This window comes from Chenopodium album, chromosome 12 (assembly GCF_948465745.1).
Source record: "Chenopodium album chromosome 12, dcCheAlbu1.1, whole genome shotgun sequence".
Taxonomy (NCBI): domain Eukaryota; kingdom Viridiplantae; phylum Streptophyta; class Magnoliopsida; order Caryophyllales; family Amaranthaceae; genus Chenopodium; species Chenopodium album.
Genome location: NC_137845.1, coordinates 14,252,384 through 14,395,367, shown reverse-complemented (window position 1 = coordinate 14,395,367; position 142,984 = coordinate 14,252,384). Strand labels below are relative to the sequence as shown.

Genomic DNA, 142,984 nt, shown 5'->3' with positions numbered 1-142,984 from the left:
CCCTTTGTGTGACCTTATAGGATCCATCCAATTGGGCTTTGGGCTATTTTACTAGCCCAAAAATCGTTAGTACCTTTAGCTATGATAAAACGACGACCCAAATGTACGAACTTAATTATCTCCATAATTAGATCCATTTATATATCTAGTAATTGCACACGATGAAGACATAAATCCTTTATTATCTTATAGGTTTACTATTTGAAATCATGATTATATGTAATTAAATAAAATCAATATTAAATGTAATTTAGAGAAGTTTTTTTTTTTTTTTTTGTGTAAACTTGAGAAGTATGGTATAAAATTATTACAATTTGCTAATCATTTCCATTAAAGAGCCAAATTTGACAGCTTCTTTTTTGTCTATACTATCTCCTTTGAATCACTGAATGTATAACCCTCCTTTATATTTTTTTTTTTTACCAAAATCACATCAATTCTTCCATTAAATCATTCTGAAATAAAAATAAGTATAAAATATATTTCTTTATTGTATAGCTAAGGTCCATTTCATTTCAACTTATTTTTGCTACACTGAAATTATTTTTATTGTGCTGAAATTATTTTTACTGAACTGAAATTATCTTTTTCTGAACTTAAATTAATTTTACTGAACTGAAATTATTTTTGTTGATTTTATGTTATATTTCTTTCTAAATTTATTGATGTTTACTTAACTGAAATTATTTTTACTTAACTAAACTTATTTTTTTGAAGTTAAATTAATTTTAATGAACTCAAATTAAATATTATTTTTGTAAGGTGAAGTCAACAAGGTATAAATATGATCAGTTTGCACAAAATATAAACAAAGAAAAGTATTACACAAAATTGGCAATACATCAATTTAAAGATAAAAAATTTTGAAAAAAAATTAATTATCCTATATATAAAGTGAAAGGGGTTTTGGGTGATAAATTTCACTTTTCCAAAATACCCCTTTCAGCTTTTTCTTTTTTTTAAAAAGAAAAAAAACTACCATCCTTAAAAAAAACACATCATGTTGGTAAAAAAAATAAAATAACCACCATCTTTTCTTTTAATTTTTTTTTTTAGGAAAGTCAAATTTTATATTTAGCCTACATAACATCATCATCATATTTTTTTAATAATATATTTTTTTTATTATATTTTATTAACAATTTTTAAACCCACTAATATTTTTTAATTAGAATTAAGGAAATAATATTATGGAATAAAAAATCAAGCTTGATATATATATTACTTATATTGCACACGCACGCATTGTGCGCTTCTCTTAGTTAGTAGAATTAAAACTAGAATGACGCATTGGCTAAGAATAATTAAAAATGGTTTTATCTTTTAAAATTAAATAGAAAAGTACGATATAATACCTAAGTTTAGATTAATCTAATTTAATTTTATCAAAATAACCATCTAAATGATTTCTTCTTTTTTTTTCTTCTAAAAAATCATATTCCTTACCTAATTGTTATCCTTATCTAAAAAAAACAATTTGATAGGCTAAGTGTGCTACGAAAGTGCCTAAGTAAACAGATTTTCAATGCTTAATTGATTTCTGATGAGAGAATTACAAATTTGTTGGATGATTTGTACAAAAGAATGAGATGGCGTATTTATAGGCATCCAAGCTCCTACCATAAGATTTTAGAGAATTTCTGATCTTGTCAAAAGGAGGGTTCTTAACTACCACTTTTGGCACTTTCTACTACTCAAATTTATTTATAATTTTTACCAATGATGATAAGTATGGTTTTACGACGGACATTTCACAACTAGTCACTGATTAATTTTTGATAGTAATAACTTATGTAACCATTTATCCAAGTGATACCATTTATATTATGATTTTTTATTTTTATTTTTTGTCAAAACTTTATATGAATTATATATAAACTCCCTTAACTTCATTATTTTTCTACAACAATTTTGATGGTATTTTGTTCATTATTGGAGGTTTTTTTCTTTTTTTAAATTATTGGAGTTTATGTTCTTTTGTTTTGGTTTTATGTTTGATATTCATCAAATGCACATGCCTCCTGTTTTGGATAAAATTACCCAAGACGCGTGGCCCTATCAGAAGCTGACACGTGTCAACCTATGAGAGGTCCAAATGGATCTTTCACCTAATGACACGTGTCCCTCCAAAAAGGTGGGAGAAAAGGCTGCCTTCCTGGCCCAAATCCCGAGAAAACCGTATTACGGCGCAACCCACCAAACTTAGGTTAGAATGATCTAAGGAAGGGCACTTTTCCAATGACCCTATAAATAGGGAGATTTTTCCCATTTATGGGACAGTTACATTTATTACAACAATCCTATATTCTCTCACATCAGAGAAAACACCTGATCTCGGAATCCGAGAAGATCTCACTTTTATCTTTTTCCGCACCTTTTCGTACTCTTCGACAAATACTAACTTGACCGTCGGAGGCGGAGCTCCTACCAACCGGAGTCTTCATGTTTTGACGGTACAGAGCGCGTCGGACCAATCTTCGAGCCATAACTCTCCCGAGGGACAAAAACACCCAAAACATTTGGCGCCATCTGTGGGGAGACTACCTCTAAGATGGTTCAAGAGTCTGTACCGCCACCTGAGCCCAACCGGCCTCGAGCCGATGGAGAGGTCCATTCAGACCAAGATACAGACTGTGAATTCGAAACCCATGTGGACCCTGATGGGTCACTCATTTTTAAGCGCATCCGTTCCAGGGATAAACCTGAGCGGGCCAACAATGAAGCTGGTACCAACAAGTCTGCTGGACCACCGCCCGGGAACACCTAGGCGATAGGGGGTCAGGCTCCAGTAACCCGAGATCATGAAATTCATGACAAGTTTCAAGGGTGAAATTAAGGACTTGATTAACAAAAAGACGGCTGGCTCTAGCAGGGTCAGTCGGCCAAGAAGACTCCTCAAGCTGAGAGGAGGAAGTCAGTCAGAGACAGGCAGCCTACTCCACATCCAAAGGAGAAAACTACGCTTGGCATTGACTGGTCTAAGATCCTTCAGCCCCAAACGGGTAAAAAGAAGGTCATCCGAGCTGTTCAGCCGGATGGCACCAAGAAAACATTCTCTGATGCTCGATATATCATCGAGCATAACCGGAGCCAGCAGTTGTCTGAGTCAGCCTCTACATCCAGCTTTCCAGACAGCTTCAAAAATACATTCGCAAGGAACTCCCAATCCTTGCATGAAATCCATACAGGCGGCAAGTCCGTCCATACTAGCCCTCAGATGATTGGGTCAATCCCGTGTGTGCCTCAGATGCCATACGGGCAGTACACCCCTCCTTTCATGCAGCCAGCCTTCTTTGGGGGACAGGCGGCATATAATGTCCAACCTTTGGACTGGCAGCTCCGTCTTCTTAAACTTGGTGAACAAACTTTTGCGTTCACCAAGGAGATAACCGAGGCGGCACAGCCGGCCAAGGTTAAGAATGTGTTGGTTGGTGCCTATGATGGTACCACCAAGAAGATCACCTCATGGCCTATACCAACCTTATGCACATGTAGGGGTTGGAGGATGCCATGTGGTGCAGATCCTTTCCGACAACATTAAAGGGCATAGCAGAACAATGGTTCGGTAACTTGCCACACTACTAGAAAAAAGACTTATGGCAACAGCAATAATTCGTTACCATATGTCCTATTAATGTTGCCATATGCCTATAGCAACGGATTATAAACCGTTACCAATAGGTGTCGTTGCTAAAACTCTTTGGCAACAACTTTCATGTATTAGGCAACAGTTATTGTAAATTGTTGCTGTAAATAACTATGGCAGCGCTTTTCTTAGGTAGCACTTTTTAACTTATGCTAACACTTATTTAACAACTTTAGGCAACATTTTCAAAATTAAAGCAACAATTTTCGCTAATTTAAAGCAACACTTATTAGCTTGATACTAGTTGATGTTTAAAATTAAGGCAACACTTTATTTTGTTTATGGCAACGCTTCCAATTGAAACTAAGGCGACACTTTTAAACCTGTTAATGGCAACGCTTTTAATTGGCATTAAAACAATAGATTATATACTGCATATAATAAATAAATTGCTTAAATAGCATATAATCGATTAGTACAAGTTCTCCATAAAAATTTATACGTAGTTAATTCAAATCAATTCTAAATGATAAGCTAAATATTTGTTACAAACAACAAAAACATTTAATCTAAATATTTCATACATTAATCTAATAAAAATTCCAAAACCAAAAAAAAAAAAAAAAAAAAAAAAAAAAAAAAAAAAAAACCAATCTAATATTTTTGCTCAAATTCCAATAGATCTTTAGATGTTTGATGGAGCACTTGATACTTGGATATAAATAATCTCCTGCAAAACAACAATAATAATAATAATAAGACTCTTATATTCAATTAAAAAAAATAAATATCAAATGAATTATTTATGGAAAATTATTATCAAAACAATAGAAATTACTATTGTAGTGAGTAAATAATGAAAAAAAAAATTCATCTAAAAAAGGCAAGATGGAGGTACCGTAGCAACATCACAAGAGTATAAGGAAGTAACATCAAAGGATCATAAATTTCATAGATACTACAATATCAAAACACTAGCACAATTTCGCTAAGCTAGGATCATAAATTTTGATGCCTAGCTTCGAGAAGAGGAAAGAGATTGAGTTTTTAATCGTATAATTAACTAAGCAAATTGCGAGTAAGCACATATTTACAACACAAAGATCAAGTTTCTTGATTATCCATTATACCATATAAAGTAGTACTTGAACAATATTAAACAAATATGTAAATCACTAGCATGCATATATGAGCTTCTTAACACCCTGCAAATTCCAAGGCCTTTTTTAGTATATGCCCACACATAAAAATACATAATTCAAACCACCTAAGTATGATCTTTGGTCTGACATCCAACTCAGCAAGCAAAGGTATTTTAAGTTAACTAGTATAGATTCCCAACAAATGGCGCTGCTTATCTCTAGTTTGTTTACTTTATTTAGAAATTCAATAATATAATACACCATTTCAAATTACTATTAATCTTTCCCAATCTAGAAATTATAAGCAGGGTCACAATCTAGAGTATAAAATTAACCAACATATCTAACAATCCCAAAAATTCTGTAAAATTATGCAAGTAATTTCTCTTTTGTTGATCTAATACTAACCAGCCACATGCAACTCACAAAGAAAACACATTAATTTACAAGAAAAACAAAATCTACGGTAAATCATAATAAATCTATAGATTAAATTGAATTATATGAACTCTCATAATCAAATTATACAATTCCCCAATTTACGAAACCCTAAATCCCCTGTTCAATACCCATAAGTTCCAACTACATAATTGTGATATCAAAATCAAATTGCAGATAAGTTATTCAAGAAAACATCAATTTAAACAACTAAATTACATACTAACCTTGTTCACTAGTGTTGAGAGCAAACACCGAATTGACGACAAATTATGATAATGAAAGAATTTCAAACTCTGATTCAAGCAATTTCAACCCGCCTACAAAGAACTGTAATCGGACTTGAAACCAAAGAAGGGGGTTTGTGAATTATGTGCGAAATTAGAGAGGGATGAGTTGTGGGGGATGAACAGGGGGAATTGAAACGAAAAGAAAGGGTTTGTGAATTAGTAAAAGAAAGAGGGTTTGTGAATTAGGAGAGGGTTTGTGAATTGTGAAAAGAAAGAGGGAAACTAAAAAAAATTAGACCGCTTAATTGAAAATTTTCATGTTCCCCAGAATTTTCATGTACCAAAAAAAAGACCGTTTAATCACTACCGAGTACTCCGTATTACTTATTTTTATTTTTCAAATTAGAAATTATTTAATTAATTAATCATTAATATCAACTTGCACCCACTTGGTTAAACCGTTGCCAAATAATATCTTTTACTTATTCATTAAAAGCGTTGCCATTTTTTTCTCTATAGCAACAGATTTTAAACGAAAATGGTTAGTTATATCAGTAAATTAAAAACTGTTGCCACATGTCTACTTATAGCAACACTAATAAAACTGTTGCAAAAATGTGTGTTGCTATAGCCCTCTTTTGTTGTAGTGCCAGCCAGATGTATTGATAGCTTCAAGAGGCTTGCCTTCTTGTTTGATTCAAACTTCTCGATGAACATCCCTGCCAAGAAAACAAGTCTCGACTTGAGCATTATTCGGCAGGGGGAGAGAGAAGGACTCCGCTCCTACGTCAGGCGGTTCAATCTGGTGAGAATCCAGATTCAAGGTTTGTGTGACGAAGTTGTCTATACAGACTTCTTTAAGGGTCTGAAGGACGGGTCAATTTTTAAGTTCGACCTTGTTAGAAAGAAGGTTTTCACCCTTCAAGAGGCGTTGATAGAGGCGGAAAGCTTCATACAAGCAACCGACCTCTGCACGTCCAGCAATCAGTCAGACTCCAAGAAGTTTGACAAACAAAAGGAGAGCCGGTCTGCTTAGCCGGCTCCCAAGGCTAATCAGAGAGAAAAAAAAAAAAGAAAAAAAAAAAAGAAGTCTGGGCGGTTGAAGATTCTGATCAACTGTCCCAGAAGAAAAAGAAGGAATTCAAACCGTACGTCCCAGGTACGAGTTTAATAAAGACTGCTACTCCATCCTCATGAAGATAAAGGACTAGGTGACTATTGAGAAACCCGCATCCATGAAAGGTTCCGCCAAGAATCAGAACAAGAATAAATATTGTCAGTTTCATGAGGACATCGGCCATGACACCAATGATTGCTTCAGCCTCAAGCGGTTGTTGGACCGTCTGGCTGATCAAGGGGAGTTGAAGTCATACATCCTCAAGTCCAAGGTCACCCCGTAGACAAACAAGGGACATTCGTCTAAAAAGACACCCCAGCCTACTAGTAGTTCGGACACTGATAAAGATCCGATCTACACTATAGCAGGCGGATTTGCTAAAGGGGGCCCTACCATCCGGGGCACCAAGGACCATTTGAGAAAAATGGATGTTAACTGTGCTAAGGACAGTCAGGCGTCCACCAGCACATTCCTAGAGGTCGTCATCACTGAGAAGGATCGGGGCAAAGTCCGCCGGCCACATGACGACCCTGTGGTCATTGAATGCAAGGTAGCCAACCAGCTGGTCGGCCGCTTCTTAATCGACACTGGTAGCTCGTCTGACATCATAAGCTACAAGTGCCTGTCCAATCTCAAATACAAAGCGGACAGCATGCATAAGGTCTCCCACCCTTTTGTTGGTTTTGGGGGAGGAGTTGTGCACCCAGTCGGAAGGGTTGATTTGCCCATCTGACTGGGAGAGAAGGGCAAAGGGCGGCACATGAACGTCCGATTTTTGGTGGTTGAAAAGCTGACCGCCTATAACCTCATTCTAAGCCGACCCACTCTGAACGAGTGCAAGGTCGTCATCATCCCATCTCTCATGCTACTCAAGTATGAAAAGGATGATGGCTCTGTTGGCTCCCTTAACGGGGATCAAAGGACAGCTAGAGAGTGTTATCTCTCAGACGTCAAACCCATGGCCGCAGCAGCCGAACAGGGGTCGAAGCCAATAGACCTTGACGGTGTCAAGGATCCTGATTCAGCCCCACCAGCCGCCAAGAAAAGAAAACCTACTCAGCTGGTGGAGGTGAAGAAAGAAAAGAAATAGCAATCACTGACCAGGGAACGGTCAAATGAACTCCGTCCCTAGCCGGCTGGCAAGCACATTGATATTCCTCTGAATGACAGCCGTCCGGAGCGAACTGTTAAGGTGAAAACGGTTGCTTTTGAAAAGTTGGGTGCAGACTTGCACCTCCTGCTGAAAGAATTCAAAGACATCTTTGCCTTTGAAGTGGAAGAGATGCCAAGCATCAGCCCGTACCTCGCTGTCCATAAACTCGCCATTGATCCAAAAAAGAAGCCCATCCGGCAAAAGAAAAGAAATCATAGCGAAGAAAAAAGTCAGGCGGCAGCTACCGAGGTCAAAAAGCTGTTGGACGCTGGGTTCATTCGGCCATGTAACTTCCCTGATTTGGTTGCAAACGTGGTGCTTGTCAAGAAGTCGAATGGTACCTGGCACATGTGTGTAGATTATACTGACTTGAACAAGGCATGTCCAAAGGACAGTTACTCGCTTCCAAAGATCGACAGCTTGGTCGACTCTACAGCCGGACATGCCTTGATGAGTTTTATGGATGCCTACTCAGGTTTCCATCAGATACCCCTGTGGAAAAAAGATCAGGAGAAGACGGCCTTCGTCACTGATCAGGGGTTATTCTATTATACTGTGATGTCGTTTGGCCTGAAGAATGCGTCAGCTACTTTCCAATGGATGATTAATACGGTCTTCATTAATCAGATTGGGAGGAATGTAGAGGCGTACATTGATGACATGATAGTCAAATCCAAGCTACAGACGGATCACCTTGCTAATCTACGAGAAACCTTCACCACACTCAGGCGGCATAAGGTCATGTTAAATCCCAAAAAATGTATTTTTGGTGTTGAGTTTGGGAAGTTTCTCGGTTTCCTGCTTGATCAAAGGGGGATAGAGGCTAACCCCGAAAAGATACAGGCGGTGATCGACATAAAGTTACCCTGCACTATCAAGGAAGTTCAGAAGCTCACCAGTTGCTTGGCGGCGTTGGGGAGATTCCTCAGCCGATCAGGTGACAAATGCCTTTACTTCTTCCAAGCAATCAGGAAGAAGACTAGATTTGAATAGGGGGATGATGCTGAGGCGGCCTTTCAAAAATTGAAAGAACACTTACACTCTTTGCCAAGGCGTGTTAGCCCTCTGCCTAAAGAGACGCTTTACATGAACTTAGTCGTCTCAGATCATGCCCTCAGTGCCGTTCTCCTTGTTGAGAGAGACGACATTCAGCTCCCGGTCTATTTCACTAGCCATGTGCTCAGAAATGCTGAATTATGGTACCCCATGGTTAAAAAATTTAGCCTCGCCCTTTACATGGCTGTTAAGAAGTTAAAACCTTACTTCTTGGCATATCCGGTTATGATCTACACAGACCAACCTCTCAAGCGACCAATGACAACCTTGGAGTCATCCGGTAGAATGCTCAAGTGGGCTATTGAAATGCAAAGTCTTGAAATCACTTACGAACCAAGAAAGGGAGTGAAGGGTCAGGCGTATGCCGATTTCATTGTCGAAATGACAAGACCGGTTGCTATGAACAGGTTTGGAAAGTGTATGTAGACGGGAGCTCTACTATGAACGGCTGTGGTGCAGGTATAATCTGTCACTCTCCTGAAAGGGACAAATATGAGTATGCACTACGGTTCAAGTTCTAGGCCTCAAATAATGAGGCGGAATAAGCCCTGCTAGCTGGCATCCACATGTGCTAGGCAGCAGGGGCAACAAAAATTGACGCCTGCTCTGATTCACAGTTGGTCGTTAGCCAATACCATGGTGACTATGAAGCCACCCATCCGGCCATGATCAAATACCTTCAAGCGGTCAAAGCTGAAGCTGGGACACTCGAAGAGTTCAATCTAAGTCAAGTGCCCAGATCTGAAAACAATCAGGCGGATACACTGTCAAAAATGGCATCCTCCGCCTCCTGTGATACACCTCGGTCAGTCTTCTGGGAAGTTATGGAAAAATGAAGTATTACTAAAGATGTAATACCCCGTATTTTCATACGTATTTTCTAATTAATTAATTGGGAATTATTTTATAAAAAGGGTATTTTAGTAAATTAATTATTTGAAGAAAAAATAATATTTGAATTTTGGCGCCAAAAGTATTTTGAAAACTAATCATTATTTTGGATAAAAATTATTATCCATTTATCTTATTCTAAAAACCGGATTATTTACATATTTCAGATATTTTAATTAAAGCAAAATAATATTTTATTAATTATTTATGATGGCCGAAAATTCCCAATAATTAGCTAGGGATTTTGGATTTTCCATGTATGAAAAATCTGATTTTTTTTTTGGTCATTTATTGGTGAATAATTGGTATTTAATTAATTAATTATTTAATAATTTATTCTATATATTTATACAATTATTTATTCCTTAAAAATTGAGCAAAATCTTCCTAAATATATCTAGAGGAATCCGAAAATTTGAGCTATGGTAAACTCAATATTTTCGGCCCTTTTGAATTATTTTGGGGGAATTTATTTGGTAAAATTGTATTTTTAATTATCTCCCAAAATCTCTTATTTTCCTTAATTCTATTTCTCCATCTTTTTAATATCTAATCATCATATTTTCTTGCCATTCATTCTTCTTAATTGCTCCCCAAGTAATTTTAATTTCCTTATTATTTTTCATGACATACATACATTCCATATTCAATTATAAACAATCACCTTAATATCCAAACTTTCCATAATTCTTTTACTCACTTCTCCAAGTAATCCCTTAAATTCTACTTGCCATAATTCTTCCCACATTCTCTTGCTATAACTCTTGCATGAGCTAGCCTATAAATACCCCTCCGTACCTCTCACATTCTTCACACCAATTCTCTTCTTTTCTTCTCCTCTTTTTACACAAATCATCCCGTTTATCTGTGAAGCTAATTTTCGGGCACTTCTGGTCAGTTTTTGGGGTATTGATGTTTCACAGAAGATTGTTCCTCTCAAAAAATCCTTGAGGTTAGGCTCAAGAATCACTCAATTCGGAGTTATATCAAAGGAGTTACAGCCTCTGCAAGTTCTGTCTATTCTTTCCAACGCAAATCCAATTCTTCTCTTTTCCTTAGTTCCTTATCTTTTCTTCTTCTCTTCTCTTATTCAATTATTATTATTATTATTATTATTATTATTATTATGGGGGATTTATAAAAATTATTATGAGTAGTTTTAATTATATAAAATCAGATTTTTAATGGTGTTTACGATAAATTAATTTAAAAGGCTCATGTACATATAATTGGGAGGTTTTTAGTTTAATTATTGTGATTATTTGTTAACCTTATATTAATTAAGGTTATATTTATTTGTAGGGTGTGTTCGAACAATAATCTTGAGGTTCCGTTTGTATGTTTTGATAAGCAAGGATCAAGGTACATTAGGTGGTTAGATACCTTGAAAAAGATTGATTTGAATTAGCATGTTTGAATGATTTCTTGTGATGATTGAATTAAATTGAATTGAATTGAATTATGATTTATGAAATAAAAGTGTGTTTAAATAAATTGGTTTTAATAAATAAATGGAGTATTGATTTTATATCATGTTTTAAATGAATTAATTATTATTCATGTTTAAAAGGGATTTATTTTGAAAGCATGTTGAATTTAATAAAGAGGAGTTTTGGAATTATTATTAAAAGTTGGAAGTATTGGATTTAAAGAGGATTTATTGAATTATTATTATTAATGCTTTACAAGCATGTTGGTAATCCCACTATGCGGATTTGGTTTATTGATAAGGCCTTGGACTTTGTATGATCGGGTCTTTTCTCAAGAATAGCCTTGTAATATAAGGAGACTAGCTTGGGGGGTGTGCACACTTGGGTGAGGAATTGGATTAAAAGGAATTAGTTTTAAAGGAATTGGTTTTAAAGAGGAATTGGTTTATTGAATTGACTATTGATATTGATTATTGAAATTGGTTTTGGAATTTTGAGTTGAAATTATTGGTTAAATTATTGGAAAGGATGGAATTGATTTCAAAAGCATGTTTGCTAATAAATTGAGTTTAATTATCTTGCACTTATCGTACTTAGCATATTTTGCTAATCCGTATTTCTTATTTTGTTTTGGTTTGCCCTATTTACCTTAATGGTAAGCAGTGTTGACTAATTTCAGGTGGAGTCAATAATTGAGCATATGGAGTCCCGGGAATGGTTTCACCTAGATTAGGAAGTGTTGGTCTTGTGTTTCTTTTTGACTACTCATGACAATGGTTACTATTTTTAGTCTATTATTAATAAAGAAGAGTTTTGAAGTTTCCGCTGCAAAGTATTGGTTTTGTTTAGTAAGTTTGAGTAGCCTTGCGTAATCACACAGTGGTAATACGCCTAAGTCTATCTCTACGGAATAATTATATGTATTATACTAATATTTCCGTAGAGGGAGATTTGGGGGTGTTACAAAAGAAGATCCCATCAAAGTACTTGATCGAAGCTCTACCTGGATGGATGGCATCCAGGCATACTTAATCAAATAGCTGCATGCGGGATACTGCACTTCTCACATAGGTGGCAGATCTCTGGCTGTCAAGACCAGGCGGCAAGGTTACTTCTAGCCCACTCCTGAGTCAAACGCCATGGAGATGGTAAAAAAATATGACAAGTGCCAAAGATTTGGCAAGCTCATCCATCAGCCGCCAACTGACCTGACAACAATCCACAGCCTAGTCCCGTTTCCTAAATGGGGCATGGACATTATGGGTCCTTATACGCCTGCACCAGGCGGAAAACATTATATTCTGGTGGCTGTGGACTACTTCACCAAGTGGGTGGAGGCAGAGGCGGTTAAGAGCATCAAGACAAAGGATGTCATCTCTTTCATTTGGAAGAACATCATCACCCGGTTTGGGGTACCTATGTCTATGGTGTTTGATAATGGCCCTCAGTTTGAGACGCCTCAGCTCAAGACTTGGTTGGGGGATCAAGGGATCTCACATTGTTTTGCATCAGTCGGCCAACCCCAAGCAAACGACCAAGTTGAAGCCTTCAACAAACTCATCTCAGACGCAATAAAAAAGAAAATAGAGAGAGCCGGTGGTTTATGGGATGAAGAATTAATTCACGTCCTATGGGCCATCTGGACAACTGAAAAAGGGGCAACCGGTAAAACCCCATCTCTCATGGTATACGACGCTGAAACCGTCTTGCCCATCGAACATTATGAGTCAACTCTACGAGTTATGCTATACGATGAAGAGGCAAACTGGGAGGCCATGTAGCTAGCAATGGAATCACTCCCGGAACGCAGGGGCAATACCGCCTTGCGTCATGAGATTTACTGCCTGAGAATGACCCGTGCCTACAACAAAAGAGTGCACAAACGGCCCCTGAAAGTTGGGGACTTTGTGTTACAGAAGATGGAGGCAATCGTAGGGCCAATGAGCAAGGCAAGTTGACACCCAATTGGGAAGGCCCCTATCGGATCTATGAAGAATTAAGAGACGACACTTACCGCCTGGAAACTCCAGACGGTAGGCGACTGCCCAGAACTTGGAATGTAGACAACTTGAAAAAGTACTACTTCTAAGAGTTGTAAATTCTTGTAAATGAAAAGCCTATTAATGAAAAAGTTCTTTTCGTTTTCAGTATTGTTGTTCATTTCTTAATATACATGCATAATTTTCCAAGTACCGCCTGTACAAGGTAAAGACGGTCAATTCTAATGAACTAGATCATAGTTAATTTTAAACTTGATTTAAACTAATAACCAAGAAAAACGAGGTCAATGGCCGGATGGTAAACTAAGTTAAGAACTTGGTGGCTAAGTAGATGTCTAAGAGACGTGAGGCCAATGGCCGGATGATATTTTATTTTATAAATTCATCTGCTCCAACATGAGTAAGGCGTCCAGCGATGCCCATTTGGGTGGAATCGCCGCAGAGAGTAACTTTCATCCAGGTGACAATGTGCTCTACAACCACATAAAGACGGCAAAGATTGTACGATCAAATTGGTCAACTCATAGCTATCTAACGAAAGTAATCTAAAGGGAATACAATCGGACTTTAAAGAGGCTGTGTCTAATAACACATCCGGAATTCGCATAATGCCCTTCCTTAGATTACGGCTTGAAATTATTAGTCAATACAGAGTATTCCCAATGGGATAGACAGATGGGTATATAATTGGATAGTAACTACTCCGCCTAGGAGTAGGCAATCCGCCTGTTTGTAACACAACCGGGTGGTTTTGATGCAATAAGTATAACTTCAATGAACTCATTGCTTTTAACATACACAAACGGCCAAAACTGATTGGCCTAATTGGTTCACTCATAGCCATCTGGGTTGAAAATGTAGGTGGGTTAAGTACGACCTAAGAACCTGTTTGAAACGGGGCAGGCGGCGCCAATAAAACCGCCTGCTATACCTCAGCCCTGAAAGGTTGTCTGTCTTTGCGACGAAGCAAAACAGGCAGGCGAAAGTAGATAAAACATTTTAGTCTGTCTGCTACTTTGAGCAAGATGGAAAGAACTCAAGGGCTAAGGCTCGAGCATAATAGTCATTCGGCCACCTAGAAAAGGTCCAAGACCGATTGTCTAAAATCACCGGATGCACAGTAGCCGGCTATAAGCTTGGTTTGGGGCAATCACCATAGTGATTGATTGACTTGGAAATTAGTCATACTCTTTTAAGTATCAAAAATTTTAAAGTCAATCAACCCACTCTTGAACCCAAACATACAGCCATTCAGGGGCAATAACACCCGGTATACCGCCTGTATCAAATAAGAAGCAGTCATTCATGCAAACATTTAAAAAAACATAATTTTCAAACTTTTAAAGAAAATCGACCAGATGGTCGGCTGATTCATAATTAAAAAAGCTGACCCCTTACCAGCCAAAATAAAAATTGTTACCCGGAATACATCCGGGGGAAACAGAGAAATTGTTGGATAAACCTGACTCCTCAGTCGGTAAAAACAAAGATACTCGGCACGCAGGCTGGATATGTATTTGAAATGGCCATCCGGTCGCAGAAAAACTTAAGCTAATCAGCTTTAGAAGAGGACTCAGCTTCATTTTCATCCGCCACTTCCTCGTTGGCCGGATGCTGCTCGTTTTTCTCCTCATCCTCGTACTCATCCTGGACCTCCACTTTGTTGCTCTCATCCTCCAAGTCTACCTGCTTATCAAGCTCATCAGTGGCTTGCTCATAACGATACTCCTAGATAGCGTAATTGTCGTTGGGGAAAAGAGACTTCCACGCCATCTTCATCCGAGTGGCGCAGTCGGCTTCATTCTCCTGTATGAGCATCCGCTTCTCCTCTTCAGCCTGGGCAGTCCACTTAGACATGAGTTGCTTTTTCTGGTTGGCAAACTTCTTTTGTAAGTTCTCATTTTGGCGCCTGAGACTGTCGGTGTCCCTGCCAACATCTTGTAGCTTGCCAAGCTCAGTCCTAGCCATCTTCAGCTCCGTTACCTTCTTCTAGGCCGCCTCCAAATCTTTCTTGACTTGCAAATTTGCAGCCGCCTGCGAGTATAGGATATCCTGAGTCAGTAACTCAATCTTATTCACATCATACATGGCTTTGTCAAGATTGGAAGCAGCCCTTAGGTTGGCAGCCCTTACCTCTTTTTGCTTGTCGTTGAATGGTTTTTTAAGACCATTCACTCTCAACATGGCCTGCATCCGATTAAAAGTAGAGGCACTTTATATACAGTCGGCTAAGTCAAAATTTGGAAAATAATCTAACTTAAAAGAAAGTTACCTCGGCATCTTCATCCGAGTGGCGCAGTCGGCTTCATTCTCCTGTATGAGACTTCCACGCCATCTTCATCCGAGTGGCGCAGTCGGCTTCATTCTCCTGTATGAGCATCCGCTTCTCCTCTTCAGCCTGGGCAGTCCACTTAGACATGAGTTGCTTTTTCTGGTTGGCAAACTTCTTTTGTAAGTTCTCATTTTGGCGCCTGAGACTGTCGGTGTCCCTGCCAACATCTTGTAGCTTGCCAAGCTCAGTCCTAGCCATCTTCAGCTCCGTTACCTTCTTCTAGGCCGCCTCCAAATCTTTCTTGACTTGCAAATTTGCAGCCGCCTGCGAGTATAGGATATCCTGAGTCAGTAACTCAATCTTATTCACATCATACATGGCTTTGTCAAGATTGGAAGCAGCCCTTAGGTTGGCAGCCCTTACCTCTTTTTGCTTGTCGTTGAATGGTTTTTTAAGACCATTCACTCTCAACATGGCCTGCATCCGATTAAAAGTAGAGGCACTTTATATACAGTCGGCTAAGTCAAAATTTGGAAAATAATCTAACTTAAAAGAAAGTTACCTCGGCCAGGTTCGCCAGTATGGTGTCGAAGTTGAAGGAGTCGACTCCTTTAATGGAGTCATGCTATTCAGCGAAGACGGCCCTGAGCATGTCCTTAGCTATTTGCCACACATCCGACATCTGAGGAGCATCTGCACATGCAACATTGGGTGAGAGGCTGGCATAGATCAGGCCAATAGACCGACTGGCTTCAGAGCTTGTTGGCGACTGGCTATAAGTCTTAACCCTACAAGGGTAAGGCAAAGGGTCAAAGGCGGTGGTACCTGGAATCACAACCAGATCCTGGGCGCTCTTGTCCTTCCGCCTGCTAGACAGACCGCCTGGAGAGTCGGCAGCACCTGTAGGAGGCTTGTCCTTGGAGGACTTGGATTCCTCCTCCTGCTTCAACGCCGCCATAGCAGCCGGCGACTTGCCGCCGGTTGAGGGGTGGGATTCAGATTTGCTCACAAACGGTTTGTGTGCAATCGTCTTCCTTTGTTTTTGGGGTGTCTGCCCCTCTCCAGAAGAAGGCCGCTTGGGAGGCCTCTGGACCAAAGCCGGCAGTACAGGCGGCTTTACAGATCCTTCCTGTAAAAATACAACACTTAGAAAAAAGTGTAACTAATAAGTCTAAGACAAACTAACGGATGTATGAGAGCTTACATGCTCCATTTGATCTTTTTTGAAGATCTGGCTCTTCTGCCGGATCATCTAACGGTATGAGGCAGCTGAGTTGCCGGACTTTTTGCTGGGGTCCAGTTGAGACATAGCTTCTTCTGCAAAAAGGCCGACTGGATGGTTAGTAAAACAAGCAAAGTAAAAATTAAAATGCTCTACAAAACACTCATCCGGCTACCCACCTTTTCCTTTCTCAATGCTTAGGCCACAGGCGGCCAAGAAAAAGGGATCCATAAGCCATTCAAACCTAAGGATGTAACTATTTGGGATGATCTCCTTCTCAGATCCCCCTTATACAGTTTTGATTTCAACCTTAAACAACTCAGGCGTCAAAATCTGATCCCAGCCTTCGTCAGATACAGGCGGGAGAATTGCTTTTTGACCAAGGAGATAGGGGTTCTGGTTCCAAGAGTTGAATTTTTTGTTTCGGGTGGTGTCTGGGGAAGAGATGATGTAAAAATTATTCCTCCAATCTTTCCACTTAGACTCTTTCCCCAGAGTCATCATGTAACCTTTGTTACAAGACAAAGTGTACCAGCCGGGTTCGGATGACTTGGGAGCCTTACTCAAGTAATGCATAGAGGCGAATGCCTCAAAGCAAGGTTCTACTCCCTGCATCCTGCAGACGGCCACGTATCATAAAATGTTAACCCGAGAATTGCGGGCTAGCTGCCATACCCCCAGATGGTACCCATCAAGGATCCTTTCGACGGCTAGATCCCAGGGGAACCGAAGGCCCGCCTGTATTGCGACCGCATAACAGCCAAAGCTAGAGTCCCCAAAGCTTTGGCCAGGCGGCCAAACGACTGTGTCGTCAAGGGATGGAACATTTATTTTATAGCCGGCCCCCATCACATAGGTGTCCCGGATCTCCTCTAAGTTTTTCCGCATGAGTTTTTGAGTTGCAGCGGAAATGTGAGTAAAGTATGGGGTGTACAGCTCTTGAAGAGAGGAAGAAATCTCCCTATGGCCTCGTTTTGTAGAGGCGGATTCTCCCTCAGATTCCTCCTCGTCAGCCTCAGGCGGCCTCTCTTCGCTCTTAGAGCCGCCTGAGGCAGCATGTGTCTGGGATGACCCCTGTTCAGAGCTGGATGACCCATCATTAGATTCATTTTCTGACTCATCCAAAATAGAGTCACTTGGCATGCTTGGGACGCTAGACGGATAGTAGGAAATTTCGTTCCTAGGCACCCTAATAGGACCCTCGTCCTCTTCATCACTGGACGCCTGAGCTGTCATCTTAGTTCTGGCCATAGTGTCCTGCACAGACACAGAGACGGTCGAATTTGGGGACGAGTGCAAATTAGGGCAGGCGGCACCCCTAGTCCTAAATTCAGCCGTCCCAGGTGACCGGCTGACAACTACCCTAGGCCGTGCCGTGTGTGTTTGTGAAACCATTTATAAAGTGGAAAAGCAAACACAGACGGAAAAGCGAAATAAAAAGAGAGAGAAAGAGTAGACGGTTACCTTGTGAAGGTACTGTTGAAAGTTGCTTGAGCCGGTTGTGTCAGACGAATTGAAAGCAAACGGCAGGTGGAAAGATCTTTTATGAAAAGTCAAAGATTCTCTCAGATTCTCTCAAAAGTTTTTCGTGAATATGCGAAAAATGAGGGGCAAAGATTGTATTTATAGAGGGTAAATCTTGGGGCAACCCCATAATTTTCCCAGATGGGTGAACAGTAAAACTGACACCCTAATGCAAGCGTGACAAATGTCACATATGCCCCGTGGCAAGCCACGTCACATCTGTGAGGGGCAAATGTTTTGGGTAAAATTACCCAAGACGCGTGGCCCTATCAAAAGCTGACACGTGTCAACCTATGAGAGGTTCAAATGGATCTCTCACCTAATGACACGTGTCCCTCCAAAGAGGTGGGAGAAAAGGCTGCCTTCCTGGCCCAAATCCCGAGAAAATCGTATTACAGCGCAGCCCACCAAACTTAGGTCAGAATGACCTAAGGATGGGCACTTTTCCAATGACCCTATAATTAGGGAAATTTCCCCCATTTATGAGATAAATACATTTATTACAACAACCCTATATTCTCTCACATCAGAGAAAACACCTGATCTCGGAATTCGAGAAGATCTCACTTTTATCTTTTTCCGCACCTTTTCGTACTCTTCGACAAATACTAACTTGACCGCCGGAGGCGGAACTTCTACCAACCGGAGTCTTCGTGTTTTGCAGGTACATAGCACGTCAGACCAATCTTCGAGTCGTAACTCTCCCGAGGGACAAAAACACCCAAAACACCTCCAACATCAAATTATTATACTATCCCTTGTTACTATCACTTGTTAGTTGTTACACTAATTTTCAATTAACTATCATACTTCTAGTCCACATATATACTTCATGAAATGAAGAGTTTTGGAAGTAGGAAAAGTGCTTAATTTACCATTGAACCAATGTTAAATATGCTTATTTATAGGCTGAATGAACTTTCCCTAATCTTTCTAAACTTTATATAATGGAAATCAAACAAACTACTTTGCCTAATTCTAGGGTTTACAAGTGTACAACCTAATAAGTTAACACTACAACTACTTCCAAGTTCCAATCCGGATATTTTACTAGGCCTTCATTCTAGAATTCTCCTTTCTACAAGGCGCTGTTATTCATGAGCTTTCTCTACAAATAAATTCTTCTACTCTTAGTCTCGTACATATGTAGCCATGCCTGCAACCTAGTAAGTTGGGAGTTGGCCACTTGGCCCTCATCACCAAGTATGCCATTATTGGGCTTGAATTCATGTTTCCATTTGTTAAGTGTCCACTATTATTTCAATTATTAAACTATATAGTCACAACAAAACTAATTATTGGTTTGTGCATTCGGGTACACAATGCTCATTGTGTATCTAATGAACATAATTAAAGTCCAAATTCAAAAACCATAAAAAGGTAAAACAAATAAACATGGACTTTAGATAAACATAAGATCAAAAAAAATGAGTGAATTTGAACTACAAAATCGATGAAAAAAGATCATGTAATTTGATTCCAAAGCACATGTCTAATGAACTCCGTACTAGAGGTGGAAAATGTGTCGTGCAGGACTGTGCCTCGCCGTGTCTGGTGGTGGCTCGTGTCATGCCGTGCCAGGCCACCATTTAGCACACCCCAGCCCACGGCATGACACGACCCACGTGCCTGGCGTGCCGTGCTGTATCGGGCACCGGACCGTTTATAATTTTTTTATTTTTTTTAAAATGAATATACTATTTAAATAATTTTATTAATTTATATTTATGTTTTTTTTTATAATTATGTTATTATTGTTCTTTTTATTATTCTTATTTTTATTATTGCAATTTTTTATTATTATTTATGTTACTTTATGGTCGTGTCTGGCTTCCATGCTAGTGGGCCAAACTACTGTGTTGCCCGCGGGTTCGTGTCGTGTTCGTGCCGAGATCGTGTTCAGAACAGTCCACTCCTCGATCACCGTGCCGCTGGTGAGCTCGTGCCGTGTCGGCCCAATCTCACGCTGGGCCCGTGCCGCTCACAGGCGCCCATACCCATTCCGTACCATGAAACGTTTCGAGGTAATACGGTGAAACCAAAAGATAAACTTGGCCGCTACGAAAGACCAATTGAAAGTTGCTAGTCAATACATCATGCTACTCGTACTAAAGAAATGGTAAAGGGTGAAGTATCATACTTCGAAACCTCCTTTCTTCAGCTGTCTCCAACTCACTTATTATTTTATCTTTTCACCGCCATTATAAATACTCTTCTTATCCTCTTTCCTCCCCTCATATTTACATTTCACTTCATAACATTTTTATCCAAAAAGAAAAACCAACAAAATTATTACCTCATACAAAAACAAATTATTTCTTAGCTCTCAAAACATTAATCTTTTACATTAATCCCTTTTATTTTTGTTAAAATGTGTGGAGGTGCAATATTAGCTGATTTAATCCCACGAAATAAGGGCAGATTTAATTCTGGCTCAGATTTCTGGCCTAGTAATTTCATCTCAACTTCATCAGACAACTTCACCAAACAAGTTTCCTATCGTCCTCCTAAAAGGCCACTTTCCTCCTCTTCAGGTATTCATCCTTCTCTCCTTTTTTAACATCATATTGATTGGTGTCATTAATATATTTAAATCACGTGTTGATCGGTGTAATTAATTTTATTGAATAGGTAGCAATGTACAACAAGAAAAGCGGCCGAAAAAACAGAGGAAGACCCAATACAGGGGAATTCGACAGCGACCATGGGGCAAATGGGCAGCAGAAATTCGTGACCCAAGGAAAGGTGTTCGTGTTTGGCTTGGTACTTTCAACACTCCTGAAGAAGCTGCTCGTGCTTACGATAAAGAAGCTCGAAAAATCCGTGGTAAAAAAGCTAAGGTTAATTTCCCTAATGAAGATGAACAACATTGTATTCAGCTAAACAACAACTACGATTACAACTACAATCCTCGCTCTTTTCAAACTCAGCAACAACAACAGTTTAACAACAACTATGTTTCTCAAAGCCAAACAATCGATTACATGTTGTTCGATTACTTGAACGGAAACCAGCAGTTTTCGTCAGATGGGTTGGAATCAAGTATAGAGAGATCAACTGGGTATGGTTTAGAATCTGCTTACAATGCTCCCAATTCGGTATCAAATACAACTGTTGGTTCGGATGAAGTTGTGCCGGTGCCGAAAGCCGAGATTGCGGTGGTGGAAGAGGAGGAGGAGAATGAAGTGCAAAAGTTATCTGAGGAGTTAATGGCTTATGAAAATTACATGAAATTTTATGAAATTCCATATTTAGATGGTCAATCTGCGACTGTTCAGCCGTCGTTGGGTGGTTGTCAAGAGGGAAATGCTACTTTGGAGCTTTGGAATTTTGATGATGATGCTATTGTTCTCTCTGCTTCTTCTACTTGAAGATTGATTATTTGATTTTGTGTTAAGGATGATAATTATCGCCTTGTAATTGTAATTATCTAATTTTAATAAGTTATTTAACTTTTAATTGTGAAATTTAATTGAAAAGAAAAATGTAATTTTCCTTTTTTGTTGGTAGTTTTAGTCTACTAGACTACTATGATGTATTTTAAGGAGTTGTTTCAACTTTCAAGGTTTAAAATTTATGTAATGGAAGTGTTTTCTATATTTTTATCTTACCAATTGACATTTATCTTTCACATTATTATTACTCTCTCCGTTTTTAAATACTTGATTCATTTTTCTTTTTCTGCCGTCTATCCGTGTGGTTGAGAACCCTCACAGCCCAGGCACAACGACGCAATTATCAGGGGCGCGCTCTCCCGTATTTTTTGACGATTCCCATTTTTTCGTACCGATATAGGAGGATTCATTTGGGAAGTAAGAAGCCCCTTTGATATCTCTTCATCTGTAAAGAATTCTCGATGTGAAAACACAGAGACAAAGGGCTGATCTTTGAATAGGAAAAAGAGTGGCTTCCTTAGGTATTATGTCTACAGGTCGATGACGCAAATTCTTGTGTGGTCGTTTTAGAGAAAAGCATAAAATAAATTATCCACAATTCGAAATTGGTTAGATATTCCCTCCCGCCGACTTCAAGGCCCAGGCTTTAATGGGCGAACAGCCCAACCCTTGGAACATACTACAGCCCCAGGTGGCGAAGAGCCGAACTTATTTTTGGGGCCTAAGACCGAAATAAACCATTTTATTTTTTCTACTTTTTTTGACTTCAAAATTGAATTATATTTGTTCAATATACTCTTGTCAATATAAATAGAAAAAAATACAAATATTAATATTTTTGAATTTCTTTATTTATTTAATATTATTTTTATTTAATTTAAATATATGATTAGGATAAAGATTTTCTTTAATCGAATTATTCGAATATTATAAATAGAAATACGACGCGAATTACTTTAAATACAAGAAGCCAAGTAGCTGGAGTGGTCCGAATTATCAATATCGCTACGTGTGATTCGTTAAAACATAGGTCTTCACCGATTCATTCTCTTCATAAAAAATAGGAGATGGAACCAATAAATATTTCTTTTTTGATTCATCCCTGGAGTTGAATGAAAAAGTAATAAGAATGAGAGGTGTTAAGCTTTTTATCATCCTGGCGTCGAGCTATTTTTCCGCAGGACCTCCCGGTCTCAACCAAAAAGACTCTATATCAATCGATTATCAAACCATTCCTTAGACTTTATGGGTTTTCTTTCTCGTTTCATTTTCTTATTTGAAAAGTTTTTACAATATTAAATTAATTTTTCTCACCTAGTGGACCCACCATGATCATATTTTATTATTTTCATATTCTCTCTCTTCCAATTCTCTCCACTACTTTTATTTTTTATAAATTTTTATTCTTCCGCCTACCCCACTACTTTTATATTTTATTACTATCTCCAATTTCTCCTAAAACTCCGCACATGGAGAAATGAAGCAAGTATTTAAAAATGGAGGGAGTATGACAGGTTGAATTGAATAATATGATTGGTTGAACTAAAAATTATACGGCAATGACCTAATTTAGAAATGGTAATCAACAACATGATTTATAAATTTGTTTCATATTGAATTCATGATTCATGAAAATGCTTCATCATGAGGTAGGCCCTGTTCTCATTAGATTATTTTCAGTTCAGCTCTAATAAGTTCAGTTCATCTCAGTTCATTCAATGAGAATAGGCTCGTAGTAAAGTATTTTTCATCAACGTAGTTTTATTCTAGGATTGATGCATTAATGATTTTGTCCTGTCGTTATTGATTTTGTTTAAATATTTTGAGTTACTTCAATTATTTAGTTCGTAGCCCCTATTATTTATAAATACAAGAATAGATAGATTTTATATAATATTATATACTCCGTACTTTGTAAGACACTTCGTGTATCTTTAATCGACTAATATTGTCTATTGACTTAATTTGACTGATCAATTCTTAAGTTATTTCCAATTATCTGATCTGATTAATTTTTAAATTTAACTAATTTTTTTATAAAAAATAAAATAAGACTATTCCTCTATATATGGATGGGTCTAACAGACTAATGTTGAATGAATTGATTGAATTGCGGTCAAATTAATAATGAATGATATTGGAGGGGGAAAAAATCTTCATCCTTAAGAAATTTACGTAGTAAGTACTTTTTCTATCTCCTTTTATTTATACTATGAGCCCTTTTTTTATGTAAGAATTTTATAAGTCAGATCATATGATACAAATAAAAAAGGATCGAGAAAGTATATATCAAGGGTTATGTTTCAGTATAAAGTTTTATACGAAGTGTTTGACTTAAATTCTAGCTTAATCATTTTCCTTTTTCAAAAAGTGCACTATTTCTAGTAAAATGTTGAAGTAATTCAATGAACATGCGTGGTCGTTGAATGTTGAACACGTAGAATGCGATGCATGGTTGCATATTGGCAAAGCAAGTTGCAAGTGCTGTTCCCAGGTGCGCTCATAGTTTTGGAATTACGTCTTTGTGGGCGCTCACAGTTCTAGCTTGTTTATCTAACTGTCTTGTTTTCAACTTTAATTTATTCAATACGCTTATACTAACAAAGTAACAAGTCAATCATTTTGATTGGCAAATTTAATTAAGAAATAGTCAATCGTTTACGTTTTGACCTTCAATCCTTGTTCTAGAACAACGATGAATAGATGATTAATGATATTATTTCCGAATAATCAAAGTGTAGCACTAGCATGCATGGGCTACATGCCTACATGTTACTTGTGTACTAGATTAAATCTCGTGCCACACACGGTTTTTACAATATTTTATAACAAATTATAATGTCAATTCAAAATTTACCAAAAAATAATCCTTATATTTTTAAATGAAATTGAAAAACCTTGAATTGTAATTTATATTGAGAATTGAGTTTCAAATCAAAATGTAAAAAATATAAAATAATATTTTATATGGAAAATAAAAAATTTGGAAAATATGTGAATCTTTTTTTAGAAAGTAAACAGTACAATAATATAATTGATGAATATTTTTTCAAGGAAGTGAATTACAATTAATATAAAAAGTGAATTTTTTTTAAGGAAGTGAATTACAAAAATATAAAGAAAAAAAGTTTTAGAGGGAAAAAACAGCACCAAGAAGTGATACGTGTCATTCTTGGTGTCTGTTTTAGTATTATATTATTGATTGATTGATGATTCGGAGAAGTTTTGGATGAAAGTTGGATGAGGCCGTAGGGTTGTGCTTGTGCAAGCCCATGGGCCGTGTTATAAGATTTTGTGCAAGCACAACCCAACATCAATGGAATTAATTTAAACTTAATTAGGATTAGTCAAATGCAGGTGATCCTACGTGAATCAATTATATATACAAGTCTAACATATTATACTAATTTTTTCGAAAGTATCACATTGCCGGATTGCCCTAACTTCTCATTGTGAAAGATTCACCTTTATTTTAATTCTATCATGATGATCTGATTTACAAATATTTGATAAGAACTTATTTCTTTTTCAGATTTGATATGATAAGAACTTATTTTTCCCAATCGATCTAATATGATGAAAACTTTTTTACAAACTTACTTAACATGTGTGATAATGTAGGTTCCTTCACTAAATCATCATCCATACCAACAAAAGTAGTAATTTTTTTTACGAGTGCTTTAAATAATCAATTGCAATTACTCGTATAAAATTTTTTTTTTCACATTGATTGTTGACGTAGCTTTGTAGCTACTTCTATATACTTCGTAGTTGAGGAGTGAGGAGATGGAGAGATGGTTCGTGATGGGGGTTCGACTCCTCACAGACCCCCATTCCTGTGATAGGGTGGGGGGCCCTCTCCCGTAGTTTACTGTTTAAAAAAATAAAATAAAGAATACTTCATAGTTACTTCCTCAAGTAACCAATTGCAATAGAGAAAGCATAGCAGGGGAAGTGGACTAGTCACTAGTGGAGAAACGTGAAGAAGAAGGTGGTAAAGACTCTTAAGATGCTAGTTCTTCGTGCAACAAACATGGTAAGAGTGCTGTTTGTCATTCCACAAAATTAACAACTACAACAAACTCCATTCAACATTTATGCAATGATGCCATCTGATCATTGTGCAACTATTTGTCTCAATTCCACAATTTAAGTAAATTGAGCCATTATTTGCAGTCACAAACTACTATCCCATGACACGATAACCAGTAAAACCAATTGATAATACATTTTGCGCATTAACCCATTAATTCTATTCAAATATGATCATAATGTATAAAATAATCGCATTATTCATCTACCTTCAAATGTCTTAATGAATCAATCCTCATTATGAAATTTTAGTTAAGGCATTATATCAATGGAACACTTGCCTTTTTTAATCAAGCAAGGATTTCCTTTTATGTAACTAGCTTGTAAAACCCTCCCATATTCTCATGCGGAAATGTGGTGGAGTCATTACACACTCTAATTTTAATTAATTTTAAATTAATTCCATTGACGTTGATTAATTTTCTTAAACTCTTCGTAGTCGTATATAAATGCATGAAAACATCACATATGATCTTATACTCTCAAGCCCAAAATTTTACAATGTCTCACATTTTTTCGATCATCTTTCTTACACTCTTTCTCTCCTTACGTTACATCACGGCAGTACAAAACCATAATATTCATAATAGTAACCAAGATAAACAAATTTACATTATTAGTATCCAAAACAACCTAAAACCCAATGCATTTTCCAATGTTGAGGATTGGTACAAGTCCATTCTTAGTAGAATCAATTCTAATCCTAGTGATTCCTTGCTTCATGTTTACAACACCGTCTTCCACGGCTTCTCGGCCCGGCTTAGGGCCGAGCATGCCGACTCATTAAGAGCTCAAGCTGAAGTCATTTCTTTCATTCCAGACATAGTCTACCAACCTCAAATCACAAGATCACCCCACTTCCTTGGCCTTGACACGTACCATACCCCGTCAGGCTTGCTAAAGGCCTCCAACTTGGGGTCTAACGTCGTGGTTGGGGTCATTGACACGGGTATCAAGCCCGAGCACCCGAGCTTTGATGATGTAGGGATGGACGCGGTACCAGCTCACTTCAAGGGTGTATGTGAAGGAGGGGTGGACTTCCCATCTTCCCTATGTAACAAAAAAATTGTAGGCGTACGATGTTTCAATAGTGCAGCACGTAAAGGCGATCCTATATCAGCTCGAGACGATTTCGGGCATGGGACTCATACGGCCTCCACAATCGCAGGCCGTACGACTCCCAAAAATGTCTCCTTCTTTGGGTACGCAGAAGGCGAAGCCACAGGGATAGCTCCCAAGGCTAGGCTAGCTATCTACAAGACGTGTTGGGGGTTCGGTTGCACTGGGTCGGACGTACTAGCTGCCATGGATAAAGCCGTGGAGGACGGCGTGGATATCATATCTCTCTCCTTAGGCCCCGTCGCATCACGTGATTACACCACAGACCCTATTGCAATAGGCGCATTTGGTGCATTTCAAAAGGGGGTGTTTGTCTCAGTTGCAGCTGGAAACGGTGGACCTTTACCTGGACAAATTTCGGCTTCCGCCCCGTGGTACATCTCCGTCGGGGCTAGCACCATTGATAGAACATTCCCTGCTGATGTCATCCTCGACAACGGCGAGGTTCTTTCAGGCAGCTCTCTCTACACAGGGGATCCTCTACCAAAGAATAAAACATACCCTTTAGTACATTTTACATCAGATTATTCTATGGAACAATGTATGCCAGGGTCATTAGACAGTGTTGACGTAAAGGGTAAAATCGTAATATGCTCGCCAGGGCTAATCAACAAAGTTGAGAAAGGGGTGGTTGTGGGTAAAGCTGGTGGAGTGGGTGTTATTGTCGCCCTGAATGATCCTACATTAGGCGAAAATGATACACAAAAAAGCGACCCGTATACGATACCCGGATTAACCATACCTATTGGAGCAACTACAAAACTATTGGATGATATCAGTAAGAAGAAAGTGAAAGAAGGGACCATTGTGTGTCGAGGGACTCAAATAGGAGAAAAACCGGCTCCGGTGGTTGCCTCGTTTTCGTCTCGAGGACCAAACAATGTGTCTAAGTATGTACTGAAGCCTGACGTGATCGCGCCAGGGGTTGATATACTAGCTGCCTGGCCTGAAGACGTATCGCCTTCTAGGTTGGAAGAGGACCATAGGGTTACTCAGTATAATATCGTGTCAGGCACGTCTATGTCTTGCCCTCATGTCTCGGGTTTAGCCGCCTTGCTTAAGAGTGCTCACCCTGATTGGAAGCCGGCTATGATCAAGTCCGCTTTGATGACCACAGCGTATATTGGTTACCATGAGATGAGCAAGATGACACAAAATCAAAATCAGGTGTCTTATTGGGCTACTGGTGCAGGACACGTCAACCCTGAAAAGGCGAATGATCCCGGGCTAGTATATGACATCAGTGAGGATGATTTCATTCAAAATCTATGTGCTTCAGGGTACAATGCGACTGAAATGAAGATCATAGTGAAAAAATCAATTATTTGCGACGAAAAATCGATGGTTAATGAGTGGGACTTAAACTACCCTGCCTTAGTTGTGCCGTCTGATGTTGAAGGTAAAGTGTTTAACAGGACTTTAACAAGTGTGGACGCTACTGCATCAACTTATACCGCGAAAGTTTCGAGTCCTGCAGGATTTAATGTGACTGTTAATCCTCTTGAATTAAGTTTCAAGAAGAAATGGGATAAGCAAAGTTTTTCTGTTACAATTTCAGCTTTGAAAGATCAAGGAATCATGCTAAATGAACAAACTTCTAGTTCAGTCTCTTGGACTGATGGCAAGCGTAGTGTAACCATACCTTTGATTATGGTATGAATATAGTATAATGTCTGTAGTGTTTCAAAAATAATTATGTATTAAGTTTGTATTAGTATTACATATGGAATATACTATTGATATTATTAGTTTAATTATGATGGACTAATCCAGTTCTCTGATCCACTAATTGTTGGTTTTGAGAGAAAATGCAGAGAACTACTTGAAAGTTAATTTGACAAAATTAATTGACCTGAAATCTGATTAGCTTTGACTTGAAATTTATGACTCATTTAAAACTTTAAAATGATGCAAAGCAATAATTAAAAATTAATTAGTATTAGGAAAGATATGATAGAATCTATAATTAAATTATCTTATGGTAGTATTATCTTATCTTAGGAAATTATTGTTAGTTTCCTAGTTTGATATTATTTGGTATTATCTTCTCCTTGTAGCCCAAGGAGTCCTCTTGTATAAATATTTGATCATAATCAATGAGAAGGGCAAGCAATTGAGTATCAATCTTAACAACTAGACTTGAGTGACTGGAACTGAATTTGCCTAAAATCAATTTGACTTGTGTTGATACTTAACGATTAGCATTAATTAACCAAGCCCAAGTTCGATAATTAAACAAAGTTGACCTGTTTCCTTTTCATTATTCTTTTAAATTTTGATCTCTGACATGGTTGTGATGTAAAAAAAAAAAATATGAGAAATAAAAATACAAAAACACACATACATTAATGAAAAAGGAAGTATATTTACTTTAATTTTACTATGATCCTAATCATATTCCCAACTCATATTTTGCACTTACTTCACATAGTATCCCGTCATTATCCTACCCTCGTTGGCCACATATGATCATATCTCAAAGACCCTATTTTGTAATTAGTAGATAACCGATGGTTATTAAGAGTTGTTGGTTGCATTAGCGCATTTTAAAAACTAGTTGCATTAGATGTTTCGACTACCTGATTGGAATAGTTGTTTGGTAATTATCGAATAACTGGTTATTATAAACTGGTTGCCTTAAAGTAGATTTTACTAACTAGTTCATTATACTCCGTATATCTCTTGACTAGCTAATTGTATTAGTTGTTTTTTTTTTTTAAATTGTCTAGTATATTTAACAGTTGGGAGGGGGAAAGCTGCGCTAGGCAACTAGTAATAGGGGAATGTTGTCATGGTGAAAATTTTTCCATGGAGGCGGATGCAGGATGCTCCGTGCATCCGTTTTTTTTTTTTAAAAAAAAAGGCAGAATGAACATTTACTTGTTCACTAAAGAACATACAGTTATTTTGTAAAGAACATCTAGCTATTTTATAAAGAACACCACATATAGTTGTATTGTAATGAACATATAATTGTTTTGTAAAGAACATATAGCTATTTTATAAAGAACATCCAGTTTTATATGTTTTTTTTTTTTGTGTAAATCTAAAGAACATTTGTAATATTAAGGATTTTTTTGAAATAACCACCCCTCAAATCACCCTATTTTGAAATAATCACCTCTTTTTTCATACATTTAAAATAACCACCCCATAAAAAAAATAAAGTTAGAATTCACCACCCATTGCCTAAGTTCGACCAATTTTCCGTCAATTGGGCCCACTTAACAGCTATTTTTTTTCATTTTATATACTCAGAGCCTCGATTCTTTTTTCCTCGATCCATTTTCACCAACAACGATCATTTTAACACAAATAAAAAATCCCTGAAAAATCTCTAAATTATATTCTTTTAAATTCTTCTTCAAATCAAAAAAATAAACAAAGGAACCCCTTATTAATGAGCAACAATCTATTTGTTGTACTTCGAGTAATTGTTACTAATTATATGTTCAATTATTGATTCAATTGTTTAATTGTCGTATGAGACAATGAATTTCACCCAAAATTGAGAACCAAGGTTTATGAAAATGAAAAAAATAGTTGTTAGGTGGGCCCAGTTGACGGAAAATTGGTCGGACTCAGGCAATGGGTGGTAAATTCTAACTTTTTTTTTTAATGGGTGGTTATTTTAAATATTCAAAAAAAAGGGTGGTTATTTCAAAATAGGGTGATTTGAGGGGTGGTTAATTAAAAAAATCCTAATATTAATAAAGAACATGATAATATTAAAGAACATTATTCATATAGTTAATGTACATTTGGTACAAATAATCATTTAAGTATATGTAAAAGAACATTTTACTGTATTATAATATACATTGTATTATATTCTAATGAACATATGTATTATAATGTTGTTTACAGGTTTAATGTACATTGTATTATTTGGATCATGCAAGTATATGAAAAAGAACATTTTATTGTATTTTAATGTACATTGTATTATTTGGATCTACAAATTATTCTGAATTTGTCTATTTGCTTGCTTTCATCTTCCAAAATGTATTAATTGGTCGATCTTCTTCAAGAACTTCATTTTATTTCTCATTGCAATTTGCAACAACAAAACCACATGAATGGCAAATTAATTCCTAATAAATCAAAAATTACAATTTTCAACCAAATTTATAAAAAACAAACACTCAAAACCAAAATAAACAAGTATGAATGTCAAATCTGGTATTACCTTTCGTTTTTATCTATCATCTTGAACAATTTTGGACTTAAAATTTCGAATTTCTTGAAATTTTGCTTGAGGTTTGAGGAATTTAATTGGGTTTGAAGTCTTGTTTGGAGAGAGAAAGTGAACTTTTGGTTTAAAAGAAATGATTTGTAATTAATGTAATGGTAAAAAAAATAATTACAGTACTATTTATCTATTCCTTATATAAAAAATTTCTTTAAAAAAATATACAAAATTTTTGCACAAAAATCTCGTGTACATTATAAATGAACATTATGTTCTTTTATGCGAAGTATATATGTCCATGTACATTATAAATGAACATTATGTTCTTTTATATACCCATGTATATTAGAATATAACTGCATGTACATTCCGTCTTTTTATAGTTTTGGAGCGGATACACTATGCAGATCGCGCATCTGCCTACACGAACCACCCATTGTTGTCATGGTGTTTAAGTCCTTCATCGCTTCTTTTTTGAACATCTTGTTTAATTTTTTTTTTTTAATTGTATCTGTCTCATCACGTAGTTCTTATTTCTAATTTTCTATTTAATTCACCCGCCTAAAACTTTATGCTAGTCAAATTGATACTTTTTAAAAAGGGTAGAGGACTAGAGAGAGCATTTGTTAAGAACCCTAATCTCTTAAAGAATTGACCTATGAAATAGAGATAAAAGTTGACCCAAAATACGTTAGGTAGATATTACAAGAATTGGACCCCATATTTTAGAAACCACAGGACCTCTAATGAAAAAAAAAAAAAAAAAAAAAAAAAAAAAAAAAAAAACTGAACGAATCAATCCAATCAATATTTAAACAAAGCCATAAAAAAAGCCCAACCCAAAAACCCAATAAATACAGAAAATGGGTAAACCCCTAATCCCCAAACCCTAGCTCTAAAAACTGGTGATATTTAAGCCTCCACTTCCTCCATTTCCCATCTTCTAGCAGCTCCCACCACAGAGAGAGTGAGAGGAGAGAGAAACTCGCAGCAACAACAATGGTGTCTTTGAAGCTTCAAAAGCGGCTCGCCGCTGATATCCTCAAGTGTGGTCGTGGCAAGGTTTGGCTTGATCCTAATGAAGGCAATGAAATTTCCATGGCTAACTCTCGTACGTTCTTTCTCTCTCTTTATCCTTTGATTTCGATTGCTTTTCGTTTTTTCTTTTCAATCTCTTTTGTAATTGTGTTTTTTTTCAATCGATTGTTAGATTTTGATTTTTTGTAATTTTTCTGATGATTATCTGAATTAGAACCCTAGAAATTGTTGCAATAGTTTATTTAGCGCTTTTTGTGTATTTTTTCTGGAAAATGGTGATATTTTGATTTATCTATGATCGAATTGTAGGAAGTATTCTGATGAGATCATTATTTTTTACGAATTACATTTATCGATCGATTTTGTAAGTTTTTAATTGTCACAGTTTTAAATCTAGAACTTGAAATTTGAACATAATTTTTCTGCATAATTGGTTGTGAGTTTGAAGGAGGTATCTTGATTTTTCAATGTATGTATTATTGTGCAATTTATATTGTTATATGCTACCTGATGATTGTGATTTTGTAATAATTTTGTGAAGTTTATTTTTCTGTCGATTTCTTTGTAAATGAGGTTTTGTTTGTCGTTAGATGTGGCTGAATAGGGATTTTTGTTTGGTTGATTTGTTCAGGTCAAAACATCAGAAAGTTGGTTAAGGATGGTTTCATCATTAGGAAGCCTACCAAGATTCATTCAAGGTCTCGTGCTCGTCGTATGATGGAAGCAAAGAGGAAGGGTCGTCACTCAGGGCACGGTATGCATTTCATTGACCTAAAGAGTGTTATTGTCAAATTTTATGCTGTCTAAAATTTTTGGTTTGTATAATGAGTAGCTGTTGTGTATGGAGTGTTAGAAGTTCCTCACAATGAGTAGATTTGTTACTGGAATTAGAAGTGATCACTTAGAAATCATTCGACATATCTTGTGATCTTTCCAATAAAACATATCGGGCCCTGTTGGTGGTTACTTGATTAAAGGAGAACTATTTAGTTGATAACTGAGCTGAATTAAGTATGAAGGATGATGATAATATGTGAAGTACGTGATTTAGTGTGATTTTGGTTTATTTTAGGTAAGCGTAAGGGTACCAGGGAGGCTAGGCTTCCAACCAAGATTTTGTGGATGAGGAGGTTGAGAGTTCTCAGGAGGTTGCTCCGCAAGTACCGAGAGTCAAAGAAAATTGACAAGCACATGTACCATGACATGTACATGAAGGTGAAGGGTAATGTGTTCAAAAACAAGCGTGTATTGATGGAGAGCATCCACAAGACCAAGGCTGAGAAGGCAAGAGACAAGACCTTGTCTGACCAATTTGAGGCTAAGCGTGCCAAGAACAAGGCTAGCAGGGAGAGGAAGTTGGCCCGAAGAGAAGAGCGTTTGGCTCTGGTAAATTCATATGCAAAATACACTGTTATATCTGAAAAGAATTTTATGCAACTTATTTAAGCTTTCTTGCTACTAGTTTATAATTTATGGTGTTCATTTTTTCAGGGACCAAATGCTGAAGCACCCAAACAACCTGAAGCTGCTGCCGCTCCAGCAGCTGCTCCTAAGCCAACACAGTAAGTTGATTGTTGCAATTTGTTTCAATAGTTTCTGTAATTGTATTAACAATTTGTTTCCAATTTATGTTAGATTTTCTAACTCGAGACCTAATGTTTTACAGGGCCAAGAAAGCAAAGAAGTGAAGTGATAGTTTCAAGACCTGATGAGGAAACTTAGGGTGGTCTGTGGACCTTGTTATTTTGTTAGCATAGTATCTTTTTTTGCAGCTAATATGTTTTGTGGATCTTGTTATGTTATGACTGAGATAGAGTTGCTTGATAATCCTGATACTCAGTTTGAAATGTATTACTTTCTTTTTACATGTTAAATTGGTTTCATGTTATCGGCTGATCAGGGTATATGTTTTGGAACGTGGTTTCTGTTGCTATATACGAAGTACCTGGTAGATCACAGGGAAATCCATATGGCTGTAACTATACCCTATGCAACATATAGTGCGTCTATACGAGCAATACTTATGTCAAAGCTAAACCCTGTGATGAAAGTAAAATGCAGATCTATGATTATGGCTTGCTGTGTAGTTGTAGAATTTTAACTTGAGAGTAGGTCTTTATAATATTTACATCTGTTTTATACTGAGAAGGCATATTAAAATATTTTCTGAAATTATTGAAAGTGAAGTAATAGGGGATGTTTGGTGGTGGTAATTCAGAAAGACAAATGTAACTTATATAGCCATAGACTACTGCCATGGTGTTTACCCTACTCTGGTCTCTAAAGCCTTTACATCGACTACTGACATGGTGTTCACCCTTGCCGTAAACCTTGACAACCGTGGCTGCTACCAGTAGTACCAACCAACACTTCTAGTTGTTAGTCACCACTACAGCCATCGTAAACCATAGTAGATATCGTAATGATTAGCTTCATTATCTCAACCCAATTACCATCATTGTAGGCTGTAAGATGTCACATCGAAAACCCATAATTACTCAATCTCCAAGTGGTCATGAAAACTATGGAGCCGTTATGGATGAATTTGACCATGTGAGCCTTTTCGCAATGGTTTTGGTTGTGATGACGAGTGTTGGTGGTGGTGGATTTTGATGTCGATGATGTAGCATCTTGCTGGATGTATGATAGATGGTAACAGTGGTGGTTTGCAGAGACAGACGATAGTTGTAGTAGAGGACGTGTGGTAGTGAGGAAATGAGACTGAGGGAAAATTTAGGAAGATGGGCTTTTTTACCTTGCACCAAACACTTAATGGGACAACATTCCTTTCCTTAGCTTACCTATTGCTGATTTCTTTTATTACAGTGAACCAAATAACCCCTTAGCACTAAGGCTTATCACCCTAGGTTGTGAACTTGTGATTTACTTGTGAATTCCAAGAGGGTGGATGTAGTGGGATTTCGATGGCGTTTAGGTTGTTTTTTTTTAGTACGGGAAGATTATTTTTAATGGCGGGTAAGTGGGTTTTTGGCGTTGATGGGTGGATGGGTTATTGGCAAAAATGCTAGGATCAGTGTTGGGTGGGTGATTTCAAGGGGTCAAATGGGGTGGTGGCCGTGCCTATGCCCTATGGTGTATTGAAAAAGGTGGTGGTGTTGAATTGCTTGGTGGTGGTATAGCCATGTGGTGAAATGACACAATCAAATACGATCAAAGTGATGGTTGTAGTTAGTTGGGGGTTAAAAGGGAAAAATGTAGGGTAATTGGAATGTACTTGAATAAAATGCCAAAAAAAAAAAAAAAAAAGGAATCAAGATGGTAGATGATTTTTTTGAATTTAGAAAAATATATGAAAAGTTGCAATGCTAAATTTAGGTGGATTAAACTCATTTTATTAGGCAAGGCGTCTTCAAAAATCATCATCTGTAGTTTATTCCATCTTTCCAAATTTTGATCATTTATATTGATGCCTTGATGGTAGTTTATCACATTCAAACCTTAAAAAAATTGTGGTTATAAAAAAAATAAAATAAAAAAAATCAAGAAAAACAAAATCCAAAGACTGATGAGTTTCAATCACTTGTAAATCATATTCCACAAATAATGTGGTTTGATAAAAAAAAATCTGAATACTGAATTAAAACATCCAGCCATTTATTTGTAGTGTTTGTAAGCACTTAATCAAGTTCTTAAACCTTCGTGACCAATATGACTGTTTCTAAGCATTTTGTCAGCCTTCTTGACCAAGATCATGATCAATCTGAATCAAACACTCCAAGTGCCACGATGATAGTAACCGTGCAACCTTTGCCTAAACCATCACTGTCAACCCATATCTGACCACCCATGGCTCCGACTAACCTGAATCCATAACCATAACAATAGTTTATGTTAGAAAAGATTCTAAGAATTTAAGAGGTTGTTCCTCCAATTTTAGAAATTGCAACACTTTGACCAACATGTTTGCCAACACACAACTTTAATGACTAATATTGTTTATAATCTATTAGCAATAAGTTATAATGAGTTCATACTAATTCAAGATTTTAATTGATAACTTTTAAAATAAGTGGTATACTGGTATAAGTTTGTATATGAATACAAAAGTCAAAATGTTGCAATTATTTTGAATCAGACGAAGCATATGACAACGATGAGCATGACCACATGTAAATATGTAATCTCCCAGCAACTCTCATCAAGGTGCCTTTAATTAAACCCAAAAAAGTCATGGCAGAGAAATTAAAGTTTAAAGATGGTACCATTTGCAAATGGGAAGCCCATGTAAGACACTAGAATGTCAATTAGAAGTGTTTGGAAGATCAAACAGGCTTGGTATATCTTTTGGGTCGATCCCACAACCAGAATCTTCAACCTGCAGCTTAGATATGTTAGCACAGGACTAAGAATGTTTCTAACTTTGTGTAAATACAATATTAGAATAGAATATTCAAGTTCTGCAGCTTTCACTTAATAAGTTGGATATGTAAAAGACCTTTCAAGTTTCTAGACTGAGTTCAAGATTTGCAAATAATGTACCTTCCTAAAATAAAAGCTGCTCCTAAAAAGAAAAAGACTAGACAAACAAGACGTAAACTCAACACATGCCATTTCACATATGCATGACTAGTAAAAATATATACCTGCACTTTCAAGTAAAAATGAGTGTCACTTAATATCAAAAGGAATTTAGAAGGCCGCCAGGCTCTACGAGGGTTGGGTTTTACCACAGATGCTTTTACTAATATATGACCCTCCTTAGTGAATTTCACAGCATTACCCATTACAATCAGAATAACTTGCATTAGCCTTTCTATGTCCCCAAAAGCTTTGACAGGCAAATCAGGGGCTAAAACAAGAGAGAGTGATAATTTTTTCACTTTTGCTGCAACCTTTATCACGTTAAAAACCTGAGACAAAAAAAATTGCATTACATCTCACTGGCGTAGATATTCAGTAAACTTTAAATCCAGCACAGCTTTAATAGAACACCTGCTTTATGACATCCGAAAGGTGGAAAGCCCTAAAATTCAAAACAAGCATACCATCTTTCTCATTTTGTAACAGTGTTTCCACAGAAAAGATGACAGATGTATTATCTTGAAGAAAAGATGACACATCACACACAGGTATTTCCATTGGATTGAAATTTTCAGTCTTATAATCATCAGGATTCTGGAGAGCTTTCATGATGCCCCATAAACCCACCTCCTTACAAGAAAGTTGCTCCTTAAGATGATACCTTGCCATAAATGAATCTTCGATAGTTGAAGCATGACCAAGTGCAACTGATACCTGAGACAGCACAAGAAATTGGAATCCTATGATCAAATTTCAGCTTTCTGGATCCACAAGAATGATCAAAATTCAGTAAGCATACAAGCCATGATACCTGGAACGTGAACTGTTTGATGGCAATAGAAAACGTAGAATGTGGTAGCCTGACAGGGTGGGTAGCTATTACTACTTAAAGAGTCAAATATTGTTGGCTGTATATTGTGTTAGTGAGCTAGCAAGAGAGACTCTGGACTGTGTTTAACCGCATGTTTGGTATAAATTCGGGAAATGAAAACATGACAAGGAATAAAACATACAAGAGGGCAAAGGGTGATGTTAAGATTGTTAACTGTTACCATACTAGTTGTTTCATATAGCTAAGTCCCTATGTATCAAATTGAGGATTACGAAATGTAACCATTTTGTTACAATAGGGTTTGAAAAGAGTAAAAAATGGGTGGTACGACTGGTAACAGTAGGTGATGGAAACGGTTCAATGATTTTGTTTGACAATGAATCACCGTACCAAACAAGTGGTTAGACTTAAAAATTATTACTGGTAAAATATCATTACATAAACTGACACAAGTATAGTATCTAATGAGTCTTTTAGAAGTCTAGTTACCAATATACTTCCCATTCACCAGTCTTCTCACAGGGTAGGCAATTGAAATGCTGACAGTGCATGAAACAAAGCACGGAAATAATAAAGACATAACGAGTTGAAAGAAACGATATTGACCATATAATAAACACATTATTAAAAAATCATTTTAATAGAACTAAGTATTAGGTGTATCATGCCTCAGCCTAACAAGGGTTTGCAGAAGAGGGAAAACTAGTTCTACAAAGTAAAAGAACAATTACCAAAAATACCACGTTTCTGTATAAATCCCAAATAGAAGATAGCTAACCACTTAGAGTAGAATTTATGAAAGCATGACCAAATACAGTCTCACATGTGTGAAGACTTGCAGTACCATGGGTTTATAATAAGAATCAGTGAATGGATATTTGAAAGAATTGGAACCAACAAACTGCTTATGAAACTAGGCTGTCTACTGCAAAATTTTACTTACTACTCACAGTAAAAGATAACAAGCACAAAACAAAAGAGAAGCATAGATAATCACCAACCTGTTCCACAACAGCTCCCAGAATTCCCAGTTCATACTTACGGAACTTCCTGATATTATCTGGAGGGAGAACCAGAACCATCACTGCATAGCTCATCACACAAGCATTAAGTGAGTCATCAGATTCAGAGAATGAAAGGGGTACTCTTATGGCCACAGCCTCAAACTTCATGGCTCTCTTGGTGCATTTATTTGCCCTAACCAAGGGACAGGTGTACGGTATCCTCACGGCCCCAACAGCATTTATGATTTTGGAAACAAAAGGAAGGTTCATAGGCACAACAGAACCAACAGAATATACGTGGTTCAAAGAGTGAGAAAGCTGCAGGCTCTTATTAGTGTGCGATGGAAACCAAAATGAACATTCCTCCAAGTCGAAAATCTTTCCCAGCCCAACAAGAGTTGACTCAACAATGTCGTACCCATCAACGGTGCTTCGAATAATCTCTATTAGGTTTACAATGGATCTTCTTGTTGCTACATTACGAAGCAGAAGGCCTTTTTTTCTACTGAGATCATCAACCCTATTCTCGAGAAGATGTACATTTTCTCTTATTCTTAAAAATTTTGGTGTCACAAAATACATAACCACAACTGTCAACCATGATGCCACAGCAGCACAAACTTGCACAATCTTTATCACCAAAGCAGAAGTTTCTGAGTACGAGTAGTACTGAGAGTATCTCCACAAGTCAGTCACATAACTTACCCCACAGAGAATGGAGAAAGTTCCAAAATAAATGATTGCCAATTTGCTAGGAAAAACTTTATACATTCGGATGAAATAGATAAGCTCCAATGGAATAACAAAGTGCATAAATGCTGTTGATGCATCACAAAGCGCTGAAGTTTCACCATAAAGTCGTCAGTTGACCATTCATCAATGCAATTACTGAACTTCATTGCTACAAAAGGCCCACTGAACCTGAAAATTTGTGGGAGTGGGGATTGGTAAGTGTCACAAGACTCACAACATCCAGAAGAAAAAATATTACCAGAAAGAAAGGACTAAGGAATATAATTACATATGTAAATGATGTATGAGAAACCAAATCACTTGTTCTTTGCAAGGGATGACTAAGTATGTAAACAAAGCTGAAATATATTTGTATAAATTGTATTGATGATGGGTATGGCCAGATTGACCACAGCTCTTGGCTAGATAGCTGCCTTTCTATGACTAGCCATTTTATAAAATCCATACCCGAGTAATGTTGGACCTTAACGTCAATTTTGATTCCTAACACCTTAATCTTTCTTAAAAAATGTTATATGTTTGATACACAAGATTATAAATCAAAAAAATAGTGATGAGTTTGTATGTAATTTACATAGAACGCCCTATGCAAACATCAAACATCAACAGCCCAAAATGAAGTGTCAAAGTGTCCTACTCATATCTGAGTCTCAAGGATTTGACACGAGTTCTTGACGTGAATGAAAAGTCTGGGTCACATAAGTATCATCTACATCTATCTAGAGGTGTGAGCATGAGTAAAACTTGAAAATGCCAGTTAACATATATTACCATAAACAATAGCATAAGAATTCCCAAAGAAAAAACATTCAAATAAATAAACCTCTTCCTTTGATCATATACCAAATGGATCCAAAAAAAAGAACCCTCATGTATACACGAAACGTTGATCTATATACAGAGTTCATAATTTCATATTAGATAGACTTAGGGCTTGTTCCGATTTACTGAAAATAATTGAACTGAACTGATTGGGGCTGAACTGAACTGAACTGAATAGAACTGAAATGAATTGTTTATGGGAAAAGGAAATTAGGAACTGAACTGCACTGATTGGAGCTAAACTGAACTGAACTGAAATTAAGCGGAACAGAACAGACCTTAGATTACTAGTATTCATTTCCAAATCAATCCCATACATCAAGTTTCTGGCATAGAAGACATATTTTTCGGTTCCAAAAGACTATTAATGAACTTTTAATCCAGTAAGCTGAGAGCCTTTCAATATGACAGGATCTAACACAATTTTTCAGCCAAGAAAAAACAATTAAATAGCTACCTATTTACTTTGCCTTCAATAAAACTAGTTGAAAACTATGAAGTGTGATCTCACAGTCCAACTCATACACCCTCATAAAGATGGGCACGGGCCGTGCCGGCACGCGGGCGGCACGGGCCCGGCACGACTCCGGCACGGCCCGGCACGGGCACGGTGGCCGGCACGGCACGGCACGGCGGCACGCCGGCGTGCCGTGGGCCGTGCCGTGAACAAATTTTTTGGGACCGGCACGGGCACGGCCCGTGGCACGGCGGGCGGCACGGTGGCCGGCACGTGGGCCGGCACGCCGGCACGACCCGCCGGCACGGCACGTGGCACGGCCCGGCACGGCCAGGCACGGCCCGGCACGGCCAGGCACGGCACGGCACGGCACGGCCCGTGCCGTTGGAATATGGCCGTTTATGGCCGTTTTCCAACAGCTATAAACGGCCATATTTTCCACCCCATTTCCCACCCAAATCCCCTATAAATACCTCATATTTTCCTCCAAAATTTTCACAATTCATCAACTCATCTCTTCTCTCTTATTCTCTAATTTTCTTACTCCCAAATTCTCAATTCTCAAATTCCTAAAAAACATACAATCTTCCTCTCTTTTGTGAAAAGAAAAAAAAAATTCCTACTCTCTTATAAATTTTACATTTTTACTATTATTACTTGTACTAGTCTACTACCAAAAAAAAAAAAAAAAAAAAAATTGTTATATTTACATTCGGGAAATTAAAAATTCGGGAAATTATAAATTTGGGAAAGCATTGAAGCGTCATTGTAAGATCTAACTCAACTTTATTTTAATTTGTTATTGTTATTGTTATTGTTATTGTTACTATTATTAATTTATTATCATTATTACTATTATTATTATTATTATTATTATTATTATTATTATTATTATTATTATTATTATTATTATTATTATTATTGGAACTACTTAATTATATAAAAACTACTTTCTATTTTAATTGTGGGTTATTTGGATTGTTGAAATCTGTCTAAGGCGGGATTTGGGCTCTGGACAACGTCGCTCCTAACCTCTCCTACCTGGGATCTCATTGATCCAAGTAATCTACTATTATTATAATTATTTTTGAAAATTTAATTTATATAAAAACTACTTACTAATTAATTCTCATTGATCTCATTGTTGTTAATTGTTACTTTGTTATTGTTAGTTGTGTTATTATTATTAATTAATCATGGCATCAAACCCGAACGTTTCCTCCTCCTCTAGAAAAGCCAAGTCAACACGTAGGGAATCACCAAACCCAAACACTTCAATGTCTATGCCCCCCCCTAACATGCCCTTTCCCTCTCCTAACATGCCCTTTCCAAACACTTCCACCCCTTTCTTTCATCCCCAAAACACGGGAGGGCAAGAACAAATGGATGATATGGCTCCTTGGACCCAATTTCAACAAACCCAATTTCAACAATATGAATTTCCTTTTCCTCCTCCTCCTCCTTCCCAAGGTAGCCAAACACAAGCTTGCGGGTCGAGTGAACCATCCACCCATAATCCTAACATATTAGAGTGGTGTACCGAAGAGGATTTTGCTCAAACCAAAAGAAAGAGTGGATGTTGGGTACATTATCAATTAAGTAAAGATGGAAAAAAATGCAAGTGTCGGACTTGTGGTAAAATTTTCTCGGCCGATACCAAGGGAGGGACGGGACACCTTACTAGGCATACAAAAAAATGTGGTGGACCATCTAGTGATCCAACCCAACCTAAAATTTCTCAATTCCATCCACAAGGTTTCATTTACAATTACGAGAGAGATAGGGATGAACTTGGGAGAATGCTTGTACATGCAGAACAACCTTTTCTTTTCGCCGAAAATGATGCCTTCAACAACTATATTAACCGAGCACTACAACCAAAACACAAAAAAATGTCCCGAAAAACCGTTCGATCTGCTGCCATGAAGACTTATCTAGAGTACAAATTGAAATTAGTAAATGAATTAGCTAATCTTCCTTGTAGAGTTTCTTTAACCGCCGATGCATGGGATGGTGGGTACGGACTTCACTATTTATGTGTTACTTGTCATTGGTTAGATAATGAGTGGATGTTACAAAAACGCATCATTCATTTCAAAATGCTTGAATACCCTCATACCGGTCTTAACATTTCACATCATTTAATGGAAGCTATTGATGCATATAGTCTTAGGGATAAAATCATGTCTATGACTTTCGATAACGCAACTTCTATGACATATAGTGCGAATTTGGTTAAACCCCAATTAACCGATTTAGTATTAGATGGAGAAGCACTTCATGTTAGATGCATTTGTCATGTTCTTAACTTGTGTGTGAAGGATGGAACACAAGCAATTGGTCCATTTTATCACAAAATACGGAGTGCTATTTGCACTATTAATAGCTCTAACATGAGATATCAAGAATGGAAAGGTTTTTGCAGGCAACAACGGATTAAAACCATAAAAATAGCACCGGATTGTCCAACTAGGTGGAACTCCACCTATGAAATGTTGAGTCGGGCAATCGAGTACAAGGTTCATTTAACACTTTTTTATAATATGAAATATCCACAAAATGCTTTACTTGAAGATGATTGGGCTAATTGTGAAAAATATATGCAGTTTTTACAATTACTATATGGTATGACACATTGTTTTTCTTCTGTATATAATCCTTGTGCTCATTCTTTTCTTAGCAATGCATGTTTACTTGCACAACTTTTTGCGGAACACCGATCAGAACATGTTTATCGTGGATATCTTCCATCCATGGAGGATAAATGGCGTAAATATTACACCGATATTCCTAAGATTTATATTTTTGCTTCCATTTTAGATCCTAGACAAAAATATGATGGCACCTTTTTATTAATTGATATTTATTATAGTAACATGAATTTTGAAGATGATGTTGAAACTTTTAAGAATAAGGTGACGGATGAGTTTTTTAATTTATATAATGTTTATGAAAGTAAATATGGAACCGTGTCTCGATTTGCCCCTTCTCAAACATCCAAAAATGTAAGTAAACGGGCCAAAGGTTTATTTGCACAAGCTGCTAACTTGATGTCTAAGTATTCAGGTACAGAATCATCATCATCTAGGAGAACTCAAAGCGATGTTTCGGAGTTGCAAATGTACTTAAGTTACGACTTCATGAAAGGCATGGACGATGAAGAGAAGTTTGGCCTCGACATCCTCGATTGGTGGAAATCACAAGCCGTGAAACATCCAATTTTGTCGGCAATGGCTCGTGATATTTTTGCTATCCAAGTCTCCTCCGTTGCTTCCGAAAGAGCTTTTAGTGCGTCGGGAAGAGTTCTAGACGATAGAAGAACAAGACTAAAACCCGAAACACTTGAAATGTGTGTTTGCTTCAAGGATTGGTTGGATGCCGAAACTCGTTCTCAAGATCGTACTTATGCACAAAACGACGACGATGAAGGAACGTCGACTTCTTTTAGTTCTCAATCCACTCAATTGGCGGATGAACTTGAACCTCTAGGAGACGAAGACGAAGATGAAGACGAAGGCGAAGACGAAGGCGAAGACGAAGACGACCAATAATAATTACATGATTACATATTTACATTATACACTATTGTATTCTTTTTGTATTATCGAACTTCGTATTCCGTATAATAAATGAAGTTATTCAATATTCATACACTGTTGTACGATTTTTAATTATCATTACTTATTTTGTAATTTTGTATTATTGAATTATCGTACATTCGTACGGTCGTACCGGCTACCGTCATATAATAAAATAAGTTATTCTTCAATTTTTTGTGTTTTCGGATTATCGCACTAGTATTTTTTTTTTTTATTATATGCATTTTTGTTTTTAATTCGTTTTTTTTTAACATTTATTTTTTTTTTTTAAAAAAAAAAAATAAAAAATAAATTAAGGTCGGCACGGTTTGGCCCGCGGCCCGGCACGGCACGGCCCGCTAGGCACGTGGGCCGTGCCGTGCCGTGGGCTGGGGTGTGCCAATTTCAGGCACGGCACGGCACGGCCCGCCGCGGAGCCGGCACGGCACGGCACGGCACGGCCGCCACCCCGGCACGGCCAGGCACGGCCCGCGGCGGCACGGGCACGGCCCGTGCCCATGTTTACACCCTCACAAGTTATTACAAGTTCAGTACAACCTAAAAGACAAAATGAATTGTTCTTCCACACACACATAAACTTGTAATGATTGCGTCAGATTAAAAATGATTAGAGCCAGAGTATGGACATCAAATAAAAAAAACCAGAACTAAACCAATATGTTCAGTTGACAGCACTATCACTAATCAGAAAAATCTTCTTGACCAAAACGCATGTATGCAATTTGCTCTTCATATTCTAATACACTCTGTTATTTTATTGATGTACCCACATTTCTTGTTGAGATATTTTCATTTGATGTACCACTTCTACCTGATTCTATTTTTGGCACACAACTTAACATCTCATCCCCCTTATCCCACAATATTTACACCTTTTCACTCTTTTAGTTAATTTACCTTTTTTTTTTACGCCCACCAACCTTTACTCCATCTCTCTTGCTTTATTAATCTTTTTCTACATTCACTCACTTCTGGTTAACAAGAGTCTCAGTAATTGGTTACATAAAAAAAACAAGGATGAAGTATGATGGTTTCTATAGCTTGAACAATATATGACACGTGCATATAATGTTTTCCCCTCAACATTAGAGTTTCTTATCACCATTTTCCCTTCACAAAACCTAGCAAATATGAAGAGAGCTCATTCTTCATAAATTCTATTTCCAAAATGCTAACAACTAGTGCAATGATCGAATTGTATTGATATTATACATATATCTAGACAACTTATATTCCTCTCGAAGAAAAATCAAATCATTTAAGCATGAAGCAATAAATGCAACCTTTAACAAGTAATAAACATTAATCCAAATAAGAAATTATAGTTAAAAAAAAAAAAAGGGGGAAAAAGGTTGTCATCCATATCCACATATATTAATCTTGTATAGGATACTGTTAAAACTAGCAAAACGCTTGGTGGGGTATGGTGATATCGGATTCGGGTCATTTCCAACTTCCAAGTTGAGACTTCTTATGTTGGTGGGTTAACAACCCTTCACCACAACCAAAAAATTTTACTTATGGGTCAGCTAGTAGTAGAATTAAGGGTGTTTTCATCTTTATATATGGCAAAGTTATAATGTTCATTTTTAGATTAGTTTTTATAACAAAGATACTCTTTCCATTCCCAAAAGTTCTCTAGGAATGTATGGAAATAATTAGTAACTATATGAAAAATGTGAATAAAGTAAGAGAGATGGGTAAAAAGGTTGGGGTGTAAGCAAAAAAATTGATAAAGCAAAAGAGTGCAAAAGGGTGTAAATAGTATGCGACAGATGGGCTAAGATAGTAGAAGGGGTTTTCCAATAAAGGGATAAACTAGAAGTGAGTCTAAGTTTGTAACGACTCAAAGTGACAAAACAAGTCTAACTGTTAAAAACAAAGGAAGTATATATAAAATGAATGTATTAATGATACTAATAATTAGAGCAAAATACTTGAACAATGAGTTTATAATTACCAAATACAATAATTATCAAAATGCAAGTATAAAAGAATGGAGAAACAACCCAAAAATTAACATCCTAACTCATCCTTATTAAACAAGAGGACATGAAAATACAATACATAGTATAATCACTTTTATTGCACTTATTTAGTTTTGTAACTCGCCTTTTTCCCCAAATAAAAGCTCCATTTACCCAAAATTTGTCCATACATAAAAGTCTCATTTAACCATTATATATATGTTTATTTTAGATTCACCTTCCTAAAACCATCTGAAAAGGCAAATTACACTTATATTTGGGGACAAAGGGACAAGATTGTTTCGTGGGAGTCTAAGAAGTTCTTATTCTAAAATTCTACCATGGAACCCAACGAGTCAAATTGGTCTTGCTTATATTCGATTTTTAGAGTTTGGTCATATATAGATTTTATATCCTTATTTTGTGTTCAAACCCAATTTTATAGGATCAATTTTTGAATCAAGCAAGAATCTGCAAGGCTTAGAAAAGATGCATGATGTGTAAATCAATCTCTCAACGATAAAAGGCCGGTAAAGGCGGTAATTGATTATAAGCACATACTTTTAATAATAACAATAATAAACCAATATCAATCTCTCCAACCATGGCATGATTTAGAGAGATCTAGATGTATGCAACCTTTATCCAATCTAGTTTAAACTAGTGAAGCTATTTCCAAAATATTTTTGGGCACGAAAAGTAACATGTAGATGATAATTATCGATTCTTTAGAGCATTAATCATGGATTATTATCAACGATTATAAAAATTGAAACATTTATATGTTATACAAGAATGATAATAGAATTTAATAGCAAAAAGCAAAAGGAGTCAAACTTACAAAAAAGAAAACTTGATGGTGATGCACAAGCAAGGCTAGACTTCTTATCAAATAACTTCAATATCCTAAGCTTATACAATATAAATAATAGAGAGGGAAATGCAAGTGTACAATAATTGATGACTATGGTTTCAATTAATTTACGTTTTTACTTTTTCATTTAATAGGATATTAGGTGAAGCTTCTCAAAGCGCCTTTAAATTAAATATAATTATACCCCAAGGCTTTTGGTGTGAACCCACATATATATTTCCATAATAGATTCATACCTATTAGGTAAAAAATTTCAATAATTATAGAAACATATAACTATATATTGGAACAAAATCAACTAAGATTCCAATCACAAAAGTTTATAAGAATAATTTCTATGGACCTTGTATAAATATACACACGACATAATTTTGAAGAAATTTGATGGGGGAAGGGGAGAAGGGCATCATATAATCATACATTTTATTGCACTTCAATAAATGTACCAAATGGAAATAACGTTTACATAGAATGATTAGCAACCTTTTTGCCAATTTTATGGAAAAGGATCATCTTAAAACATTCACCCTTTCTTTTCATTTTCCATGAAAAGGGCTTTGTTATTAGGTTCTGGGGCTCACTACTTAGAAAATTCTAGGTTCTATCCCAAGAGATTAAGGATGATTGGAAATTAGAATTTGTAAATTAGCATGGAGAATCTACTTCATCCATCCCAATATAGCTTATACATTTGGATTTTCATGATCCTTAACGCACGTTTTTTACTATTACATTTTTTTAATTAAACATTAATATCAACTATACAATATCAGTAATCTAAAATTACACATAAATAAAAATCTGACAAGATTCAATTGATAAAAGTATAGTATAATTTATTTATCAGTTCAAAAGTACAACCAAAGTACATGATTTTTTAATTTGAGAAGTTTAATAGCAACTATTTGAAATGTAGTAGTATGTGCTGTGCTAAATCCCTATATGTCACAAACTCACAATGCTCCCATAGAGAAAGGATAAAAATTTAAGGAGTACGTTATCAACAATTTCTGTTTTCGCCTGTTGCATAATGTACACTTTCACTTTATTCCGTTTTTGGCAAATCCTTTTTACTGTGATACCCCTCGTACCCAACAATATTTATTAGACTGAAAAAGTTCAATTTGAGTTGTTTTTGTTTGTCCCAAATTTACCTCAACATTGTCTCATTCTACCTTTGTTTCATTCTACCTTCCACTCTAGCTTAAAGCTGTCAACTATTGCTCAATCTAATCCATCTTCAGAACCTTGTCCTAACACCCATGATCCTGTAGATTCTATAACTAACAGATAAATAGATATAATGATTCCCTTTGAAACCTTATGCACAAGAGATTCATATCCATGAGTAAAGACATCATATATGCACCTCTGTCTTAGTGCATTCAAAAACCAGAACTCAGAAAAAAGAAATGTTAGAAAATATAAACTGAAAAAGCCGGGTATTTCAAACCTTTTCAGTTAAAGTCTTAGGCATGATCAGCTCTTAGCATACTTTCCCTCAATGAAATGTTCTTGCATAGAAGCTGCCTTTCCAGGGGATGATTTTGCCTCCCTAGCAGCAATATCATACTTCCATCACCATAACTCTGCTTCTTATGTAGACCGAGCTTGTTCTTGAAGAAAAGCCAGACTTGCTTCAGCAGTGCTGCCCCTAGACTCAAAAGCAGCTGCCTGCAGAAACGTCATATCCTTCAGTTTTCTGCTTTGATTAGGCATCTTCATATTTCATTTTCCATTCAAAGGATTTCTTGTTGGTTACATCCAATGTTTTGAATAAGCTAGTACATACCTAAATTTATTTTGTAAGACCCTGTTCTCTTCACCTTAATAAAATAATATTTAATAAAAATAATTACAATTCAATAAAAATAATTTCAATTTAGTAAAAATAATATTTAATTACTAAACTCAGTAACTTTAAAGAACAAATATAATAGAGAATGAGTAAAAATAAGTTTTAGTTCGGTATAATTAATTTTAGTTCAGTAAAAATAATTTTAGTTCAGCAAAAATAATTACAGTTTAGCAAAAATAATTACAGTTCAACAAAAATAATCTGAATTAGATAGGGCCTAAGATAAGTTAGTATCTGAGTTCATATGATAAATCTTTATATGTTTGGGACTTTTTCTTTTCACTAGCTTCTAATTTCTCGGTGAAAAGGCCAGCTTGTCTTCACTGGCACTTCAATGTCAAGGCACATCGCTCCAATCCATTCTGATCATGTTGTTTATTATTGTCAGATATTGGACCTTCCAGTCTGCAAAAATTGCACATAATTAGATAAAACATTATGGCAGAAGAAGAAATTATCATACTCCAAATCAAAATTTCAAAATTAACCTTTTCTGTAGGAAAACAGCCTTCCTATTTTTTTCATAGGTCCATGACACGGTGCTTCATACTCGGACAAAAGATCACCTGCCAAAACAAATGCACTTAAACTTTTTGTCCTAAATGAGCTGCCCCATCACTACCTGCACATTATGCATGAAGCATTGGAAACTCGGAATCAACAACTGCAAAGTTAAGTTATTTAACATAAGTGATGATAATTAAGAAAAGATCAGGCTTGGTTCTGTTAATGTTGTGATTGTTGGGCCATCCAAAGTTCCAAACAATTATCTGGGAGGGGATAGATAATTGAAGTAACTACTACAAAGTATGTTTCAACAATGCACATGATGCATAGGTGTTGAGACCTCCACCCCCCCCCCCCCCCCCCCCCAATTTTGATAAGAAGCATTTTGAGATTTTTAAACTAAGTTCCACAAAGAAATTTGGTTTCTTTGATCAAATTTAATTATTTAAGCAATAACAACTGACACCAGGGATGATGAAACAAAAAAAAGCTATAACATCTGAAAAACTATGCAAATAAGTCGTTCATAACAAACTTGAAATAGCTCCTAAAGAAGCATTGAAGCTATTTTTAAATCCTCTTGTTTCCCTCTTTCCAAAATCATGCTTCAAGTCCTTACAACATATATCCTTCACAAAGATACGCAAAATTAATTTCCCTTTAACCTGAATATTTTATATGAACAATTGGTTAATATTTTCAACCTTTGACTTTACTTGATCAATTATCTCATTAAGCAATAATTACTCAACTAGTTGTGAAGTGATCCCATGACTAACAAGTCTCACATTATTGCAACTACAAAAACATAACATTATGCTTGAACAACACCAACATTCCTATCTAGCATTTCCTACGAAACGTCGAAACCCATGCTATAAACTCACAATTATTTGACAATCATATATATGGATTACTGCAGACAGAAGCTTTCTTCAATTGAACATTGAGGGTAAAGAGCTGTTTGTTCGAGGGGTCGTGTTCTAATAGCTCGTAAATCAGTATAAGATAATTCAACCGAAAACTAGCTCGTCTGAAATATTGTGTTTACAATAATACAGGGAAAGGTCACACACTTGCCTAAACCCTAGTTCAATTGCTAAAAAAGGAATACAAACAACAATTTTCGCACTCATTTACATAAATTTGCAAAGAAATGATCATATTAATCAACCTAAAACAATTAATTTATTCAGTTCTTTGTTATTGCCCCCAAAATTCCTCATTATCATTATAATTTATAAATTCACCAAGCTTAAAAGAAAGCAACAACATACTACGAAGAATTAATCAAATTTAAAAGCAATGCAAATAATAAAAACTCCCAAAATACGAAATTTAAACTAAAATAAAATTAAAATCGGAAGAATTAAGGGTATAAGACAACGATTATATACCTAACGAGTAACTGATTTGAATTTCTGGAAAAGTTTGATCCTACATCTCAATTTGGGAAAAGAGATAGTACGCTCTCTTTCCTTCTTATCAGTGGTTTTATTTTTTGATTTGGGACTGGCTTTGTTAACGAACCTTATATATGTTCGGGTTAGAACTTACAATAGCCTAGAGATGTAGATACGCGTTCAGCGAGGTCGGGTCAATTCTATTTTAAGATTGAGTCATAATTCTTTCGTTTATTTAAATGTATCTCTTTTACTTTTGTGCTACATAGAACATAGAGTATCATGTTTTTTCTTACTATTATAAAATAAATAAATGTTTTTTCTATAGGAGTACTAAATCATTAAATTATTAACGGTCAAAGTTACATCTCAGCAAATGTGTCAATCAAATTGACGTAATAAAAAAAACTAAATGAGTACAAATATGTCCATACAAGTTAAAACATGAATTGAATTTTTTTAGGGTTGATAGGGTCATTTTTTTAATACATCTTGAAATGTGTCAATCAAATCCCAAAAAAACTTTTTAATGTTATAATACGTATCAAAAAGTGTACTATGAATGAATTAATATTACCGCCAAAAATTGTCGAATGGTGCCACCCACCCTTGTGCTCAATTATGTTGTCGTCCAAAACATCATCCTCGATTAGACATAACTACGTGATATGGTCTACCAAATAAACAATGTTCATATATAAAACTATAAGTCTAAATTCCCACATAATCATTGGGAAATAATAAATATAAGAGAGTTTGACATATAAAGCTTTCTATTTCAAATATCTTAAAAATCATTAGTAAATTAGTAAATAATATGTTTTTATCACCATGCTACTAAAATAGGAAAAACATTTCAAATTTAGATTTTTTTTTTTTTTTTTGGAGGGGGGGGGGGGGGGGGGTTGGAAAGGATAAGTGCCCTATCGGAGCAAAACCTCTCATAGGTCTTTTCGACCCTGGTTAGTGGGTTAGGCACTTTGGAAGTGGGGAGGAAACATGAAAGGTAAGGGAATTTCCACCCCGAGGCCCAAAGTGCCTCTAGCGGAGTTTGATCTCACAATCTCTAGATTGTGAGATGCAAATTTTCCCACTAGACCAAGCTTTTCTAGGTTAATATTTTTCTTGGTAGAGACAAGGATAAGGATATTCGAACACACAACCTCTTATAAAAAGGATGATTATTTAGATTAGATATCAATTTTTCACAAGTCCTTTGTAGTCAAATTAAGATTTTTGCCCAAAAAATTTAACAGGAAGATACGAGGCGAGAATCTTTCTATCATGATGTCTCAAAAAATTCCATCTGACTTTCATTTCATACATCAGAAACTTCACTGTATACTATGAAGCCAACAGGTCTAATTGGAGAAATCTTGAGCCATGTTACAGAAGGCGCGCATGATGTTACCAGCAACATCTAGCAACTGCAAATACTCATCTGCTCCATCAACAAGACACTACAAAACATACCACGTTAAGGTTTACCGTTATATGTCATATTAACATAAAGCACAAGGTAAATGATCAAGATAAGGTGAAATTAAAAATAAATTATCATTCGACATTCAGAAATCTTTATCAACAAATTGAAATAAATGCTCATACATTACGAGTCAACCAAAAAGTCTGGACTACGACATATCATCCCCCCTCCTCTAATGTTGATTTTCTGGTTAATTTAGTTTTCAGTTAAGTTCTCTAATGTTAGTTCTTACAGAAATATAGCTAGATATGGACAATTTACTGAGTTAACAAGCATTAAAATTTTACAACTAATGACAAAGAATGTTTCATCAAATAAGCAATTATCAGTCACTACTAGTACTGCTTGTCATACATTATTTTTTTCATCTAATTATTATTTATTAATTACAGATATATTTTCATGTACAATAGAATCTGCAAATGGGTTTTTTTTTTTTTTTTTAATTTATTTTGGACAATATTGCCTCCAATTTCTATTGACCCCAAGTTAAATTTTCCAAGACATGTCCCTACTGCATATGAAAGGTTAAAAATCAGCGGCAAGAAAGGAGCAGAAAAAGGAATCCTACTACATTCAGACTTCAGATACAGGGGAAATGCATATAGATTTCAGATTCAGAAGCAGAAGTTGGGAAGGCACACCAAATGAGAGTCCCACACAAAGGCCTAAACATATATGACATGAAACCGAGTCATTCCAGCAACAGAAAACTATATGCAAACTAACCTTGTCTGTTTCACCTAATTTTTTGAAAATCTTTGCCTTGTGCTCATCTGACAAATCATCAGCTTCCACGATGATATCAAATAACTGGAAAAATCACACAATTTGAAGTCGCGTGTCATGGAAAACAATTAACAGACAAAGAAGTTGCGAATGAAGTTGAACGATATGCAACCTGAGAGATCATCTGGGAAACTGGATAGCCTTCTGAAATGACATTATTCACTGCTTTGTCAGCCAAATCAAAGTTACCACTCTTGCAAGCAGCCAACAAATCCTGCACAACTTCCTCTGGTATGACCTTTCAACACAAAAGAAAACTATTTAGGCATGAGAACAGTTAAAAATATGTTGTTTGGACAATGTAAGCATGCTGAATGTCCTGTAGAGTGTTGAGTAAAAAATATGATTCCAATTAAAAGAATTATATTTTGATGCAGAAGAGAGAAGATGATCCTTCTTACTAAAATAAATGGCAATTGACAACCTATTATTTTCTCACTCTGTTTCAAAATAAATGGCAAGAGAGAAGATTGGGCATATATGCCAATGCAAAGCATTAACCAATACTTCCTCCGTTTCTTTATAGTTGACACGTTTCTTTAGTTACGTTTGCCTATGCACAAATTCAATCATTAATATCTTTAATTACTGATAAGCAAAAATTATAAAAAGTTGATATTTTGAAAATACATATAGTGATGAATCTAACAAGATCCCACGTGACTGTATTTTTCATTACATATAAAGCACAAAACACAGTCAAAGGGGAGTGTGAATAGTGCTAAAGTCAAAACGTGTCAACTAAAAAAAAAAACGGAGGTAGCATTATTTTTTAATCATCAATAAATATAAATTATAAAAAGTTGATATTAAAAAATTATCCATTGAGATGATTCTAACAAGTACCCACTTGACCATATTTTTTTCTTATGTAAGAGTAATCACTAACATTAGTCAAAGTGGATTATGTGAATAGTGCAAAAAAGTCAAAATGGGACATTTATCTTGAAACAAGGGGAGTAGATTCATACTCTATGCAAAATTAGTATTAGGCATGATGAAAAGTTGGAATACAGTTTGACTGATGAAGAGCTGCCATAATGCTACTAATTCAAGAAAATATATCATTGAAATGTTGGCATTTGTTTCAAGATAGAGGGAATAATGAGTAATTGAACTACTCAAACAGTCATCTGCAGACTACAGCTGGCTGCACAAAACTAATCTATTCATTAATTTAACAGAAGCAGTAGCATGGAATGATGAAGTTTCAATAATAAATTCATCAAAGGGGAAAAAATATGTTCCATACAGCTTACCCCGGACACACTAATTAAGTCCTTGGAGGATATGGATGATCCATATAGGCGAGCAGCTCCCTGTCACATAGAAATTCAGTCAATTAAAAGAAAGATTAGTCATTCCAATATAAAGTTACTGAAATCTGCACTTGATTCCAACATCATTCTTACAGAATTTAAGATTTATTGCACTAATGCTTATTTCTTTCAACAAGACCTGCAGAAAAATTCTACTACACAATTTTGAGGGTTTTCACTTTTTAGCAAACCATTTTTTTGCTTTCTAGGCCCATTTCTCTACATCAAATACTTGGGCAAAAAAATATGATTGCAAGTGCTACAAATGACCAATTCATTTATTCCCAGAGAGACAAACCAAATGCCATAAAGGTGTCCTTTCAAGGGTAGTGTGGAGGTGGAGAACCAGGACATATAGCAGCTAGAAGCTACAAAAGGTAATTACTATACCATCATATAAACAAGGAGCCAACAACTTACCGAACACAACGAAGAATGTCAACTATATAAGAATATCAGCTGTTAAAGACTCTTTAAACAATGAAATTAAAAGCAAAAAAGCATGCACTGAGAGGGCATTTCATTAGGGCATCCCATGAAATTTCTCAAATATCAAAGAATGGGTAAAAAGTATATAATTGATAACTAGTTTTGATCATGGATAATGGATGCAACAGCCTTCTATAATTCTGTGTAAACCAAACACAGTTATTTACTAACCAAATTGCTTAAAGATCCCATTAAATAAAATTTGTGGAAGGGGATCACCTAAACACCATCCTTTCAAATCACCAAAAATACCCAAAAAACATGTTCCACATATGTGTAGCCACCTCATAATGCAAGAAAATACAATTCCACATCTTGCAACTTTTAATGCACAACTTAACATCAGGCAAACTGTAACTAGTGTAGTAGTGTTCAAAGTCAGACTCTTTAAACAAGGTCACATAAAGGCTTCAACTATATTAGGAACCTTAAATATAAAGAAAGTGTCAAAAATGAGTAAAATGGAGAGATTTCCATAAGTGACTAGAGACTCCCAAATAGAAATCCAGACAAATCCCACAATCATATTAGAGAAGCATAAGACTTTCAACACATCCATAGTACTACCTCTGTGCTTTTATTCTTTTATCTTCTCACTAACTCTAGCAAGTGGATCCTTTTTTGAATTTTGGGTAGGAAAGTTGGTAGAGACATTGGTGTTATTATATAGTATAATGTGGACCATGTGGTGGTGACGTGGTGTAAGGAGGGATGAAAGGAGATTTTTCTTTTTTAAAAAAATCTAAAATGCAAAATAAGAAGATTTTTTTACAAAAATAAAATAAAATAAAATAAAATAACGTGCTATCTTATTAGAAAATCCAATAGATTAAGAGCTTAAATGGAAATAAAGGAGAGAATAGATACTACTACTTCTATAATCCTAATGCATCTCCTAGGTCAACAATTCAGATGATCTAAAAGAAAGCTAACAGCAAGCATCACTGACCCATTTCCATAAATTAAAAATGGAACATTATCAAAAGATTTACGGTCCAACTTATAGATGACACCCTAATAACTCCAGCTAGGCAGCTAGAAACGTCATTGCTCAAGCGTCATTAGACACAAGGGTAGCAATGCAACATCAATATATTGTTTATCCACTTCACAAACTGTTGATACTAGTATTAAGAACATGATTCACACCACAAGTGGAAAAAGATATACTCCCTCCATTCTTTTTTAGCTGACACAATTCTTTTTTTACATTTGCCAATGCACAAGTTCAACGACTGATATCTCTAATTATCAATAAGTAAAAAGTTATAACAAAATTGATACGATGAAAGTATACATTGAGATGGTTCTAACAAGATCGCTTATGACTGTTATACAATGACTATAAATCACAACACCTGGTCAATATAGAGTTGGTAAAATAGTGTCAAAAGTAAAAAAAAAAGTGTCAACCAAAAAAGAATGGACGAAGTATGTAACAATATAATAGAGGATTTTAGAGAAATTTAATATTTGAGGTTATTATTCCAAGGAAGACATCTAAACTAGCTAAACAAGTCCCTTCCAAGAACCCTAGAAAAAACCTACAAGTCAATTTGATAGATCTCAGATTATTGGAGCCCTTCTTTATAACTAAATCCCCATCTGCAACAATAGGAAACTAGAAGGTGCATAAAGCATCAAAGCAATAAGATGTCAAAAAGGTAAACATTATGAGCATTACTCTAGTACTATCCCCATGTGTGACTTTGGGTTTATTTGCAAATGATATACTATCAAGCTGGATATTTGCAATCTTTTCTTGAGCAAGCCTTGGATATGTACTAATGATTCTTTTCTGACCTTAATTTTATCCTGGAGATGGAAAAAAATTCTTAGTTGCAGCACCAGCACAGTATAAATCCATATCCATCAGCATAATGTTGTTTAGGGGATGAACAAGTAGTTTTGCCTTGCCCTTTAATAAGTCAGACTGTCAGAGATTCATAGTATATGTAATATGTTTCTATATCGATGAACCATAGATTCAAGATCACACCAAATTCTTTAGACACTGTTTTGTCCTTTATTCGTGTAATAATTAGGTTTCTCCCTGATAAATTTTCCTTGTATTAAAATTTAAAACACTGTTCATGGAAAAAAAAGGCAACATCTGTTATTCTCCCATTCATTTTTTTAAGGTAAGGAAAAGGACCTTTTTTAGTACAATATTTGCAAGTTAGACACTTTGAGAGTGAGGAAAGGTAAAGGATCCCCAACCTCAAGGTGCCTCTAGTGGAGATTGAACCCCCAACCTCAAAGTTGGAAGGTGCAGTGTTTCTCACTAGACCAAACTAGGTTTGGTTCTAATTGCTAATCATGGGCAAAAACAAAATAGGCAATACCTTTATGGAAGTATTCTTCAACATAAAATAATTTCACACTGTTTTACACTGACAATAAATATTATTTTTAAATCAAATTTTTACAGTTGAAAATTTCAGTGGACAGATTGGAGTATCATCTAAATAATCTAGGAAGTGTCTTATCTCTTGTATTTCTGTTTGGTTTCTTTTATACATTAATGTGGACTAAGCTTTATTCAACTGTACAATGACATGCTAACAAGTAATAAGCATGTATCTAATTAAGTGTAAGCTTTAGATTTTAAAACACAAATATAACACATGCCCGCACACACATGTGTAGACACATGCTCACTTAAAAGGGAGGATATGAGACATCACAAGCCCTCATATAGATTGATGCATTTATAGCATGCACGTGTATTGACAAGTTAATTTATGTAATTGTAGGAAAAAGGTAAGCATTTTCAATTACCTGCAAGTATGTAATGGCCCGACGAAGATCACCTTGTGAAATGGAACTCAACGTAGTAAGTGCCTACATAAATCACAGATCCTATAATCAATGTTGCGTAACAGATAAAGAAGTCAAACTACAAAAGTACAAATTACAGGATACTGATAGATACCTGAGAATCCAGATTGATGCCTTCTTCTCCACATATATGCAAAATTCGACTTTTCATTATGCCTTCCGGAAGTGGTTTAAATCTAAACTTAGCACACCTTGAAGCCAGAGGCTCTATGATCCTGCAATCACCATAGTAGGATCTTGTTATTAAGTTCAAATAATGCAGAATCATTCACATGTATCCTCTCCCAACATCAGCTCAATAAGTAACATTTATAATCCCAAGAGTGGACCAGGGGAAAACTGTTGCTCCCTTCTAACTATCTTCATAAGCATCATGCACTAGTGCATATAGGACCTTCCCTAAAGGCTCTAGTTTCTAGATCGCAGCTGAATAACTTTTCCTCACAAAGGCGTAGCTCTATAACTAATGTCAGAACCATAATAGGCTTCTTCCTCCAGTCCCATCCAATGGAAGAGCTACTTCTTCTATGGAAATAGAAGCTACGAAAGACAAGTTAGACTTAAATTCATTTGAGGTATGGTGATAAGAAGATTAAGAACAGTGGAATAGTACTTTTCATCAGACACGTGAATATGCTCTAACTTATTCTCCAATAGGATTGGTCCACGAAATTAGGAAGATGAATGAATAAACTATATAAACACATACTTACTCTGTTATTTTTTACAAGTAGTTGACAATCTTGACATCACTTTTAACACTATTCACATATAGTACTTAGACTATTCATGTGGGATCTTGTTAGATTTGTATTGTTGTATACTTTTAAAAATATTAACATGTTATAATGTTTACTTGTTGACAATTAAAGATATTAATGGTTGAAGTTTTACATTGCCAAATGTGATAAAATTAAAATGTTACTAAAAATGGAGCAGAGGTGATAATAAGATTGACAACCAAGAATCTCTAAATTTAAGAAAAATATTGAAGTTGATTATATGAATGAGCAACATGTTACATTTACGTACTCAAACCTTACAGGCTTACACACTAAAATAACTTAACTATAAAACATAAAAAATTACTCAGCTATAGACAATATAACCTATAGTTAGGGTTCATTATTATTTAGCATTTAGCGGTCTTAGCACGTAGGAAAAACAAAAACATAACCTCTTCAGCTGTTTCTTACGGTGTTACCCAAATTACCTGCTTCGGTTTAAGAGTGCATAGGGAAAGAGGGGGCGGGGGCAAAAAATTATATATATATATATATATATATATAAACAGAGAACAGAAGAAACAAGTTAATAGACAGTGATAGGTAAACAGTTAAACATGCAGAAGCCTCTATTACAGAACATAAATGAAGGACTGGAGCAGTAATCAGAGATGAGAAAAGATAGAATCTTATTCAGTCCATTCTTTTGAAGATTAGCCCAATATCTTGCAGCTTACCCTATAGAAACTTAAATTGTATAGTTGCATTAATTCACTCAAAATCTACATCTACATCTACATCCTGAAACCTCCAAGCCAAAGACAGAGCTACAACCAAATGTGGGGTAAACTAATATGAAAGTTATGGGTCAGTCATGAAGCAATATGAAATTGAAGTGAACCATTATTGACTACCCACATAAAAGAGAGGTCTCGTGCAGTAAACAGATAAAACTAATAGTACAAAGAGACTAATCTATGAAAAGCACACCTTGGATCTGCCCAAACTGAGCCTGATATTACACACTACTTGAACCTCTACAACAAATATAACTTATAGTACAAAGAGAGCAATCTATGAAAAGTAAACGAGTAAAAAATGCAGCGAGATTTTACAGAGAATACCAGAACGTATAATTATAATATGACACGAATAAACTTGAGCACTTGACCCACCTGCTAATATAATTACAGATGAAAAAGAATCTTGTAACTTTGGAGTAAGTTTCCATTGTTCGACGCAATGCATTCTGCACAGAACAATGATAGTGAGAAACATCATGCAATAGGTTTATAAAATAAACTGAATATGAAATCACACCTGAGCATCTTCTGTCATGGAATCTGCCTCGTCTAGAATGATAATTTTATAAGGTGGGCAAGGATAACCCCTACAATGTTTCAATTAGAAAATCAGGCATGTCTTAAAACATAAAAGTACATACATGACTACATGAGAGAGAGAGAGAGAGAGAGAGAATATGCAACAAAATCAAGAAATCCATTTAAGCTCATGGTCCAATTCTTTACCCTGCTCGTTGTGCAGAACCTACAGCAACCGCAGCAAAATTTTTTATTTTGGTACGAACAACATTGATGCCACGATCATCACTAGCATTCAACTCAAGCACCCTAGACTTGTAAAGTTCGGGTCTGTAAAATGCAAAGCAACATTAGTCCAACTATTCAAGCAATCGACAGTGAATACTCCAATTGGATATTAGAATTATAATCACAAGGCTGCGCCTCTCATTTCAAACTAATCACTATATTATCTTGTGATGATCAATAGAACGAAAGCATTGAACAACAAGTTCCTGTATTCTATTCAAGTATCATGGCCAGAGTTGTTCTTTTAGATTGGGGATTATCACCCTATAGTTTTATACAAAATACAACATTGCAACATAATGCTACTAAACTATCAAGTTGCCTTAACCATTTAACTTCCATGCCTAAAATGTTATTGGCGACAAGTCAATCCACATTCCAAAAAAAGAGACACGACCTCAATCAAGTTATTATTATTTATTTTATTCGTATAGTAAGGACCCTAACCCGACCTAAACTCTCACGATTTTTAATCCAGTATATGCATGTCAGGCACTTGGGAGTAGAGGGGAGGGTAAGGGAATCCCTACCCCAAGCACCCTGACGTGGTAGGATTCAAACTCCAAACCCCTAAGATCTAAGGTAAGCTTCTTACCAAGTGAGCCAACACTTTTTTGGTAGCTCAATCATGTTATACTTGAACACTAATATGCCTAAACAAACTCTTTTTTCCAATAATCATTTAGTACATGCAACTAATAATACTTAAAATAAATCACTCAAAAAGAAAAAAATCATTAAAATGGGAGCAAAAAAATCAAATTTAATGTACATCTTAAATACTTAAACCTAAATAACTTCATTCATCCAATCATATAATAAAATAATCAATTTTCCAAGAATTCCAACAATCTTTTGTGAAATTTAGCAAAATACTCCATACCCAAAAAGCTGATGAGCAATGGCAAGAGCTGTGGTGGTTTTTCCGGTACCAGGTGGACCATAGAATAGCATATGAGGACACTACAATAACCCAAAAAAATCCAAAAATTATCAAAAAATGGGTAATTAATTATAGGGTTTTTATATACATAGTGAAAACAAAATTCAAAAACAAAAATTAAAAATTGAAATTAAATTACATTGGTGGTTTCGAGGGTGTTGGTAAGAACTCGAATGACTTCATCTTGGTGTGCAACATCCTTCACTTGCTTCGGCCGACTGAAATTAATTTACAGAAATAAAAAAAAAAAAAAAAAAAAAAAAAAAAATCAGATTTTGTATAAAATTGGAAAAAATGGAAATGAAGAGAATAAAGTGGAGAAAATTTGCGTACTATTTTTCAACCCAAGGTTGAGAGCTCTGTATCAATGGCGCCATTTTCTGGTCTCTGCGCAACTCTTTCTCTCTCCTTGCTCTCTCACCTTCCTTCTCTTTTCCCGCTTTTTATTTGGAGTAATGACTAAACTACGGAGTAGCAAACAAATTGGAGGAGAAAATAGAAGTACAAGTTCTCAAGAGTTTTTTTTTTTTTTTTTTTTTTCCTCATCTTTTCACAAATGTCGTCGGGGGTAAAATTGTCATTTAAATACTTTTGGAGTTTGGGGATGTTAATCGGGCGTTTAGAGGAAGTTAACTCGTTATTCTCTCTCATTAACGGTGGAGTTTGGAAATTGTTCAGCAATGGAGGTCGAGGAAATCAACGAATGATGACAAACACTTATCATTTGGGGGGTCATGGGTGAAGCTAGTTTAGAGAATATATTAATATAAAAAATCGTAAAGGTAAAGTTTTGGGTGAAACGGACTCACGTAAGTCCACCATCTTCATTCTCATTCTTCCCCTTTCTCTCTCCTCCCGCCCATCAATGGCGACCAGATCCTCCACCACTCTCCGCCTCCTCTCCTGCACCTCCCAACTTGCCGACGATGAAGATGAACATGATCTGGAGAATGATTGACCAGATCATCTACTCCACTTCTTTCTCTCTCCTCTTTTTTAATGCCCCTAAATCTAGCGTGAAACTCAAAGAATTTCGTAACCGTCGCCGTCTTTATTTATCTTTTCCATCATCTTCTTCACTTCTTCTGGCGATGTTACCAATCTTAAGGGGATTGCGGGAATTCTTTGCTGGAAATTGTATCTTCATGAATCATGATAGTTGCTTGATGTAGAGAGCATCAGAATCAATCAAACCTCCATGGGTATTTGTGGAAGAATGGTTGCTGATGCTCTAGAACTTGATATGGGGTTTAATTTGAGAATCGAATGATGTGAAATTAGCTTGTTATTGTCAGCTATTGTAATTTAAATGTCAGATATTAAATTGTTATTGTTTGGTATTAGATTGCTATTGTCAAGTATTAGATTAGTATTGTTAGGAATAAGATAATTTTTATCATGATTAAGACTATTTGAGTCAGGAATACGATAATTTTTATCAGGAATAAGACTATTGTAGTCAGGAATATGATAATTTTTATCAGAAATAAGACAATATTATCGATTTTCATGTGAGTGGGGGATGAATGTGTGCATTATAAACCGGACTCACGTGAGTCCGTTCTATGCAAAACCTTCTCAATTGTAAAACTTACAAAGATATTGAATATTCTTCAATACAAAGAGATACTTCGAAAAGCTTAGCACAAGAGAATAATACGAGTACAAAAGAAAAGGAGGCTTATTTAGACTGAGGAATTAAAAAGGTGTGGTTCTTTGATATTGCAACATGGACTGCCCTTTGAATAAGCCCCGTTCTTTTTTTGAGATAAAGTTTGATTCAGTATCGTGAATCAAAATTTAACTTGCACCGTTCTTTTTGAGAGGATAACTCTGACAAATGGGATAACCTTGCTTTTGAAAAAGTAGGATAAAATTTGTCCAGATTTTGAAATTTGAAAAAAGCAGTAAACACCCGTTCATCTTTTGAAGTGCAGTAGACACCTGTCCTTGATATTGTATTAAGGTCTTCAAAATAATCATATAGTTAAATAAAATACAAAACTCATAATTGGGTTCAATTCTTCTACCCAACAACTTTTTTTTTTTTTTTGTCTATTATGATAGTGACTTCTCCGTAAATTTTGTTAATTGGTGCCCCTTTAACAATTCATAGTTAAGATTCTTAAGAAGAATTTGCTTGTATTAGAGTTGTAAAAGTACAATCTTACCGTGTTAATGATAATTTGATCTTTGCATCAACTTTGACATTTATATCCTTGTCTTTTGTGATATTTATATACTACATCTGTTTCTTTTTATTTGTAACAAAGGAATATTTTACATTTCACATAAAGTACCTCTTGTTGCCAACAAAAAAAAAAGGGAAATTCTCAATGATACTCTTCAACTTTTTATTTTTTTCAAATGGTAAACATCAAAAAATCAAATTCTCTTTGGTAATCACCTATTCGTAAAAGTAATTCAGTGGTAACATTAAGGAATTTGGAAAAATATTAACCATGATTAATGTTTTAAAAGGGAGGGAAAAACCCATCAAAAAAAATAAAATAAAAGGGAGGGAAAAAGAAAATGCCTATAATACCCCTTTTAAACAAAAACCCACCACCCACTTCTTCCCCTACAACCCCTACCCGCCAACCGATTCCCCTGCTCCCGGCCGGCGCCGGCTGCGCCCACCAAGGTCCCATTGTCGCCGCGACCCCTAAACCACCCAACCCCAAACAACCTAACAGCCAACCCCTGTCGCATCTCCTTTCCGCGTGCTAAACCACCCAGCTCCTTCCCATAAACCCTTATCTCTTCCCCACATGACCCCCAATAACCATCAACCTACCTTTGAAAAACCCTAACATGCCCTCCTCCGCCATCGCTAAGGTTCTGGTTGGGGTTTTTTGTGGGTTGAGATGATTTTTCGAGGGGAGGGGTGGTTTTTAGAGAGTTTAGGGTTTCGTGGGGATAGGGAGGGGGCTGGTGGTTCGTGGGCGCCGAAGCCAGGGGTATGGCCCGGCTAGGCATGTGGTGGCCTGCGGTTGGCTGGCCGTGGTGGGGAAAGAGTGGTTGGTGGTTTTTTTTTTAATAATTAAATTGTTAAAAAAATAAAAGAAAAATCTAATTTTCAAGGATATAATAGTCATTTCGCCTTTAGTTAATTATGATTAGGCTTATTATTGTAGATTAATCTCATTAATGTCACCATTGAATTGGTAACACAAATAGGTGATTTCCAAAGAGAATTTGATTTTGATGTTTACCATTGAGAAAAATAAAAAGTTTAAGAGTACCATTGAGAATTTCCAAAAAAAAAAAAAACAGAAATAGTATTTAAAAAAAAAAAAAAAAAATTGAAAATCACTATTCTTTTGGTTTGGTCACTTATCTCTCTTTTATTGTAGACATAATTCAGGAATTGAGGTAGTGTTGATTGTGAAAAGCATACAAGGTGGTATAAAAAGAGAAAAAAAAAATGAAGAAAGAGAAAATATATGAATTATAATTGCTTTCATATTTTATGGATGTATATATGGGAGGGATTCGGTGTGAACACCTATATATGTGAGAACACTTCAAAATTTAGAATATTAAAAGAACTTTTTAGAACATATGCACCATCTTTTAGACAACCCCGTTCCTAATAATTTATGGGCCTAGGCATAATGTAAGAAAAGGGTCCCTTACATGACCAAAAAAAATTTTATTCGCAATAAATTTAAATAAAAGACAAACAAAAATAACATTTTTATTTAAATAAGTCTTAATCCACAATAAAAACTTTGCAAAATATCAAAAATAAATTTGCTCCTAATAAATTATAACAAGTCGCTAACGCCATGAAATTCATTGGAAGCAACCGATAATAAGAAGATCAGAGTTGAATATTTGGTGATAGATGAACTATTTTTGCTGCTATTTATCTTGTTCAATATCATAACGGTTGCCATAATATTAATTAGCCAAAATTAAAGGGGATGAATTTCGGTAATTGAAGGATATGTGAACCGGTGTAATTAAAAAATTTTGTATTTTTGGAGCTGTTATTCATGGAAATTGAAGAATAAGGAGATGAAAAGGTGAGAAAACATTGTAAACTACACCTAATTGATTGATTTGATAGCTAAGTAATTAATGCCAATTGCTAAATAAGTGGAGTAATTAATAATTATCTTGGTATAGCTGGGCAAATTACATGCAAAGACTCTTTAAACAAAGCCCATATAAGCTAAAGTATTAACATATTTTTTTTTTTTCATTTTGGGCCCCCTTTTGGCGTGGGCTCTAGGCGATCGCACCCACGACCTACCCTCAAGGTCGGGCCTGCTTTTAGAACATCATACTTAACTTTTTGTAGCATAGCCTTTAAAACAATATGTCTATAATTTTAGAACCTAAACTCAATGAATCTTAACATATGTAATATTTCTTACAAGGATAAATTTAGCTTTTCAAAATATACTTTTATTTGGTGCATGATACTCAAATTTTAAGACCTTGAACTCAAAAAACAAATCCGAACATATGCAATATTTTTTAGAACATATGCAACATATTTTAGAACATATGTAACATTTTTCAGAACATACTTAAAATTTTTGACCATAAGCTGTGATTATAGAACACGAATAGAAATTCGATTTTTACAACAAATTGATTCGAAATCAGTTTATTCTTGATTTCCAATGTAACATGAAACAATTTAATTGTTGTTTTGTTTCTTAAATACAAAAAAGATTCCTTGAAATTTCACACTCTGTATAATTTGGATAAAAAAAAAATTGATTTCACATATTAAACTATCAATTAAGCTTGGTTTACCTAAGATTAAGCGGTACAACTTGAATTCTTGATTATAATTGCGCAAAAATTGATACAATACACACAAATTCTTGATCATGGGGTGGTGGTGGTTATGGTGGGAGAGGAGAGAGAGTGGTGACCATGATGGCAGGGAGAAAAGAAAGAGTGTTGGTGGTGGAGGTGGCGGCAAAAAGGTTATAAAACATGCGATGGTGATAATGGAGGAGAGACTGGATAGTGGTGGTGAGGAGAGGAGAGAGAATGTTGAGGTTGAAGATGGTATAGATTGGGTTTAATTTTGAAACATCAACTTTAACATTTTATTATCACAAACGTGGGGATTGGAAAGAGAGTGGTGGCGCAACGGCGGTGGGGAAGCCGTGAGACATGCGACGGTGGCAGTGGTGGTATTGGGGAGAGGAGAGAGAATGTTGAGGTTGAAGATGATGGGTTTAGTTTATTTTCAGAACATCTACCTTAACATATATAGAATATAGGTGTATTCTCACATAAGAGATGTGTTCTCACATGAGCCTCTCCATATATATATATATATATATATATACACACACATAATATTTTATGAATCTATATATATACTAAAATAACAACAGTTGTTGTCATCATTGTCTACGTGTTACTTTTTATTTAATTTTTTCCCTCCAAATGCAAGGATGATGTCATATTTTTTTCCTTTTTAAGCTACCCTTTTTAACATAGCTTTGAAAATATATTTCATTTGAATTTTTAAATTTTAAATTTTGGGCTTTCTACACATATTAAATTTTAAATTCCCAACTTAATATTAAAAAAGAAAGTATATTAAATGTTTATATGCAGCTCTCATTAGTAGAAAATTATAATTGGACACCGAGTAAAGGCCACCGGTTTTTAAAAACCGTTGGGAAAAAAATTTGACGGGATTTAGTATAATAGAAATGACACCGGTTCAAACCAAATCGGTGCCAAATTAGGGAAATGCCACCGGTTTGAACCGGTGGGAATTCTAAAAAAAAAAAAAAAAACCCTTTAATTCTTCTCTCTTTTCGCACACTCCCCTTTGTTCTCTCTCTCTTCTCGATCTCTCTCCTCTCTTTTCGCACTCCCCCCTTTTTAAATAGTACTATGTTCCTCTCAAGGATTCCGAGAAGCATGAAGTCAAATACGAGGTTTGCTTCACTTTTATCTCTACTTGTTTGTTTTTTTATTTAATTTGTGGTTGAATTTGATTTGAATTGGATTATTTTTTTATGATTTGTGTTCAGGTTCATCGATTGGTTGTAAATAGAGACCCAAAATTCACCAATTTTGTTGAGGTTTGTGTTCTTTGTGTTTTCCCCCTTTTCAAGGTTTATTTTTGGAGGATTATTCTTTGTGATCAGTTGGGAAATGCTATATCTGCATATTAATGCATTAATTGAAGTATAGTACTCAGATTTTGTATGTTGGATATAACCGAGTCTAGCAGCAGGTTTGCTGAATTTAAATGACGTTTCCAGGTGTTGATACAAAGGACTAGTGTTTTGTAGTCTATTTTTAATATGACTAGAAATAATAGACATTCATTTATTCATTTGCATAGAAACAGAAGATAATCTTTGTGCATGGCTCTCTGCATTTTTTATGTAATGTATTTAGTGGAAACAAAAGAAAATCTTTGCTAGTCTATTTACATCAGAGAATGTGTATACGTAAATAGGAGGCACACTTAAGTATATGACTCCGATTTTTTCTTTCTTCTATGTTATATAAGCCCCTTTTCAATGTAAATTACAAAAGCTCCATTTTGCATATCGTGACTTAGGATTTACATTTTATAATCTTTTCAGGATGTTGCATTATCTATGCTGATAATCGGGCCCCTATTGAGAAATCAGAAGATGGCGAAGCTCCCCTTTTGACAACTTGCAATGGACTTGAATTTCCATCTGATGATACACCCAGCAAACTATTGTGGGGACGTGCATCTTTTCATCTGAATGTGATAATAAACTGTTCTGTGTTTAGTTTCATCTCCTGAAATTGGGAAAATTTCCTTTTTTTCAAGGCATTTACTCCACCAATCCGCAGCATCCTAAAGTCGTGCGACACCAAGGTATCTACTATCACATGGAAAAAGTTATCATCAGTCTTTCATCTATTTAATTGATCTAGCTTACCTCAAAATGGTATTGGGCATTCAGAGTTACATCAGAAGCCTGTATGTGAAGCAATACCCAATCCTCCATCAAAGAGAAAGAAATCAGGACAAGATACTTCATTGCCACATACTATGGCTGAGTCTACTCTGCAAAGATCTGATGAAGAAGGCAGCTCATTCAACGTGTCTGCAACTAAGGTCCTTAGATTTTCCTTGCAATATTTATTATTTTCCTGAGTTCAGACTATTTTAAAGCTCCTGTTCTGCTACTGTGCAGCTGCATATTACATGCTCTTTGTTTGTAACCTTGTATTTTTATTTTATTTTATTTTTTTTGGGGACGAAAATTGTAATATTACACCATTTTTTTTATGAAAATATATAAGTTTATATATATGTTAGTGTTTATATATCAATTTAAGTGAAAAAAATGCAAAAAAAATTTTTTTATTTTTTTTGGCCATTAAGGGCACCGGTTCTGAACAGAAACCGATGCCAATAACCACTTTAAAAAAATGCGCTAATTTTTTTGGCACCGGTTAATCGGTGTCAAAAACAAATATTAGCACCAGTTAACCGGTGTCAATTTAAAAAATTGCCACTGGTTTTGAACCGGTGGCTTTTTATTGAAGTATTGGCATCTCTCAAATGCTCAACGGTTCAAAATCGGGGCCATTGAGGGGTTTTGAACCGATGCCAATCTTCTTTTTTCTACTAGTGTCTAAGGGCTGCATATAACATTACCCTTGTGGTATTTAGTTATTTACGAGTTGTTAACAATACTTAATAATATAATTTAATTGAAATTTCTTAATTCAATATGAAACTTTCAGTTTGTGTTAAAAGTCTATAATTCAATTCTTATTTTAAACCGTGCGTAGCACGAGGTTAATCAAGTCACTAGTACATAACTAACCATAAGTAACGTCCAAAAAGTGTTATATAAAGTGGTAAAAGTGTTATTATAGACAATAGGTAACATTTTGGGTAACTTATGGTAACACTTTTAAAAGTGTTACATAGTGTTACTGTAAACCCTCGTATATAACACTTTTTTATATTATTGGTATCATTTTTAAAGGGTTTTTTTTTATTATTTCTTATGTAACACTTACTAAACTTTAGTAACATTTTATAATAACACTTTATCTGACTTAGTGTATCACTTTTACAAATTAATGTAACACCTTGTTGCTTATTAGGTAACATTTTTAATCATATTTTTACACATAATATCACTTTATTTGACATTATGTATCACTTTTGCAAACTAATGTAACACGTTATTAATAAATAGGTAACATTTATCATTACTAATATTATTATTATTATTATTATTATTATTATTATTATTATTATTATTATTATTATTATTATTATTATTCTCAAATCATTAGTAGAAAGAATCAAAAAAATCACATAAATGGTATGAATTACTTCAACATAAGCAATATTCATTGCCAATAAAACTAAATTCAATAAATTAATAAAGGTAAAGTCAAATACAAGAAAAAGCAAAATAAATCAAAACTTAGTAGTACTTCATTACACTATTACTATACAATTAAAAAGAAAAAAATTGGCCGAAGGAAATAAAACTAATGAATCAAGTGTCTCTCTATCTTTTACTAATTGCTTGAAGATTTAAGACGCGAGTATCTTTGTCTCCAATTAATCTGCACAATAAGCATAAAAAAATAATTATGCTCATATTACAACTAAATTAATTAAATATACTATTGTCTTGTGTTTGAAATAGATAACATCATACACTCAATAAAAAAAAAATCAATCGAATATACACTAAAGTTAAACGGAGAGACATAATTAGGCTTGATAGTAAACAAAGAAAAATAACCATTGATATCATATCATATGAAAAATATCAACTTAAAATGTTTCTGTAAAAATTTAGCATAACCAAAGTAAATTAAATCGAACATACAACTTAAATCACAAACACAAATACATCCATTTCAATAGCATATCTATATGCCACACGAGCAATGAAATCCCCGCAAATTAATCTGAATTGCCGAGATTTAAATTTCATATCACTGAATGTCTAGTAATTCAACTGTAATACAAATCAGTTCATACCCAAAAATTACATCAATTCATATAGATCAATTAATGAAAAAACTAGCCCATAAGTTAATTTCACCAACTAATTTTGATCATGAAAAGAATTTCATGTAACACAATCACAAGATCAGACAATTTAAGTGATTTGAACAATACCCGACAAGAGTAACCGGTAATGCTCCAAAATTTGAATAGATTTACAAATAAAAGGGGGCGGGGGATTTGAAGACCTGTACGTTCGAGAAACACGAAAAATGAGAACTTTCTTATATTTTTCTTTGTTTAATCCCAAATAATTGAGATGCTTCGATCTGAAAAGAGGGAATAGAGAAAGAGGAGGTGGTAGATGGGAACATAAGGATGGTTATATTTTGATTAGTGGAGTGGTGAAATAAATAAAAATAGTAACTGATAAATCACATAAATCAATTAGAACTATCACCATACTCAAGTAACATGGGACATTACCATACTCAAGTGTACTTAAAGCCTAACACACATGGCTTCTTTTTCTCATCAATAACATATTCAAACTTTAGAAATGGGAGTTACTAAACCAAGGCTAGATTTGACCCAAATCAAAAATTTGTGAGGTCATGTGGCTGTGAGTGATGGTAACTGGAAAGTATATTGAATCCTACAATGTCAAACCTTCCAAAATCTATCTTGATCATGTTAGCTCTTATATTGCATTACGGCCCTAGGGGAGATATATTGAGTACCATGTACTAAGAGCAATACAAATTCATTTGTCAATATAATATTTCAGCCCATTAATACAGATCTTAGAGTGCAAAAAATAGAAACACAAAGATATTGGTCAGCCCACACTTCAAATTAAAAGAAAGCAAATACCTGCCCATCTACAATAATAAGTAAAACATGGTATTGTCCTCCACTCTTCTTAACAATTGTTATGGCCATCTCAATTATAGCACCAAAAAGAATTTTTCATGCATTAGAATTGGTTGAAATAATTAGATGAGTTAGAGAGAATATAACAAAACATTGCAGCCCCAGAAATATCACGACTTGCAACAGCTTAATAATAAATTATCTTGAATCTTTTACATAACACAGCCAGAAATCATTAGCTGTTCACTGACTTTTTAATGTAAAATTACCATTACAAGCATTCAGATTGCAAGAAAAGTTAAGTTCTAGACTTCTACGAGTAGTACATAACCTTCACCTTCTCATAACATACTCACAGAGATTAATATACACTTTATCTCATGTTTTATCTCAAATTTTCACCTTTATTTGTGAAGAAAGATGAACAGGAAAGGGAAACTAATATAGTGAGATTTTGATAAATCACATGCCTTGCCAGCACTAAGTCAATGCATATTTTAATCACTCACTCAAACTTTAGTCATTGCATAACTCTTAGAAGTACCACTTTACAGTAAAGTAAGACTATCATGCTAGACTGCTTCTAAGGCTTAGAAACTTAAATATAAATATATAAACTGCCTCTAAGCCCTTGTACAACTACTCAACAAAATTAAATATAAAAATATAGAAAATTAAAAACCATGGCCTCTAAGGCTCAAACAATACCGTAGTTTCTGATTAAAATACATAGCCACTAATTTACAATATAGATCAATATATTGATTACATGATAGGACTAATTCTCCTTCAATATAATAACTCCTTCCCTATTGGCATTATCATCCACTTGCCAATTGTTTAAATCAGTCATGTAACTTAACAATTGAAAGCTTGACTAGAAGTAACTTATCATGCAACCATGAGAAAGGGATAAACAGAGTATAAGTTAGTTTTCAAACTGAAGTGAAAGCTAAATTCATCAGACACCTAAAATCCCCTAAAAAAAAAAGTAAAAAAAAAAAGCAAAATACAGAAAAAAGTGGGTAAATTGCAGAAAATTAGCCAATTAATCATCTTAACCCCCATAAAATTAAAACCTGAAAAATGTGTCAACTAATGCAACCTAATGCAATTATCACAAATTTCTTACAAAAGTAACAAATAATCAGGAGAAAAAAGTAACAAATAATCAAGATAATGAAAAATAAAAACCTAATTCCAAAATTAGAGTTTAATATAAGTAAGAAAAGCAAACCTTGCTAGGAGTGGTGGTTTTGGCAGTAGTAGCAGGAATAGCAGCACTAGCTTGAATACCAAACACCATTCCTCCGTTTATAATTGGCATTGCCTTGGATTTCTGCATCTCTTTTTGCCACAATTACTTATATTCTTGACAAACTTATGAGGAATCAAATCTGAAAAGAAAATAAATAAATTAAAATTGTTCAGATTAGTAAACAAATATCAATTAAATTACAAGGTAAAACAATTCAGTAGTAATTGAAAAGAAGAAAAAATCAAAATCCCAAAATCTGCTAATTACTTTAACCAATTCAGATGCATGCAAAATTTAGTATGAAAATAGTGAAATTAAAAATGTTAATTGGTAAATTAAACATGAAATTAAGAAATCATCAACAAGATTAGAGAGAGGGAATTCAAACCCTAACTTTAAGGTGGAAGCCGCCGAGAATGGAGGCCAAGAGGTGGCAATCGCTGTCTATAGGGGTGGCAATCGTTGTCTCTTCAACTTGGAGAAGGGGCTGTTGCGATCAATTAAGTTGGAACACGATTTGCGATGAAGGGAGGCTGCAGTGGGCGGGAGCTACAGTGGAGCACCGAGAGTCGAGGAAAGCTTGAGGGAGGAAGAAATTTGGGGGACAGTGAGGCTGTGGCCTGTGAGGGTCGATTTTCATTTTGTTTTTTTTTTTTGAATAGAGGAGGGTCGATTTTCATAAAAGATAAGGGGTATAATTTTTTTTTATTTTTGAATCAGGTTGCGGTTTTGATGGAAGAAAATAAAATTGTTAAACAAAAAAAAGATTCATTATATTAAATTAAGTGTTACAACCAAGTGTTACCTAGTATCAAAGTGTTACGGAGTACATAATATTAAAGTGTTACAAAAAATGTTACCTAATACCACAATGTTACTAAAGTGTTACGTAAAAATCAAACAATCATGAAATTTTTAAAGTGTTACCAATGGGTGTTACTTAAACTCAATTTTGTAGTAGTGAGTATAATATTATTTTCTTACCTTTGATAGTCTCCTCCTCTCAAAACCCTAAAAAATTATCTATTCTCTCTCTTCAAACTTAGCCTCCCTAATAAAACTTAGGGGTTGATTGCTATACATTTTTTTCGACTGTAAGCCCCAAATTCTTCTTTAATCTAATGTTTTTATACAATAAAGCACCAACAGTATGGAGATTATAATGAATAATTCCTTCATGTAAGGTTTAGTCAATTCCCTCATGATGGGATTGTTAGTATTGTTTGTTTGTTTTTCGTGAGTGCAGGGATACAAATTTAGAAGATTCGTAAATTTGTGAAATTGAGGGTATATTGGTATAGGGGTGCATATTTAGATTCAGAAGATTCGTCTAAGCAAATTTGCTGATCTTGATGACCAATCAAGTTTTATCACCTTTGTGACTTTACATTAATGGAGCTCCGTCAAGCTAGAACGATGCGAAGACATCTAAAATTATTCATAAGTGATGCCATTAGTTTAGGGGTGTTTAATACTTGTACTGTGAATTTAGATCTCTTAAGGAATGATTGTAAATGTTGAATGACTATTATTATTTAATGAAATCACCTCTCCTTATCCAAAAAAAAAAATTTACTTCGTATTTTCTTATCTTTTTAGTTCAATAATATAACTTTTTATTAAGAACAAATGGTTAATTTTTAACGAAAAGAAGTTAATGAGGTCACAAAAAGTTGAGGTCCTAAAAGATGAAAATTTTGAAATGTTAGATCCTACTTTTATGCTTAATAACTCTACTAAAAGTGTATGGATTACTTAACTTAGTTGTCGTTTTGAGTAGCTTTATATGGCAGCTTAAGTGGCATTATGAGAGGAGAGTAATAGAGCATTTGGGGTTTATGCTAGGGGTGAGCAAACCGGGTACCCGGTCAAAATTTTAGGACCCGGACTTGGAATTTGTTGGAACCGGGTCCTAAAATTTGGAACCGGAATTGGAATTGGTTTAACCGGGTCCTAAATTTTAGGAATTGGAATTGGAACCACCGGTACCGGTTCCGGTTCCGGGTACCCACTTATGTATGTAATTGTTAAAATAATAATACAAATTATAATTCTTATTTTAGTTAGTATCATTATTAGTGTGTAATACTTATATTTATATATGCATTAAGCTATTTGTATTCATGTTAGGTATTAATAATACTTTTTTTATTGTACAAATTAGATACATTTAACATATTTTTATTATTTAAAATTTATTTAGTTTAGGATATATTGGGTAACCGGGTACCCAACCGATTCCGGGTCCAAAAAGTTGAGAATTGGAATTGGAATTGGTTGTAACCGGGTCCTTAATTTATTACCCGGAATTGGAACCACCGGGTCCAATCTCGGTTCCGGACCCGCCGGTTCCTAACCGGTTCCGGTTCCAATTCCGGGTACCCGAAATTTTTGCTCACCCCTAGTTTATGCTCCTATCATTAACACTACTTGAGGTTCTTTGCAGCAATTCATCCATGCAAAATATTCAAGTTTGCCGCTACAATTGACAATATTTAAGGGTTGTTAGGATTAACAGAGGAGAGAGAAATTGGAGAGAAAAAGAAAGGGAGGGTTTAAATTCTGAGTACGTGATCCTCACATGAGGGGGTTAACTCTGGAAAACAGGTTCAATGGCTTGAAACCAGGCTAAATGGTTACCTCACAAAAAAAGTTTCTGGTTTTAGAGCTGATTTATTTTATTTTATTTTATTTTTTTTTAAAAAAAAAAATACCCTAACAAGGTTTTTTTTTTTTTTTTTTTTTTTTTTTTTTTTTTTTTTTTTTTTTTTTTTTTTAAAAAAAAAAAGTTCTAAAAGGCAACTTCAGACAAATTTTCCAAGTTATAAATGACCAAAGTTTTGCATTAGCAAATGTAAAGCTCTAAATAGCGCAATTATGTACTACTAGTATGTCGGGAAAAAAAAAAAAGAGTTTATGGAGAGCGATTCCTTTTATATCCCTACTTTTTCTTACTATGGCCAGAAGAGGTTAAAAATGTACAAACAGCCAAGTGCATTCATCATGAATCAACCAAATAGCTGAATCAAGTATCAGAAAATGACCAAGAAACAAATGATATACATAGCAGAGCTCTAACAATGAGTCGTAACAGATGGAAAAAAAAAAAAAAAAAATTCTCTCAATCCTAATAAGGGTAGATATAGTCCAATACTAGTAGTTATTGGCTACTCTCCCCTCCCTCTTTTCCAAAACCCTCGCCTTTTGACTAAGAAATGATACGAAGATGGAGTTTTTAACTTCATGTTTCAGCACAAGTGGTTGCTGCAATCACCATTTCAAATGCTGAAGCTCAATTTTATGAATGTGAAGCTGCTGTTCCCAGTCCTCCATTTAGCATCTTGGTAATCCACCCTCTCTTCCCTGTCAAATTAAGAGGTATATTGGTGATTAGCAGTTGTGTGCCGCAATAGTCTTAATCTTCTAGTATTTTCTTGTACTTTGTAACTACTGGTAGAGACAGAAGCGGCAGCAGGCAAGAAAAGCATCAGAAACTTCTTTCATAATATGGGAAGTTTGAATTGATGCCATCATCGTCTTTGAACATTTGCTTGCTTAAATACTCGGTACTCCCTTGTTCTCCATGAACTTCAATTCCAACCTGTTGGACTAAGGCATCACTTGGATTTTTGCACAACCCAAGTTTGACCAGGAATGTTGCTACAGTTCCCTTGTCTTGGCCTTCGCTTTCAATCCAAATTTGACCACCCATGAGATTTACAAACCTGTTTCATCCATAGTTAGACCAGGGAGAAAAAAAAAAACATATAGACGTACAACATTGCAGTGAACCAAAAGGTATCTGAAAATTAAGACTCGACATATGCAGAACCTAGATTGGACAAAAAGGCTAAAGGGCTTACCGTTTGCAAATAGCAAGTCCAAGTCCAACACCAGTGCTATTTCGGTTGAACTGAGTAAATTTATTGAATAGCAGAGGAAGATCCTGTGGGTTAATACCACATCCTGAATCTTTAACCTGTAAAAGTGTCAGATTTAATACCAATCAGTGAAAGCTGAGTAGTAACAAGATCCAAAGATGCCTTTTCCACTTTCCATAAATAAAGAAGTACATTTAGAATGTACTATTTAATTTAAAAAACAAATTTCAACAACAGATGGTATTGATCACTATTCACTACAAAAATCAAATTTAATCTGTAACAATAGATTTGACATTAGATACATTTAAATCAGATATTCAGCCATCAACTGAAAATCAATCAGTATAAATCAGATCTATTAATATAAATCAGCAAAAGCAGTAATAATTAACTCAGTTCAGTTTTATCAGGTGAAAAAAAGAAGGCCTTAGTTGCAGGTGCAACTGCATCAAGTATATCTTTAATATATGAAGCATTATTTTATGCTATGGTAGTAAAACAAACAAAAAAAAACAAATTAAAATTTAAAAAAATAAAATAAAAGGGGAGGGCAGGGGTGGCGGGAGGAGCATGTTGTAGCTAAGTAAAGTTAAAAATGATTTAGAAGAGTGCAACCAACCTGCACTCTCAAGTAGAAGTGACCTTCACCCGAGACAGGGTAAAATTCAGAAGCTCGCCAATCTCTCAAAGATTCTGCTCTAGCAACAGATGCAGTCACTGAAATATAACCTTCTTTTGTAAATTTTACAGCATTTCCAACAACATTCAAAATTGTTTGCATCAGCCGCTTTTCATCACCAAAGGCACAGATAGGCACCTCCGGAGCTAAGCCAAATGTCAAGGACAGCTTCTTTATGGATGCAATAGGCTTTATCAAATGAATTACCTACAGCATCAGAATCAAAAAAAAAATTATGTTGGATAAAAAGAGCATCATAAGCTAGATATCAAAATTCCTTAAGATGAATGAAATAGAATCCAAACAAAAGCTATCAGAAGTTACAGAATTACCTCTCTGAAAACCCCATGAAGATTGAAGGTTGTAGTGTCTAGCTCTAAGCTACCATCTTCTAATTTGGAAAGATCAAGCACATCACTGATCAATGTCGACAACAGGTTGCTACTCTTGAGTATAATTTCTAACATTACTCTTTGTTCGGGTCAGTGATACGAGGAACGTGGGACGTTAGGGCGAATCCCGTCCTGAGTCGTTCGTTCCGAATCGCGGAACGATCGCGTCCCAAATCGCAGCGGTTCGCGTCTCAGATCGGTGGTCATGGCGTTTCCTTTTTCTTCTTCAAGTGTTGCAAAATTAAGGCACTTGTCACAGGTTTTTCATCAAAATAAGTTAGGGCTTTTATTTGAATGATGAAATCGAGTGTTCTGCTGTGCTTGATTTTGATTTTTGTTATATTTTTCAAATTTTCAGATTCAAGGAAGGTATGAAAAGGAATTGGTCGGGGAGTTCAAAGGTTGAAGACGGTTTACAGTACAAAACGCACAACTGTTGCAGTACTCTTTATTGGAGTGGGGGCCATCATCTATTTTTTATTAATTTATTTTTCATTTATATATATTTTTTTAAAAGGTGTGTGGTGTGGTTGGCTGGTTGCACATGGGAAACTAGCAAAGATTGAAATTTTCAACCAATATTGAATTTTTTTTAGTATCAGTGCACTGGTTTTACAAGTTACTAGAATAAAGTACTTCGTATTAAAGTATTACTTGTATTTTGATTACAAGAAATTAAATTTTAAATGTGTTGGTGCAGCCCTCCTAAGTGTATTACTTGCATAATTTATACGAGGGTCTATAACAAAGGATGATTCTCGTCAAAAATAATAATAACAAAGGATGATTAAAATACTTCTCATCAAAATAAAAATTTTAAAAAATAACTAAAATTTTAAAATACTAACCTATAACTAAATAATAATTATACTATGAATGATCGATAAAAAGGATATATATGATCGTACTATGCGTGATTAAAATGAACTAATTAATCATACTATGAATGATCGATCGAAAAAGGATATGATCATATATACTATCAACATTTGATCAAAAAGATAAATGACTACACATGGAATGACACCTATATAATAGTATCAAACTATGAATGATCGATAAAAAAGAATTGATTGTACTATGACTAATCGATAAAAAGGATATGATCGTACTATGCGTGGTTGATAAAAATGAACTAATTATACTATGATTGATCGATCGAAAAAGGATATGATCATATATAATATCGACATTTGATCAAAAAGATATATGACTATACATAGAATGACACCTACATAATAGTATCATATACTATGAATGATCGTTAAAAATAAAAGAATTGATCGTAGTTCGTACTATGACTAATCGATAAAAAGTATATGATCGTAGAAAGTATAGTGTTATACAATGAATGATCGATAAAAAGGAATTCATCGTATTACGAAACATCGATAAAAGGTATATTATCGTATATAGTATGAGTGGTCGATCAAAAAGGATATATGAACATGCATAGTATGTCACATACATATTAGGGTTATATTGATATATATACTATGAGTGTTTGGTAAAAAGAAATTGATCATACTACGACAGATCGATAAAAGGTATATAATCGTATATACTATGAGTGGTCGATCAAAAAGGATATATGAACATACATTTTAGGGTTATATTGATATATATACTATGAATGATCGGTAAAAACAAATTGATCATACTACGACAGATCGATAAAAGGTATATGATCGTATATACTATGAGTGGTCGATCAAAAAGGATATATGAACATACATTTTAGGGTTATATTGATATATATACTATGAATGATCGGTAAAAACAAATTGATCATACTACGACAGATCGATAAAAGGTATATGATCGTATATACTATGAGTGGTCGATCAAAAAGGATATATGTACATACATAGTATGTCACATACATTTTAGGGTTATATTGATATATATACTATGAATGATCGGTAAAAACAAATTGATCATACTACGACAGATCGATAAAAGGTATATGATCGTATATACTATGAGTGGTCGATCAAAAAGTATATATGAACATACATATTAGGGTTATATTGATATATATACTATGAATGATCGGTAAAAAGAATTGATCATTACTACGACAGATCGATAAAAGGCATATGATCGTATATACTATGAGTGGTCGATCAAAAAAGATATATGAACATACATATTAGGGTTATATTGATATATATACTATGAATGATCGGTAAAAAGGAATTGATCATACTACGACAGATCGATAAAAGGCATATGATCGTATATACTATGAGTGGTCGATCAAAAAGGATATATGAACATACATAGTATGTCACATACATTTTAGGGTTATATTGTTATATATACTATGAATGATCGGTAAAATGGAATTGATCATACTACGATTGATCGATAAAAAGTATGTAATCGTATAAAAAGGAATTGATCGATAAAAAGGAATTGATCGATATGGAGTACTATGAATGATCGATAAAAAGGAATTGATCATACTACGATTGATCGATAAAAAGTATGTATAATCGTATAAAAAGGAATTGATCGTCTAAAAAGGAATTGATCGATAAAAAGGAATTGATCGATACGGAGTACTATAAATGATCGATAAAAAGGAATTGATCATACTACGATTGATCTATAAAAAGCATACGTGGTTATATATACGGAGTATTGTATTATACGGAGTATTATTTTATAATATCAGTTTATAATATTAGTGGGAAAAAGGATCAAAAGGAAATAAAGGAGGTAATGAAGAGACGTATTCATTATTTCAATTTTCAATTTTCAATTTACAGAAAGCTTGAAGCTCAAACGACATGCCCATTCAACTACTCTACAAGTCTATCATCTATATATTCAATGTCTATTACTCTGTTTCAGTATACAAAACTACAAAACACATCTCCATTAATCAAAACAAATTCAAGCACCCAAAAATGCCTTTTGGCAAAAACAAATCCAAGCAAAGAAAGCCCACTGAAACTTCACAAAGAAACCAAACACAAAATCAACCTTCAACAGAAGAGTTCGATGATTTGGAAAATGAAAATCAACCTACAGAAGCTGAACCAAATCATGGAGTGCCCACTACTGACAATAAGCAAAAACCTCTATTAGATGAAATTATTCCAATAGTGGGAGGAGAGAAAGGGAAAAATGCAGGAGGAACGAAGAAATGGTCTTGCAAGCATTGCAAAAAATCATACAGCAGCTCATACACAAGAATACATCAACATTTTTTTGGTAGTGTTGGGAAAAAAGCAGAGATTGCTCGATGTACTGTGGTGATGGCGAATAGAGAATTGCTTCAAAGCATACGAAAGAAAGTTGAGGAGGCTGAGCAAGCAGGTATTTCCCCATCAGTATCCAAATCGAGTATAAAAAATAAACTTCCAGGAACTAGTAACACTCCTATAGCAGATGCATTTGGTATTGTTGAGCGTAATGATGTCGACAAATCGATTGTTCGTTTTCTTTGTGCTAATGGGATTCCATTCAATGTATTAAGAAGTCCAGAATTTTCTACTATGGTAAAGGCCTTGATCCATGCTCCAAAGGACTACAAGCCTCCATCGGCTGACAGAGCAAGGACATCCTTACTAGACGAAGTTAAGCGAGATGTCGAGAAAGAATTGGCCCCAATTAAAGACACTTGGACCACACAAGGAACTTCAATCGTTTCCGATGGATGGACGAATGTGAAGCGTGAACCACTAATCAACGAGGTTGCATCCAATAGCCGCGGTTCTATGTTTCTATATGCGGATGACTTCACAGGGGTGGAGAAAACGGGGAAGGCTATAGCAGATTACTTACTTGATGCAATAGAAGAAGTCGGGCCGTCAAATGTTCTGCAAGTAGTAACTGACAATGCTGCAAACTGCAAGGCTGCTGGAAGAGAAATAGAAAAGGTACACAAGCACATTTTTTGGTCCCCTTGTGTCGTGCATACACTTAATCTAATCTGTAAGGATATTGCTACTGCTTTTCCATGGGTTAGTAACACGTACATTAAAGGGAAAAACATTGTGAAGTATTTTTTGAATCATACTCATGCTCATGCTATCTTTAAATCACAATCTGGACTTGGGTTATTGAAAGTAGCAAAAACAAGGTTCGCATCTCATTATTTGTTGTTGAAAAGAATATCCCAATGTAGGGAATCATTAGCTGCTACAGTAGCTATGAGGGCTTGGAAAGATTGGGTCAATTCAGGGGATGAGAAAACAAGAGAAATGGGAAAAGAAATTGCTGCCACTGTAGGGGACGAAGACTTTTGGGATGAGGTTGAAAATATTCTGGCTATCACTAAGCCAATTTACTTGATGATTAAATTTGCTGATGGTGAAGGACAAAAAATGGGAGAGGTGTATGAAAAAATGGATTGTATGATTGGAGATGTTGGAGACGTAATGAAAGATAATAAACATAGAGATGATATGAACAAAATGAATGAAATCTTGGTATCACGTTGGGAAAAAATGAACATTCCCATGCATTGTTTAGGATTTGCATTAAACCCTTTTTTTTATGACTCAAACTATTTGCAAACTCCGGCTCCGGGAGGGGAGGCTAGGCGAGCACCGAATTTTGATAAGGAAGTTGTTGATGGAGTTTTAACAGCATTTGATAAAATAGGGGAAACTGAAGAAGAAAAAAGAATGTTACGCCAACAACTAGCTAAGTTCCAAGCCAAAGAAGGTATATTTGGGTCACTTGCTGCAAAAATAGATGCGGTAACAATGTCTCCTGTTTCTTGGTGGTCCACTTATGGAGCGGAGACTCCTGAATTAGCTGAGATTGCAATCAAAGTTCTGTCACAGCCCATTAGTAGCTCGTCTGCGGAGAGGGTGTGGAGCACTTATGCGTTCATTCACAATACAAAGAGAAATCGGTTGAATTCCGTTCGAGCTGACAAGTTGGTTTTTATTCATTGTAATGTTAGATTAATTTCCCGTTTCACAAGCAGCTATAAAGAAGGCCCTTATAGAAAATGGGATATTAATCCAGAGGATTCATTCATAGAGAGTTCACCACTTGCACTTGAGGATATGAGATGGAGAGATGATTTACAGGAAGCTAATGCCACACCTATGACATTTGCATGTAAGAGGCAAAGATATGGAGATTGAAACCTAAAAATATTTTGATGATGTAAGTTAGAGTTGAGACTTGAGAGTTAAGCATGTGTTAAGCATTTTTAGCTTTGTTTTTTCAGTTTTTATGTAATCAGATTTTGAGATCGAAATGCATTAATGGTTATTAATATTTTAATTTTATTTAAATACAATTTATCTTTGTTTTTTCATTTTTTTATTTTAAAAATATATATTAAACTAAACACCAAACGTTCCCGATTCACTCAAGGTAGCGTTTCCCGTTTCCGTTTCCGTCCCACGTTTCGTATCGAATTTCGTTCCTTGTATCCTTGAGTTCGGGTGTTAGTTCAGTCCCCAAAAGAATAGATGATAAGGCAATAATAGCATGCATTGGTATTCTCATCTCATGATTCATCACTGCCAGAAAATCATTACGAGCACGAATTGCCATCTCCGCCTCTCGACGAGCCAAATCCAAAGCAACATTCTGTTCCATAAGCTGATCACGAGCTCTCATAGATTCCTCTAGAATTGCAGCATGAGAAAGAGCAACAGCTACCTGTAGAAGCAGATGCAAAAGAAAATTGAAGTCTGCTTTATGATTTCCTATTACAAGATCAATGAAGAAGATTTAGAGTCAAAAACACCCAAGATATACAATGTCTTTGTAATCTAACAGCAACACAGGATTACAGGAACACAGGAGGCTGAGTAATTATCTGTTCAGAGATCTGTCCTACGACTCTCCAAAAACAAAAGCGAAAAAGAATCACAGAATGAATGGAGGATGTGAAGGGAAGGTAAGGGGTAATGCAGAAGTAGGTTCCGCAAAAATGTACTTGTATATAGCTTCATTTCCCTGTGGATCTATTATAAAATACCCTATTATAGTAATCAAAAGGAATACACTGTAAAAAATATTCAAATCAAATGCAAACCCTTCAAAGTAGTCACCAGAGGGTGGTGATAATGAGCTGCAAAGTTGTCATGTTGATCTCCTAGGTTACACAGGAGCCTGTTGACAGGCATTCAATTCAGAGTTCAATGAGCCACAGTAATCTAGGAAAAAACATCAGGTGACAGTAGACAATATGTGATAACCTCATTACAGCTTAATCAGACTGAATGCTTTACCACACTAAAGGATGGCCATGACCAGAAAGACCAAAGTAAAAGGCTTCTGCTCCACTTCTTAGCTTTTTTATTCTAATTACCATGATGTGAGTAAAGAACAAGAAATATATAGCAACATGGCAACTTGAATTAGCTTAGTTTCTAAAAGGCAGGGAGGCAGGGTACACAAGAGAGACACTTGAAGATGAGTATTATGCTGTCTAGTCTACAGCAAAAACAACAACAACAACAACAACAAAGTCTCAGTCCCATAATGAAATAAATTCGGCTAATATTTGAGCCATTTGTGAAAGGTGTAAAACAAAAAGTAAAAAGAGAAGTTAAAGAAGTAAGCAAGGAAAAGTGAAAAGGTGAAAGTGGAACAAAATGAAACATAATGAACATGTAAAATGGAAACCTAATTATTGAGGATGTAAAATTAAAATTTGAGGAAATCTTATAAAAGAGGCCTAAGAAGAGATAGAAAGAGGGACATGTGAGGAAAAACAGAGAAACAGTAGAGAAAACCTCAAGAGTACATTTTTGGAGTCATGTTATGTCTTTCAAGTAGATTTTCTACTTCCACTCCACTCCATTGAACACCATACACTCCTCAATCCCCAATAGGCTCATATCATTCTCAATCACCAAGTTTTCTTAGGTCTTCCCCTACCTTGACAATTTCATCACTTAGTCACTCTTCAAGCCTCCCAGCTATTGCATCAATCAATCTCCATCTAACATGGCTAAACCATATTAGGTAAATCAAAAGGTGTAACCCTTACTTTCTTCCTAATTATCTCATTCCTCAACTAATCCTTCCTTGAATGGCTACACATCCAATGTAGCATAAGCATCTCCACCACATTCGTCTAATGAACTTGACAACTCGCCATTATATTCACATAATAGTACATACCATTCAGTAGAATCTTCCCTTCAATCCATGAGGCATGCCAGGATCACATGCACCATAGTATATCGTCTTAAATGGAACTTGTCCGTTCATCCAAGACTGTGGCAAAAAGAAAAAGGCTAAGTGTAGAACCTTATGTTGTCTAGACTAAAAATGTATACTTCTGAACCATCCATTTTATCTACTTTACTATTTGCTTGTCTATTCTTTCTTCGCGATTCTAGTGAAAGCTAAGTTTGGCAACATAGCATTAACCTTAGCAAACTTTTTCCTACCCTGGGTGACTAAAACACAGACATAATGCCATGTAGAGAGAGAGAGAGAGAGAGAGAGAGAGAGAGGTAAACAACACTTGTATCGATATACTAGGTCAACATTGATAGGGAAACCTCATAGTTCACATATAAAATATAATTTACAGTAAGTGCAGTTGTTAATATGCAGCAATAATATGAAAAGCAAAGATTCGCAACCTGATCAGCAACAACTTCCACAAGCTCCAGCTCATGGTCCCGAAATTTCCTTACACCATCAGATGGGGTTACCAGAACCATCACTGCATAGGTTTTTGCTGAGACATCTGGCCAGTCATTAATTTGAAAATTAGAATGATGTAGAAGGGGAACCCGAACAGCAACAACATCAGGGGGTATATATCTTCCTGCAGCTGGTCTAGTCCTCACTAGTGGACATGTATGCGGTATTCTTACTGCTCCACTATTGTTGAAGATTTCGGCAATGAAAGGAAGGTTCATTGAAACAGTAGATCCAACTACCATTGAGTGGTTCAAAGTGTGAGAAAGTCTCATTGTCATGCCAGTTTGTGATGGCATCCATAATGTACACTCCTCTAGATCAAGTGTTCGACCCAATTCAACAAGAGTAGTTTTCAGTATCGTGTGTCTGTCAAGTGTGCTTCTGATCTCATGAGTTAGCATTCTAACATGCCTTCCAGTTTCTTCTTGGGTAAGGATAAGACCCATCTCCCTGTCAAGCTCCTCAGCCCTATTTCTCAAAAACATTTCCCTTGTTTTCACACTTAACAAGTCAGGAATAATGTGGACAAGCATCAATGCTGTTACACATGATACAGCAGCCGTAGACATTTTTGCTATGGTCATCACTATAGCAACTGTTTTCGAGTGCATGGAGAATGTCCACAAGTTTATAAGATGTGTTGCCCCACATAAAACAATGAATGCTCCAAATTGCATGAGCACCCATCTATATGGGAAGAACGCTGACTTCTGCACAAAATAAATGAGCTCCAAAGGAATGGAGAAATAAGCTAGGGCAATAAAAATATCCGACAGATATTGGTATTTTACTAGAAGCTCATCTTGCCACAGTGGATATATGCAATCACATGACTCCATCCTCCAATAAATTTTTCCACCGCCCAAATTAACCTGAGACAAGCAGGAGAAGCTTATAAATACTTTCACCTTGTGCTTGGGTATACTGATGCTTCTAGTTTACAGCATCAAGAGGGGATAGAAAGACACTGTTAACCATGACTAATGAGGTTTAACATCAACACATTATAAATAAATTATAAAAAATAAAAAAAAAAACCAACAAATTCATTATTCAATTTTCAACCACATTCAGTGCATACCATGTCCATATTTCTAGTACATAATTACAAAACTAATAAACAAAGAGGAACTAACGAAAGTGACAATAGGAACCAACAAATCACATACTTAATCCGTTCGACTTAAGAATAACTATTAACCCCAGGACTTAAATAAGGTCAGTTCAAGATGCCCAATAGATCACGCAGGGAGCACACTGACAGGCACAAACCCTATAGTATAAAAATAATTGTTGATTTTTGACGAAAAAAAAACTAAGGGATTAATTCATTCATTTGGTTTTCTGACATCCCATTGTATGATGCCCCAACTATACCAGAAAAGCACCTTCAGAGTTCAAGCAAGTCCATCGCTTTCGAAATGTTTAAGCAACATAAGCACAGAATTTCCCAATACTTACAAAATCAGATGTCAAATATTTCACTCTGACCCTATCAAAGAAATTAACTAGGACAACACACACTGTCGCTTAAAGGATCCAATCTTGATATCGGAACGATACGGTTGCTCACGTTCTACCACACGAATGGCATACCCCCCACCTCAAACAACAATCTCACCATAAGAACACCAAGTAAGGCTGAAAAATGAAGAATTTGTTCATCAAATTATTATACTACATTCAATTTGTTCATAAGAATCATAACAATCTCATTAACAATTCAATCTTGGATCCATAACATCATATAAACAAATCCAACATGAATCCCAAGTTAATTTCCCATCAATCCATTCAATTACTATTCACAAACAACTATTAACATCACATCACTAATCCCAATAAATAACAAATGTAGAAAATAAAATTGGTAAAAAAAACTGAAACAAAATTAAATTCAGAACAAAACCCATTTTCACTAACCAGGCATTAGAGCTCCAAACCCTCACATCTGATCCAATCAACAGCATTCAGCAAAAAAATCACATACCCACAAAAAAACAAAAAGAATTAAACAAACCAAAAACCCATTTATCCTAGATTTTTCAATACTACCAAATTAAATAATAGTAGTAAAGACTATACCTTTGAAATCCCAGATTATTTTTCTCCAAATAAAAAATAAAAAAATTGCGGAGAAAAAAAAGAGACTAGTTTCAAAGGATTTCTACTGTATGTTATGTAATAAAAGTAGGAGAGAGAAAGGAGAGAAAGTGAAAGATTTATGAGAGAGTAAGAAAGAAAAATAGAGATTTGAATGGTGTGCGGAAAAAAACACTTTAAAGTAGGAGAGCGTTGACAAAAAGGAGTAGTAAAACCGTGGGCAAATAAAATAAAGTTTTTTTTTATATAAAAAAAGAAAAATATATTTTCACGGGCCAATGACGGCCCATGCTGTATCTTTCATTGGTTCTTACCACGTGATTTGCCTTGCCTCATAGGGTGTTTGTGTTTTTTTTTTTTGAAAAAAATTGATGGAATAATCCCAACATTGCTTGATTCGCCCAAAATAATCCCAATTTTCGATTATTTTTTAATAATCCGAACTTTGATATGAATTTTCTTCCAACAGTCCCAACCGGTCATCAAATCTGTTATAACAAGTCACATGACACGTGTCAAGACGTGATTGGTTAAAAAATAAAAATTTTAAAAAAAATTAAATTTAAAAATTTAAAAAAATTAATTAACCAAAAAGTAAAAACCCACAACCCCTTCCCGGTAGCCCAGCCAACTCTCCAGCACTGTACCTCCGCGTAGCCCAGGGTCCCCCACTACCACCTCCAGTCGCATCCAGATCCACCTCCACCGCGCCGCCCTTCTCCTATCGTCCTCCCACACGGTCCAAAACCACCATGTCCAGTTGCCCACTTCCAAATTCCTAAAAAAAACACCTCCCTCACCCGCATAAACCTCGATCTCCACCTCCTTCACCCTCGGAACCCTAACAAATAAGGGTTGCGAAGGTTAGGAAAGGGGTGTTTGGTAGTTTAAGAGGTCGAGGAGGTTTTTCTAAAGATTTTTGGGGGATGAAGGGGGTTATTTCGGGGTGGGTGAACGGAGGTTAAGGGTAAAAGGCGACAGCATGGGCGGCGCAAGGGAGGGATCTGGGGAGCAGTGGGGTTAACGGGTGGCCTGGTGCTGGGTGGAGGTGGGTAGCTGGCGGGGGCTGATGGGGGAAGGAAAGGTGTATTTTATTTTTATTATTATTTTTTTAAATTCTTTTTAAAATAATTAGTTTTTTATTTTATTTTATTTGTAAGTTAAAAACATTTAGTCGATTTCTAAAAAAAAACATTTAGTTGATTTCTTAAAAAAAAAAAAAACATTTAGTTGATTTCTTTAAAAAAAAACATTTAGTTGACTAATCACGTGATGACAAGTGTAAATAATTTTTTTTTTTAAAAAAAATTACCTATTCAACAGGTTGCTGGCCAATTGGGACTATTGGAAGCAAATTCATATTAAAGTTCAGATTATTAAAAAAAATCAAAAGTTTGATTATTTTGGGTGAATAGCAAAGTAAGGATTCTTCTTGTCAATTTTTCTTTTTTTTATTATTATTTATTTTTACAAAAATATTTTCATATGTAGTTGGTCATACGGTGTGGTCAGGGTTATTGGGTCGGTTAGAATTTACTTGGTCGAACAAGAACTACTCGATTAGTCAGGGGTTACTCGGTCGACCAGAGGTTACTCGATTAGTATTTTGGTGTGAGTTAGCTTGCTGCAGGATGTGGCCAACCACACCAAAAAAGCATTGTTTTTTTTTTTTTTTTTTTTAGGTTAGATTTTCTTGCTTTTGGTAGAGATTTTTTTGTTGGATCCAAGCGATACTTGGAATGATGTTGAAAGATAAGTTTCACCTTTGAAGTTATCAGCTCAACTTAAAAAGAGTTTCGGGACTTGTCCAACAGCGAGTCCCGAAGGTGGGGAGTGAACCCGTGCTAATGCATGAGATTATGTATGTTTAGGGGGAAAAAATGGTAGAATTGAAAATTTTGGGTTTTTTATTGTTAATTTGGAGAGAAGAAAATTATTTGAAGGGTTTTTCATTATTTATTTTTTTTTTAAAAAAAAGGAATGCATATAATTTGAGAATTGATAATTTAGAAGTTTGTGATTCAGAGTTTAAAAATTAACTATTAAATAATTACGTAGATTAGATGGTGGAACCTTTTTTTTTTTATATATATTTTAAATGGATTTTTATTTGTTGATAATGAGTGTAGCTCAGACCCTTGTTTAACATGATATTAGATTTAAGCGCACAACATGAGCTTTAATAGGTCTGTCATGTGAAGGGAGGGGGTTGAAAACTTGAAATGTATAAAACACATGTGAGTATCCCATGATTGAACGACAAGTTTGGGGTACATGTTGGTGAGAAATAATAATTTAAATGAGTTTAAATGCATGTTGTCATACTTTGATGAATATGGAATTCTAGTTCAAACCTCTTGTATTAGCACCCCTTGACGAAATGGGAGAGTGGATCACAAACATCAACATTTTCTTTCTTGTATATAGAATGTTCAACGATGTGATGTTCCAAGGTGAACATTTGGTCTCTTTATTGGGAAAAATGTGAGCTTAATGTGTCTTATAATTGTACTCCCTCTAGATTATTAAAGTTAAAAACACTTCATATGAAATTCTTTTGGCATGAACCACCATTCTAAATGATTTGATGAAACAAGAATTTTAATTTGGTTCACTGTTGTACATGCTTATGATGAAATAAAAATAAATAAATAATGAGGGGACAAGTTTAAAATTGCATTTTGTTGGCCATCCTTAAGTTAAACATGATTCAAAATTGTAAGATTGCAACATGGGGGAAAACTTTCAAGTCCTAGGATGTCAAGTGTCACGAAATGAATTTTCATTTGCAAATTCAAAACTAACCAAATGCCAGTGACTTGAACTCAAAATTTTGAGTCTCACGATGTAAAGTGCCATTAAAAGATTTTTCATTTGCAAATTAAAAACTAAACAAATGCCACTAACTTGAACCCAGATGATGATGATGAGGGAATGGATTTGAATTTTTGGATGATTTCAATAGTGTACTGTGAGTAACTGAGTTTAATGAACTAATTGTTGGAAATAATGTCGATGACACAGATAATGCCTCCGTTTGTGGCTTTATAGAACATCGTCCTCTAGGTTGGCAACATGATATGTAACGAAACTCTACAAAAATTAAGTCCATCCCACAAATAAATTCATCAATAACTTGCAAATTCCCCTTAGTCCTTAGGCTCTGTTTAGTTCACCTTATTTTTTTTTACTTATTTTAGAAAAGATAAGTTCAGATCAGATCACATCAGAAAAAATAAGTTTAGATCAGATCATCGTTTTAAGTGCAGTTTTTTATTGCTAAATATCTTTAATTTTATAATGAAAAAAATTATGAAAATTACATATTAATAAAATACACATTATTACGAATCTAACAAGATTCCACTTGATATATTTTTTCTTTATAGATTATCGTACAATAAAGGTCAAAGTTTGGTCAAATCAGACAATCAGATCACACCAGACCAGATAAGATTAATTCAGATAAGCAAATATAAGACGAACTAAACAGGGCCTTAATGTCCTTACCATGTAACAAATTATGTGAATAGTGATAGATTTTCTATGTGAAATCGTATATATCAGTGTTGAGCCTTGGACGTTTACTCTGTCATAAAAGATTAATGTTGTCTGGAGAAAGCAAAGCAAAAAGAAAATGGTGCTTCAGAGGCCATTTAGACTAAGGCACTGTTTGATTTATCTAATTTTATCCTATTAGTTTGTTTAATTTTATCTAAGCTTATTTTCTTTTATACTTGTATCTAAATTAATTTATTTTATCTAAGCTTAGTTTATTTGAATTTTGAAACTTATATTGTCTTTAATATGTTTAATTTTATTCCCTCGACTTCACACACACACACACAAACCCAAAAAAAAAAAAAAAACAATTAATATGATGGTATTAAAATTAAAATTAGAAAAATAAAAAAAATTAAAATTACTTCAAATCAAATTAGAAAAAGTAAATTCAGATTACATCAGATCAGAAAAAATAAGTTCAGATCAGATTAGAAATAAGAATTTCAAATCAGCAAAAATAAGGTGAACTAAACAAGGCCTATTAATTCTAAAATACTCTATAAAATAAATTTAAATAAGATGAAACAAGCGTCTTTATAATGGAAGAATTACAACTAGAAATGAAGGTTGTAGGTTGCAAATGGGTTTGCTAGATCAAATATAATGCAAATGAGAAGATTGAGTATAAAAACGATTTAAGAAAAGAAATATGAGTCAAACTACACACATTACAATACCTACTACGAAGGAACAACCACGTACAAAATAATACTTTGCACCAAAAAAAACTAAGTACAAAATAATACTGCGAAAGACAACGTGTGAATAATGTAAAGTTTCAAACACTACGATTAAAAAAAAAAAAAACCGGAGGAAGTATTACTAACTTCTGTATATATACTAAAATAACAACCGCTGATGTCACCATTGCCTACGTGTCACTTTTTATTTAATTTTTCTCCTCCAAAATGCAAGGATGATGTCACATTTTTTTCCTTTTTATTTTTAAGTTACCCTATATAACATAGCTTTGAAAATATATTCCATTTGAATTTTTAAATTTTGGGTTTTCTACACATATTATGCTATTTAGTTATTTACGAGTTGTTAACAATTGTTAATAATATAATTTAATTGAAATTTCTTAATTAAAAATGAAAATTATGCACTTTCGGGAATTGTATATTCATATTTAATTAAAAATTAGTTAGGAAAAATAAGGAAGTTATTTTCTTTCACTACGTGTTAAAAGTCTAAAATTCAATTCTTATTTTAAAACCGTGCATAGTACGGGGTTAATCTAGTATATGTTAAACTCATACCTACAATTGGTAATAGTTTATTCGCATGAAGAGCAACCATATGTTCGAAGAATTGAAAGACCATACCACACACACACATACATACACACAAAATAAAAAAAAAAAAGGGTTCAACTCGATGGATACACACATACACCACTTTCAACTCATATTTTCCGTATATATTTGGGTTTATTGCAACGAATCCAGAGACTCGGCCACGTGGCATCATAACATATGCTAGGAGGGTCAAGAAAGGGTGCAAGGAGCTGTTAAGAGAAGAGGTAGTGAAGCAGCATAAATTTCAGTGTGCAGCAGCAACATTTGACTGATGTATTGCGGGAGGGGTGGGCGTATCTTTGACAGCTTTTGTCTGTTGTCTTTTTAGCTGCTTGTACATATAAAAAGGGGTAGAAGGGCATGGTTTAGGTAGCTTGTTGGATTTATTAGAATCGAGAGATTAGCGATCTGAAGTAACCTTGAGAGAGTAGTGGCCTCAAGCCACTATTGTAAGAAAGTTTCCGCCTTTATTAATCAAACAGCCTCCTTCCCTCATTTAGATTTCTTTTGCTTTGTTTGTTATTGTCTTAATTCTTGCTAGCAGTAGTAGTTTTTTACATATATCTAAGATCAAAATTTTCACCCCAGGCACTCAATCTTAGCAGAGAACATATAACTTCATCCTTTCCTCCATTCACAACAATAACATATTGTCCCATTCATGACATAGTTACTGATTTCCTATCTAAGTTCACAATTTAAATTGGTTATAGCTACTTACCTTCTTCTTACGGTTGTAGACCAATAACAACATTAAATTGATTCAAAACTCAAACAAGAAAAATAGCAACATAAACGAATCTCGAATTCAAAAAATATATTATATAACAGAAAATTTAAGATATGAATATTCAAATAATTAACCTTCTTCTGCTTTCACCACCAGGTTTACCCTGCTTTGATGAAGGTACAGCCTTAGCATCTTTCTTCAGAGCCTGAAAATGAATCGATAAATACCTCAAAAACGTAAATCAAACTGAAAATCAAAGAGCAAATTACTGTAAATGGATGAGAGAGATGAACTGATTACAATTGAGAGAGAAAAATGTCCAGAAAGGTAGGATAGAAGAAGAAAATGGTGAAGCAGGAAAGGAGGAAACAGTGAAATACGAGTAGCTGGCAACCATAAGGTTAAGTACACTGTATGCCATTTCCCTGCAGACAACAAGAGGAGGGGGCAAAATGTTCCTTTTACTGTTCCTGAGAACAGTAGCAGAACTTTGCGCTTTTAAAAGGTGTAGAATAATGTAAATAATTTTATCTGATTTTAAAAGTTTAAAAGTAAAAAATGCGGACATTGCATGAGATTGATAAATAGTAATGTAAAATCAAATGCAAAATCATCAATAATAAAAGCTCAAACTAATGCTATATTTTGTTTATTATCCAAATCAAGGACTCATGTCTGACAATAAATTACATTTCGCAAAGCTCTAATAATTAGCATACTAGATAACCAAAAATGGCAGAACACATCCTGTAATAAGCTGCAAGCTAGCCATATGCAGAATTGATTCAACTTCTCAAGTAGTTGATTCCAGTTTGAAACGATCCCTGAGCCACAGCTACGTTGTGTACTTGTGTTAGAAAAATCAGACAACTAGATTCCCTCTAAGTCATATACCTGTGCAGTTAAACTTCAAAGCTGTCAATTACAACATTCATATAAAAAACAGAATAATTTGATGAGATTGCTTCAGTTAAACAAAAAGTAAGATCACCAAAGAAGAAGTGAAAAAGTTTCAATATTTACCATGATTAAGTGAAATAGATAAATGATGCTGTGTATCCATGTGAAGAAAAGAAAAGGCATAATCTATAAATCTGAAAATCAATCTCTCACTCTGCATTTTCTTTTTTTAGCTCGGCCAGGAAAGTGATCTTGAGTTACAGAAAGAGCTTCTTGGAGGATCTTTTTCCATAAAATTTTAAACTGACTATGGAATTCCTTCTGAAACCAGTCCAGTATTTCTGAATACAACAGCTGAGGGTCTTCATTCCATGCTGCTTTTAGCTTGGCATAGCTATCAATTGCTCTCAACCCAGTCAACTTGCTTATAAGATTGCCCACCCGTTTTTGACCCAATGCTTCTGGCTTCAAGATGTTGATTGGTTGGATTGCCATGTAACACTTGTAGGGTTTTAGGCATGGTAAGACTTGACCATCAAGCAAAGCATAAGCAAAGACAGTTATACGCTGTTGAGTATCTTTGATTGGCACCTTGTTTCGTGGGAGTTCCCATAAGTAAGGACCAAAATATGGGGTAACATAACAAAATACTTGATCATGAAGAGGATCATAAAAAGGTTTTGGATCTGCCAAAGGTGCTGAATATGTGCACAAGGAACCGGCATGTTTCACTAGCCACTCTGAATTCACACTTGTTGCTTCTTGAATGAATGGTCTTTTCGTACAAACAATATCTTTATACACCAAAAATTCTGGAGCTGCTTTAGAGACAGAAGAGGAGCGATAAAGAAACACTGTTTCTTTAACCAAGGGTGCCTGATACCGATTAGCATTGATTCTTCTATCTCCAGATGACAGTACACTGGCTCCTCTAATACGCTTGGCAACTCTATCTGCCCATCCAGCACATATAGCTTGGCATAAGATATTTTCCTCATTTTCTGAGAGGGGAATCTTATCAGAAGAGACACTCCAATCATCTTCCACATCTTTAATGGTTCCATGAGGCCATGAGAAGTCTTGCTCCACATCACAATATCTCTGTTTGAAGACTAATTGTAATAGTTGCTTTCTCAGCTTGGACATTTCTACCATAGTTTTTAGGTGTAGTGTGTTTTCGGTGCAAAACTGAGATGGATCCTTAGATTGCTCAAAACACTGCAATGCATAAGCTACAGTTAAAGCATCACTCTTAAGGTTGGAGAATTTTGCACGAGAAAGCTTAATGGTTTTTTTCATTTGTTTCCGTGATAGCTTGGTATCCTGGTCTCCATTTTTCTGGCTGACAGAACCAGAACCATCTTCCATCTCCGTGCCCTCAGAATGTTTTTGATTTCCATCAAACTGAAAAGGAAAAGGATTTGGCGAGCTCATGGCAGCAGCTACAGCCACTGCATAACTTAGAACTAGATTTGGCCGTACACCACTTTTCTCCTTTTTTGCGATCTGTATTGCAAGGAGGAGCAACCTCGCGTGCCGTGGGCTCAAGGGAAAATGAGCCATTGTCTTGCCCAAAGGTGTCAAGCGTCCATCACTATCAAGTGCTTCAAGAGCCTTTAAGCATTTCTCTGCTTTCACTAATGCAGCGGCATCAGGAGAGGTTGGGAACGGAAAATTGACAACCTGAATCATACAGAAATATAAAGATGTAGAACATTAGCAAAGCTGTTGAGTAGAATGCAGAAGATACAATCAGCAGAATAAACACGATAACATACTAGATAACTAGCATAAACCTATTCAATTAGCATTAACCTATCCAACTAACATAAACCTATCAGCTAAATATTAATGTAGTTCCAGTGTAACAGACTGAGGCTAATAAATTCTAGCGATAAAATTTACTTAACTATAGAAGTCAATTTTTCATAGTTCCCCAGAATCATACACCCAGAGTTAACATAGCTGTAATTTTGAAAAATTCTATGGCATGTACTATAGACTTACCAAATATAGTCCCAGGAAGACAAATCAATACCGATAATTATGGAAATACGTAGGCCTGGGACTCTACCATACAAATGAAACTGCTAATTACCCAAATAGCAGCAATGGTTCACATCATAAAAGGAAAGGAATTTAAATTAACTCAAACACCAAAAAAAAAAAATAATAGTTATTTCATACGAAGTACTTATTTCCAGCCTCTTTTCTCTTTTTCACAATTCACTCATCCATTCCCAAACTGCAGCTCAAACTCAGCACCAAAGCAGATCCACAAAATCAAACACCAAAAAAAAAAAAAAAAAAAATAGTTATTTCGTACGAAGTACTTTTTTTTCAGCCTCCTCTTTTCTCTTTTCCCCATTTTACTCATCCATTCCCAAACTATACCTCAAACTCAGCACCAAAGTAAATCCACAAAAATTCAGCTAATAAAATAAATCAATAGACCAAGTTTTTAAAAATTATCACAGATAAGTACATACTTACAAAATTTTCAACCCATTAAATACAAATTTTCACCCCTTAAAAACTTATAATCCAGGCAACATTTTCCAATACTATATATAATATATTATGTTGGTCAGGAAATTGCAGCCTTCGTTGAAAGCATTGCTAGAACTTCCAATGTTAAATATCTGGGGAAGTAAAAAATGTTGGTTCCTTGATGGTTATCAATTTAAAAAAGTGACCTTTGAGAATGATGGGTAGTTTTACTAGTTTATAAAGGAATAGGTAAGGAGATAAGAGAAAAACAAAGAGGAAATTAATGAGAGAACATTGATGTAGGTTTGGTTTTAGATGTGGAAGTCGGTTGGTCATCTTGTTGATAAAATAACAAAGATTTAGAATTACAGTTCTGTATGATGGATCAAAAGAAATGTTCAAAATTCAGGATAGGGAGAAGAGGGTAAGAGGAAAGTGGAGTAAATAAAGTTGCATAATAAATGTTAAATATGGAATGTAACTTTTATTTTGTAGTGGAAAATAATTATTACAGAGTAAAACAGACAATAACTTTTTAGGTTATGAAACCTTAGCCGAAAAAAATGAGGTCAATAACCCTAAGCTTGGTGGAATTTTAAGTTAATAAAGTGCCCTTAATCCCGTCTTCATTTACTCCCTGTTCTTTATTAATCTTTCTATACCCCTTCCGAATCTGTCTTCTTTATCCTCTTACTTGAATACATGATCACGTTTTTTTTTTTTTTTTTACTTTACCCCCACTTTTTCAATCAAATATTCTCTTTTCCATTCATTCCCCCCCCCCCCCCCAAAAAAAAAAAAAAAAAAAAAAAAAAAAACCCATTCAAAGTTTCAAATTGGCCAACTATGAATCTATATGGCTCTTCCTATCCTCCATATTTTCCCCGCACAATCCTAGTAAGAGGATTCAATAGTGGAAGAAAGAACTGTTATAATAGTTTCAGGCACACTATGGGGACAAACTAAAGTCTGTACATCTTCAAATGAAAGAATGATAACTCACATATGGCGTTAAATCTACCATCGTTATCCAACTTAATCTTAATCCATATAGTAGGCATTTTACTACTCCAAAAATAAGATAATATATGATGACTAATTGACCTACTACACAAAATCTTCAAATCAGAATTATCATCAAAAGTAAACTTGTACTTATTAGTTATTATATAATGGATGCAGAGAAAACTCACCTTAGTAATTTTCATGGATTTCAGACGGAGGACAATATCATCAACAGGAACTTTCAAAATTTCAGGACATGAGAATTCTGGGAATTCATTACACATGGCAGCAGAAGAATAGAGGCGATAACAGCGACCAGGTCCTGTTCTTCCCGCTCTTCCAGCACGTTGTTTGGCTGAAGCCTGACTTATCCACTGTATTTTATATGATTCCATTTCATTCAAGGGGTTATATTCCTTCACTTTTTCCCTTCCAGTGTCAATCACATATCTTATTCCTGGAATTGTCAAAGAGGTCTCAGCTACATTGGTGGCAATAACTACTAGACGCTCACCTTCTTTGACCTTTTCAAACACACGAAGCTGAGAAGCTGCTGGAAGCATAGCATAAAGAGGCAAAACATGTAATGGCCCAATGGGACCGTTTTTCTTTCCTTTTTTCTTAGTTGAGCTGAAAGCCTGGTTTGAACAAACATCTTGAGTTGTAACATTTAGTTCTGTCTTGTTACTTGATGTTTTAACACTCTGATCTGCCAAAGCTTCAAAAGAAGCCTTTAAAGAATCAAGGTTTACATCTGTGAAATCCACAATGCTATCATCTAATTCAGAAGTCTTCTGGTCTTCAAGATTTTCATCATCACTTTCAAATCCCGACTCACTATCAGACCCCGAACTGCAGGAAGAATATGTGTTACTGTTGTCTGATTCATCATGTCTCTCATCATAACAACTAAACCTGTCTGTTTGTTGTTCAATAGAGCTTGCATCAAAATTAAAGGCTTCATCAATCTCTTTCAAAGTACACCCATCAATTTGGTCCATCCTATCCATTGTAATTGTCTTGGTCTCTGTATTAACTACATTCCTTCTGGTTTCAAATTGCCTTGAAGCTTGACGAAGCATACGACACAAATCCTCCACTTCCCTTTGGCCAGTAACAAACACCAGTATGCCACCAGAAGCCAACCCCCTCTTGTGAGTTTTTAAGACCTTCCTATAGGCTTCACCAATATAGTCTGTAAGCTCTGTTTTCTTTGAGAAGTGTGTTGTTACAGTAAACTCTCTCCCTGATACATGTATAACAGGTGTGGATTTAGGGAATATCCGGCCTCCTGAAGTGAAATCCTCAACCCTCATGGTAGCACTCATCAATATAAGTTTCAAAGGGAAAACTCTGTCTTTAGTCTCAACTTTTTTCCCTCCATCAAGCACCTTCTGCTGCATTTCATATATTTCCTGTAGCAATATAATAAGTTCTATGAGATTGAGCAAGAGAAAAAATAAATTAATTAATAAATTGTAAATGAGGCTTTTGTCCACAATGAGTTTTATGATGTGAATGTATATAGACCAATTTAATCGATTGAAGGACTCATGCATACAGTGTGTGCACAAGGTATAAGGCTATCTATATAGACTAACTCTTGCAATTAGAAGAGCCATGCCATGGCATACTCTCCCCTTAAGCGTGCACAAGGTAAGCCACTTGGAGAAAGAGGTGAAGAAAATCAGTGATAACAGCTTATGTAAAGAAAGGAGCATCAATGAAAAATTACAACAGGGACTTCAATTCTGATTTTCAATGTTCTTGTAAATCAAGTACTTCAATAAAAATCACCTGGCGCTGCTTAACGACACGTGAAAGCATCCCAATGAGAATGTCTGTGTTTAAGCTCCTTTCATGAGCCTCATCCAAGATAATGACAGAGTAACGCTTCAACAAGAAATCACCCATCTGTATCATCAAATGATAGAAAGTTATACAACGTAATACCCGAAATCTTGTAACTGCCCAAAGGAATTTATGCATTAAAAATAAAAATAAAAATTTTGATTATCATATAATCATACTTTAAATTTTAGGGTATGGCTTATTTTAAGAATTAAAGCAGTTCTCAATTATTTCAGGTAATTAGTCAAACTAGTACGGCAAAGTGGCTTAGGGCTTGTTTGGTTCACCTTATTTTTGCTTATATGAACATATTTGATCTGATCTGATCTGGTCTGGTATGGTCTGATTTGAATGTCAGATTTGACCAAACTTTGACATTAAATATACAATAATCTATATGGAAAAAATATATCAAGTGGGGTCTTGTTAGATTCATAATAATGTGTATTTTATTAATATATGATTTTCATAATTTTTTTCATTACGAAATTAAAGATATTTAGCGATTAAAAACTGCACATAAAAAGATGATCTGATGTGAACTGAACTTATTTTTTCTGAAATAAGTAAAAATAAGGTGAACTAAACAACGCCTTAGTTACAATAAATTTGCTCTTCCTCAAATATGGTCATAAATTGAGTTTTGCATGGGAAATGCATGGAAGTTTACATAAAAAGGAAGCATCAAGATACTTGGATTGATTAGCTATCACTTCATTTGTGTGTATTACATTTGAACAGGATCCGTGCTCAAAAAAGTGTTTTTCGTTTTGGGAGCAGTGACTGGCAATATTTTGTGCAGAATCATCCACAAAGAGCTTCCTAAATCCTAGTTATTTTAAATTACATATTTTTTGTGCAATATATTCACTAAAATTCCATCCTTCAAAACAGATGAAGCATAAATTAACAAAACAATCACTCTATCCAAGATAAAAAGAGCAGTTTCCATTACCATATGTCCTAGAATGATTGAAACACTCCCGTAAATGGAAAGGGCCCAATAATTATCGATCAACTCTTACCTCTCCTTATAGCCCATTTTTTTCTTTCTTATACTCCACCACCTCCTATCACATCTACTTTAACAAGAAAAGACACAAGAATTATTTTACAGGCTAGCTCTTATTAATTATTGTATATATGTTCCATATCTTGTCTCCATGACTCAGGCTACTTCCTCCGTACCCAAGAGCTGTCTTTTCATTTTGGTTTGTCCCATTGTGTTGTATGGTAATTAAGTAAACATTTGCCAATCAATTTTCTAGTTTCCCACTGTACTAGAATGTTACTGATTCATGTCCCCTTACGTACTGTAGTTAATATCTGAATGTAGACATGAATAACACACACAGAGGAAAAAAAAAAGCCATGTAATATGTGATGAATTGATTATTGTTGTTAAAAAGCACACGTAAGTAGGAAAACTAAAAACCTGCAGCTCTCGAAGTAGGATCCCGTCAGTCATATATTTGATGGAGCAGTTATCTCCATACCCTTTTTCATGCTTGACTTGAAAACCAACTTCTTTACCAAAAGTAAGTCCAAGCTCATATGCTACACGTCTAGCTGTAGAAAGCACAGCAACACGGCGAGGCTGGGTTACACCAATAACACCACCTTTCATGGAACATTCTCCTGAACCATAGCCAGCTTCATAGAGGAACTGCCAATTGCAATTTAAAATAGGGGATAAGATTAGATATAGCAAAGAAATGTGTAATAAATGCTAGATACCTTTCTCCATCTCACCTGTGGAAGTTGTGTGGTTTTGCCACACCCAGTTTCTCCACTGATAATCACACTACTATGACTATTTATAGTTTCCATTATCTCCTGCTCCATCATAATGATCGGGAGATCCATTCTCGCATTTTCCACATCAATTGGCCGCGACACATGTACCACGGTAGGGGCAATTCGAGGTCCTGGAATGGGATTGCCTCCTACGCATTTTGTTCCATAAGAAGCAACTTGAGGCTCATCATTGAATTCACTCTGAAGCATCAACACAATTTTATTTGTCACGATAAATGCTGGAGTAATTATAGAAAAGTGTTTTTTGTAAAGAGGTCGAAAACAACTTCACTGTATGGAAATAAGGCTTCTTGGACTCTTACATATCTTGCTTGTAAAATAAAAAATATATATTGAAAAAAAGAAAAAAGAAAAAAGAAAAAAGAAAAAAAAAAAGCCTACCATCGGCAATGGCAGTATAATGATACTTAAACTCAACATGATATCCAAGTGGAAAGCATGATATTGAACAGTCTATATTCTATACAATACTAAGACCTGTTCCGTTCTTCTTTTATCATATTCAATTTTAATGGCTTGTCATTTGTGAGCCATCTAATCTTAGAAAAGGAGATGCATGATGGAGTTTAAAATCTAAATTCAAACAGAGCACATTTAAATATCATGTGTGTTTAAGCTCAGATCTCCTAACATGCAACTGCTCAGCACAGATAAACACAGACATGTAATTAAAGCCTCAAACTCCTTTGCTTTGCTGGAAGCCCAAAATACGGCAAGAACTTGAGTATAAACATGCAATTATATCACTCTACTACTCAATATGACATATCAATTCTAGTAGATTAGAGGAGAAAAAAAAAAACAGACACAAATCACATAAAAGATGCTTATACAAATGCTCATCACTCCAAACTAGCAGAAATGGTGTCAATTCTCATTCTGAGATGAGCTAATGTGAACCACCCCACCTTCTTCTTGAAAACACTGTTATACAGTACATCACAAATATTCTGTGAAAGGGAAAACAATCAGAGTAATTGACAAGCATCCATATAAGTCAGCTGATATACGTACCGTTGTAGCAACAGATTTCTTGTCACAATCAGAAGACTGAGAGAGTGATGAATTCCTGGCATCTAGATCCATGACTTTGCAACTATCTTCATTAGCTACCTGAACCAATTCTTTAGGCTCGTTTCCTCCAAGATCACCAACAATGTGTTGCTCACCTGTCCCTTGAGAAGAAACAGAGCAAGTAGAACCATTTGTCTGTGCTCTTTCAATAAGCACTGGTTTGTAGGTGACATTCTTATCAGCATCTTCCAACGAAGAGCTTTGAGAATCATCAGGTTCATTATCACATGACTCAACTTTCTTTCTCTTGGTCCCCGTATCACTCACTGGTAAATCTAAACCAGCCTTAGAAAATTGCATTTCCCTCCTACGCTTCTCCTTCTTTGTCTCCGCCTATCAAGCAATAAGACCAAATCAAGACCCTTGAACAAAAGTAATTGTAAGTTGTAACATGTTCGTCCTATACTATCTATGTTCCAAACAGATGGGTAACATCTAAAAATTTTTACATGATCAAAGAATTATTTTAAGATGTTCCAATTCCCATTTTGTACATTCCAAAAATACTCATTTCGCTAATCACTACATATTCAAGCAATATTATACATTGGTTTACACATATGGTTTCTAATCATCAAGGACTATTCCTTTCAATAAACTCATATATTAATGTGATGAGAACAATTTGATGGCAAACAAAATCAATTTCATTATGGTATGAAAAATTACTTTAATTTCAAAAAATTAAGAATAGAAATCATACAAAGTGGAGCTATGAAACGTCAAAACGAATAGATATTGACAAGTTAAAGATGTGGCAGGTAGTATTATAATTCAATTCAAATAAAACTCACCTGACCAATGTTCTCCGACGAACGGAGAAGCAAATATGCATTGTCACTTATCGCATACTTCCTGAAATTATAAAAATAAAAAATTAACATGAAAAAATAACAACCCAATAAAAACTCATTCATCTTACAAAGTATATACATACTCTAAGTTTTCCAGGCTTTTCGACAGCAATAATTCCTGTTCTTTCTCTTCCTACATAATCACATTCAAACCCCAATCATAAATAAAATCTATAGAAAAAATAAATAATACCAATATTATGTCATTAAACAGTAAAATTTACCTCTAATTTCCTCAATTTCCTTTTCTGGGAATTGCTCAATTTTTTATTTTGACAGCTTAAAATCGGCTAAAACGTCCAAAAAAAACACAAATATCAACAAATTGATTTTAAACTTAGAGTGAATAGATTAGCATTTTGCAAACTATTGAATAGAAAATTATACCTTTGATTTCGATTTTGGCTTTGGATTTTTAGTCTTAGAAGGCAAAATTAGAGCATTGCTATCCCCAGAAGAATCCATTCTATCAAAAGTATGATTTGAATTTACATTGAGAAAGTGTAGGAAATTGTAATTGGAAAAATGTAAATGAGTAAAAATTGAAATAAGAATAATATTAGATGATGCGTAAATAGTCTGAGGAGAGAGAACTTACAGTCGTAGACGGTGGTTGGAGAGGCGGAAAAGGTGTGAAGGTGGCGTAGGGCGGTGGTGGCGGAGGTGAGTCGGTGGCGCTTAGAACAGAGGAAGGGTCGGAACTGGTAAGTGGGAAGCGGCTATGAATAACCTTTCGACAAAAGAGAAAAAAAAAAAAAAAGGTTTTTTCAGAGCTTTTTCTAAGCTACGCCCCTAAACTTATTCGATTTCTAAGTCGTGTTTATATTTTTTCAAACGTCTAAGTTGTGTCCTCAACCTCACTTTTTTTTTTAATTAGCAATAAAATTTGATGTTAACATTAATTAATAGATCTTAGGGTTTGTTAATTGTCATTGCTAGTTACTTATTTAAAACATTAATTAAAATTTTTTAAAAAATAAAAATATTACAAAAAAATTGAAAAAAAAAAATTCGAAATTCCTCCCACCGCGAAACCCTAACTTGTCCCGCAAACTCGCCGAAAAATCGGTCGGCACTCCACCTTAACCACCTAAACCGGCCAGCTGGTACTGTACCTCCCCATCTCACCCACCCCGACCCCCGCCCTTTCCCCTAACCCCTGCCGCAACCTCCTTTTTCTGGAAACCCCAACCAACCGACCACCCTCATTACTCCGTTAAACCACCATGAAACAACCCCCAACTCCCTTTCCCACACCTCGAAACGGCGAGGGAGGGTCGTTTCGAGGTGGGGGAAAGGGATGGTTAGCTGTTTCGTGGTGGTTGGTGGTCGGTTTTCTGGCTAGGTTACGTCACGTGGTTGTGTTCGTGGAGTGTTAAGGAAGGAAGGAGGGCGAGGGGGAAAGGGCGGGGGCTCGCCAGCGGGAATAATTGTCTTGGCGAGGGTGGGCAGTCGGTTGCCGGCGGCGACGACGTGGGCTGATGGGCTGGGTTGTGGTGGTGGGAGGGGTGGTTGTTTTTTTTTTCTAATAAATTCTTAATTAAGTTTTATTTCATTTTCTGATTTTTTTTAAAGTATTAGACCAATTAGAACAAGACACTTAGCTTTCGTTAACGGATATGAGCTGTCAAAGGATATTGTTGATAAAATATTGTGAGGTGGAGGGCACAGCTTATAACTTTGAAAAAGTATGGGTACAGGTTAGAGATTCAATAACTTGGGGGACATAACTTTGAAAAACCGAAAAAAAAAGTTTCAATTGAAAAACTGTAAAAAAAAATACTACATTCGTTTTTCTTTAGTTGACACCGTTTGACTTTATATTATTCACGTACTACACTTTGACTCGCTTTTGTGATTTATAGATTCGATCAAATATAGTCATATGAGATATTGTTTGAATCGTCTTGATGTATATAGTCATGTGATATATTAAGTGTTAAAAACATGCGTTGACAAGCATGATAATAGAAATGTATTAACTAAAAAAAACGGAGGTAGTAAGGGCCTGTTCACATTTACTGAACTGTGCTGAAATGAACTGAACTAATTGGAGCTGAACTAACTGAACTGAAATGAATATTTTATGAAAAAAGGAAATTAGGAGCTGAACTGAACTGAAGTGATTGAATCTGAATTGAACTAAACTGAAATTAAAATGAAGTGAACAGACCCTAAGTATAGAACTTGCTCGTGATTTGAAGTCGTATAAAAATACGAAGGATTAATTCACAAATTAAACCCTTGGAATAAAAGCCCAAGACCCACAAACCCTTCAAAAGAGCAACTTTCAATCGGTAGTATACGCAATATAAAAAATAAAAAAATAAAAAAAAAAAGATTAAGAGAAGACGATCTTTGATGCAGAAGTTGATTTCAATTCATGATGCTAACTGCTAAGCATCAATTTGGTGAGTGATGGTTTGATAGTTGGACGGTGTAAGTAAGTTTGGTGGCAACAGTAAATAAAGAAGTACAAGTATTATGCTTCTACATACCTAATAATCTATTTTAACCATGGTCAGCAATTTAACTCATATATCCCCACTTTAGCCATAATTATTGTAACTTTTTTTTTTTAATTAGTAATGTCACGTTTAATGACTACTTAAAAATTAAGGGTTATTTTTTATAGTTTAAAAAATTGGGGATTATTGTTGAGATAGTAAAAAAAAAATATAGGGGATTATTATTGAGAATTTTCCAAACAAAAACTCCGTATGCTTTTACTAATACGAAGTAGTAATATAGCATTGACAAATGTGTTAGTCAAAATGTTGCGATTTATTAAACAGATGGAGTTTTTTTATTTTTTTTTTTGGTCCAACTTTGCCATATGTTTGCAAGATTGTCAATTTGGGTCAAATTTGGGTAAGATTTCAGATCATGCTAAATAGCTATTGTATTTCAAATAGTGTAAGAAACTAAGAATTTAATATCATTTTTTTTATTATTTTAATGGAAAGATAAACAAGAAGTTAGGATAATCTTCTCTCAAGACAAGAATCTTATTACTTGTATAAGTACGTCAACTTGGGTTATGCTCGAGCCGTTTGGGGTAGGGTCGGGTCAGGTTTGGGTTTCTCTCAGTTTTTTCGTGTCATGTTTGGGTTGGTTAGTTAAGGAATTGACACTCTATTTGCAACAAACCTTTGTGATTTGAGTAAGTGAAAAAAAGGAGGATTAAGCTATGAAATTTAAACCGTAACAGCTTTACATGTTTTTCTTATCTATGGTACATTTATTTCAATTATTTATTTTGTTCACCTAATTTAATGTTTTTCACCGGAAAAAGTACTGCCTGTGTTATTTTCATAAGTGTTACACTTTGACTTTTTTTTTTTGTTCATGAAATGATTTTGACTTGGATATATTAACTAATATATACGGAGTAAATTACAAATGTTATTATGTACAAGTAATATATTGTTGGATTCGTCGCAATGTATACTTTTAAATTATTATTTTTTTCTAACATATACAAAGTAATTAGATAAAAATAGTGGTTAGTGTTTCGACATACAAATATGTGTTTGGTAAAAATGGAACACTAAACAGAAAAAAGCATAGAGAGTTTTACTTAAATTTGGCCATGTTATCTAACTCATCTTCATCTTCATCTTCATCTTGTACTTACCACAAAGGCAGAAAAAAATATGCAAATTATTTTTAGAAATTTGAAATTGTTTTTCACTAAAATTAAGTTAACTTTTAATGAGTAGTAAAATTATTGTATACTTCCTTCGTTTAAGTTAATTGACACGTTTTGAATTTTAACACTATTCACATACTCCCTATTCACTAATTTGTACAAATTTTTGTATTTTATTGCATTTATATATGAAAACATAGTTATATGGGATATTATTATATTCCCCTTAATTTGCATTTTCAAATCATCTGTCTATTTATGAATTTCAATAGATGATCCCTGAGAATAGTACAGACAATGGAGCATTATACTGCCCGAACAAAGAATGCAATCCGTTTGATGCCAATGAGGCCATGACCAAGAAAAAGAAACTAGATCAGAATCCAAATGATATTGGAAGATAAATGATGGATTTGCAATTTCATTATTAATTACAACAAGGGGGCTTTCTCCTTGTTATACGAGTATCCAACATTGTGCCTGCTCTAATGAACCAGCAAAACCCCAGACCACTCAATAAGAAAGCCTCGATATGTTTGCTTGTGTTACATTGTTGTAGGATTATTATTCTCTAATCCAACTTATAATTGGGATCAACGGACAAAATTGGGTAAAAATACTCAGCTTCAGTCAACAGTATGCTTCAAGCTAAAAAATTTCTTCAGCACTAGTCAGAGGGACCAATCATTTTCTCAGGCACGACATGCTGGTGGAACTCTTCCTCTGTAAGAACTCCGAGCTTCAATGCAGCATCCTGCAAGGCAGATTGTTTTGTTATGGTTGCATTCAACCCAGTTTTATTTTGAACGCAAAAAATTGCAAAATACATCATCTAAGAAGATGAGAATGCTCATTGACCAAAGAATATAATTGTAAACTGGATTTCTGCACCTCTTCTTCAAAATTTTCAAGTCAATTAACAATCTTCAGGAAAGATTAACGGAAATACAATCTATCTTGTGCTTTTAGATGCATATAATTTTAAGGTACAGCCGTCTATTGTTGAATGGTGACAAAAAAGGTGCAATATACGAAGCTGATCATAGAAAATTGTTAGTCAAGGAGAACGATTACTACCTTTAATGTAGTTCCCTCTTTGTGTGCTTTCTTGGCAACTGCAGCAGCATTGTCATAACCAATTTTCTGAGACACGAACATAGATATTCAGTACAGGAAGCAGAATATATGAAAGCATCAAGAGTAAAGGGGCCAGCAATAACTTACAGGGTTCAAAGCTGTCACAAGCATAAGTGACTGCAAGAACAAATGGCAACAAATCAAGAAAAATCGGAAATATCAGTTAAGTTTGCCATCCAAAGATATTAGATACGTCATTGAAGAAATTAGTTCAACATTACTATTGTGCACTTGCCTCATTTAGCAACTTAGAAATTCTCTCCGTGTTGGCTTGAATGCCCCTAACACAGTTCTTCTCAAAAGAAGCAGATGCATCCGCCAGCAATCTCACTGACTGGAAGCAAAAACAGAAAACAATAAGGAATACATACCATAATCTTAACAGAGCAGATGTTTGCACACCTAGCAACAGACGGTTGTTGCATATCAAATCAATTAGATAAACATTCACTTGTTATTGCAGGATTTAACTGCAAGGACCTGAGCTTAATGAAACCTTTCCACATTACTTCAAATACTTTTTTTTTTATATGATCATAATGGAGTGATAAAACTTACATGTAGAAGAGCGTTTGCAATGAGGGGCTTGAAAACATTTAGCTCAAAGTGACCATTTGAGCCTCCAACAGTTACTGCTACGTGGTTTCCCATTACCTGTGAGTAAGCATCTAGAAGATCAATGATAACGTTGTGACCAACAAAAAGTAAATTTCCCTTGTAAATAAAGGCAATTCTACCCATGAATATGATATGACAATCAAATTGATAGCAAATACAGGTGAAATTTTTTGCAAATGAAGTAAGAAAAGCATGGTATTCCTGTCCTTCAAATAGCTTCTATGAAACACAGTGAACTATGTTATCTTTACCTGAGCACAGACCATAGTTATAGCCTCACACTGAGTAGGATTAACCTTCCCCTGTAATAGATAAAATAAAATTGCTTAGAACTAAATACATAAGAACTGCAGGGGAGGGGGGAATATGACATAAAGAAAGATCAATGATAGACAAGGACTCTACAGGCATAATACTGCTCCCTGGTTCATTTTCTGGAAGAATTAATTCACCAAGACCACATCGTGGACCACTGCATAAATAGCAAACAATTAGAAACCATAAAAATCACAAAAATGAAATAGCAGGTCCTATTGTTTAAGAAATCATACCTTCCTAGAAATCGTATATCATTAGCGATCTTCATTAGAGAAGCAGCAACAGTGTTGAGAGCACCACTTGTTTCAACAAAAGCATCATGCGCAGCCTAACAAATCATCAAATCAGAGGATACAAGTAAACAAAAAATCTTTTAAAAAAAAAAGTAAACAAAAAATCTCACAGTGAATACACTGAATACAAAATAAACTAAACAAACAAAGGAAATGAGGCATCAGACACTAACCAATGCTTCAAATTTGTTTTCAGCAGTTACAAAAGGTAAGTTAGTCTCTTCTGCAACAGCTTCAGCAATCTTAACATCAAACCTGAAAGATATTTAAAGGAAGATCAAAATACTACCTCCGTTTCATATTATGTGCAAATTTTGCCAAAAATGGATGCTACACATTATTTGCAACATTTGTTTTCTTTCCTTTTTAGGTTGTCATTTCTCTTTGCCTCTCTCCTCATCACATGCATCCTTATTTTTCTCTCTCAATCTTACACTCAAATACAAATTTTGCCTAAGAGTCCATGCACCCTCTTAAGTTGCAAATAATATGAAACAAAGGTGGTATTATATTGCACAGATGGAGTGAAAAGTGTATTACCACATAAACCTATATGGCATTTGAACAATCATATGCCACTTATTCTTCCCACAAACACTCTATATATCTAGCTACACACATCATTATTATATCTGTGGGTTTTATTAAGACAAAGAAACTGTCTCAATTATCTACAAATTAACTCAGGCTAAGTAATTATACTTCCCTGAGAATCCATTCTTTAAGCACCCTCCACCCAAAAACAAAAGATAAAAAAAAAACACAGGATGTAGATGGTCCAACAACTTAATACTGATGGATATAAACCCAAGTTACCCAACACATTTTTTCACCAAAAAAAAAAAAAAAAAAAAAAAGCCATCATCAAATGCATACTACCACAAGCACCCAAGACAATCTGTATGATATACAGTAAACTCTAGTAGGCTGATTGTTCTGAACTTCTGACATTCTCTGAGGTTGGACATTAGGCAAGTGAAAGCACCAGGTTCATAAAACACAAAAGGCAGCTAAGAACTATTTGATACTCTATGTGATTACTTCCAGTAATTAAACACATTGTGACAATATGAGGATCACATACCCTTTCTTTGTGTTTAATCCAGTCCCTACAGCAGTACCTCCTTGTGCAAGCTGCCAAAAGAGAGAAATTGTAAATAGTGACAAAGTAACAGAATAAGTTGAAAAAAGGGGCAAAAAAGCCGAGTGTTTCTACCTGATACATGTGAGGTAGAGTGCGTAGAACTCTATCAATTCCATACTTGACCTGAAAACACCAGAAAAAATTTAAGAGACCTGCAGATAAGATATAAATGGGCCAGAATGTCTACTAAAGACAAATGTTACAATCATTCCATTTATTATATCTCACATAGTCACATGCATTTAATTTACATGTACATCCGCATATTGGGTAGCTCCATATGTTTTAGTTGAATCAACATTCAAGTGTAGCAGGCATCAATTAAGAAGCTATGAAGGACAGCCCATATCTTGGTAGGAAGCCTTAGCATAAAGGGGACATTTATTATTTCTTTCTGAAATCACCAAGCATAATTATAAATAGAAAAAGGATTAAATCAAGTTAAATTGAAGTCAACAATCTAAATCCCAAGTGTAATGACAATTTTACTCGCGAATCATTCAAATGATCACCACGTAAGACATAGGACCAAATAATACTAATCATTGAAAAAAAGGGGGGGGGGGGGGGAGGCAATATGCTGAAAAGCAAGAGGGGGATGGGGGGAGGTAGAGGAGGAAAAAAACTCAAGTGAAAAAGGATATAAAAAGCAAATTACTCACTTGTGTAGAATAGCCACTGAACTCTTGGCCAAGAGTCAAAGGTGTTGCATCTTGAGTATGAGTACGCCCAATCTTAATTATATCTTTAAATTCAACAGACTATAAAAAGCATGAAAAACAAATCAGCAACTAAACCACAATAAAGAAGAAAATAATGTACACGTAGCACAGACTGAGTAATAACCATGCAGAATGAACTACTCAGGGAAATTCTATGGATGTTAGGCTGTTACTCCTGTTAGCTGTTATTTGCATTAATTTCATCAGCACTTGCTCAGCGCCTTTCTTATTACAAGAATCATTCTACTTTACATAGTCTAAGAATGTTATTTTTGACATACATCTCCTTCGAGCATCATTGTTACATCAATATAGCCATTTGATTATATTATTAAAAAAAATATGTATAACTCATTACACATTACATCTGTAAAAAAGTATGATTCAGCCTTCCAAGAATTCTGCTATTATTATCAAAAACCAGTGCAGCTCTAATTTTTCCATTTTCTCAAAACCAAAAGATCAACAAGGCTTTACCAACAGCTCTTCGAAGTGCAGTGATTTACCAAATAATAAATAAAGGAAACATGTAAGTTTTACTGCAAGTTGTCATTGTGTGCTGCTGCAAATTGTCATGTAAAAGGGGGGAGAGAGGAGGGGGGGGGGGGGGATAACGGATTTATCATGCATTTCACAATTAAATCTGCATAAAATTTTAAAAACGGACTTCAGTGTCACTCACTTTAGCATGAAGTGAAGAATGTAAATTCTTCAAGTTTGGCACAAATCGCGAATTTATTTCCATAGCTGCTGCAATATGCATCACCTGAACAGAAAGTGACAAGTCAACACCAGTGGCACAAGAAACTAAAAATTTGGATGCAGAAACTAATGCATCATCCATCACAGTCAGAACTGACACAATCTTGAAGTGAAATTTAGCCACACAATCTTGAAGTGGAATCTAACCATTTAGAAGGACCTTCACAACCTTCAATAGATTTACATTGAGATGCAGATATAAGGTCACACCAATTAAAAAATAACTAAGACAATGAAAAGCACTTACAGTGGGGAAAGTGTCATTAGAGGACTGTGACCTATTTACATGGTCATTAGGATGCACAAATTTCCCCCCACGTGTATGTCCAAGGATTTCGGCTGCCCTATTCGCAATAACCTGCACATAAGCATACATTATCAACACAAAAAATATATGTAACATACATCCCAAAGAGGAAAAGATGAAAGTTTCACAGTTCCATTAAACATCTCGAAGTAGCCTAAGAGCACTAACCTCATTGGCATTCATGTTGCTTTGTGTGCCACTACCAGTTTGCCACACTACAAGAGGGAAATGATCGTTTAATTTTCCCTCAGCCACTTCCTGGGCAGCTTGCATTATTGCATTTCCTATTGTTGGATCAAGGCCATATTGCATATTCACCTGCAGCGATACATCATTAGGAATAATTAAGCTAAGTCTAGAATGCTAACTAGCTTGCCAGTTATGATCTATACAAGCTAAGACCTAATTTTTGAGTTACCACCATGATGCAAATGAAAAAACACAAAATTTCTTTGAAGAATATGGAAATCGCCAAGCAATGGAGATCATTGCAAGGGCACGAAGTACCAAATGTTCTATGACATTTCGTGGAAAAAAAATCAAAAGTATATGATATACCTTGGCGGCGCATTTCTTTAAAATTCCAAATGCTCGAACAATAGGCTCAGGCATACGTTCACGGTCCCCACCAATTTCGAAGTTCTGTAGTGATCTCTGAGTTTGAGCACCCCACAATCTGGAAAATTCAATCGCAACAACCAAAATGTTGTAAGACCCCCAAGATGATTGATGAAGAGTGACCAATTTTCAGAAAGCAATTCAAGCAACGAGAAGTTCATGCATAAGTATCTTATAAGCTGCTCTAATTCTAGTGTAGAATTATAACCTGTATTTCCCCTAACATAAAAAAAACTCTCGATTACTCGGATTTACTACTTCTCATTTAAAATACGCAAACATCTAACAAGATAACCCAATCTGTTTCACAACTCTCATTTCACAACTCTGATGCTCTTGCACATAGCCCTTTCAAATATAAGAGGTTTATCTACAATCATAACATCATACCCATTATCCAATGTCACCTACAAACTGCTACTATCTAGTACTTAGAACAATTACACTACCATAAATTCGCCGACCTTATTACATTGAACCGCTCCACAATTACAGCACCATTGCAATAATTCACACACTCCATAACACAAAATGTAATCAGATAAGGTAAACTGATCACATCTCTCGAAAATCACCATTCTTCCTCTCACCCAACTTGCTTAAATCTTGTAAAACCCATTTTAATACAACTTAATTCAATAATCAATCAACACGAAAATAATTCAATCTTACAAACATACACAAAACCCAGTTCATCTCACTATTTTAAAACAAGATCTAAGTATCTAACACCCCATAAAAAAATAATGACACCCCAATTTCATAACATTTCCACAACTTAGCAACAAATATTAAATCACAAAAATTCGAAAATAACAAAATCATCAAACAATCAAATAAACAACAAGAACAAAACAAAATCAACCAATTTAATATCAAAATGATTGAAAAGGGAAGAGAGAGAAAGACGAACTAACTTATCAGAGGGGACATTGATAGGCCCAAAAGTGTCACGCTCCTCACGAAACGACGACGAGTAAAATCTCAGCCACGTTGACCGCAGCGCCGTCGCAGCCTCCGCCGTTGACGGCGTTGATCCGGTAGAAAGCCGGCGACTAGCTAGATACATCGAGTGTTCAAAGGTAGAGGGAAAATTTGAGGAGAGAGAAACAAAATGACTAGAAGACCAATTGCAATTTTTTAATTTTGTTTTTGTACATTTTAAATTGTTTAAAGGAGTGGGCCTAGAATAAATGGAAATTTGTTTTGAAGTTATGGGGTTATGGGCTAATGTTGGCCCAAGTCCATCCATGGGTACCACCAAATTATAAAAAATAATAATAAAATTAAGGGTTTGTTTGATATTTCAGTTAGTTTTAGGTTTGGTTTTTTAGATTTTTAGAAGTCGTATAATGTGGCTTGTATATTTCTTTTTTTTTTTTTTTTTTGTGAAAGAATGTGGCTTGTATAATGAGCTTAAATTAACCAAGTTAAGCTTGGTTTAGTGAAAAGGAGAGTATCTTTCAAGTTCCAACCATGAGGTTGAGGGTTCAATTCCCACTAGTGATGATTTGGGGGAGTGGGATTCCCTTACCTTTCCCTCACTCTTCCAAATTGTTTAGCTTACTAACTCGGGCCGGAAGGACCTATGAGAGGTTCTGGCTTGGTAGAGCCCTTCTCCTTACGAAAAAAAAAAATTAGCTTAAATTAGTTTGCTTAAGCTAATCATGTTAGTTTTTGAATACTCACAATTAAAAAGTGAGAACTAGTTTTTCTAGTTTTCATGTTTTTGTTTTGGAAAAACTGAAAATTAGAACTTGTCATTAAAAAAAATAAAAATAAAAAAAAAAAACCTGAAAATTAGAGGAAAAAAGAACCCTAGATTAATAGAGAGAAAGAACGAATGGAAGAAATGTGATGAGTATCAATCTACTATATCCGATTCAATATATAAGGAAAAGGGTACCACATAGACAAATTAAACAAATGAGTAAATAAATATAAGTATATGACTTTTGTATGAGGTTCTAAAAGTCTACTAAAATTAACTTTTAGTTAAATTAATACGTTTAATTGACTTGCATTGTGTATGTGGCTCTTAAGTCTACTAAAACTGAAATTACATTGAATTGGTTTAGTATCTTAATTGGCATCAAAACTAGTTTTTTTCATTTTAAATAATTTGACACTGTCTCCAATTCGTTACTTTTTATTTTTCTGATTTATTCTTGTCCAGTTTTCAATACACATGTTTGAATATTTATTGATATTTTCAACTATGTATTATTAAAAAATAATAAGAATATGAATATTTTGAAACTACACAATAAGACAAATTTATTAAAACACCACATAATTTAAATATGTTTTTTCTTATGGCAAAAGCTAACGGACACCCCGTGGGCATTTGGGTATTGGATAAGATAGTTAAAAGTATAAAGATTAAATTAAAATTAATTACATCGATCGACGCGTGATTTTATCATGCATTCCCAAATTAATACCATTTTAGACAATATTTTAAATACTTATCCAACGTCCGAGGGCGTTTGTTAGCAAGATCCTTTTCTTATATATTTATCAAAAAATGTCATAAATTTATGTGCCACTCACTCCAAATTGAAGATTCCAAGTAGCATTCCAAAACTAAAAGGAGAGACGGAGTACTAAACAAATTCTATATCAATTAACAACTTCTTTTTATTCATTTATGTTTTTTGTTTTTTGTTTTTTTTTTTTTTTTTTTTGACACAAAAGATTCTTAACCACTTTGGTAATTTTGCAGAACATTAGTATACAAATTACAAAAATCATAAACAATCGGCAATCGTGAATTCGTGGCCATTTAATTTAGCCTACAGTGTAACACTTATACTTGTATATGTATTGAAAATTTTCTTATGCTTTTGTCATTTTCTGTTTTCACTTAACATAATATAACAATTATCTAGGTGACTAAGGGCGTGTTCTGATTTACAAAATTGACTTGAAATGAACCGAACTGAACTGAATTGTCTATGAGAGAAGGAAATTGAAAACTGAACTGAAGTGAAATTAAGCTGAAGAGAACAGGTCCTAACACTGCATTCACATTAGTTGTATATACTTCTCATCGTTGTCTTCATGCTCATGTAGAAATAAGGATGGCTAAAAGCTAAAGGATGGTCTATTTAATTCTCTAGGAGAATTTCATTTTTATTGTAAGTTTTTTTTTTCACTACGAAACATTGTAAAACTCCATATTCTTTTTGCTTATCTATAAATCTCTCTTTTTGCATGTCTATCTTGGGATCTATTTAATTCTCTTGTAGAATTTCATTACAATTTGGAGTCACCCATATACTTATTTGATCATATAGATAACCAATGTAATGAAAATACACATGGAAACGAAAATAATAGGATTACACATAATAATGTTTCTTGAGATATAAAAACAACAGACTTTATTTAAAATTTAACCACATAAAAATAACTAGGCCAAGAAAATCAATATAAAACGGAAGGAGCTAGTACTAATTCACCCTTCCTTGATATAGTTGCACTCCACTTTAATTTACCTTGACTTGTACTCTTGTAAATTTTTTTATTTACAAAAATTCACAAAATTGACAGAAATTAAATATGATAAATTTTTGCTTTGACTAGTTTAGTTACTCCACACACTTTCTCTACAATATGATTAAAATGATGACCAACTACATTTATTTTACAATTGTATACTTCAATTCGTATGAAATGTAGGCACGTAGCATCTCATACAACATCGTATCTCAGTTCACCAATTAAATGTCATTATTTTTTCAAACCCAAAAAATAAATATTAAACAAAGACGTGCACCACATACTACGTAGTACATAATTTCATTTTTAATTAATGGTAGCATATTTTTGTAACCATTAAAAAACTTGAAAATATAATTATGATTAAATTCAAGCATAAACTTGAGGGTTGGCAATGAGATGGTCTTCAATAGCCTTAAACATCATTTGAATTCCTTGTTTGGCACTTTCAATTTCTTCATCATCCATAACATTGTCTCCCTTCATATGGTAGTGTGCTACCATGTTGTAGTGTGTTCCGGTGCCTGAAGCCTCATATTTGTTCTCATACACGGCACATTCCAATGTATCGGGAAATATATCTCCTTCGATGCTGGTATACTTGAGGTAGAAGTTAGTAGAATCGATTTCATCCACCCTAGTTTTTACATATCTGTATGGAACCTCTGCATAATTAAATTGATCATCATTAATTTTCGTCAAGATATACAATTAAGCTTGATTTAATCATTATTTCACGATCCTTGAATTTAAACGCTAGTATTGTAAACTTTGACTGTAATTTAATTGAATTTAATTTGAATGTTACTTATACCTTCTAAAGGTAATCCATAACAAAAATTTAGTTAAAAGACCATGCGTTGCACGTGATCTAAGCTAAGGAAACTAACCATCGGGGAAATTGATATTTTTGACGCAACCAACAGCAGTGGAGTCACCTTCAACAAACTCGACAGATTTAACAAAGTGAGGCACAACCTTTGGCAAGAAGTTGTGGCTGTCAATGGACATAGCTTGGAACAACCGGCTCGGGGCAACAACGCTATCTAAGTCGGCCAACGTGCATGTTATGACACCCATGATAGATGATCGTGTACGTTTTTCTAAGAAAATAAACAAATAAAGCTAGCTAATAGTAAAGCTCAAATGATGAGAGAAAAATGGATGATGCAAAATAATGAGAATTTGTTTTGGTATTTATAATGGTTGAGAGAGTCTAAGGAAAAGAGAATTTGGTAAGAAAGCAAAGAAGTTGCCTATTTATTTCCCAAGTTTTTTCAAAGTCTTTATTATTAGTCTTAATTTGTTAGAGCAGCCCTTTGTAGAATACATGATGGAATTCTATAAGAAGCAAAGATTAGGCAAGTTAATTTAGAAGAGTTGGTGAAAAGTACAAGTGTGTATGTGTTATAAGAATTCCACAAAAAGATAGATGGTTGACTATGTATTATTTTGGAAAATTTGCCATTATATGACTAAATGATGCACGTTTTAATTTTAATTAATTTATTCCAAACAATTGTGGCTCGTTTTCTTTGTAAAAAGTACAGGATATACATTTTTTTTGTGATTGAGTGAGAAAATAAAGCTAAGTTAGCCTATTTGATTGGGGATACCTAAAGCATCCTTTTGGATGATAAGGGAGAGGGAAGGCGCAAGATTATTAAAGGACCAAATTAAATTTTCATGGTGGTGCTCCTTCTTCGCCATGTAGTCCACCGCCATATTCGTCTTCTGCAACAATGATGAATGGAGAGAGAATAAAGTGTGTTCAAAGCTACCTGACCTCCGTGTCACATATGATGTTGTAAATCTCCCATGGAATTTTTCACGTCCTCTTGATGGCGTTTATGACTACCAGATTATCGACTTCTATAATCAGATTACGAATGTCTAGGAATTTAGCTCCCTCTAAACCTTCTCTTAGGCCCATTGCTTCCGCGCGCTTGGAGAATTGAAGTGTCAAGGTGAAGAGCCTTTGCCCCTGCAAGAATAAGATTTTCATTATGATCTCTAATTACAAAGCCAAAAGTAGAGCTATTTTCGCCTATTTTTGAGCCATCAAAATTTAACCTGTGCAAATTTCTTGGAGGGGGAAACCAAGCTCTTTGAGTTGTATTTTGGCAATTTTTATTTGCTCGGGACTTAGAAGATCTATGGGGGTTGTCTTCATCGCATATTTCAATATTTTGACAGTTGAACCAATCACTTGTGAAGTTCTTGATTAAAATGCAGGTTTGTACAACATTGAAAGATTCATTTCTAAAAATTATTGAATTTCTAATGTACCAAATAAACCACCATACTATAAAAATATTTTGTGTCATCTCTAATGGGTTTGCTGCTCTAATATTTTGAATAGAATTGATAAATGATGTCCCCATAAATTTAGACGAGTTAGTCCATTTGCCTATCTCGGTTAGGTAGCTAAAGAATGAAGATGTCTTCTGAAAACGGACATTTAAATAAAAGATGGTCTACATTTTCTGTGTGATGATTACAGAATTGACAATGAAGAGGAACGGTGACATTGCTTCTAAATAATCTCTCTTGTAGGAACTCCATCATTGTAAATTTTCCAAATGAAGTTTTTTTTTTTTTTTTTTTTTTTTTTTTTTTTTTTTTTTTAAAAAAATATTTGGAGGGAGATTAGTTTTCCATATCCATTCATATGAAACTTTTGCATTTAATGATGGGTCATAATTAAGAGCTAAATAAACTGCAAATTTGGTCGAAAATTTTCAACTAGAATTGTATCCCCATAATACTATATCTTCTAGATTGTTAGAAGGGATATAAGTGTTGTTGCAAATGCCTTTGACTATATTTTGGGGGAGGATTTGGTTTAATGTAGTAGTATTCCATTGCTTGTGTTCAGTGAAATAAGCACACATTTCTCTATTAAAAGACTATGTGAAACATTATGAGTAATTTGTATCAACGGTTTCTTAAGAACCCAAGTGTCTGTTCAAAAGTAAATTTTATTACCACTTGTACAGGATACACATTGTGTTTTTTAATTGCGAAAAAAATGAGTCTTTTGTACATAAACTCTTTTTGGTAAATATTATAGTTCGTATGTACAAATTAGCTTGTAACTAGTTGTAGTAATTGAATTAATAACCAGGCCCGGCCCTTAACATGTGCAGCGTGAGCTATTGCACAGGGCCTATTTGCCAATGGGACTCAAAACAGTTAGATTATATAAAAAATAGTTACATGTGTTTTAATAATATTGGAGTGTAGCTCAATGGTGAAATACTTTAGCATGTTTATAAGCAGCCTGAGTTCGAGGTTTGTCTCTAAAATTAAATAAAATTGAAGAGAAAAAGATCACAGAGAAAATTAGGTTTGAACAACAAAAATATCATAACTACGAAAAATATGAAATGTCCATCGAAACATGAAATAGGCTTCTCTTCCGACCTTTCAAATAATAATGTTCATACGATTTATTATTATTATTATTATTATTATTATTATTATTATTATTATTATATATATATATATATATATATGCTTGTGCAATGCATTAATATTATAGTTGAATTGAAATAAAATTAGTTATTAAGATATAAAAAGTTAAATGAATGTAATAATATGAAAATTATTTATGTATTTACAAATTATGTAAAATTATTTATAAATTAAAAAATTACGTCAAGGTAAGTATATTATTATATTTCAGATAATTAATTTATATAATTTGTTACTTAGTAGAAATGGTGAAAAGTCTATTACTCCCCCCGTCCTTTTATTATATGTCTATTTCTCATTTTGTACGGGAATTAAGAAAGTTAAAGATTCCTTAAAACTAATAGTTGAATTGATTGAATCAGAGTGATTAAAAAATCAATTACAAAAGTTGTTAAGCTATTGTATTTATACATATACAAGCTTAAGGAAAACGCTGTAAGAAGCTACTAGAATTAGTTACAGAAAAGAGAATCTAATTCTGTTATGCAGTAACAGATTTCAGTTATAATTTGTAATAACCAGACGCTGATTAGGCTATATCACACGGATTGCTAAACTGTCCAATCCTCTGCATTGCTAGCAGAAAGTATTGGGAATTTATATTTAAGTACAAAAAAAGAAAAAGAAAAAGAAAAAGGATGATAAATCATCAAAAAGTGAATAATATTGTTAGAAAGTACAACCTATAAATAGAAACAAGCACTTAATTTTGATGATCCAAAAAAGGAATACATGCATGTAATTAAAGGACGGAGGGAATACTAATTTCGTATCGGGCGCATGTTCATAAATTAATAACACAACTCTCCCAATGAGACAAATCAAAGTTTACTGTATCTCCAATTCTCTGAGTCGGCGGAAACAACAACCCTATGTCAAAACAAATGATAATAACCTTAACTTGTAAAATAACCTTAAAATGATGATCTGAGTTAGAAATGAAATATTTGGATTCAGAATCATGTGAAGAGCAATGAACAGTGAAGTAAATAGTGGCTCTTGAAAAGTCAATCCAAATTATCCTACTAGTGTAGCAACTGATTTTTTATAACGAACAATTTGGTATCATACACGTCAATCAAAACGAATTCCTTTAAAGGAAATAGTTGCGCCAAAAGATGCGCGGTCAAAATTGCAAGATGACCATATCCAATGCAATATATCTTTGTTATGTCATCAATATTTGGAATATGAAATAACATAGATATCACATTAATAACACATAAAACGAGCAGGCAAAAAAAAAAAAAAGAGATAGTATTCACATGCCTTGACATTCATACCCATATAATAATAAATAAAAAAATTGGAACATTAACTCAGGATCCGTAAATATGTTGGCAGGCATTGTTTCCGACTATGAAGCACGGGTATTTCTAAAATAGGACAAAATTGTACCGAAAACGGAAGAGGTACGGAAACAATATGGACCCTCCTTCAATTCGTCCTAACTTTGTGGAAATTGGGTAATCCACGTTTGGATTTAGACCCATAAATTATTATGTAAAATTTATTTAATTTTATTTACTATAAAAATTCAATTAAAGAATACTAATATATAAAATGATGAACGGTTTCTCTTGGTGATTAATAAAATCTCTCTTTAATTACCAAAAAAAAATATATAAAATAATGTGGACCAATCAAATTGAATAGGACATGGAATGGAACACAATGGTAGTATAGAGGATTTGGACTTGGTCTGGTCTGGTCTGATTTGATTGTCAAATTTGACTAAAATTTGACCTTAAGTGTACGATAATCCATAAGAAAAAAATATATCAAGTGAGGTATTTGACTCTCATTTCACCTCTACACTTCTCTTTGACTCTCTCCATTCTTCTTTTCTATTGTACTTTTCTAGTAACAAATACAAATATTGTTTTGCTCTCAAGTTTGAACTAAAGTTTTGATGACGTCAAGAAAATTAGCAATTTCATTCATCCACTCTCTCCATTGCTTTTAATTTTTCTGGATTTTTTTTTTTTTTTTTTTTTTTGCAGTGATATAGATAGTTGAATTAAAATTATAAGTCATAAATTGTTCCTTGCAATTAATTTAACAATTTCAATTTTTCTCAATTTTTTTTGGGTTATTTTATTTTGGATGGGAGATTTCACTATTCCTATATCATTATGGTTAACTTTACACTAAATTTTGTTAGGTTGTTTGATTTTTAAATGTCATTTTTTTATTGGGATTAATAATGGCGGACGGAGTAAAGTTGGGATTAATAGTGACGATTTTTTTTTTAAGCTAGATTGGAGATTGCGCAGAGTTTTAATGGGGTAAATTAGGTAATAAAAAATTATAAGAAAAGATAATAAAACTATTATTATTTTATTGAAAAGTAGAGTGGTGAGTGAGGGAGTAAGGACCATTGAAGGAGTAAGAAATGATAAAGTAAGAGAGAGTGAGGACCATTAGCGGATAAAAATATATTATTAAACTAAAAGAGTTTCCAAAAGAGAAAGCATAGCTTTTTAAAAAATCGGATGAAAATAGCAAGTGTAACTTAAAAAACTGGAGGGGGTAATATCTTTAATAATTATACACAACTAAAGATTATTTAAAATTTGTCGATATTTAGTTTATAGATGTAGAGACGACTCACAAAACTCCATTTGACTTAGTTTTTCATAAGTATATATTAAATCACACAGTAAAGTTAAAGAAGTTTATGTAAACAGTAGCAAAAGTCAAAAGATGACCACCAAAATGGCCATAAAACATAGTAAAGTATAAACCGATAAAAAATTCAAAATGCTCTAAAAAGGTTTATATAGTCAATTGAAAGTTACAACATCGCCTAATAAATTCATATCTCACCCAACACTTTCTCAAACATTATTATTTTTTCTCAAATCATCAACGAAAAAGCAAAGGACATCATCACACACACACTACATAATCTCATTATAAATGACATTATTTTTCTTCACAATAGAAAACGACCTAATTGAAAACACAAATTAGTATAGGTTCATCACTCATTAGAATTGGATTATGGTGTAGTTCAAGCATAAACTTGAGGATTGGCAATAAGATGCTCTTCAACAGCCTTAAATATCTTTTGAATTCCTTCTTTGGCCTTCTCAACATCCTCATCCTTCATCACATTCTCTCCCTTCATGTGGTAGTGTGCCACCATCTTGCACCGGGTTCCGGCTTCGGATACTTCGTACTTGTCTTCGTACACAGCGTACTCCACGGTATCGGGGAACACATCTCCTTCAATGCAAGTGTACTTCAGGTAGAAGTTACCGGAATCAATCTCGTCCACTCTATTTTTAACATATTTGAATGGAGCCTCTGCAAAATAATAAGTATAATATTAATGATCAAAGTTATGCGAGAAACCTAAATAAAAGTCAAAAAGTCAAATTGCGTAAAATGAAAAAAAATCAAACCATTATTTGAATATATATATATATATATATATATATATATATATATATATATATATATATATATATATATTAAGGTGTTTTTTTTTTTTTTTTTTTTTTAAAAAAACAAATCAGTTCATTAAAAAAAAGTCATACGACATCTACAAATTAAATGAAATCTAAATTAATAAATACATAAAATTAAAGTTAATTTAGATTTCATTTGTAGATGTCGTATGACTTTTTTAGTTGATGTTACAAATGCAAAAAAATTGCATGATATTTAGTGGTTTAAAAACTAACCATCAGGGAAATTGATCTTCTTGATGCATCCAACAGTGGTGGAGTCACCTTCAACAAACTCGACAGATTTAGCAAACTGAGGGAAGGTCTTAGGAATGAAGTTGTGGTTGTCAATGGCAAGAGCTTGGAACAATCGGGACGCGGCGACTGGGCTGGTGATGTCGGCCAATGTGCATGTGATAACACCCATGATTATTGTGTTGTTTTCCTAAGGAATAAAATGGAGAGGATATTACAAGTGAAGAAGCTAAGACTGAAGAATTAAGATTACTAGTAAGAGTAGCTAGCTAGTGAAGAATGAGATGATGAGAGAATTGGATGTGCAAATAACGAGAAAATGTATTGGTATTTATAATGTTAGAGGGACTAGAAAGGTCACAACTTGGCAATGAGCCAAGGACAATGAAGCCGCCGGCCTCTTTCCTTTTTTTTTTTCTTTTTTTTTTTTTTTTTAGTGTTTGGTGAATTTGCTTTTATTCTATGGAATTATGTATAATGAATTAATGATAATGATATATACAATCCTCAAATAAGTAATTATAGAAAAAATATATTTTTTAAAATGGTATTAATTTAAAAAGTAAATGTATGACAAAATCACACCAATGTTATAATGTTTTGTTTAGTTAACAAATTTTCTTGCCCTTAGCTTTTTATACGAAGTTTGTAGCTCTTAAAACTTTACATATCATTAGTCTTTTTTTTTCTTCTTACTATATTAGTGATTTATGTAAGATACCATGCATATTTAATTTGTAATTGTCTATTTGATATTATCCAATCACTCAATTAATTATTCTTACTTTATATTGCCTATTATATTTTTTATTGGTAAAAATTAATTCATTAATAAAAAGTCGTCCGACATGTACAACGATAATCGAATTTAACAAATACGTAATTTGATTCAAATACAAATTTCCTTCATAAAAACTATGACCGTCGATCTATTATCCTAGATTTTAAGCAAAAGAAATTCCCCTTCGAAAAGAGGAGAAAAACCATGTCTTTTAAAGGAGATTGCAAAACCTTGTCTTAGAGAGAATAGAGGAGAGATATTGTTTATCATGTACTCTCTCCGTTTTTAAATACTTGCTCCACTTTTCTTTTGCGGCTATTTTTAAATACTTGCTTCATTTCCTTATTTGGAAAGCTTTTATAATATTTAATTCATTTCACTCTATTAGTGGGATCCAATTTTATTACTTTTAGATTCTCTCTCTTTCAATTTATCTTCCACTAACCCCACTATCTCTATATTTTTTACTTTATCTAATTTAATTTTTCCTAAAACTCCGTGCATGGAGCAAGTATTTAAAAACGAAGGAATTAATTAACATCTTATAATCAAATAATACATCCACTAACTAATAATACTACGTACTGTATTCCCCCCCCCCCCCCCCCCTTTTTTTTCTAATAATAATGTTAATCATAAGATATTGTTAATTTAAAAAGCACATTTTTTGACACGAATTTAATAAGGACTTAAAGAAGTATAGTCTAATTTTTAATTTCTACAAAGAAGAAAGTAATAATTTCTAGGCCGGGCAAAAAGCTTAGGGCTTGTTTGGCATTATTTTTGGTTTTCAGTTTTCTGTTTTTTTTGAAAACTAAAAATCAAAAACAGGAAACAAGAAAAAGGTGTTTCCACTTTTCTGTTGTCAGTTTTCAAAATTATCATGATTTTAATTAGTTTAAATAATTTTTGATTCATTATGTGACATATATAATATACTTTTAAAAACCAAAAAACAGAAAACCACAGTGATGCCAAACGAACCCTTAAGTGTATGCTTTTGCATTATTAAAGACAAGTCGGTATAAGACGGTGGAGGCGGCCTGGCTGGTGTGGCAAGAGTTGGTAAAGAAAGAAATTAAGTAGGTGAATTGAACGAAGCGAGTGTGAATGTCTCAATACAATTTGACGCAAAGGAGATGATCAGATCATACAATGTACATTGATCGTATTAGCCGAATAAGATTGATTAAGAACTCACTACTAAATAAAGCTATTAATGATGGGTTTAAAGTATGTCCTTACATAATAATGCTTTTAATGACATGATTTTTATTAACCTTGCCTAGCTTAAAGAAGGAAATACAAAAAATAGCTCTTTTCTTAAACTAACAATCAATTAAGATCCAAGATGGTCCAAATTATACATAATGAACAACTTTCAATAATATATATATATTTTCTTGCAAAGCAAGCAGTCATTAGCATCTCAAGAATTTATATGGTTGTATAAGTAAAATGGTGAAAATATGACTAGACTTCCAGCGTATATATTTTACCATATTATAGGCTCAACATGCTATATACTAATATACGTATCAAATTATTTTTTTCAGCTCACAAGGTGCATTGGTTGTTACATGCATATGCTAATAAAAAAACAATTGTAAGTAATACTCAAATTCAATCATTCCACCAACCATTGCACAAACATTTTTATGCATGATAATTTATTGTTGGTTTATCAATGTGCTCAGTAAGTTAGTAACAGTGAATAATCCTTTAAATTAAATACAGAAACAAACACCACACCATGTATGTAACAATGAAGCCATAGTTTTTGGTAGTGAAAACATTGAAAATATAAATATTATCGGGTACATGTCATAAAATTAAAGTGTTATAAATCAAATTGAGACAGACATATGAGAATGAAAGTTGTGGCAACTAAATTGAAACAAAGGTATTAGGGCATGTTCTCATTGACTGAAATGAACTGAACTGAATTGAATTGAACTGAACTGAACTGAACTGAAAATAATCTGACGAGAACAGACCCTTATAGTATAAACTATCTCAAATTAATTGAATAAAAAAAAAAAGACACTATCTCAAATTAAAACAATCCTAAATATTGAAGATCACTTCCGAATATATGATGTATGTTCTGGGAATGCTAACTTTTTATTGAGCAATAATTAGTGTCATATGTATTGCCCCAACCCATTCATTATACTGTAATTAACTCCTCGAAGATAGGATGTGCCGTGAAGTATCCCAGATTGAGAAAAAAAAGGGGGGAATTTGATTCTATCTTTAGGCGTACGTCGGTACGTGGGGATGGAGAAGTATTGCCATTGTCCCCAATCATGGTTATATTTCTTTAATTCTTATGGCTACTCGCCTCCCTGTATTTCTTCTTCTACAAAGATGGGGCACACTCGACTCCATAAATGGTTTAAGTCCTCTATTCCAGTGGTTGTGATACCATGAATATATTCATTTTGCATTGTAAACTAGATTTGCATGATATATATATATTGTCCGAGACTAGTGTTAGCGGACTAACTCAACCAAAAGCTTAACCTGATAGTTGAGGCTTAGAAAGGGGAATAAAATAGCTAAGTAAAATTAGCAAACTATTTCATTTAAAAAAGTGTTGCATTAATTTTCTTTTGAAACGAACAATAATGAGAACAAACACCTTGAAAATTTGGACATATATAAACCATTCAAAACTCTTCTTTAGCTTCTTGTTTATTAGTCATACAAAAAAAAGGTACTCACATGATGAAATTTAACATCTCTTATAACTTCACAATTCACATCTCAAATTAAACCACCCAAAAAAAAAAGCAAATTTCCACACACATTACATAATCTCATTTTTTGTCACTCATTACAATTAATACAGTTGTACAAAGTAGTTCAAGCATAAACTTGAGGGTTGGCAATGAGGTGCTCTTCAACAGCCTTGAACATCTTCTGAATTCCTTCTTTGGCCTTTTCAAGATCTTCTTCCATCATCACACTGTCTCCCTTCATGTGGTAGTGTGCTACCATCTTGCACCGGGTTCTGGCTTCAGACACCTCGTACTTGTCTTCATACACAGCGTACTCCACTGTATCAGGAAACGCATCTCCTTCAATGCAAGTGTACTTTAGGTTGAAGTTCTTGGCATCAATCTCGTCCACTCTGTTTTTCACATATTTGAATGGAGCCTCTGCAAAAACATTCAACATATTTAATATTAATGATCAAAGTTATGTATTGATAAACACAAAAGTCAAACTAACATTGTCAAATGAAGACAAAAAAAGACGTATGTTGTATAAGTCCATGCAAGATTGTGGTTCTATATAGGGATGTCAGTGAGGCGGGTCAAGTAGGAGACCCGCCCCACTAGGCGGGGATGGGTCTCGGTTTGGCAGGTGGTGGGGCGGGGAGGGGATAAAAACCATACTCGCCATGGGTGATGGGGCGGGGTGGATTTTAAGTTGTACCTGGCCCATTCCGCCTTGCCCCACCTGCCCCATCCCCATCCCCATCCCCACCTCATATCTATATCTATATATCTTTAAAAGCAAAATTACATAATTTTATACTATTTTATAAAATAATTACGTGAAATACAATAGTAATTATAATACTTTGTACGACACTCATATTATAAACAAAAATGTGTGTAATATTAAGAATGTTTTATTTTTATTATAATCTGTATTAATTATGCAGGATTGTGTATTTGAGAGACGGAGAGTAGATGGATTTTGAGTGGGGATTAGGTGGGTCTGGTGGAAATTAGGTGGGGATGAATATCCAAGTGGGGGGTGGGGCGGGGATGATTTTGGAGTTATACCCGCCAGGGCGGGGATGGGGATGAATATTGGACCCGCTGCGGGGATGGGAATGGGCATGAAAATATTAGGTGGGGATAGGGGTGGGAAGGCCAACATCCGCCCCGCCCCATTGCCATCCCTAGTTCTATATAGCCTAAGAATGTCGTTTAGGACTTCATAATTTTGACTTATAAATAAAAAACATTTATTATTAACATTTAGAGTTAAGTTGTCATACATTATGGACTTATGGTACTATAAAAACGGAGGGAATAGATAACAATTTGTAAGCCCTATTCACTCCACCTTTCCACCTTAAAATAATACTAGTAATATTTACTAAAAATAATTTTAGTTCAGTAAAAATAAGTTCAGTTTAGCAAAAATAATTTCAGTTCAGTAAAAATTAGTAACTCTAAAGAAGAAATATAACAGAGAATTAGTAAAAATAATTTAAGTTCAGTAAAAATAATTTCAGTTCAGCAAAAATAAGGTGAAGTGAACGGTGTAGTACATAGTTGTAAGAAAGTGAAAACTAACCATCAGGGAAATTGATCTGCTTGACGCATCCAACAGTGGTGGAGTCACCTTCAATAAACTCAACCGATTTAGCGAACTGAGGCAAAGCCTTAGGAACAAAGTTATGGTTGTCAAGGGCTAGAGCTTGGAACAACCGGGAGGCGGCGACTGGGCTAGTGATGTCAGCCAGTGTGCATGTGAAAACACCCATGATTAAGTAACAAAGTTAAGACAAGATATTAAAAAGAAAGAAGAGATTAGTTTAGTAAGAAGATTTGCTAATTAGTTGATAATGAGATAATTGGATATGCAAATAATGAGGATTTGATTGGGTATTTATTAGGGTTGGCTGTTGAGCAAAAGCAAACTTGGTAAGGAGAAAGAAGCTGCCTCAGCTTATTCCAAGTCCTTTTTTTGTAATTAACTTTTGGAGCAGCCCTTGCTGAAAATGTGTGGAGAAAAGAATAATACCTTATTATATACTACGTACTTATTACTCTTTTATTTATTTGATCACTTTTAACTCTACTAGAAATGTATGTAAGCACCCACAATGTGTAATAAAAAGGAAAAAAAAAAAAAAAGAAGCATTAAACTCAAAATTATTAAATTCGAAAAATATTAAAGAGGCTGATAAGAGCTATTTTCAATTTTCTTAGTCTAAAACTACAAAACTATAAGGAATACATATTATTTGTTATCATATACTTCCTCCATTTCTTTTTAATTGACACGTTCTTTAGTCACGTTTGCCAACGCATAACTTTAACCATTTATATCTTTAATTATCGATAAGCAAAAATTATGAAAATTTAATATTTTGAAAATATATATCATGACAAATTTAACAAGATCCCCCATGACTATTTTTTCATTATACATAAACCACAAAACACGGTCAAAATGAAGTATGTGAACAGTGCTAAAGTCAAAACGTGTCAACTAAAAAAAAATGGAGGTAGTAGTATATAAAAGACGTATAATTACATAAATTTGGCTAGGCTATAACGTCTTAATCTCTTTTTTTTTTTTATTAATAGCATCTAAATAAAAGTTGGTATTTGTATAATATATTTTGACACTAACCTAAGAATGTATTTGAATTTTAGATTTTAGAAGGTCAATTTAATTTAAGTAATGCAAAGTTGATAAAGTGTGATATTAAATTTTTAATAAAAATAATGAAGTAATTTTTTTAATATATGTAAACTTTTTTAAGGAGAAAGGCTAAATGACAAATTTAAATAGGTGTCTGGTCACACCATGTGGGCGGGATTACTTGAGTTATTCGGTCAGGAGTTAATTGAGGGGCTCAATTAGGGATTACTTGATGGGTTTCTCGAGTTATTTGACCAGGGGTTACTTGAAGGGTTCAATTAGGGATTACTCAGTAAGGGGCTACTTGAAGGGGTCTGGTCAAGGGTTACTTGAGGGGTTACTCGGTCAATATTAGCTCGAGTAACCCCCAACTGAGTAACTCGAGTAACCTCAACCACACAGAAAAATCCCCCTCAAAGATATACTTCTACATTAACAAACAGGTAAAGGACGGTGATGAGGCAAGGGTAGGTGAAGCAGAGTTGGTGAAGCAAGTGTTAATATCTCAATAAAATTCGACTCCTATGAAAGTTTACAGATCAAAGTATTCCACTCAACTAACGAATAATCACTTAAATAAAAAGTTGCAGATTCTAATATAAGTGTTCAAATCTCATATGCCCCGTAAAATATTAACTTATACATACTCATAGAATCATAGACTTCTAAATTCTGTTTTGTGTATTCTTCCTAGCTTAAGCATGAACTGTCACAACCGAAATCCTTGATTCTTCACGGCCTTCACCAGATTATATGATTTGTACTCTTGTAGAGGCGAAGCTATAACAGGGAATTGATGAAATCAGCAACTATGCTGACTTCTTCCTCAAGAACAGGACAAAATGAGTGAGAATCTTACAGAGAGAAACGAGAGAATTTAGAGAGAGAGATTTGTGATTTGTTAAAATGTTTATTATTTCTGAATAATGTTATTACAGCTCTAAACTATATATATAGTACAACTACTATACAAAGATGATAATACAAGGCTTAACAGAATTCTGTAATAACAGAATAGTTGGCAACCCCAAATAACAAACTCAGGAAACTTCTAGAATAAGAACTATGTAGAACCTTCTGCACAAAAAGTGACAGTCTGTGATGTTTTGTAGGATAATTAGAACTTTCAGCCTAGTCATCTAATGTTCATAAATATGTAATAACCATAGAATTACTTGATACTTGACCACAAAGTTTTTATTCCAACTGATGTTTTCAAGTATTTAACATTTATGCGAAGATCAAAGACTGCAAGACAACTAAAAGCTGCAGTACATTGGCTAAATCTTATTTCACTCAAAAAAAAAAAAAAAACAAAAACAGACTGCAAGAAACATTGAGATATACAACAGAATCACTGAACCAGCAGTGACTCAGTGAGAATAGAATTGAATACCTGCTCGATCATTTACTTCGTACAGTGTATGGATTATGGAACATTATTAAGCCAGATTTTGGGGACATGTTGTATCAAATAGTAATCTTTTCCGCTTGGTATAGCAAATCTTGTTGATAAGTGCGGGCAATTCATAATGTAGAGTTCTTGCAGAGCTCTAAGATGTTGAAATCCCTTAGGTACCTCCAAGAGATTTTGACAGTCTTTGATTCTCAATTTCCGAAGAGAAGAAAAACGTTGTAGCCAATTTGGAAGTTCCACCAAACCCAAACAATTATCTATATAAAGATTTTGAAGGGAGGCTGTAGCAGATTGAACACAATTTGGCAGACTTGCTAACTTCGGTACTCCTGTTATGCTCAATGTCCGAAGGCTTTGAAGGCCTTGCAAGCCGCCTCCTTCCTCCAAATCTAGCTCTGTACAATTATCTATTTCTAAAGTCTGCAGACCAATGAACTTCATGTTGCTTGAAATACTAGTCAATTTTGGACAGTCCTCAATGATCAAGGTCTGAAGGGAAGTGAGGCTTGTTACGACATTGTTGTTGTTCCATAAGGATTCTAATCTCTTACATGACCCAAACCAAATGTAACGTAGACAACTCAAATGATTCAATTTAGTGCTAACTAAGCTCTTCTGGCATGTTGTCACAGTAAAACTTCTTAAGTTCTGTAGCCGGTGAACACCTCTTGGAAGCTCTTTCAATCGCTCACATCCATCTAGATAAAATGCTTCTAGATATATTAAGTCACATATTTCTTCGGGAAGAGATTGAATGATAGGATTACCCGACAAGTCCAGATATCTCAAATGTTTCAAGTTCCCGATCAAGCTTGGTAGTTCTTCAAACGAACTACCTTCAAGCTCCAGGATGCGTAAACAACTAAAAGTGGATAGGACTTTCTGAAGAAATGATTGGCTAATATAATTTATTTTATAACCAAGTCGGAATGTTCGTGCATTCTTAGCCTTCAGAAGCTCTTTAGGAAATTTCATATCCTCTAAATTATTAGAACTCTCGTATACCCAAACTATATGCCTAGTAAATTCTGAAACTATCACTTCATCTAGAGTTACGACCGCTAGTTCTTCCCCCATAACATTCAGAGCAAGATCGTGCAAGAGATCATGCATTTTACACCCTTCAAGCCATCCATTTGACCGAAAACTCGGCTCTTGTAGAAGAGACATTGATGCTAGTTTCTTGAGATACTCGTTTCCCCATACTTCAATATCTTTGTTTCCATTGCTTTGTGGCAATAGACCAAGTGCGCTCCACATATATGGTATATACCCCGTGTAAAGATGCAAATCCTTCACGTATAATGACATGTAGGCAAAACATGGTTTCAAGTGAGATGGAAGTGAGTCATAGCTTAATTTTAAGAGTTGCACCACCTTATCATATTGATGATTCAACTCTGTAAAGCTATCCATATTACTAATTCGTTGCCATTCATGCTCGTCCCTATTTAACCTCAATAAACTCCCCAAAGTCTTCACAACAAGAGGGATGCCACAACATTTCTCGACTATAGACCTCCCAATCTCGTAAAGGTTTTCATACTTTTCTTCGTCACCTTCGATGAATGCTAATTGCTTAAATATGGACCAACAAACATGAAATGGAAGCTTGTCCAAGTTATAAGGTTCCATAGTTCGAGTAATTGAAGCAACTTCGGAATTTCTTGTAGTGATCAAAATTACACTACCTGATTTACCAATTTTCAGCATGTTCATAAGTTCATTCCACAAGTCTATGTCATTTACCCAAACATCATCCAATACAAGAAAGTATCTTTTTCCGTTCAATAAATTACGGAGCTTTTTCAACAAAATATGTGAATTAAGGTTCCCTATATTGTCATCACTACCATCTTTTACAATGTCCTCTATAATCTTACAAACATCAAACTTGTTCGATACACATGCCCACAGTTTAAGATCAAAGTGTTCAATATCATTAATCACTAATCTAGCTAATGCTGTTTTTCCGATCCCACCCATCCCGACTATAGGAAGCACTGAGAGTTTACTAACATTATTGACACCATTCAATATGTTAATAATATCTTGCTTAGCCTCATTTCTTCCCTTAATAGCGGGCTCATACACAAACGCACATCCGCCTAAAGGTTCTTTAGGCTCATCCTTAGAGGTTTTGACTGGACGCTTGGTTAACTCAAAATCATTTTTCTTAGCCACTATATTTTCTAGATTTTTGCGGAGATTGCTTATTTTGTGACTCAAACCAAAGGTTGAAATGACAGGATTTGAAAAGGAAATATAGTACCTGAACTGACGTCCAAGTTGGCCTTGATTAACACGACGTTGCATAACATCAAAGGCCACTTCATCCAAGAGGTCATCAATATCATAAACAATGCTCTTAAGATCTCTAAGCCAAATTTTGTAAGCGTTATTAGTAAGCTGCTCCTCCTCTGCATCTTCAAGAACAGCGCAAATGGCCTCCAATTGGTCGGCTATGATCTTGAGATCTTTTTTAACTGACTTTGCACCTTTGATCTCTTCAGCAACGTAGGTATAAACAAGATCACCGGGGGCAGAAGCGATCTTTCCTAGAATGAGTTTTGCAATAGTCAAGATGATTGCTTCTACCATTTTTGTGTCTAAGAAACGAAGAAGAGAGACACAAAAATTAAGACTGATCAACTGAACTTAGGTTTGGTGCCATGTTATGGTGAAGTTAACTGTTAATATACATACAAAGTCAACATTTAATCATTCAATTAGTTTATTGATGCATTTCTGGCTGCCACAATGAATATAGAAATACTTGCATTTTTATTAAATATGCAACTCTATGAACAAGTCTCTGTTAACACCACCTTAATCATGATTGTGTATCACTAATACTGATACATGTGAATCCTTGTCAACTACCACGACAGCGATCACCAAATGGATAATAAAAAATTAATGTTATTCCAATCGTATCAAATCACATAAACAAATCTAATACAGTATTATAATTGTCTGAAAGACAATGAAGCTAATAATTCAGGAAACCAAATTTATTCTTACAAAATTAGTTATATATAGATTTTTTTTAATGGAATATGAGAGGGAGCAATCATTATCGTAAAACAAGGTACAACCAGAGCCCAATGCATTGAAACAATATTTTACTAACCATGGAAATCATAGAGCATTACATCAATTTAATAAAGGTTCATCACAGCCATTTCAACTCCAATAATTAGAATTTTTCGGAAACACGACTAAAATTTAAAACACTTCCAATATTATCTCTCTCTTACTCCGTATTTGACTATCAATTGTGCAAAATTATCTCTCCTCTTACACCCACAATTTTTCTTGGAGTTCACCAATAGTTGCAATTTAGGTACTGAAATTTGAGTTGTAGCAAATTAGGTACTCCAGCGATCACCGGAGGTAAACTACAGCCATCATTAAAGTGATTAATTTATTTACCCCATAGGTCAGCATTTTCATTTCATAGATTATAAAAATGCAGGAAAATACAAGAAAACAACAGATTGACAAAAAAGAACAATTAATTTATTTTCCAGCTCAAATAAATTGCCTAAATAAAAATAATAATCAAAATTGCAATAATCTCCATTAAAGATAGAGAAAAAGGTTGTATACCTGATGGAAGCCTCTCCCTCAACGTCTCGAGCTTGTTCTTCAAGATCACTTGCGCGTTCTCGCCTCCCTCTCTCTCCTTTCTCGCTCAATCCAAGCAGCATTAGCTTGTAAAATAGGGAATTGAATTGATAAATAAGTGTGTTCTTCAATAATCATATCTTAACCAAGCTGTTTATAATGAAATCCAAATGACGAATTCCATTTTTCTAAAATTTCAGATAAACTTACCGATGCAATAAAAGGATTGATTTCTTCTAAATCCAACCGAATAACTTAACAATTGATCCAAATTCTCAGTATTTAGGGTTCTAAAAAGCTTCAAACGCATAAATGACTCATCAATTATCAAAAACGAAAGATACCAAATCTGGAAATTCAGAAAATTTACAAAAACCCTAAGTTCAAAAAATCAATAATTATAATCAAAGTTATGGCAATTAAACATCAAATTGAACCGGAAAAAGAGAAATACCTGACAGTGTTGTTGTTTCATGAGATGAATTAGGGTTTGATAGGCGAGCTTGAGCTCAAAGTTGGAGTGTCGAACAACCATTTTAATGGGTTTAAGAAGGCGAGGATCAATTCCTAGTTCAGTTGAATTGGTTGAAGAAGCTGTTGAAGATGGAGCAAAAAAAGCTTTTGGTGATGCCATTGGCAGATTTTTTTTTTTTAAAACTAAAATTCGTACTGCATAATTTAACGGTTCTTTCTCTGTATGGCTAGTCATAGACTCATAGTCATGTCGTCGGGTTACTTATTTAGGGATTACCTATTCGGTCAAAAGTTATTTATTTTGGGATTATTCACTTAGTTAGCGCGTTTTTGTGTTTATTTATTCAAGGGTTACTTATTTAAGGGTTACCCAGTCGGTTAGCGCGTTTTTTGTGTGAGAGTGACCCCTGATCGACTGAGTAATCCCTGAATACGAAACCTCATAATAAGAAACCCTGAATAAGGGCATGTTCTCATACGATTATTTTCAATTCAGTTCAGTTTAGTTCAGCTCTAATAAGTTCAGTTCAGTTTAACTCCTAATTTCCTTCTCTTATAAAATATTCATTTTAGTTCAGTTCAGTTCAGTTCAGCTCTAATAAGTTCAGTTCAGTTCAGCTCATTTCAATCAATGAGAACCGGCCCTAAATAACCTCGGTTATGACATAGTGTGGCCGGGTTGATGCGTTTTTTGTGAGGCTGGCCACAACATGTGGTCACTTGTAAAAGAACAAAATAACCCTTATAACACTGACTAAGTGACCCTTGTAATACTGACCGAGTAACTCCTGAGTAACCCCATAACACTGGCGAAGTAACCCTCATTGAACAAATAACCTCTATATAACACTAACGAAGTAACCCTTATGATGGATGGTCACATCGTGTGCCCAGCCACATATAAGAATTTGTGTTTTTTTTAGAAAAAAAGTTAAGAGGGGTAATATGAGAAAGTGAAATTTATGACCTAAACCCCCCTTTCACTTATATAGGATAGATATCATATATATGATGATAAAATCATACTTAAGTCATGTATAACCCTCTAGTGTTGATTTTTTACTTTTGAAAGTTACACACCGTAACCTTAAACTTTCAATTATGTTATTATGTATCAATAGTGACCTTGTCGTTATCCTACCGTTAGCGGACCCATTTTACACCAATTAATTTTTTTTTTCTCAATTTTGTGCTAATAAAAAAAAAGTTTAGGTAAAGGTTTTAGGGATCATTTTGACCCTTAAGGTTCCAAATTGAGCTCGGTTTTGGGGGAAAATAAAATTTAAAAGCGCTATTTTTTATGAATATAATTTTGTTTAAGAATTACAAACAAATCATGCATCGCATGGGTTTTATCTGTAATCATAATTGAGAACAACATTTACTTCTTTATAGCTTATTTAGTCAAAAAAATACTTTTCATTAGTAAGTGAAACTTAACATCTCTTACTTCACAATTCACATCCCAACAAGGCAACAAGTACATACTTTTCTCACACTTTATTATTTCTCCCAAACCACCCAAAAAAGGAAAGAAGGAAAATTAAATTAAAAACAGCACACATTACATATCAATAGCTCCAAATTTTGTAGTTAAATCACTCATAAAAACTTTGGATAATATTTCAAGCATAAACTTGAGGGTTGGCAATGAGGTGCTCTTCAACAGCCTTAAACATCTTTTGGATTCCTTCTTTGGCCTTCTCAACATCCTCATCCTTCATCACATTGTCTCCCTTCATGTGGTAGTGAGCCACCATCTTGCACCGTGTCCCGGCTTCGGATACATCATACTTATCTTCGTACACAGCGTACTCCACTGTTTCAGGGAACACATCTCCTTCAATGCAAGTGTACTTAAGGTAGAAGTTGTTGGAATCAATCTCGTCCACTCTATTTTTCACATATTTGAATGGAGCCTCTGCAAAAATGATCAACGTAGTATTAATATTATATTAATGATCAAAGTTGTACATTTTGAAAAGTAAAAGTCAACTTTGTAAAAAAATAATGATCAAATTAAAGTAGTACATTATTGAGATAAGTAAGTAAAAGTCAACCTTGTAAAAAAGTTAAATTATTTACAAAAAAAATAAGTGTATGTAAATGTGTTATGTACTTATGTTAGAGGATGTTAGCATGTTATACACACAAGAAAATTGGGTAACGTTTAATTAATACGGAGTAGTAAGAAAATAAACTAACCATCGGGGAAATTGATCTGCTTGATACATCCAACAGTGGTGGAGTCGCCTTCAACAAACACAACGGATTTAGCCAAGTGAGGCAAAGCCTTAGGAACAAAGTTATGGTTGTCAATGGCTAGAGCTTGGAACAACCGGGACGCGGCGACTGGGCTGGTGATATCAGCCAATGTGTATGTGAAGACACCCATGATTACTAAGGAGTGATAAATTTAAGATAGCTAAGGACAATTATCTAGAAGAATAAAAGGCTTAGTTTAGTAGGAAGATTTAGTGAAGAAGAGAATGCATTCGATATGTAAATAATGAGAAATAGATTGGGTATATATAGGGTTGGGACTTGGGAGTGTGGAAAGTCTAACTAAAATAATGTAAGTTATTGGTAAGGACAAATTAAAGAAGCCGCCTCATTATTTTAAGTGCCTTTTTTATTCACCTTTTGGTAGAGCAAAATAATTGAGGGAGATAGCATACATAAATAATTAAATACGTATTCGTTTATTTTTATCTGATTATTTAATTGACTATTAAAAGTATAAGCACATAATAAATGTGTGAAGTTGTAAAATAAAATACGGAGTAATAAATAAATTAAATAGGACAAGTATTTTTTTTTTTTTTTTTGCAAATACGACAAGTTAAATCATATGAACTTATGAAGTACGAAATAATTGAAAACTCTAGACTTAAAATTGTAGTGAGTTAACAGTATTAATCACAATCAAAACTACTTTAATTTTAGACTATGAGGATTCTCTATGTACTATACTATCACAGTGCATAATTACATAAGCATTAATATCTTAAATTATTACACTACAATGTATATGATACTCCGTATATTAATAACATACATATTGACTAACTGAACAATATTTTAATTTTACTATATACTCCCTCCGTATCTAAATTACATTCCTCCTTTCTATTTTGGGTATTCCAAAATTACATTTCACCTTAGTAAGTTTTTTTCTTCTAAATATCCCAAATACACTCTTTTTTTCAATTGTACTTTTAATATATAATTAATATATTTACATTCCACTTTTAATGTTTAGTTGGATAATGTACTTTTTCAGCCTTTAATTTTTCAGAATCCTTGTGCCAAATTACAATGAATATGATTGGTTAAAAATTTTCAATTAGGAACATGTGATTGGTCCTTTTTTTTTGCAAAGGATTGATGACATGTCATGAGTAATCATTAATCTATCTTTGTTTTATTCAAAAATATTATTTAATGTTTTGTACTTCCCATTGCATTATCTAATTATTGTTATTTGTCTTATTCTTTCCTCCTTAATTCCCGTGTAAATTTCCAAACAGGAATGTAATTTAGGGACGGAGGGAGTATGAATTATAATTACAAGCATGTTAGTTGGTCAAATTTGATTTGTGAATAATAATGCAAAAGTTAAACTTAAAGCTTGACATTAAACAAACAAATGAAGTATGTAAACGTTATGAGCAAAAGGCTGAAAGTTTTGCTTTTGCATTAAAAACAGGTAGAAGGCGGTGGTGAAGCAAGAGTAGGTGAAGCAGAGTTGGTGAAGCAATGCAAGTGTGAATATCTCAATAGAATTTGACTCCATGAGACTATTGGTCAAATAATTCCATTCAATGGATATAGCCCTTGGGATTTGGCATGGAAAGCAATGCAAGATATGTTGAAAACTTGAGATAGATAAATCCTCCCTAGCTCCTTTCATCCTTTCAGTCTCGGGTTCGAGAGTTGATGTATTACTATCAATAAGTAAAAACGTAAATACATTTATAAAAATAAATATACGTAGCACTCATAGGTCATAAATAAAAAAGAACTAAAGGGTGAGAAAGAGATTCGAACCCACAACGCCTAGGAGCAATGTTCTCCTTTGATGATGTGTAACAATGATCTACTTAGCCATCTTGTACTTAAAAGTAGATTTTCACTGGATATTTTTGCACTCTAGATCTTAATTTCAATTATAGATTCTTGGGCCCAAAGAATTTAGGCCTTGTGCACTTGAATTGTTTGCACATCCTAGTATTCAACTATTTACATTCAAACGAGAGATTGTGAGTTCAAGTCTTGACGACTCATGGTTTTAGATGTGAAGATAGAAGAGAGCAATGAAGTTACATCAGTGATGAGGATTTGAAGTCATGTCATCTTTACAATGGAGTTAGAGCCGGAAAAAAGGAGGGTCGTCGTCGTGTCATATTCATCTCGTATTACTCACAAAATTCATCATGGTGTGTAAAATAATGTGCAGTGTAAAGCTTGCCTTCATTCATTAGAGATGTCATCAATATATACCGTACAAAGATATTCTGTTGGACTTAGAAAATAATCTAGATAAGATCAAATACTACCAAAAATCCTAAGTCATGCCAACTATACAATATAAGATAATATCATATATTTCTATCTTAACACCCCCCTCAAGTTGGAGCACGATGTGGATCGAAAGTGTCTAACTTGGACAAGAGGTTATCAAATTGTCGTTTACCAAGGGCCTTGGTAAAAACGTCCGCCAACTAAGAGTCCGTAGAAACACGAAACGACTCAATTATACCATTCGAAATGGCATCTCGCACAAAGTGACAATCGACCACAATATGTTTGGTGCGTTCATGAAACACCGGATTCTTGACAATGTGAAGGGTCGATTGACTATCAAAAAATAATGGAATAGCCTGGGGATGTTGAATGCCAAGACTTAGCAATAAGCCCTTTAGCCATTTCAGTTCACAAGTAGCAGCAGTCATAGAGCGATACTCCGCCTCTGAGGATGAAGTGGAAACTATGGGTTGTTTCTTTGTTTTCCACGAAATAGGTGACTTACCTAAGAAAACCAACCATCCGGTCAAGGATCGACTAGCGAGTGGACAGGCTACCCAATTCGAGTCACACCACCCTTGTAAAGTCAAATCACTATCAGCTCGACGTAGAATACCTTGTCCAGGAGTTCCTTTCAAATATCTGACAACCTGTAGTGCTGCTTCCCAATGCTCCACTCGAGGTTGTTGCATAAATTGAGATAAAATGTGCACTGAATATGCAAGATCAGGCCGAGTTACTGCAAGATACACAAGTCATCCAACTAGACGATGATACATTTCTGGTTCTGAAAAAGTGGCACCCTTTGCGTGACCCAAACGATGATTTTGCTCCATAGGAAAACCCGACGGTTTTGAACCAGTCAAACCAGCCTCTGAAATGATATCAAGAGTATATTTTCGCTGGCATAGAAACAATCCAGTCGCACTCCGAGCAACCTCGATGCCAAGAAAATATTTCAAAGCACCTAGGTCTTTCATTTTAAAACAATCTCACAAATAAGCCTTAAAAGCACGCAACGCAGCGGAATTATTACTCGAAATTATAAGATCATCATCATATGCCAAAACATTAATATGAACAGACTCCTTAGTGAATTTGAACAAGGAATAATCAAAGTAAGATTGGAGAAAACCATACCCTTTCAAAGCTGTGACCAGTTTAGCAAACTAACATCTTGGAGCCTGTTTCAGACCATACAACGATTTTCTCAATCGACAAACTAAATTCGGATTTTGAGTTTCAAACCCGGGAGGCAATTTCATGTAGACCTCTTCATCAAGATCACCATGAAGAAATGCATTGTGAACGTCCATCTGGTGAAGTTCCCAATTCTTCGATGCAGCAATAGCTAAGAAAGCTCGGACTGTAGTCATTTTTGCAACAGGAGCAAAGGTCTCATTATAGGCAATGGTCGGCTTTTGATGATTACCGAACACCACCAATCTTGACTTGAGATGCTCGATATCTCCATTTGAGAGATATTTTGTTTTATATACCCATTGGCTACTAAGGGCACGTTTTCCCGGCGGCAATTCTTCTAAAGTCCATGTCCTATTATCCTCCAACGCTCTTATTTCCTCTTGCATTGACTTCCTCCACCCCTCATGCTTCATTGCCTCTTTAAAAGATTTCGGTTCTTGACCCGAAATTATTGCTGCCAAAAAATGACGATAATTTACAGAAAATTTGTCACAATTAATATAATGTGCTATAGGGTAAGGAGTACCTGAGGATTGCTGTGAACATGGAGTAGACGTTGATGGAGATGGACTTTTTGCTAACACTGTGTGCGTCACATAATCCCGCAATACCGACGGAATTTTGTCACGGAAACCTCGACCAAGCTGCTGGGACTGAGCTGCCGTAGACTGTTCAAGAGGCTGAGCTTGCTCTGGCATTGCTGCCTCGGGCTGGGGGTCAGACCCGAGCTGTTGGCGGACTGGAATTGCAGCGTCAAGTTGCTTTTGCGTGGCTGCAGTGCACTCCGTGGCTCCCTGCGGGCAGCAGCAGATTGCCGCGGGTTGCCCGCGGAGTGGTCTGTGAGGGGCGAACAACCTGCTGTTGTTCTAGTTCAACCTGCTCAAAAGGGGGCTGCTGAACTGGAATGTCTTCCTCAACGACATTCATCTCTTGCGCTTCACCATGTACCAAATTATTCTCAAAATCTGGATCAACCACGACATCATCAACCATGGGCACAATGTTCTTTGGCTCAATATTCACCTCATTCGAATCACGAAATGGAAAGACATCCTCAAAAAACTTCACATCCCGGGAAACAAAAAACTCTTTATTTTCGAGATCATATAAAGACCATCCCTTTTTGCCAAACGAATACCCCAAAAATACACATTTTCTACTCCGACTCTCAAATTTATCCCCCTTGGTTTTCTAATTATGTGCAAAGCATAAACACCCAAAGGTACGAATAGTATTATATGATGGAGGAAAGCCAAATAAAATCTCAAAGGGTGTTTTGTTGTTTAATAAAGGAGAAGGAGTCCTATTAATCAAATGGGCGGCCGCAAGAACACATTCCTTCCAAAAATAAATAGGTAACTGTGGCTGAAAACGCAAGGCTCTAGCAACATTTAAAATGTGTTTGTGTTTCCGTTCGACTCGACCATTTTGTTGAGGTGTCCCAACACAAGATGTGTAAACAGAACCCCAGTGGCATTAAAATAGTTACGCAAACAATTAAATTCCGTACCATTATCACTTTGAACAGTTTTAATTGTTTGAGAGAATTGATGTTCAATCATTGCAACAAAATTCATAAAAACACGAAAAACTTCTATTTTATCACCCAACAAATAAACCCACACAGCACGGGAAAAATCATCAACTATAGTAAAAAAATAACGAGCTCTACAAGAAGAAGCATGCCTATAAAAGCCCCACAAATCACAATGTATTTTCTCAAACATACGGCTTGCTTTATTATCACTAGTTGGAAACTTGTCCCTAGGGTGTTTGGCCTTAAAACAAACTTCACAATTTTTCTCTAAGCTACCCTTAAGACTATCAAGAGGAAGTAACTTCACTACATTCTCCGAAGGATGAACAAGTCTCTTATGCCAAAGATCTAACTGAGATGTTGCCGCAATCACTGAGATTTGTTGCACCGAATTCCCTTCGAAGTAGTAAAGTCCATCCCGTCTAGCTCCCGTTCCAATCAGCGTCCCCATTTGGTCCTATATAGCTGTAACACCCTAGAAATTCCTTTCTTTTAAAATACCTGTTTAAAACTTTAATTAGGAATATCTAAGACATTACCGCCACCGTGATAACGGCTAAGGCAACTATCAAAGACACACAGCGGAAGACTAATCTCAAACCCTTTCAAAACAAGTCAACTTAAAAGTCAATCAACGAAAGTAAAGTCAAACCAAAGTTAAACGAAGTAAAATAAAATCAACCTACAACTTGGAACCATTTTAGGCCCTTATTAAAACCAAACCAAATTCAAAACCTCTTTGTTAGTCACGCATAATAACATTATCATAAATAATTAAAGCGATAAACACATCATAAAATTATGGAAATTAGCATGATACGCTCTTCACTCAAGCCCATTCATGAATATGCTTCAACACCTGAAAAGCTTATCTCTACCTCTTTCCACTACTCTCCATTATAAATGGGTCATCATAGGGCCAAGATAAAGACAAGGCCAACAAACACACAAAACACACCATCAGCAAAGCTGAGTACATAAGCGCAAATAACACACTAGCATACGATTCTCTATCAACACACTACTTACCTTGTTGCACCTGTTTTTCAAGCATACCACATTCAATAAAAATTCTCACTAGACACTAAATAATTTATTTAGCATTGATTACGCATCGAACGGGTTTCCCCCTAGCCTCCCCCAATAAATTGAGGTTACTGACACGGGAGCTAACCGTGCCAGCATCAAAAACCACACATAGGTGGCGGAATTCCTGCGCATAATAATAATAAAAGGAATATACAGCGTCCTGTACTCCATTAGAAGTTATGGTTAAATATAAAACCCCATAACTCCCCCCATATGTTCATACTCAAGGTATATACGTTCCAAGAGTTTTGGTGCGTAATCTCTTTCACTTTACGTTATTTACCGATTATTAAACTTGGTGATGACTCTCAAACCATAATCATTCAATCAACAATAACTATTCAAACAATAAAATATATCAATTTAATTCTTGAATAATTAGTGACCACATAATATTTAATGTTGAACCCTTTTTAATTCTACCTCGGTGCCAATGACACCTTAAACGTATAAAGCGCCACAAATCCTATCCCTCGGTGTTAAAAACACCTTAAGTGCACTAAGGCACCAACATACAATTTATTCCTCGTGTACATAGACACTTATATAGCTCCTTTCCTCATGCTTA

The 142,984-nt window shown here is 34.8% G+C and overlaps 12 protein-coding genes, 3 long non-coding RNA genes and 1 pseudogene across 22 annotated transcripts; 5 read left to right on the top strand and 11 right to left on the bottom strand.

Annotated features, from left to right (window-relative positions):
- The first annotated feature begins 20,371 nt into the window (after window positions 1–20,371).
- Window positions 20,372–21,477, top strand: LOC145572097 (ethylene-responsive transcription factor ERF071-like). The gene is made up of 2 exons (XM_081631122.1): window positions 20,372–20,595; window positions 20,693–21,477. The coding sequence occupies exons 1-2, from the start codon at window positions 20,433–20,435 to the stop codon at window positions 21,430–21,432; spliced, it is 903 nt and encodes a 300-aa protein (XP_081487248.1). The 5' UTR covers window positions 20,372–20,432; the 3' UTR covers window positions 21,433–21,477.
- A 4,572-nt stretch (window positions 21,478–26,049) lies between these two features.
- LOC145570933 (subtilisin-like protease SBT1.5 pseudogene) lies at window positions 26,050–28,326 on the top strand (annotated as a pseudogene).
- Window positions 28,327–31,768: 3,442 nt separating this feature from the next.
- Window positions 31,769–33,785, top strand: LOC145570387 (large ribosomal subunit protein eL19y-like). The gene is made up of 5 exons (XM_081629445.1): window positions 31,769–31,970; window positions 32,529–32,651; window positions 32,970–33,283; window positions 33,389–33,459; window positions 33,564–33,785. The coding sequence occupies exons 1-5, from the start codon at window positions 31,859–31,861 to the stop codon at window positions 33,583–33,585; spliced, it is 642 nt and encodes a 213-aa protein (XP_081485571.1). The 5' UTR covers window positions 31,769–31,858; the 3' UTR covers window positions 33,586–33,785.
- A 1,247-nt stretch (window positions 33,786–35,032) lies between these two features.
- LOC145572096 (putative ethylene response sensor 1) lies at window positions 35,033–50,602 on the bottom strand. Of its 2 annotated transcripts, none has more exons than XM_081631120.1 (8): window positions 50,510–50,602; window positions 49,094–49,227; window positions 48,201–49,010; window positions 38,273–39,196; window positions 36,851–37,153; window positions 36,502–36,768; window positions 36,121–36,233; window positions 35,033–35,719 (listed from the first exon to the last, which is right to left on the bottom strand). In XM_081631120.1, exons 4-7 carry the CDS (start codon window positions 39,086–39,088, stop codon window positions 36,159–36,161), a joined length of 1,461 nt encoding a protein of 486 aa, XP_081487246.1. In that variant the 5' UTR covers window positions 39,089–39,196; window positions 48,201–49,010; window positions 49,094–49,227; window positions 50,510–50,602; the 3' UTR covers window positions 35,033–35,719; window positions 36,121–36,158. The 2 variants fall into 2 exon arrangements, with proteins under 2 accessions (XP_081487246.1, XP_081487247.1); XM_081631121.1 differs by having other exon boundaries at window positions 49,094–49,171; window positions 50,510–50,601.
- Window positions 50,603–51,662: 1,060 nt separating this feature from the next.
- On the bottom strand, window positions 51,663–61,964 carry LOC145572095 (replication factor C subunit 2-like). Its single transcript, XM_081631119.1, has 12 exons — window positions 61,051–61,964; window positions 60,857–60,935; window positions 60,658–60,737; window positions 59,694–59,816; window positions 59,485–59,554; window positions 59,340–59,413; window positions 57,534–57,654; window positions 57,380–57,442; window positions 54,050–54,109; window positions 52,903–53,028; window positions 52,731–52,814; window positions 51,663–51,975 (listed from the first exon to the last, which is right to left on the bottom strand). Exons 1-12 carry the CDS (start codon window positions 61,092–61,094, stop codon window positions 51,877–51,879), a joined length of 1,023 nt encoding a protein of 340 aa, XP_081487245.1. The 5' UTR covers window positions 61,095–61,964; the 3' UTR covers window positions 51,663–51,876.
- Window positions 61,965–66,487: 4,523 nt separating this feature from the next.
- On the top strand, window positions 66,488–67,965 carry LOC145572094 (uncharacterized). Its single transcript, XR_014096683.1, has 3 exons — window positions 66,488–66,641; window positions 66,738–66,788; window positions 67,302–67,965. It is a non-coding gene; the product is annotated as an uncharacterized LOC145572094 (long non-coding RNA).
- A 1,100-nt stretch (window positions 67,966–69,065) lies between these two features.
- On the bottom strand, window positions 69,066–72,471 carry LOC145572093 (uncharacterized). The gene is made up of 3 exons (XR_014096682.1): window positions 72,205–72,471; window positions 71,790–71,949; window positions 69,066–69,288 (listed from the first exon to the last, which is right to left on the bottom strand). It is a non-coding gene; the product is annotated as an uncharacterized LOC145572093 (long non-coding RNA).
- Window positions 72,472–74,787: 2,316 nt separating this feature from the next.
- On the bottom strand, window positions 74,788–86,484 carry LOC145570385 (putative ethylene response sensor 1). The gene is made up of 7 exons (XM_081629444.1): window positions 86,333–86,484; window positions 84,346–85,281; window positions 82,185–82,402; window positions 76,706–76,856; window positions 76,314–76,580; window positions 75,674–75,789; window positions 74,788–75,535 (listed from the first exon to the last, which is right to left on the bottom strand). The coding sequence occupies exons 2-7, from the start codon at window positions 85,246–85,248 to the stop codon at window positions 75,298–75,300; spliced, it is 1,893 nt and encodes a 630-aa protein (XP_081485570.1). The 5' UTR covers window positions 85,249–85,281; window positions 86,333–86,484; the 3' UTR covers window positions 74,788–75,297.
- On the top strand, window positions 76,863–77,467 carry LOC145570386 (uncharacterized). Its single transcript, XR_014096455.1, has 2 exons — window positions 76,863–77,024; window positions 77,124–77,467. It is a non-coding gene; the product is annotated as an uncharacterized LOC145570386 (long non-coding RNA).
- Window positions 86,485–92,700: 6,216 nt separating the features above from the next.
- Window positions 92,701–102,835, bottom strand: LOC145570384 (ATP-dependent RNA helicase DEAH13-like). 2 transcript variants are annotated; one of them, XM_081629443.1, is made up of 12 exons: window positions 102,698–102,835; window positions 102,487–102,565; window positions 102,324–102,389; window positions 102,183–102,232; window positions 102,040–102,100; window positions 101,186–101,578; window positions 100,106–100,351; window positions 99,789–100,019; window positions 98,300–98,416; window positions 96,691–97,917; window positions 93,131–94,690; window positions 92,701–93,014 (listed from the first exon to the last, which is right to left on the bottom strand). In XM_081629443.1, exons 2-11 carry the CDS (start codon window positions 102,562–102,564, stop codon window positions 93,209–93,211), a joined length of 3,951 nt encoding a protein of 1,316 aa, XP_081485569.1. In that variant the 5' UTR covers window position 102,565; window positions 102,698–102,835; the 3' UTR covers window positions 92,701–93,014; window positions 93,131–93,208. The 2 variants fall into 2 exon arrangements, with proteins under 2 accessions (XP_081485569.1, XP_081485568.1); XM_081629442.1 differs by having other exon boundaries at window positions 92,701–93,001.
- A 3,309-nt stretch (window positions 102,836–106,144) lies between these two features.
- On the bottom strand, window positions 106,145–112,817 carry LOC145572092 (fumarate hydratase 1, mitochondrial). The gene is made up of 17 exons (XM_081631118.1): window positions 112,588–112,817; window positions 111,611–111,728; window positions 111,221–111,370; window positions 110,993–111,103; window positions 110,666–110,749; window positions 109,924–110,022; window positions 109,334–109,384; window positions 109,202–109,251; window positions 108,291–108,372; window positions 108,058–108,152; window positions 107,912–107,978; window positions 107,758–107,808; window positions 107,447–107,542; window positions 107,124–107,222; window positions 106,976–107,005; window positions 106,829–106,894; window positions 106,145–106,505 (listed from the first exon to the last, which is right to left on the bottom strand). Exons 1-17 carry the CDS (start codon window positions 112,737–112,739, stop codon window positions 106,419–106,421), a joined length of 1,488 nt encoding a protein of 495 aa, XP_081487244.1. The 5' UTR covers window positions 112,740–112,817; the 3' UTR covers window positions 106,145–106,418.
- A 2,549-nt stretch (window positions 112,818–115,366) lies between these two features.
- LOC145572091 (major strawberry allergen Fra a 1-3-like) lies at window positions 115,367–116,254 on the bottom strand. Its single transcript, XM_081631117.1, has 2 exons — window positions 116,065–116,254; window positions 115,367–115,839 (listed from the first exon to the last, which is right to left on the bottom strand). The coding sequence occupies exons 1-2, from the start codon at window positions 116,252–116,254 to the stop codon at window positions 115,544–115,546; spliced, it is 486 nt and encodes a 161-aa protein (XP_081487243.1). The 3' UTR covers window positions 115,367–115,543.
- Window positions 116,255–121,356: 5,102 nt separating this feature from the next.
- On the bottom strand, window positions 121,357–122,641 carry LOC145572090 (pathogenesis-related protein STH-21-like). Its single transcript, XM_081631116.1, has 2 exons — window positions 122,344–122,641; window positions 121,357–121,963 (listed from the first exon to the last, which is right to left on the bottom strand). Exons 1-2 carry the CDS (start codon window positions 122,531–122,533, stop codon window positions 121,668–121,670), a joined length of 486 nt encoding a protein of 161 aa, XP_081487242.1. The 5' UTR covers window positions 122,534–122,641; the 3' UTR covers window positions 121,357–121,667.
- Window positions 122,642–125,972: 3,331 nt separating this feature from the next.
- Window positions 125,973–127,693, bottom strand: LOC145572089 (pathogenesis-related protein STH-21-like). The gene is made up of 2 exons (XM_081631115.1): window positions 127,463–127,693; window positions 125,973–126,306 (listed from the first exon to the last, which is right to left on the bottom strand). The coding sequence occupies exons 1-2, from the start codon at window positions 127,650–127,652 to the stop codon at window positions 126,011–126,013; spliced, it is 486 nt and encodes a 161-aa protein (XP_081487241.1). The 5' UTR covers window positions 127,653–127,693; the 3' UTR covers window positions 125,973–126,010.
- Window positions 127,694–129,530: 1,837 nt separating this feature from the next.
- Window positions 129,531–134,255, bottom strand: LOC145572088 (putative disease resistance protein RGA3). Of its 6 annotated transcripts, none has more exons than XM_081631110.1 (4): window positions 134,041–134,255; window positions 133,797–133,935; window positions 133,569–133,672; window positions 129,531–132,565 (listed from the first exon to the last, which is right to left on the bottom strand). In XM_081631110.1, the coding sequence occupies exon 4, from the start codon at window positions 132,555–132,557 to the stop codon at window positions 129,969–129,971; it is 2,589 nt and encodes an 862-aa protein (XP_081487236.1). In that variant the 5' UTR covers window positions 132,558–132,565; window positions 133,569–133,672; window positions 133,797–133,935; window positions 134,041–134,255; the 3' UTR covers window positions 129,531–129,968. The 6 variants fall into 6 exon arrangements, with proteins under 6 accessions (XP_081487236.1, XP_081487238.1, XP_081487237.1 ...); XM_081631112.1 differs by having other exon boundaries at window positions 129,531–132,514; XM_081631111.1 differs by having other exon boundaries at window positions 133,797–133,884.
- A 1,393-nt stretch (window positions 134,256–135,648) lies between these two features.
- Window positions 135,649–136,530, bottom strand: LOC145572087 (pathogenesis-related protein STH-21-like). The gene is made up of 2 exons (XM_081631108.1): window positions 136,266–136,530; window positions 135,649–135,981 (listed from the first exon to the last, which is right to left on the bottom strand). The coding sequence occupies exons 1-2, from the start codon at window positions 136,453–136,455 to the stop codon at window positions 135,686–135,688; spliced, it is 486 nt and encodes a 161-aa protein (XP_081487234.1). The 5' UTR covers window positions 136,456–136,530; the 3' UTR covers window positions 135,649–135,685.
- Window positions 136,531–142,984: the final 6,454 nt, after the last annotated feature.

What these genes read in the sequence shown, in the direction of transcription:
- LOC145572089 (XM_081631115.1), bottom strand. Translation starts at nt 127,652, where the DNA reads ATGGGTGTTTTCACATGCACACTGGCTGACATCACTAGCCCAGTCGCC. An exon ending in GCAGATCAATTTCCCTGATG is followed by an intron (nt 126,307 to 127,462) that starts GTTAGTTTTCAC and finishes ATGTTTTTGCAG; the next exon opens with AGGCTCCATTCAAATATGTG.
- LOC145572088 (XM_081631109.1), bottom strand. Translation starts at nt 132,557, where the DNA reads ATGGTAGAAGCAATCATCTTGACTATTGCAAAACTCATTCTAGGAAAG.
- LOC145572092 (XM_081631118.1), bottom strand. Translation starts at nt 112,739, where the DNA reads ATGTATCTAGCTAGTCGCCGGCTTTCTACCGGATCAACGCCGTCAACG. An exon ending in CTCTACCTCACATGTATCAG is followed by an intron (nt 109,252 to 109,333) that starts GTAGAAACACTC and finishes CTCTTTTGGCAG; the next exon opens with CTTGCACAAGGAGGTACTGC. An exon ending in GGATTAAACACAAAGAAAGG is followed by an intron (nt 108,373 to 109,201) that starts GTATGTGATCCT and finishes AATATCTTTCAG; the next exon opens with GTTTGATGTTAAGATTGCTG.
- LOC145572096 (XM_081631120.1), bottom strand. Translation starts at nt 39,088, where the DNA reads ATGCACTTTGTTATTCCATTGGAGCTTATCTATTTCATCCGAATGTAT. An exon ending in TGGGAGCTGTTGTGGAACAG is followed by an intron (nt 37,154 to 38,272) that starts GTTGGTGATTAT and finishes GTGCTGTCTCAG; the next exon opens with GTATCAGTTGCACTTGGTCA. An exon ending in ATTTTTACTTGAAAGTGCAG is followed by an intron (nt 36,234 to 36,501) that starts GTATATATTTTT and finishes TCTAAGCTGCAG; the next exon opens with GTTGAAGATTCTGGTTGTGG.
- LOC145570384 (XM_081629443.1), bottom strand. Translation starts at nt 102,564, where the DNA reads ATGGATTCTTCTGGGGATAGCAATGCTCTAATTTTGCCTTCTAAGACT. An exon ending in AGAAATCTGTTGCTACAACG is followed by an intron (nt 100,352 to 101,185) that starts GTACGTATATCA and finishes TTGATGCTTCAG; the next exon opens with AGTGAATTCAATGATGAGCC. An exon ending in TCCTACTTCGAGAGCTGCAG is followed by an intron (nt 98,417 to 99,788) that starts GTTTTTAGTTTT and finishes TTGATGATACAG; the next exon opens with ATGGGTGATTTCTTGTTGAA.
- LOC145572091 (XM_081631117.1), bottom strand. Translation starts at nt 116,254, where the DNA reads ATGGGTGTCATAACATGCACGTTGGCCGACTTAGATAGCGTTGTTGCC. An exon ending in AAATATCAATTTCCCCGATG is followed by an intron (nt 115,840 to 116,064) that starts GTTAGTTTCCTT and finishes TTAATTATGCAG; the next exon opens with AGGTTCCATACAGATATGTA.
- LOC145572095 (XM_081631119.1), bottom strand. Translation starts at nt 61,094, where the DNA reads ATGGCGCCATTGATACAGAGCTCTCAACCTTGGGTTGAAAAATA. An exon ending in ATTGCTCATCAGCTTTTTGG is followed by an intron (nt 59,817 to 60,657) that starts GTATGGAGTATT and finishes TGCATTTTACAG; the next exon opens with ACCCGAACTTTACAAGTCTA. An exon ending in GCATCAATCTGGATTCTCAG is followed by an intron (nt 57,443 to 57,533) that starts GTATCTATCAGT and finishes TGATTTATGTAG; the next exon opens with GCACTTACTACGTTGAGTTC.
- LOC145572087 (XM_081631108.1), bottom strand. Translation starts at nt 136,455, where the DNA reads ATGGGTGTCTTCACATACACATTGGCTGATATCACCAGCCCAGTCGCC. An exon ending in GCAGATCAATTTCCCCGATG is followed by an intron (nt 135,982 to 136,265) that starts GTTAGTTTATTT and finishes TCATTTTTGCAG; the next exon opens with AGGCTCCATTCAAATATGTG.
- LOC145572097 (XM_081631122.1), top strand. Translation starts at nt 20,433, where the DNA reads ATGTGTGGAGGTGCAATATTAGCTGATTTAATCCCACGAAATAAGGGC. An exon ending in GCCACTTTCCTCCTCTTCAG is followed by an intron (nt 20,596 to 20,692) that starts GTATTCATCCTT and finishes TTTATTGAATAG; the next exon opens with GTAGCAATGTACAACAAGAA.
- LOC145572090 (XM_081631116.1), bottom strand. Translation starts at nt 122,533, where the DNA reads ATGGGTGTTATCACATGCACATTGGCCGACATCACCAGCCCAGTCGCC. An exon ending in GAAGATCAATTTCCCTGATG is followed by an intron (nt 121,964 to 122,343) that starts GTTAGTTTTTAA and finishes ATTATTTTGCAG; the next exon opens with AGGCTCCATTCAAATATGTT.
- LOC145570385 (XM_081629444.1), bottom strand. Translation starts at nt 85,248, where the DNA reads ATGGAGTCATGTGATTGCATATATCCACTGTGGCAAGATGAGCTTCTA. An exon ending in ACTTCTACTTGAGAGTGCAG is followed by an intron (nt 75,790 to 76,313) that starts GTTGGTTGCACT and finishes ACACTTTTACAG; the next exon opens with GTTAAAGATTCAGGATGTGG. An exon ending in GGACTTGCTATTTGCAAACG is followed by an intron (nt 75,536 to 75,673) that starts GTAAGCCCTTTA and finishes TGGATGAAACAG; the next exon opens with GTTTGTAAATCTCATGGGTG.
- LOC145570387 (XM_081629445.1), top strand. Translation starts at nt 31,859, where the DNA reads ATGGTGTCTTTGAAGCTTCAAAAGCGGCTCGCCGCTGATATCCTCAAG. An exon ending in AATTTCCATGGCTAACTCTC is followed by an intron (nt 31,971 to 32,528) that starts GTACGTTCTTTC and finishes TGATTTGTTCAG; the next exon opens with GTCAAAACATCAGAAAGTTG. An exon ending in GAGAAGAGCGTTTGGCTCTG is followed by an intron (nt 33,284 to 33,388) that starts GTAAATTCATAT and finishes TCATTTTTTCAG; the next exon opens with GGACCAAATGCTGAAGCACC.